This window comes from Lithobates pipiens, unplaced genomic scaffold (assembly GCF_037356315.1).
Source record: "Lithobates pipiens isolate NorthernLeopardFrog02 unplaced genomic scaffold, aLitPip1_a1.2 Scaffold_10, whole genome shotgun sequence".
Classification (NCBI taxonomy): Eukaryota; Metazoa; Chordata; class Amphibia; order Anura; family Ranidae; genus Lithobates; species Lithobates pipiens.
In genome coordinates this window covers 82,935,341-83,053,443 of record NW_027507686.1, presented here as the reverse complement: position 1 = coordinate 83,053,443, position 118,103 = coordinate 82,935,341, and the positions used below count along the sequence as shown (strand labels likewise).

General features: G+C 43.7%; 2 protein-coding genes across 3 annotated transcripts; one reads left to right on the top strand and one right to left on the bottom strand.

Moving 5' to 3' along the window:
• Positions 1-36,744: 36,744 nt before the first annotated feature.
• DRAP1 (DR1 associated protein 1) lies at positions 36,745-94,519 on the bottom strand. Its single transcript, XM_077456367.1, has 7 exons — positions 94,352-94,519; positions 61,424-61,496; positions 50,831-50,924; positions 44,466-44,585; positions 44,229-44,319; positions 44,048-44,136; positions 36,745-37,041 (listed from the first exon to the last, which is right to left on the bottom strand). Exons 1-7 carry the CDS (start codon positions 94,391-94,393, stop codon positions 36,906-36,908), a joined length of 645 nt encoding a protein of 214 aa, XP_077312493.1. The 5' UTR covers positions 94,394-94,519; the 3' UTR covers positions 36,745-36,905.
• Positions 94,520-94,739: 220 nt separating this feature from the next.
• CUNH11orf68 (chromosome unknown C11orf68 homolog) lies at positions 94,740-112,952 on the top strand. 2 transcript variants are annotated; one of them, XM_077456353.1, is made up of 2 exons: positions 94,740-94,898; positions 112,034-112,952. In XM_077456353.1, the coding sequence occupies exons 1-2, from the start codon at positions 94,876-94,878 to the stop codon at positions 112,767-112,769; spliced, it is 759 nt and encodes a 252-aa protein (XP_077312479.1). In that variant the 5' UTR covers positions 94,740-94,875; the 3' UTR covers positions 112,770-112,952. The 2 variants fall into 2 exon arrangements, with proteins under 2 accessions (XP_077312479.1, XP_077312483.1); XM_077456357.1 differs by having other exon boundaries at positions 94,808-94,939.
• Positions 112,953-118,103: the final 5,151 nt, after the last annotated feature.

Sequence of the window (118,103 nt, the reverse complement as noted above, 5' to 3'; positions counted from 1 at the left end):
AACTGAACATTTTGCCACTGCTCCAGCCTGCGCATTAATATTAATGTTTGACTGTCCCATGCTTTTCCTTTCAGACATTACTCCTTGCTGCCCCTTTGTCTGTCCTTTTTTAGGAGGGGTCTGAGATGACTGTACCGGGTTATGAGCAAATTGTTCTAATTTAGCTGCTGTGGCGGATTGTTGCAAACTTTTTTTCCCTCTTTCCTTTGCAGAACGCAGGTGCTGCATCTTACTTTCCTTTTCTCGCCCCTTTCTTCAGAACAGTCCTGGATATATCGTATTGTAATAGATTTTTAACTTTTTAACCCAGCCACCCAACACTCAGTTAATCGCTTAATGCAATATTAGCCGTATTCCAGTGTTCAGTTCAGGTATCACAAAAAAAAACTTCCTGTTTCTTGGCTTCACAGCACAACAGACATTTATTTGCACGCACTAGCTCAGGTACCGTTCAACCAGTTGATTTTAAGAACAGCCACCATCCCTCGATTGGTCAATTAATGCGATACTGAGCTAGTCTTATAGCTAGTCCACAAGCTCTCAGATTCAAATATTCCTGGTTCGCTGCTTACAAATGTTCATTTTTTTTACAACGGTTACTTCTTGCATATACTACCCAAGGTTATCAAACACTCGTCTTAGAGCACACAAACGAGGCAATGAGATCCAGAGAGAAAAAACAAGGAGATGTAAGTCCTTCTTACCCCGTCCAGCGCCCTCCTGATTACAAACTACCGATTCTCAGGCATCGCTGTGTCACAGCCTGCTCTGCCAGACCTCCATCTGCTATGCCCCTCACACCGCCAACTTCTTCCTCCCCGCAATCCTGCCGCTTACCTCGTTCCTCCTATAGCGGCTTACTGGAGAGCGGGAGAACCTTTGGTGTCCACTGTGTGTGGCGTCTCTCGGCAGGAGGGGTTCGGCGTTGGTCGGGGGTACTCGTGCTTCTTCGGCCGTGTTTGGTGGGGTTCGGAACCCGGAAGTCAACGGAAATCTCCGAAGGCTCGGCGCAATAGTACAGTGATACGCCGTCACTCCTCCTCCCGTCCAGCTACGATAATTAGCTCCAGCCCACCTCACGCTGCATCCGACCGTAGCACTACGCGCTCCACACTCTCACCATGGGGGACTGGGAGGGAGTCACACACGGCGTCTCACATCACTCGCTCACTCCACCTTGCACATCCGGTCACACCCCAAATCATCTAATTTTTACATTTGTATATACATGATTGAATAGCACGACCTTTATTATTTTATGTATTTGAATACTGTCAGGGTCGGTTGGCAACACAGTATGTGCCTTGCAAAGAGGACTGGTTACCACCTGCAGCAAAGAAGCCATCTGAAGGACTAAGGCCTGAATCTGAATGTGGGACCCCTTACGGCATACGGAAAGCCACCAACACATCCCAAGCGGAGAGCACAGAGAATCAACTTGATGCTCCAGACCAGGACAGAGTAGGTCACCACCAGAGATGAATGACTCCACACATAAGAGATCACCGGACCTAAGTCAGCAAGAAGAGGATCAACCAAAACCCACCTAAAATTGGTGTAACAACCACAAATTCCCAAACGGGTAAGAAAGAACCCACAAACTGATAGTCAACATAAAAAACACTGAGGACAACCCCAGAAGGAACAGGTCCCAAGAAGGAGCCTAGTATGAAAACCATACATTTCTACTTTATTGAAAAGCCTGAGGCCTTTTACCCCTAACCTTAGGATCAAGAAGATAGAAGCTCTGTGACAAAAGGGGCACATGCCAGAGAATTTACAGTATTAGTACAGTATGGAAGGACCGTGGTGTAGTCAGTAGCACTCTTGCCTAGCACTAAAAAGGGTCCTGGTTTGAATCTCAACCATGACACTACCTGCCTGGAGTTTGTATGTTCTCCCTGTGCCTGCTTGGGTTTCCTCTGGGTACTCCGGTTTCCTCCCACACTCCGAAGACATGCTGGTAGGTTAATTAGCTTCTGTCCAAAATTTGCCCTAGTATATGAGTGAGAGTTGGGGACCTTGGATTGTGGGATCCTTGAGAGTAAGGACCATAAGTGAGTGTGTGATGTATGTGTGGAGCTCTGTGTAAATTGACGGCGCTATATGGGTATCTTAAATAAATAATATAATAGATGAGAATCTTAATGTGACACAATGTACAGGGATATGGACAATTGTAGACACTCACTCAGGTTGAACTGGATGGACTGGTGTCTTTATTCAACCTTACTAAAGATGTAACTATATGTAACTATGTAGTACAACCCAAAAGCCCACAAGTGCATGAAGTGGACCCTGTGGCCATTAGAGAACTTAAGAGTCGATCCCACAAAATCAACATGCCAGAGGTGGGTGCATGGGAGACAACCCCATGGGGGTGGAAAGAAATTGAAGGTAGACCTCAGCCCCTGATTGGTGAGATAAAAACCAACAAAAGCACCCAAGATGAAAGTAAAACATCCTCTGTGGCATCCTAAGGTGATGCAGGGGCATGAAGAAGAATTCCAACCATAGCAATACGTTTAAGAAGCTTGTGATTCTCCATCCCATAGTTGCCAACATTTCCCAAAATCTTTAGGGACACTTTTTTTTTGCAGAAAGCTAGTGTAGGTGAAGTCTGTTAATGAGGGGCAGGGCCATTCATTTTGTGGCTGTGGCCGACATTTAAAAATAGATTGTGATGTGCAAAGAGGGCCACAACTAAAATGAGTTTATACTAAATATTGTGTATGGCTTTAAGGAGGTGTGGTTAGTCTGTTTACATCTGCCTGCCCATAGAGATGTATTAAACTTCCCATCAGGTCCGCCTGAAAAATTGACAGGCAGACCTGATCGGGCCCGCTGTCTGAAAGGGGCCTTAGTGATGGTGTCAGCAAGGGGTGACTGTAAGAAAATGGGTTTAAAATTGCACTGCCCAATTTCTCACAGGACCGTGCTACATGAGAAACGGAGACACCATCTTTGTCAGATAGCAGCCTTCTATCTAAAAGTCTAAAAGATAGAAGTAAAAGAGTGCTGTTGGCTGATATGTAGCACTGTCCTGACTGTGATAAATTGGCCAGTGCAGTTTTGAACCCAATTTCTCAGTCCAGTGACCGATGAATAAAAATGGAAAATTGTATACTCACCTTTCTGTAATTTTCCTTTCCTGACGCATTTTCAAGGCAGCACACACTGGGTTGTGACTCCGCCCCCACAACCTGACAGGATTGGATTAACTATAAATTTGAAGGGGAGACCCCTGCTGCATTCTCTGTAAATATCATCACAAAAGAAACAGGGAGGGCAACTGTGTGCTGCCATGAAGTTGCGTCAGGAAAGGAAAATTACCGAAAGGTGAGTATACAATTTTCTATTTTCCTGACGCCTTCATGGCAGCACACACTGGGAAATAACTCACCAGTCGGGTGGGTGCAAGTAAAATAATATTTATTCCTTATAATGCTGAAGAATTGGCTCTAATGACGGATCTGCCGAAGTCTTGCATGGATAAATGAGCGGAATCCACCTTGTAGTGGGAAATAAAGGTATTCTTGGAGGACCATGTTGCTGCCCTGCATATTGTCTCTGGTGAGACCCTGCAATACGCTGCCCAAGAGGTAGCCACTGCCCTAGTTGAATGAGCCCTGATGTCTTCAGGAATCGCCATATTCTGGGTGGAGTAAGCTTTTTTAATGATGTAACTAATGTGATTGATCTAAAAAAGAATCAAGCATTAACAGCGCTTTACTGCATATTCAAATTAATACTAATTATCTATAAAAAAATGCAGTCCACATATGTTTGCACCGTTAGTCTTAGTGACTAGTGACAATCAATATCCAGGAGAAGTTTTAAAAGGAAAATAAATCAATACAGTTTCCCTTTCATCCTGGAAGCAAGCACATCGGCTGCTAAGTTCTACGCTAGACATCCGGATCCATCTTCGGACACCAGAATATAGCGGAGGGAGCAGGAGGAAACAAGAGGTGCCTACCTAACGTGATTAAAACAGACAGGCTTCTAAGTTACAAGCTTCTGGTAAGCGGCCATTTAAGGGGATCCACACAACGGTGCAAATGGTGAAGGTGTAGGACTCTGATTATTGCCAGCTGTACGGGAGGACTTCTTCACTATTGCCCTGCATGTCCCTCAAAAATAGACTATTGGAAATATTCTGATGCATCCTATGTTGGACTGTTTTATATATATTGATTTATTTTCCTTTTAAAACTTCTCCTGGATATTGATTGGTGCTAGTCACTAAGACTAACGGTGGTACACCAAACATATGTGGACTGCATTTTTTATAGATAATTAGTATTAATTTGAATATGCAGTAAAGCGCTGTTAGTGCTTGATTTTTTTTTAGATCAATCACATTAGTTACATTGTTATTTTAATATATAATAGCTGCTAAATGATAAAAAGAGAGAGATTTGCATTCTAGCAATAGAATTTTATTTTACTGTTTTACTTGAGCGCTGAGGTCAGATATATGTGCATGTAGTATTTTCTGGTTTGTTGTGAAAGCTTTTTTAATGGTTCTGACTAACCAGGATGCAATAGTGCGTGAGGAGGCGGCTTGCCCGCGCCTGGTTCCATGGGGAATGATCAAAAGCGAGTCTGTTTTCCTAAAAGAGGTGGTAGCAGTTAAGTAGTTCAAGATGGTTGTTTTGACATCTAGTGGATGAGGATTACCCTGATCGTCCGTGAAGGATGGAAGGATGATGTCTTGGTTGTAATGGAAGGAAGTTGCCACTTTGGGTATGAAGTGTTCGGAAGGTCTTAGGACTACTTTGTCGGGAAAGAGAACTAAGTGAGGCTCCGAAACCATTAATGCTTGAATCTCCGACACTCTTCCTGCTGATGTAATCACAATGAGAAAAGACAGTTTTAAAGTCAAGTCCCATTAAGAGATAGTTTCAAATGGAACAAACGGAGGAGAAGAGAGAGCATGGAGAACTATTGAAAGATCCCATGATGGAAAGACTGGCCTCCTGGAGGGTTTAATCTTTAGATAGGCTCTCAAAAATTGGATTACCAATGGGTGGAATGCTCACTTAGTATCTGTTTTAGCTGACAGAGCTGATACCTGAACCTTTAGGGTACTTAAGCTTAGACCTTTGTTGACCCCCGACTGGAGGAATTCCAGGACTTGAGAGGGTTCTGGAGAAAGGGAATTCCATCCTTTCCGTTGTGCCATGAAGCAGAATCTTCCCCAAACCTTTGAATAGATGGTATTGGTAGTGGCTTTCTTGGCTTGCATCAGGGTTGATATGACTTCATGAGAACAGCCTTGCGCTCTTAGTCTAGCCCTCTCAATCTCCAGGCCATCAGGTGCAATTTCTCTGGTGCAGGATGTAAAAATTGACCTTGAGACAGAAGATCTGGAGTTATTGGGAGAGGAACTGGAGGTTGAAGGCTGAGCTGTAAGAGTGTCATGAATCACAGCCTCCTCGGCCACAGTGGAATAATCTTAATCACCGTCACCGATGATCTCCGAAGCTTGGATAGGAACCTCGCAATTAACGAGTTGGAGGGAATATATACCCCAACTTGAAGTTCCATGGGTGAACTAGACAGTCCACTCCCTCCGTCGATGGGAATGAACCTCTTGACAGGAATCTGTGGCACTTGGTATTCGTCGGAGTGGCTGCTAAATCTACTTCCGGCGTTCCCCAGATTTCCGTAAGGAGGGAGAAAGTCCGAGGATTCAACGACCACTCGTTGTTGGATAGCGTTTCTCGACTCAGGCAGTCGGCTAATATGTTCTGTGCCGCTGGGACATACACTGCTTTTAAACTTGTTAGATGTATCTGAGCCCATTCCAAGATGGGCCGAACTTCTTCCATCAAGGTGGCACTCCTGATACCCCCTTGCTTCCGAACATAAGATACTGCTACTTGGTTGTCCATTCGAATGAGCACATTCTTGTCTGTCAGAAATGGTGCGAATGTCCTTAAGGCATAAAAGGCTTCCCTGAGCTCTAAAATGTTCGAGACCAAACCTTGAGCCTGAAAATGCCACTGGCCCTGGGCTGCCTGGTCTTGATAGTGGGCCCCCCAACCGCTCTTGCAGGCATCCGAAGTGACTACTTCCTGGTCTGGAGGGACTATCGGTTTGTATTTGGGCGGGTCCACCACCATATCGCTTGCCTCACTGATCTGGAGATGAAGATGGTCTGACGCATTGAGACTCCATCCCACTGCCTGAGGAATGAGTTCTGTAAGGTTTTCATGTGCCACTGTGCCCATCGCACCATGGGTATGGTTGCGGACATGGACCCTAGTACACTCAGACAGGCTCTGGCTGGTAAGTGATTCGTTGATAGCAGCTTCTGCATTTTCTGTATCAGAGGCTGGATCTTCTCTTGTGGGAGCTGTATCTTGTTTGTTTTGGTGTTCAGATCTGCCCCTAAAAATATCATATTTTGTGTGGGTCGCAGACAGCTCTTTTCCCAATTGATTATCCACCCAAACTTCTGGAGGGTTGTAAGGAGGATCTCCCGGTGATGAATCAACGTCTCTTGAGCCTTTGCTAAAAGTAGGATGTCGTCCAGATAATGGTGGACGCGTAATCCCTTTTGTCTGAGGAAAGCCACCAACGGTAACAATACTATCGTAAACGTCCTGGGTGCCGAAGAGATGCCGAACGGGAGGCACTGGAATTGGAAATGATGTTGGTTTATGGCGAACCGGAGAAACTTTTGAAAGGCCAGATGAATTGGTATATGTAGATAAGCATCCAATAAATCTGTTGAAAGCATCCAATCGCCCAGATTTATTGCTAGAAGTATGGATTGAAGGTTTTCCATTTTGAAAGCCTCCACTTTGATATCCTTGTTGAGCATCTTGAGGTCTAATACAGGACGCAAATCCCCTGTCTTTTCTACCAGAAACAAGGGAGAGTAGAACCTTCTTCCCTTTTGGCATGATGGGACCCCCAGGATCTCTCCCTTTTGTTTCAATTCTGCTACGTACTTTACTAGCAGAATCCTTTGGGGTACTGAGGATGGTACTCTGGTTGTCTGGAAATGATTTGGTGGGAGTCTGTTTTTGAATTCCCACCTGTGCCTGAATCGGATTGTGGACAATGTCCATAAATCCTTTATATGGTCTGACCAGATCTTGGTGAAGTTCCTTCTGTTTCCCTGCCGGGGTGGCCTTAGATTTCTGTATCCTTAGAAAAGAAGGTTTTGTATTTTTCCAGTCCCTTCTAAATTCCCTACCAGGACAGTAGGACCTGGACTCTCTCTATTTGTCCAGAAGATTAAGTCTGTAAACCGGTCCCTTCTGCGTCTTGGGTCTCCTATCGGAGGGGATCAGGCCTGACTTCCCTCCTGTTGCCTTGGATATAGCAGAGTCTAACTTGGCAAGGAACAGATTTGCGCCATCATATGGAATTCTGCATCAATTTATTTTGGATGCTGTATCGGCCATCCACGGTTTGAGCCATAGCGCTCTTCTCGCTGTTACGGAGGCCAGCATAGCCTTGGCTGAAGATCTTATAATATCTACTGATGCCTCTGCTACAAAGTAAATGTAATGTGTACATATATATATATATATATATATATATATATTTATATATTATTTATTTATTATTTATTAATTATTTAATTTTTTATTATTCATAACAAAGTTTATCTGCAAGAAACAATATAATAATAATAATAATATAGGAGTCCCACAGGGACTTACCTTGAGACTGCAGAGGGATCTACATGCAGAGGCAGCAACCTTCCTTAAGTCTTGCAGAGTGCACAGCAGAATCACAGAGAAATACAGCTCTGTATTTGAAAATAGCGCCATTGCGGCGGCTAATTGACGCTCCGCGCATGCGCAGAAGCGTCCTGAGTGTTCCGGCGCCATTTTGGATAAGGGAACACACATTAAAAAACATAGAGGAAAGAAACTGGCACTGCACGTGCTCAGAGCGGCCGAACGGCGCCATCTAGGCTGGAATTACAGCACAGAGAATACACCACTGAAGGAGAAACAAACAGCAGCCATGACAGGGGCCTACAAGACACAGCAATCCTAAAGGTAGAGAAAAAAAAGGGAATATAAACCACCACTTACTATAGAAATAAAAGATGGATATTAATATTTAAATAAGAGGAATTAATAGGCAAAAGAAGAAGGGGAGTCCACTGCAAAGGTAAAAAAGCTTCTTTAAAGCTTTGGTAATGCCAGAAATCCAGTAGCCCCCTGAGACCACCAGAATGGGGGTTCCCTCCATAGAAGCTCCTTTAGAGACTGTACAGGAGGGACTTCCAAACAGGAGAGGCTTGAACCTGCTGGGGCGAATGCGGTAGAGGCTTATTCATCTGTAACAGGAAAACTCCGTCCGTCCAACCTGTCAGGTGAGGATAAAAAAGAGAATGCACCAGGGGGTCTCCCCTTCAAATTTATAGTTAATCCAATCCTGTCAGGTTGTGGGGGCGGAGTCACAACCCAGTGTGTGCTGCCATGAAGGCGTCAGGAAAAAAACTTTACCTTTTAAAGTCCCTCTGTAACATTAGAACCCTCCTTTACCATCATTGCAGTTTCATTAGAGCAATCTCATCAGTGCAGGCCTATCCGAGCAGTCTCATCAGAGCAGCCTTATCTGAGAAGCCTCATCAGTGCAGCCTCATCACAGCAGTCTTATCTGAACAGTCTCAGAAGGACCTACCTGGTCCTGGCCACACCAGCCGAGCTCCGCTCACCATCTGTAGGTTCATCAGTGCTGTTGGCTCTTACTCGACTTTGACTGCCTCTCTGCCACACCCTCACTCCTTAGTATTTACCAATCAGAGAAGGTAAGGGGGAGGATTATCTGGTGTCCAATTGTCCCGATGTCCATGCCAGAGGCAGATTTTTACTAGAAAATTGCTTTGAACTCCAAACACACATATATATATATATATATATATATATATATATATATATATATATATATATATATATATATATAAAAAATTTTTAAGCCTAGAGTATAAAATGGTGGGTGTTTTTTTTTTTATGTCACACGGCATTTGCGCAGCGGTTTTTCAATTACAACATTTTGGGAAATATTTTTTGGGAATTTTAATGCACAAAAACACAATATATTGCATAATTGTTTGGTAGAATAAAAAAGATGATGTTATGCTGAGTAAACAGATACCAAACGTGATATGCTTTAAAATTGCACGCGACAAATTCCACGCGACAATCTACATACATTTTTTAATATCCATAGGTGACGCTTTAAAAGCCTTTACAGGTTACCACTTTAGATTGCCACAGGAGGTCTAGTGCTAGAATTACTCTCCTCAATCTGGTGTGATACCTCACATGCATGGTGCAATCACTGGGAGAGATTTACTAAAGCTGGTACACTCAGAATCTGGTGCATCTTCACACAGAAATTAGCTTCTAACTTCAGCTTGTTCAATTAAGCTTTGACAATAAAATTTGGAAGCTGATTGGTTTCTATGCAAAGCTGCACCAGATTTTTCACCCTGTAGATTTAGTAAAAAACCCCCACAGTTTACATACCTACACGGGAATGATGCTTGCATTTGCCTTTGTGCGCAGGGACGGGAGTGTTTTCATTGTTATCACAGGGATTGTCAATATCCTCTGTTGTAGCAATCAGGCCCGTCGCCACAGGACAGGCAAAACAAGCAATTGCTTGGGGCCCCAGCCACGCCGCCGCTTCCTATAAGCTGCAGCCTGTAGCGTGGCCGAGCTCCTCTTCCTCCCTCCTGCAGTCCGCAAGGTACAGAAGATTCAGTTTCCTGTTCCCGGCCGGTCTGACAGGAAGTGCACACACTGAGTGCTCACTTCCTTTCAATCTGGCTGGCTGGGAACAGAAAACTGAAACTCCTTCCACGCTGTACGCGGTAGGGAGGGGATTTAAAAAGAACACAGGGCAGGGGGAGTAGTAAGGGGGGGAGGCAGTCATCAAGACCCATTTAGTAATAAAAATATGGTAGCTTGCTGACCATAATAAAAACAATTACCATAGCTTTCTTTCCATTTTCTTTTTTTACCATCCCATTTCAATCTTATTGCTTCTTTTTTGAATTGGGTAATATTTATTAAAGCTTTTTGCAAAAATTTACAAAGCAGAGAAAAGACTCTACAGTGCACTCTACTGTAGAGTCTTTTCTCTGCTTTGTAAATTTTTGCAAAAAGCTTTAATACATATTACCTGATTCAAAAAAGAAGCAATAAGATGGAAATTGGATGGTAAAGAAAGAAAATGGAAAGAAAGCTATGGTAATTGTTTCTATGGTAAAGCTATGGTAAATCTTTATTTTTTGCTCTCCTCATTAGATATCGTTAGATATACTGTGTCCACTGTACAAGATGTTATCCCTTATCCATAATTTATATGCCCAGCCATATGGGTACTTTAAGACCTCATTGCTTTCTGCCACAATGTTTCCATGTTGGTGTGTACGTAAGACCCCTTTCACACTGGAGCATATTGCAGGCGCTATAGCGCAATCCGCCCTTAAAGTGCTTTCACATTCACTCTACTTCACTATGCTGTGATTCCTGTAGGCTTTGCATGCGGGGGGGGGCCTCCATGTCCATTTTGCTTGGGGCCCCCAAATTCCTTCAAAAGGCCCTGGTAGCAATAGACAGTGACAGGCACTCTTTTCTGAGAAATCTGGGATCTATCCCCTCTAGATCTCTCCTTTGCCCTTAAAGCATCTGATCACACCAATATCAGTGTGATCAGATTATTTCCCAATTTAAAAATGATGCTGTTTATATCTGGCAAAACCCAAGTGATGAAATGCTCATAGATTAGACCATAGCGATAATTGTAACTATTCTGGTCTCTGATCAGCTCTGTGGTTCTGCTGGCTGCATTCTTGAGTTCCCCAGGAAGCTGTAGGAGGAGGCAGGAGGTGGGGGGCAGATGTCCCATCCTGCTTGTAAAGGAAATCCAGCAGCTACTTAGCCACTAGGATTGCTTTCACAAGAAAGCTGCTGAAAAAAACAATACCGGGATAATGCCTGCAGCATCATCCCGGTATAACCACTCAAAGTCCAGTGATGTACCGGTACATCGCTGGTCCTTGTTGGGTGTGTATATTATGCTTTTTTTTTTTTTTCCATGCAGCCTGTGGGCTAAATTAAAAAAAGCGAACCAAACGGATTCCTCCATTACACGGATCAATGTGAATAAAGAAATCTCTGCCAAAAAAAAGCAAAAAACAAATATATGCCCCAGTACAGGAGTAATCCACCCATTGGCCACCCCAGACCCCTCATGCTTGGGCATATACATTCTTTTTTAACTGCGGATGAGAACTCTTGCGGATGTACTGTATTCTGAAGGCACAGGTACTTGCTGCTGTCAGAAAAAACAGATCGGTGCTGCAGCTGAATGGTGTTCCTGCAAAGCAAATAACAATGCTTAAAAATAAAACACAGCAACAACAAAACATTAACTCAATAAAATTAAAACAATTTTGGGACTTTTTTTTTTTTAAATCCTTTTTTTATTTTATATACTTTGTAATTTATAAAAATTGTAACTGTAAACCTTTCAGGCTGTGATTTTAGGGTCTCTCGAAAATGCAATAGCCAGTTTCCTGACTAACATCTTTTGAGACCCTTGTGTATGAATTGTCTGCCCTAAACTGGGCCGTGTTATACCCTATACTAATACTCCACTATGGTAGTGACAGAAAGTCCTTGATGAAGAGACTAGGTTGGACAGGACAGGAGGGACAGAAAAAAACAGGTGTCTCGTCTTATTCCGTGTCTGCTTTAGTGGAGGGGCTAAATGCAAGTGGTGGCAGCGAACGTGGCTGATCCTGCTAACACTGCATTTTTGGGGACACTATACTAAAGAGGAACTAGTATAGTTCTCTTTGTGACCAATATATTGATCAGTACAAACGCTATACTAGTAATTGCGTGATCAGTGAGCTATGGCGCAAGTGCATTGCGGGCAATCTAACGGTAGCTGACCCTGACATCTCATGTTGCAAGTGACGAGTAATCAAAAGGTTCATGAGGGCAATCAAAGAGTTAAATGTGCCTATCTAAGTTTTTTGTGTGTAAAATGTGCTGCTTTTACACGCTACGTCTCTATGTTCTTTTCCTGCTTCTCCATTGGGTGCAGAAGATCAGCAGGGTCCCCATAAAAAAAATTTGGGCTGGGGCCCGCTGACAAATTGCCCCTACAACGAACGGTAGCGGGACTAGCAAAGTGCCAATGCATGCTCCGAACGCATATGTATCAAGCAATGTAAGGTAGTTACCTAGTTAGTAAGGTTGAATAAAGACACCAGTCCATCCAGTTCAACCTGAGTGAGCGTGCATGTCTATAATTATCCCTATACATTGCATCTCATTAAGATGCTCATCTATTATACTATTAGTTTTATTTAAGGTACCCATATAGCGCCATCAATTTACAAATACATTGCACACTCACATCAGTCCCTACCCTCATGGAACCCATAATCGAAGGTCCCCAACCCACATTCATACACTAGGGCCAATTTTGGACAGAAGCCAATTAACCTACCAGCATGTTTTTGGAGTGTGGGAGGAAACCGGAGTACCCGGAGGAAACCCACACAGGCACAAGGAGAATATTCAAACTCCAGGCAGGTAGTGTCATGGTTGGGATTCAAACCAGCGACCCTTTTTTACTGCTAGGTGAGAGTGCTAACCTCTACATCACTGTGCCGCCAGTTGTGTTGCTTTGCCTGGAGCGGCCACTCATCCACAGTACATTACGTGTGGGCTATGTGCAAGTGGTTAATAAAATACATTGGAACATTTATTGGAAAACAAATATCCAAAGTTGCATTCAAGTACGAAAGTTGCTGCTTGATTGTGGAGGGAAGAAAATGTATGTGTAGATGGAATACTGAGTTTGCTGAACCGCAGCAGATGTCAGACACTTGGAGCTGGAACCGCTATGAAGATGGAACAGTGACGGCATCTAATGGTCATCCTCAACAAACTGGGCAGTGAGAGGAGGCGTATACAATGTGTTTCAGAGGTCCTGCCTCCTTTGTCAAGTAACCCAAAGGCACATTTTGTCTTAGTACCTAAAGGTCGTGGTAGGTTTAAAGTTGATTTGGGAGTTTATTACCAAGAGAAAGTCTTTTTAGCAATATGAGCGGATGACTGTACCAGACTGTTTTTCTTGTTTGCACACTGTGTTGTCACAACTTTTTACGTCTTTGATTTGAGTAATAGACATATTTTCTTTTCTTACATCAGGGGACACAGGGTCATACTACTTACTATGTGGGTTATAGGGCCACTGATAGGTGATGGACACTGGCACACCCTAAGGCAAAAAGTGTACTACCTATATAACCCCTCCCACTACTGGTCCTCAGTTTTTTTGCCAGTGTCTAAGGTGTTGGTCACAAGTAAAGATGTGCTGTGCTGAGCTCCACTGGAAGCTTCCCTGCTAGGGCTAGCCATGCTGACCGGATCCGTTCTGATGTCCTTTTCATGGGCTAAATGAATGGTACCCGGGCCCCTTGTCTGAAGAAACAAGGTTTTTCTTGCAAACGCTTCTCTTTTAGAGAGCTGAACCCTGGGATACAGTACTTTTTGGTAGTAAGGCCATCATGTTTTTTACTGGCAGGGTGCTGTCGCAGGTCCAGGATTGTGGGTAACCTGAGGTTCCCCTGTTCCTGAAGGTTTCGGAGCCCACCGTGAAGGATGAAGATTGGGTTCTATTTCAGATAACCCTGCTGCGAGGAAAGGTAAGGGAGATTTTCTCAGGAATTTCTCCTTCTATGTATAATGCTGTCATGCCTATGTGTGACCACTGGGGGCTGTATTGAGCACTCACCGACCTGATTCTGGAAACAGCACAGTAGTCTTAATTTCTCCTCTCTTCCAGCCACAAGCAGATCCTCCGGTAGTAAGGCCATAATGTTTTTTACTGGCAGGGTGCTGTCGCAGGTCCAGGATTGTGGGTAACCTGAGGTTCCCCTGTTCCTGAAGGTTTCGGAGCCCACCGTGAAGGGTGAAGATTGGGTTCTATCTCAGATAACCCTGCTGCGAGGAAAGGTAAGGGAGATTTTCTCAGGAATTTCTCCTTCTATGTATAATGCTGTCATGCCTATGTGTGACCACTGGGCGGCTGTATTGAGCACTCACCGACCTGATTCTGGAAACAGCGCAGAAGTCTTAATTTCCTGTCGCCTCATGGCAGCATACACTCTGGGTTGTGACTCCGCCCCCACAACCTGATAGGACCACATAGCTATAAGATGAAGATATGCCCCCTGCCCCGGTATTCTCTTATTTTTCATCACCTGTTGGGACCGCACGGATCATCACCCCCCTCTTACCGCTTCGCCCCAGCCAGGTTCTAGCCTCTCCTGGGTGGAAGTCCTTACCGGTAAAGCTTCTAAAGGAAGCTAAATGGAAGGAACCCCACTCTGGTGATCTCAGGGGTATGAATACTTTTTCTCTGCAAACAGAGCATTGCCTCTATAGCCGTTGAAAGTAAGCCTTAAACAGGCTGAAGGCATATAATAAAAAGATTGGTCTTTAAGCCTTAAACAGGCTTAGAACCTGCGGTGGTCTCCGGTTTCCTCTTCCTCCCTGGTGTCACTCTGTCTGCAACCTGACAGCAGACTCTCTGCCTTCAGTATCTCTTGTCACCTTAGGTTGTCTGGTGCCTTTACCCCAGTGTTGCCTTTCTGCCATATTTTACTTCCTTTTCCTTAGCTCTGTAGTCCCACAGCAACATCACCACTCTTCCTGGTCACTCTGCCGCTTTGAACATGCTCACTGTGCACTTTGGGCAGCCTGTGTATGTCTATCTATGTCTTTTCCCTTTTCCAAGATGGCGCCGGTGGACACATGGCACTACTGAGCATGTGCAGGCGGGACATGACCCCGGCTCCAATTTTAAAAGGGGAAGATGCCTTTTTTAATACAGATGCCTTTTTTTGCCTGTTTTTTGTGCTCAGCTGAATTTCATGACTGCTGCATTTCTGTTTTTTTCTACCCCAGTGTTGCCTCTCTGTTTGGTAAGTATCTTCCCTGTATTTTTCTTCTCTCTATTCCCCTCTTGTTTCTGTTATGGCTTTATCTTCCTTACCCTTTTTGTGTTACCTGTGTCTTCAGGCTTCCTCTGTTTCCCTATCCATGGAGACCACTGCTCCAGCAGATCACCACCAGCATAATAGGTAAGAGGGGAGGAGTTTGGTAAGTAGAGAAGATCGAAAAAGAGAGCAGGATGCACTAGCGCTACCTAAATGGTTAGCCCCATCAGGTCCACAAGATCATCTCGCAGAGATTCCTCGCATAGAAGAAGCCGCTCTGGCCATAGGATGAGCCATTCGGGTGGAGGAAGTCGCTCAGGGAAAGGGAGTCGCAGAAGGAGTCGCTCCAGGTCTTGTTCAAGGCACAGCCATTCCCGCCGAAGAAGATCCCCTGACCGGAGGCGCCATTCACCAGTACGTCACTCCCATCCTTATGAAAATACCTGCTGGGTATGCGGGGCCATACCCCTTCCAGATATGTTGGCATGCCGCCAGTGCTTTGAAGAAGCCACCAGAGAGAAAGGGCAAGAACACAGAGAGCTCACACAGTCTTCTGCCCCACGTGTCGCTCCCGACACGGAGTTATTTCCACGGGGTGCTTCGCTGGCTCCCCCAAGTACTTCCAGAGAGCATGATTCTCCTTCAGAACTAGAGGCTTCAGCGGGCTTTGACTTCTCCCTAATAGAGCCTTTTGTGAGGTCAGTGAAGGGGGCCATTAGCTGGGAGGAACCCCAGGAGGCCCAACCCAAAAGGAGAAAATATTTCCCGAACCTGATGAGAGAACCCGAAGCCTTCCCCTTCATTGATGAGTTGGAGGAACTTATCAGAGACGAGTGGCAGAGACCCGAGAAGAAAGCAAGTCTTAACAATCGGCTTGCCAAACTATATCCTCTAAAGGAGGCTAAAATGAAATCTCTTGTGTCCCCGCCAATGGTGGATGCATCCCTCGTGCGCGTGGCCAGACACGTTACGCTCCCTATCGAGGACGCTGTGTCATTCAAGGGTGTCCTGGATAGGAAGATCGATACTGATCTCAAAAGAGCTTACTTAGCAGCAGGAGGCGTATGCAGGCCAGCAGTGGTTCTTGCAGCTGAGGGTAAGGCTATTGCCAGTTGGTCAGCAAGCACAGAAAAGCTTGTATCCAAGGCGCTGATCAGGACCAGATAGTTAGGGCCCTGCAAGAACTAAGCCTTGCAGGGGATTTTTGTGGCAGAGGCATCTGTGGATGCTATTAAGTCTGCATCCAGGGCTATATTGTCTTCGGTAATGGCCAGACGGGCTCTCTGGCTCAAACCCTGGGCGGCAGATCCTGCTTCCAAGTCCAATTGGTGCCGCATCCCGTATGATGGTGAGAACCTTTTCGGCGCAAAATTGGACTCTGCTATTTCTAAGGTCACTGGTGGAAAATCAGGGCTTATCCCCTCGGATAGAAAACCAAAGCTTCAGAGGCCTCCTCCCTTTAAGCGTACCCTCCCGGACAGGTACAGGGATGCCAAGTCCTACAGGCCTGGTAAGGTGTACAGCAGGAACTGGAAGGCCCCTCAAACATCCTTCCTGACGTCCCAGAAGCCCAGGACCCCGGCATCTACTGACCAGAAGTCCTTTTGAAGGTGCGTCCGCCCAGCCAGCAGTGGTGGGGGCCAGACTCTCAAAGTTCACGCTGGTCTGAGGGGAAACAATAAGCGTTAACCACCGTTCGCGTCGGGCACAGATGGTCATTCAGGTGACTTCCCCCGGGGGACCATTTTTGCCCAACAAACCTCCCGTCATCCTGGCAAAAGAGGTTAGCCTTGACCCAATACGTTCAGGATCTGCCCCAAAAGGAAGCAATTACCGAGGTGCCCCTATCCCAAAGAGGTCGGGGGTTCTATTCCCCTCTATTTCTAGTAAAAAAGAAATCAGGGGACCTACGTCCGGTCCTGGATCTAAACGTAAACCGCTCTATCCAGGTAGAAGCATTCAAAATGGAGAGCCTACAGTCTATCCTCCAGGCCATAAATCTGGGGGACTGAATGCTCTCCATAGATCTACAGGGCGTCTACCTCCATATCCCTATCCATTCAGAACTCCAAAAGTTCCTCAGTTTTTTGCTAAACCACAGACACTTTCAGTTCTTAAGTATTCCGTTTGGAATTTCTGCGGCTCCCAGGACCTTTACAAAGGTCCTTCTTCCCGTTATCGCGCATCTGAGGGAGAGGGGGCTGCGAGTCCACCATTATCTGGACGATATTCTCCTCCTCACAGACAGCCGGGAGTCGTTGTTACAGCATCGAAAGATCCTCGTCTCCACTCTGCAGAATCTGGGATGGCTCATAAACTGGGGGAAGAGCCAGACTCGGCCCACCCAGAGAATGATCTTCTTCGGAGCCCAGTTGAATACAGTGCAGCTGCCTCCGGAGAAGTCTTCCCTGTTGGTCCGGAAGGTGAAGAAGGCCATTCTAGCAAGATCCCTGTCGGCCAGAGTATGCCTCAGTCTTCTAGGCTCCCTATCAGCGACAATTCCTATGGTCCGTTGGGCTCAGTGGCACACCAGACCTCTGCAGAACTCCTTCCTACATCAGTGGGATGGTTCATCCATGACCCAGAAGATCCGGATCTCGGAGACAGTCAGGCGCTCATTGCATTGTGGTCCCCACAACTTAAACAATTGCAAACACATAGTCATCCCTCCTCAGGAGGTAGTGACCACGGACGCCAGTCTAGAAGGTTTGGGAGCCCACTACCAGTCCCATGCAGCGCAGGGCCGTTTGCCTTTCGAAGTACGGGACTCGGTATCAAACGTGCTGGAGATGAGAGTGGCCCTCCAGGCTCTCCTGGCCTTCAGCTCCCTTTTAAGGGGGAAGCAGGTCCTCTTAACGATGGACAACAAGGTTGCTGTCGCCTACATAAACAGACGGGGGGGACCAGGAGTCCCTCCATGATGCGGGAAGTTCTCCCTGTGATTGAATGGGCACAGTTGAACCTGTCAGACCTGAGGGCGACTTACATACAGGGGTTCGAGAACATCTTAGCCGACACGCTCAGCAGGGATTTCGCCTTCAACAACGAGTGGTCCCTGAGCCCTCAGGCCTTCTCCCTCATCTGCCAGACCTGGGGTCAACCAGACATAGACCTTGCTGCGACTCCGGCAAACTCCAAATGCCGAAGGTTCCTGTCGAGGTTTCCCTTTCACTTAGCGGAGAGGACAGATTGCCTCCAGCATCCCCGGAACTTCCATCTCGGGTATATCTTCCCTCTGACTCCCCTGATGCGAGATTTCTCTTAAGGCTCAAGAGATCAACGGCATTGGTGATAGCGGTGATTCCTTTTTGGCCCAGGAGGCCATGGTTCACCACCCTCCTACAACTGAGCACGGCAGACCCTCTTACTCTTCCCTGTCAGCCGACTTGCTCTCCCAGGGCCGGCTACTACATCCAGATTCGGGGAAGCTGCACTTGATGGCTTGGGGGCTGAGAGGGCTAGGTATCTATGTCAGGGCTGCTCCCAGAAGGTAGCTGATATCCTGCTCCAGGCCAGAAAACCTACCACCAACTGCACCTACCGCAGGGTCTAGGAGAAGTTTGTTGCCTTCTCTCAGGACCTTGGCCGGGATCTGTCCTCCCTTTCGGCTCCTCTGATCCTAGAGTTCCTGCAATCAGGCTTAGACAAAGGTCTTAGCTCTAGTACTCTGAAAGTTCAGGTGTCGGCTCTATCCGCCCTGACAGGGGTTAAATGGGCTCACGATCCCCTTGTTATGCAATTTCAGAAGGCCTATCTTAAACTAAGACCACCTAGGAAGCCTTCCTTTCCAACATGGGACCCATCAGTCATCTTAGAGGTACTATCCAAAGAACCGTTTTCCGCTGGAAAACATCTCCCTCTGGCACCTGACACTAAAAGTCACCTTTCCTGGTCGCAATCACATCAGCGAAGAGAGTTTCAAAAATGGAAGCATTACTGATTAAGGAGCCGTATCTGATCATTCATCCAGACAGGGTAGTTCTAAGACCCTTGGATCACTTTATCCCAAAGGAGGCATCCTCTTTTCACTTCAACCAGGAAATCAACTTGCCAGCTCTTAACACAGACCAGGGTGACCCTCATCCTCTGGATGTAAGGGGCAACATCATAAATTTCCCTGTACAAATCCTTTAAAAGATCGGAGAACCTCTTCATCATTCCCTATGGCCTTAGGGGAGGTCAAGCAGCGTCGGCCCGAACCATTGCCTCCTGGTTGGTGAAGGCCTACTTGCTGAGTGAGTCGCAAATTCCTGAAGACCTGAGGGCTCATTCCACCAGAGCAGTGGCCACCTCCTGGGCAGCGTATTGTAGGGTCTCAGCAGAAACCATCTGCAGAGCGGCCAATTGGTCCTCCAGGAACACCTTTATCTCTCTCTACAAGGTGGACTCAGCTCAGCTATCAACAGTAGAATTGGGAAAGTCCATTATTCAAGCCAACTCTTCTATTCCTTGCTAATAAACGTTTACCTTTGCATCTCCCACCCGGTCTGCGAGTTAATCCCCAGAGTGTATGCTGCCATGATGCGACAGGAAAATGGAAAATTGTATACTTACCTTTCCGTAATTTTCCTTTCCTGTCGCATCTTCATGGCAGCATACAATATCCCACCCACAAAGGTGATTCATATATACAGAGAGTACCGGGGCGGGGGGCGTATCTTCATCTTATAGCTATGTGGTCCTATCAGGTTGTGGGGGCGGAGTCACAACCCAGAGTGTATGCTGCCATGAAGATGCGACAGGAAAGGAAAATTACGGAAAGGTAAGTATACAATTTTCCATTTTCTCCTCTCCTCCAGCCACAAGCAGATCCTCCGGTAAGAAAGGGGGGGCGTCTGGTTCTCCTCCTGCACCCCCAATGTTTTTCTTCCCCTCCAGGGGATTGATATGCAAAGCAGTTTCCTTATTTAAAAAAAAAATAGATAAATGGAGACAGACCTCGCCGGCTGCTCAGTGGAGGATTTACCCCCTCCCCGCAATGTATTCTGTTTCACAGGATGCCGATTGCGCGGAAAACACTTTCCTTTGAAAGGAAAGGGGGGGCGTATTTCACGCGGGGGGCATGGCTAACGGCGTCAGACGCTGGCCACACGTGCGGGAAGTGTCTAAAGCACTGTATGTGTGTAGCTGCTGCTGGCTGTAAAGGGACAGAGCAGGAGGATGGCTTGTTTCAGGTTGGTGACACAGGTATTTCCCTTTGACACATTGTACTTTACCAGGCTAGGATTAATAGCAGATATTAGCGCTGGACTATAACCTAGCAGTGTACATTCTTTTGCTGATAGTGCCTCTGCTTTATGCTTCAGGCTATGAGTGGTAATGGGACCAGGAGCTCCTCTAAGGGTTCTAAAATGGTCTATGGTTTCACAATAAACTAAATCCATTTCCAAAAAAATGTCATCCTCCTCTGAGAGGGATGCGGCTGGTCAGATTGAGCCATCAGGGGGAACTGTTGTTGCAGCTGCACTAGATATTTCAGTCCCTGTATATATCACACAAGAGGTTTTTTCTTCTACGATTTGTAATTTGGGAAGATTGATGCTATGATATCTCTCCACAGTGGGGCCAAACATAGCAGATTCCCATCTAGTGCTCAGGTAGATTTTCCAAGATTTGGAAGATACTTATTTATCCTCTTCAGAGGATCCTAATATAGAAGGAGTAACATTACAAGACAGGTTGCTTGTGCAATCCCTTACTAAATTGGTTCGTTCAACCTTTTTTTTTGCTGCCACATGTCCGGTGGATAATGCGCTGATGTTAAAAGATCCAACAGACACAAAGCTGGAACTTCTTTCTAAAAGCAATATGTCTTTAGCAAGTTCAGTAGCGCAGCCGGTTCTTGCTGCAATTGGTGTATCCTAGTCCATTAAAGTGGTGTTGCCACCAAAAAATAAAAAAGTGTTTAAAATTCTTAAAAAAAATAATTGGAAAAAAATTTTTTTTCACTCAACTCTAAATACCTGTTGCTTGGGGGTCCCTCGTAGTCTGCCTTCTTCCTTGCCCGGGCTGGTGACATCTCTTCCCCTCGCGCCGCACAGTCATCTGGGACCTGTCACGTGTCCCAGATGACTGTGCGGCGTATCACCGCGCCCTGCGCCACTCGCGCATGCGCAGTGGGTGCCCGGCTGTGAAGCCACAGCTGGGTGCCCACAGTACAAATGATGGCGCTGCGAGTGGAGCGGGAAACGAGGGGGGGCTTCGTTCCCCCGCATCGCTGGACCCTGGGACAGGTAAGTGTCCGATTATTAAAAGTCAGCAGCTGCAGTATTTGTAGCTGCTGACTTTCAATTTTTTTTTTAGGGGCCCCCCACTTTAAGGAACAGTTTGTGGAGATACTTAAAATTCTGCCTGATCAGCAGGCCCAACAATGAGCTGGTGTATCAGACGCACTATGTTTCACAGTAGATGCTATGAAAGATTCTATCATTTAAGCCTCATGGCTTATGCTTGGACTAGTGCATTCTCGCAGAGTTCTATGGCTGAAAAAATTGGTCAGCCGAAGCACCCTGTAAAAAGTTCCTAGCCAGTTTCCCCTTTTCATGGTGAACGGCTATTTGGAAACGATCTGGATAAAATACATCCAAAGGATCTCTAATGGGAAAAGCTCTCTCTTACCAGTAAAGAAGAAGTTCAAATATTTCTCCTTTAAGCGTGCTGCCTCTTCTGTGCCAGGGGCATTAGCCTCTAGGCAGTCTCGCTGGCCTCAACTGTCAGGTTCAAGGGGAAGACCCCAAGGGCAGAACCAGGGTCAGAAGAGATCTTGGGGCAGAAAGCCCACAAAGCAGGATGCTAAAGCTTCCTAATGAAGGGGCCCCCCAGCTCGCTCGAGTGGGGGGTAGGCTCCTGCAATTCTCAGAGGGTGGCTTCTGCAGTTTTCTCTAGGTTACAACTAGAGTTCAGAGAGTTTCCATCACCTCGTTTTTTCTTAGGTCAAATGTTCCCAAGGACCCAGAGGAAAAGAAGTCTCTCTTTCTGGCTCTGGATCATCTATTTCCCTTAGTGGAAAAGGGCACAGGTTTTGATTCAAACCTTTTCACGGTTCCGCAACCAAATGGGGAGGTAAGACCCATTCTAGATCTCAAAGGTCTGAATCGACACTTATACATCCGATCCTTTCTCATGGAGTCAATCAGATCGGTTGTGTCCATCCTGCAAGGAGGGGAGTTTTTAGCTTCAGTCGATATCAAAGATGCATATCTCCACGTGTCAATATTTCCCGCTCACCAGAAATTTCTGCGCTTTGAAATAGAAAATCATAATTTACAGTTGTAGCCCTGCCATTCGGTCTAGCCACAGCACCACAGGTGTTCTCAAAGATTCTGACACCTCCTTTAGCCAGATTAAGGGCTCAAGGCATAACAGTCCCAGCCTATTTAGACAATCTACTTTTAATAGATCATTCAGTCTCAGGTCTAAACCAGAGTCTGATCACAGCTGTAAACTACCTGGAATCTCTGGGTTGGATACTCAACCTAGAAAAATCCTCCTTAAAACCAACAAGGACATTACAGTACTTGGGGCTGGTTATAGATACCATGCAGAAGAAGGTATTCTTACCCCAGACAAGAATCAGTTCCATTGTAGGACTAATTCAACTTATCAAAACAAAGAAAAATCCTTCCATTCGGCTGTGCGTGAGATCGTTAGGGGAAATGGTGGCCTCCTTCAAGGCCGTCCCTTACGTGCAGTTTTCACTCAAGACTGCTTCAAAACACCATCCTGTCGGTCTGGAATAAAAAGATGCAGGCCTTGGTTTTTTTCCAAATACGATTGGCTCCCGACGTAAGTCAGAGCCTAAATTGGTGGTTATTATCCAGCAAAAGGGAAAATATTTTCTACCTATATCCTGGAAAGTGTTAGCAACAGATGCCAGGCTTCTAGGCTGGGGAGCAGCTCTGGAAGAAGATTCTGTCCAGGGGAGATGGTCCAGGTTAGAGGACCTTGCCTATCAGCATCTTGGAAGATTCGGTCAGTACGTCTGGCCCTAGAATCTTGGACGGTCAGACTACGGGACTGTCCTGTCAGGATTGAATCTGACAAGGCCACGGCTGTGGCTTACATCAATCACCAGGGGAGCACGAGAAGTCGTGCAGCCCAAAAAGAGGTGAATAATGTTCTAGCTTGGGCAGAACACAACATTCCTTGCCTATCGGCAATTTTCATTCCTGGAATAGAGGATTGGCAAGCGGACTACTTGAGTCGCCAACAATTATTTTTTGGAGAATGGTCTCTTCACCCCGACATCTTCCTAGCGATATGTCGGAGATGGGGTATTCCGGACATGGACCTATTTGAGTCTAGCTACAAGAACAAAGTCGACAACTTTGTGTAGAGAACAAGGGATCCGTTAGCAGGTGGAACAGACGCATTCGTCTTCCCATGGGATCAGTTACTTCCGCTCCTTCTCCGCAGTATCAAGCAGGAACGAAAGGAGGTGATTCTGGCGGCCCCAGCAGGTCCCAAAACATCTTGATTTACCGAGATTATAAAGATAACAGTAGGAGTACTTCGGACTCTGCCATTATAGCCAGACCTTCTTGCACAAGGTCCAGTATTCCATCCTACCTTACGGACTAAAAATTTAACAGGTTTGACTGTTGAAACCCACTTTATAAAGGATCGTGGGTGTTCTCCTTTGGTAGTGTCTACTTTGGATAATGCCAGGAAGCCAGCTTCCAGAATCATTTACTATAGAGTCTGGAAGGCATATGTTTCTTGGTGTGGATCCAGGGGTTGGCACCCCAGGAAGTATGTCATAGGCAGGATCCCTGATTTCCTGCAAATGGAACCTGAAATTAAGCTGGCCTTGACTTCTATCAAGGGCCAGATCCCGGCCTTGTCAGTGTTTTTTTTTCAATGGCCTCTTGCTTCCCAATCTTGGTGGATAGCTTATTCAGGGGGTAACACGGATAATCCCCCTATCAAGGCACCTCTAAATCCTTGGATTTAAATTTCGTTTTATCGGCTTTGCTGAATCAGCCGTTTGAGCCTTTACGAGAAATTACCTTTGGTTCTTTTGACAAGAAAGATAATATTTCTGATTGCCATTTCTTCTGCTAAAAAAGTATCGGAACTAGCGGCTTTGTCTTGTAAAGAGCCATATTTGATCATGCATAAGGATGAGGTGGTTTTATGTCCTCATTCTGAATTCCTACCAAAAGTGGTAACAGGTTTTCATTTAAACCAAGATAATATTCTTCCTTCTTTCTCCCCAGAGCCTTAATCTAGGGAAGAGAAGGCACTACATTCCCTTGATGTAAGAGCGATCAGAGGCGACCGCTCATGTTCACAAAATAAATGTTTTGTTTGTATTGCCAGAGGGTCCAAAATGTGGACAGGCAGCATCAAAATCCACTATTTTCCAAATGGATTCGTCAAGTGATTGTTCAAGCTTTAGCATAAAGAAAAAAATTCTTCCTTCTCATGTTAGAGCACACTCATCCAGGGTGATTAGTGCCTCTTGGGTGGTGCATCATCAGGTCTCTATGGCTCAGATCTGTAAGGCCGTGACTTGGTCTTCGGTTCATACGTTCTTACAGATTTTATCAAATCGATATTAAAGGTCATAAGGATATTGCCTTTGGGTGCAGCATACTGCAGGCTGCGGTATGAGTTCTCTGCCTCCCTTTTGCCCTACTTTTTTGTTGTGTCTCCCTTCCTTCAGTTGCCATTGCTATGGAACATCCCACATAGTAAGTACTATGGCTCTGTGCCCCCTGATGTAAGAAAAGAAAACAGGATTTTTATAACAGCTTACCTGTAAAATCCCTTTCCTTGAAAAAATCCTTGATGTACATCAGGAGACACAAAGGTCCCTCCCTTCTTGGTATACACTTGTATTGCTTGGCTACAAAACCGAGGACTCCCAGTAGTGGGAGGGGTTATATAGGGAGTACACTTCTTGCCTTAGGGCGTGCCAGTGTTCATCACCTATCAGTGGCCTTATAACCCACATAGTAAATACTATGGCCCTGTGTCCCCTGATGTTTTTCTGATACTTTTTGGCCAATGGAGTACCCTCCTAGCTAAGGGAAGTCAATACAGGCTATTTGGATGTAATATCATTTTTGTGATATTTATTTGGGTTAATAACAGTATCTGGAGGACCTTCCTCAATAGATTGCTGGCCAGCCAAAGGATGGGGACCAATTGTCAAGTGAAGAGGTTAAAAGGTTAAAGTCAAGGTTAAACCAAAAACGTAAATGTCTTTTCATTGGATTTTATGTGATAAATCAACACAAAGTGGCACATAAGTGTCAAGAAAATGATAAATGATTTTCAATTTTTTTTTATACAATTATTTGAAAAGTGTGGCATGCATTTGCATTCAGCCCCCTTTACTCTGATACCCTAACTAAAATCTATTGGAATCAATTGCCTTCAGAAGTCACCTAATTAGTAAATAGAGTCCACCTGTGTGTAATTTAATCTCAGTGTAAATACAGTTTTTCTGTGAAGCCCTCAGAGGTTTGTTAGAGAATCTTAGTGAACAAACAGCATCATGAGGCGAAGGAACACACCCAACAGGGATAAACTTGTGGAGAAGTTTAAAGCAGGGTTAGGTTATAAAAAAAATATCCCAAGCTTTGAACATCTCACAGAGGACTGTTTAATCCATCATCCGAAAATAGGAGTATGGTGCAACTGCAAACCTACCAAGACATAGCCATCTACCTAAACTGACAGGCCAGACAAGGACAGCATTAATCAGAGAAGCAGCCAAGAGGCCCATGGTAACTATGGAGGAGCTGCAGAGATGCACAGCTTAGATGGGAGAATCTGTCCACAGGACAAGTATTAGTTGTGCACTCCACAAATCTGGCCTTTATGGAAGAGTGGCAAGAAGAAAGCCATAGTTTAAAGAAAGCCATAAGAATTCCTGTTTGCAGTTTGCAAGAAGCCATGTGGGGAACACAGCAAACATATGGGAGGTGAGGCAGAGGAAAGAAGAGTGGTGGCACATCCAGCATAAAAATGTCATACTTTAAATCCATAAAAATCAGGGACATGACATGTATTTACAGCTCAAGATAAGTTTGAGCAAACACATTTCACACAGCTGTGCTTAGTCATTGCTCAGATGAGACCAACATTTTACTTTTTGTCCTAAAAGCAAAAAGCTATGTGTGGCAGAAAACTTATGCCCCGTACACACAATTGGATTTTCCAACAACAAATGTTGGATGTGAGCTAGTTGGTGGAAAGTCTGACTGTGTGTATGCTCCATCAAATTTGTTGTCGAACTTTCCACCAACAAATGTTGGCTAGCAGGTTCTCAAATTTTCCCCCAACAAATGTTTGTTGTCTGTCTTTTCAATTGCGTGTACACAAGTCCCTTGGACAAAAGTCCACACATGCTCAGAATCAAGTATGTGCCAGAGATATAACTAGTGTTCGTAATGGAGATATCACGTACATCTTGTACATCACTACATTCGTAATTGTTGGCCAACATTTGTGAATTCAAATGCATGCCACACTTTTCAGAAATTCTGAAAATTTTAAACCATTTATCATTTTCCTTCCACTTCACAATTGTGTGCCACTTTGTGTTGGTCTATCACATAAAATCCCAATAAAATACATTTGTATTTTAGATGTAACATGACAAAATGAGGAACATTTTCAAGGGGAGTGAATATTTTTTAAGGCACTGTAGGGTGTTCTGCTTGCTGACAATCCAGAGAGGCACAGGGCCTGCCAGCAATGATCTTTGCCTGTTGCATAGGATTTGAGGTGCACCCAGCAGTGCAAACCTCTTGGCTTGGTGCTAAAGTTGCTTGTTGATAAGAGCTAGTTTCCAAGGGATCATCTTCAGGAAGGTCAGTGCAAGCAAATCTAATAGTCTCAGCATCTTCCAGCCTAGGGGCCAGGAAAATGTTCCTGTTGCAGGGGAGACTCCCACTCCTTTCCAAAGGCAAGGCACTGCAACATCTAAATGGTGTCCAAGTCTGATCACTAGAGGGCAGACAAGATGGTCTCCCAGCACAGCCAGAAAACAAACCACACTGAGATGGATCTGCTCTCATGCCTAACATGCTCAGTTTGAAATAGGAAAGCAGAGGCACCAGATATTTCACACAAAGGAGGCAATACAAAGAACAGGATTCTGGTACAACAGACACATATCAGGTGGAGTAACATATTCTTCAAGCTGAACCACCTTGCCCACTGGTGACAAGCAGCTGCCAATGCTGAGACACGGCAAAGCAAGATTTAGGCGATTCAGGAAGTTGCCGATTACAAGTATTCATAAGGCTAACTCTCTCCACAAGAAGTTGCCTGACCATCCTATAGTGGAGATGCCAGGAGAGGACTCTGATGTCAGGGCTGATGCTCTGAGAAGTAGCAGGTGTGTCCTTGACACATTAAGGATACAAGTGCTTACCCAAGTAAGGGACAGTCAGAGCTGGCCCCTGTTGACAGGAGACAGTGAAAGGTACCATGTACCACAAGGGACATTTCATGTCCTTAGAACAGGGAATCTTCAATGGGAGGGGAGTAAAGGCTCTGATGGGACACAGCTTCAGAACACGAGTTAACATATCGACTAGAGCAAGGGGTCCAAGGTTAAGAGGAGCTCTGGGAGACTGCAGTAGCAGTAGGGAGATAATAAGAAGAAACTAAAGGGGGCACCAGAGGTAAGTGATTAGCCTGTGAGCTTAATGGAGAATTCTCTGCCCCTGAATGCCACAGGGGAAAACTACTGGATGACCCGCCAGGATATACAATAAGCCCCTTGTTTGTAGAAGTAGTGGTGCATTTTCCTTCAGTAGGCTGTTTAGAGGGCTTAGCTGACCTGTGTTCTCCACTCCTCTCCTGCGGTGAGAGGAGCGGAGAACACAGTCATCAAGTGACACGTCGTTTGGAGGCCTGCTGAGAGTATCTGAGCGGATTTGAAGATCACGTGACATCCGAACGATTGGGACGTTCTCCGGCATCCTGTATCGAGACGTCTATGTGGTTCATGATCGAATCTGCGCAGTTTGACCTCCCCTAACAGGGGGTCACTGAGGATCTGGTAAGCCTCCATCTATTAGTGGTGTATAAAGGTGAAGGGTCCACGTGGTCAAGTATTTTTGAACAAACAAGATTAACTACTTCTGCTTTATATTCATATGGGACATTATTTGCATTATTTTGCTGCATTAATTTATTTATGGTTATTTGGATTCACAGTCTGTTTTTGATTCTATTGGACACTTGAGTTTCAGAAGCATCTTATAACAAGGTTTTTTCACAATATTTGTGTATTTGATTTCACAGTTTTTTTTGTTTTACATTTATATTTATTAGGCCATATTCACATTTATTGGCCAAGCGCTGCACTTTATTTCTTTTGTTTTCTCTGTGCCCAGTATCCTGGTTATGGTGTTCAGCTGCTGATTTATTTGTTTTTACTAAGCGCAGATTTTTTTATTTTTCCTATTCCTAAGAATTACAGGACTACAAAATAAAACGCCAAATTCCCATGCAAAATAATTGTACCGCTTTCAGCACCTAAAACCGGACTGAATCATACCGCCAGGAAGGTTAAAACAGAAAGCGATCAGAAATTTCTGGCAGGATCAGCAGGTATTTTTGCACTTATCAAACAGATGTACACTACATTGTTATTAATTGGTTAGGGTTTACATACACGTAAGGCTTCTGAAAAGAAGTGTTTTATTTTGGTGCTTACCCAAGGATGCCGGTCTAAGTGATACCAAAACCATGTAGTGCAAGGGCCTGCCCGCTTGCATACAAATTGAAACTCCTAAGGATTGACCTCATATTATATGGTTTTGGTAAATCTGAAGACAAAAATCAGCAGAAAATCTGATAGTGCGTATGGGTCTTGACTCTCATCACACGCTGGTATAAATTTGTGAACACTGCTGCCCGTAGTTCACAAAAATCTAATTTTCTTCCAGACTCTGGGTTATTTTGTATTTTTTGGGGCTCCATAAATTTAGAAAAACAAAATGTCAAAGTTGCTTAACTGAAATGTTAAATTATTAATTTAATAGTTAATTGGTAATAATTTGTTTCCAGTTTTTATACTAAGAAAGAGCATGTGGCTCAAGTCTTAAGCAAGGCTCTTCTCTCCAAGGATAACAAAGGTGACTTTTTTTTTCCAGAGAAGGACTTCAAACACAGAATGTTGGATCACTCTGCCTAAAGTACTGAGACTGGAAATTCTCAGGCTGCATCATGCCTTAATCCATCACTGCAAAAGTAGTCCTACAGAATAAATATGAGACAGCAGAAATGTCATCTTATCAGCAATAATGCAGTATCCAATGTAAAGTCAAAATTCTGTGCCAAACCATGGCTACATCACTAGTATTACCCTGCAAGAGAGACTCTTGACTTTTTTTTTTTTTTTTTTTTTGAAGTGCCTGAATTGATTTCTGTAGGTGAAAAGCAACTAGCATTGAGATCATCATCACGGTAGTGAATAGGGGGAACTTGCTCCTCCCAAATGACCTCCTCAACAGATATTTTAAAAGGTTATTGATGTTCGGTCTCGATTTTGATTATCAACCCTATCCAGTACATTCTTAAATGTGCTGCTTTATCCAAGAACTGATTACAAGGTATCAGGCTTCATCATTTTTTTTTTTTGGTAATCACTTCAAGGCCTTTGAATGTCATATTTGGCCACACAGCCAGGAAAATCTGAACAGACTTTGGAAGTTTGATTGGTTAGTGAAACTTAAGAAAAACCATGTTATCCCTTGATAGTAAGCAGTGGGATCAAGGGTTCTTTCTAAAACAGTCCAGGACTGGCTACACTAACCAGACCACAATATGGTTTAGATGACCAAGGCAGTCCAAGGCTCTTGACATCTACTGAATAACAAACACATGAAATAGCTAAAGAATGTGTTTTCAGCTATTAGTTCTAGCTGCCATTACATTGTGTTGGCATCATCAAAGAACTGTTTCGGTGGGGGGTAAAAGTGCGCCGCAAATCCGGCGGTAAAACGCTGCAAAAATAGCGGCGTTTTACCACCAACGCTATGGGCGGTGTGGTGTGAAAGGGGTCTAAGGTAAGAATCTTTCTTTTGGCTTATAATGTAGGTGTATGTATGTTGTGGTCCTTGTATTGTGGTTATTTTTTCCTATGTATGATAGTGATAGTATTAGTCAAGTTGTTTTTCTTTGTACTCTTTTTTTGGTTTCAGTACATTAAAGCGGGAGTCCACCGGGACTCCGCGTTTTTTTTTTTTAAAAGCCAGCAGCTACAAATACTGCAGCTGCTGACTTTTAAATAGTGACACTTACCTGTCCAGCGCGCCCGCGATGTCGGCACCCGAAGCCGATTGCTCGCTCGTCTATCGGGTCCTGCCGCCGCCATCTTGGGTATGGGAATCAGGAAATGGAGCCTTTCGGCTTCATTTCCCGGTTCCCTACTGCGCATGTGCGAGCCACGCGGCGCAATCCGGACGGTCCCCGCTGCCTCTGGGAGCTGTGTGTTTCCCAGCAGGCAGCGGGGCACTTGCTGAAGGGGGCGGGCGCTTGCGGAAAGGGGCGTAACGTACGCCCCTTTCCGCAGAGAGCTAGCCCGGAAGTGGGTGCAGTTACCTGGATTATCCAGGTAACTGCACCCCCCTCCCCCCTGAAAGGTGCCGATTGTGGCGCCGGAGGGGGGGGGGGATTCCGATGAGCGGAGGTCCATTTTAGGGTGGACCTCCGCTTTAAGAGATAATAAGAGTATCGGTAACCCCAGTAGGATTCTGTAGAGGGAACCTCTGGGGTGCTGAAGACAGGGTCATCTGGACAGGGGCCAAGGTAACTAGAACCTAATTAGGAAAAGGAAAAAAAAAAAAAAAAAGACAGTTTTGTAACAATACAAGAGATATTGTGAGTCAGGCTGGGTTCACACTGCTGCGATGCGGGAACGCTGCAAATCTACTGCGGGTTCCCGCATCGCATGCCTCCCGGCGGCAGTTCACACTGCCCTATGTGAACTGCTGGGAGTGTCAGTGAAAAGTTAATGACACCCCCAGATCAGTTCGCATATAGCAGTGCGAGCTGCAAACTCAGACAGGAATCGGATCGCATGGTGTGAACACCCATGCGATCCGATTCTGCTGCGGACCAAAAAAAAAAGGGTCCTGTGCGAGTTTGGGCCGGATGCGATGCGAATTCAGCCATACTATCTGTATGGCTGAAATCGCATCGCACAGAGATCACATGTGATTTGCAGTGCGGTGCAAATCACATCCGATCTCATACACCATAGCAGTGTGAACCCAGCCTCAGCACTGTATTGTTAGAATTGTCTGTACATCTAAGTGCGCTTCCTCTTTTTTATGTGAATGTGCGCGCAATGTGTGTATGTGAGTGATTTCTGATCAGATGACTCATTTTACTGTTTCTGCTTTAACCAACTGTACTTTGTGGTGAAAAAGGTGAAGGTATAAATAATTATTTTATATTTCCTGTTTGGGAAGTTTAGTCTTTCGGTTTGTTGTTATATAGAATTTTGGCAGGGTTTGAGAGTAGAATTGCCAGTCTTGTATTCTAAACTCAAAACTGAAGCAAAAGAAACAGACATGTGGAACATCATCTGTAAAGGGGGATGTGCCTGTCTCTGCTGCGTCCCCGCAACTCCCTTAGAGGGAGACAAAAAGCTTATGCATAAAAAGGACCCAGCAACTATTAAATACTATACTTAGTGGAAAAAAGTTTGAGTTTAATAACAAGCTTAATGTTAAAGGGTGTGAGGAACTAGTTGGGGGAGAAAAAAAAAAGGAGCAAGTTGGGACCTAAAGGAAAAAAAAAAAAAAAAAAAAAAAAAAAGGGGGGTATGGTTTGGGTGCGGCTCAGAACTGGTTAGAACAGGCTAGAATTCATGCTTCGGGAGTGTCTAAGAGGAAGTTGCAAAAGTGCCTCCCCCTCTTAGACAAGGGAGATGAGAACACCATATTTCTCCAAAAGCCCCCCTCAAGTCCCTCTGCAGCCACCCCCATATGTAGCCCTAGAAGTGGTCCCTCCTACTCAAAATACATCCACCCCCCTTAGATGGGACAACCCCCCTGAACAAAACAGAGCTCCCCTTCCACCCATCTCACCAGTCCAAATCCCAAAGGAGAGAGGGATCTCTCACTGACCCGTCGGTCCAAAGTCCAGAGCCAAGTGCTCATGGTCTTACTAGGAGCCCATCCTTACAGCTGACTAAGATGAGTAGATCCTTACAGGATACCCTAGCTGAAGGACTCAAAATGCTAGGGGAAAGATTTTGGGACCGAGAAGATAGAGATGGACATCCACCCTGCATGGCCTGGGTCCCCAACTATTCCATACTGACAGTACCTTTGGTAGAGTTGATCCATGAAACCCCTTTGGCACCTCAGGACAACATAACATGGACTGATCAGACTGTAGACATGTTCTCAGAGTTAAAAAGGGTTCTTGCTGGATCCTTAGTACTAGGCCTACCCAACTATGACAAACCATTTGTACAGACAGTAGACTCCAGTGAAGGACACATGACTTCAGTCCTGACCCAAGAACGTGGTTTGCAACAGAGACCAATAGGCTACTATTCTAATAAATTAGACAGTGATGCCTGCGCATTGCCACCTTGTGTACAAGCTATGGTTGCAGCAGCAGAGGCAATAAAGGCCTCTGCTTCTATTGTGTTATATCACCCTTTGACTCTCAAAGTACCTCATGCAGTGTCTGTAATTCTATTACAGCAAAAGATCTCCCACCTTAGTCCAGCTAGACATTTATCTTGCATGACTGTACTTGACAGAGCCACATTTAACAATTGAAAGGTGCACTGTTCTTAACCCCTCCACATTCCTACCAATACCAACTGATGGTGAACCACATAATTGCATTGCAGCAATAGCAGTACCAGTGCTACCTAGGAAGGATCTGAGTGACACACCATTAGCCAACCCTAATATGGTACTGTATATAGATGGTTCTAGCAAAAATAATCCTGACGGCACATGTGCGACTGGATAAGATGTAGTTTCAGACTCAACCATACTTGAGGCCAAATCCTTACCAAAACACTATTCAGCACAAGCGGCAGAACTTGTTTCTCTGACAAGAGCATGCCTTCTTTCCAAAGCTAAGGCAGTAACCATCTATACAGACATCCAGTATGCCTTTTCCACAGTACATGTATTTGCACAACAATGGAAAAACAGGGGAATGATAACTTCTAGTGGAAAGCCCATCACACATAGGAACTTCATTCTCCAAACTAATAGAATCAATTCCATGACCAAAACAGCTAGCCATATGTAAAATGCAAAGCACATACAAATAAAACAGACAGTCTCAAAAGGGAATAGGAGAGCAGCCAAACAAGCAGCCATCACACAACTTACAATGATAGAGTATAGAACCTAATCAAGTTATACTAGATTACACTGTACTGAAGTAAATGCAACAAGTTGCACCACTAACAGAAATCACAATGTGAAAAAACAAACATTGTACACTCATTAATGGAATTTAAATGTCACCCGACAATAAACCAGTGCTACCCAAGTCACTATACATTTTAGGAAAAAAAAACAAACAAGCATACTTCTCTTTTAACCACCTCAATACAGTGCAGTTACACCCACTTCCTGACCAGACCAATTTTCAGCTTTCAGCGCTCTCACAGTTTGAATGACAATTACTCAGTCATGCAACACTGTACCCATATGAAACTTGCGTCCTTTTTTCCACACAAATAGAGATTTCTTTTAGTGGTATTTAATCACTTGTGAGTTTATTTTTTGTGCTATAAATAAAATAAAACGTAAATTTTGTGAAAAAAATGTTCTTTGTTTTTGTCATAAATTTTTGCTAATTAGTAATTTTTCTTCATACATTTTGGCCAAAATTTATACTGCTACATATCTTTGGTAAAAATTACCCACATTAGTATTATTTGGTTTTTGTGAAAGTTAGAGTCTACAAACTATGGTGCCAATCGCTGAAAATTGATCACATCTGATCAGGCCTTCAGTACATCAGGTGTATCTCATTTCTTGAGACACTAACAAGTCAGGAAAGTACAAATACCCCCCAAATGACCCCTTTTACAAAGTAGACATTCCAATGTATTAAGTAAGTAGCATGGTGAGTTTTTTTAAGTTGTCACTTTTTCCCACAATTCTTTGCAAAATGAAGATTTTTTTTTATTATTATTTTTTTTTACAAAATTGTCATATTATCCGGTTATTTCTCACACACACACAACATATGCATACAACAAATTACACCCCAAAATACATTCTGCTACTCTTCCCGAGTATGGCGATACTACATGTGTGAGACTTTTACACAGCCTGGCCACATACAGTGTACCAACATTGATGTAGTACCTTCAGACGTTTCTCATCCACCTATTACACTTTTGAAGGCCCTGGAGTACCAGGACAATGGAATTTCCCATAAAATGACCCCATTTTGGAAAGCAAACACCCCAACGTATAATCTGTGAGGCATAATGAGTCTTTTGAATGGTTAATTTTTTTCCAGAAGTTTTTGGAATATGTGGAAAAAAATTAAAACGCATTTTTTTTTTTACACACAAAATTGTCAATTTATGAGATATTTCTAACACATAGCATGTATATAGCAAAAATGACACCCCAAAACACATTCTGCTACTCCTCCCGAGTATGGCGATACCACATGTAGGACTTTTACATAGCCTGGCCACATAGAGAGGCCGAACATTGAAGTAGTACGTTCAGGCGTTCTAGGAGCATAAATGACACACCTCATTTCATTCCTACCTATCACACTTTTGAAGGTCCTGGACCACCAAGACAGTGAAATTACCCACAAAATGACCCCATTTTGGAAAGCAAACATCCCAACGTATATTCTATGAGACATGGGCTGCAAATAGGTACTCGGGTACTCTGATGGCCTGGTGACTGGTATTTGGGTACTCTGAAGGGAAGTGACAGGTACTCATATGGTACTCTGGTACTCAGATGGACTGGGACAGGTACTCGGGTACACTGTTAAACCGGGACAGGTACTCGGGTACCCTGATGGGCCGGGACAGGTACTCGGGTACCCTGATGGGCCGGGACAGGTACTCTGATGGTCTGTGATTGACAGGTACTATGAGGGGTGGTGACAGGTCCTCTTTATTGGGGGGGGGGGGGCGCAATCAGTGTGATTGGTGTACACTAGGCGGTAACGAGATGTTACCGCAATCTCCTCCTCACACACGATCGGTGTGTGAGGAGGAGAACAACCCGGTAACATCTCGTTACTGCGGTTTGTTTACATTTTAGTGATCGGCTGTGATCCTTTCATAGCCGATCACGTGGGTAAACAGCCGGCCAATGGCTGTTTACCAACGTCGGTGACGAGCAGTGTTCCCAGGGAACACGCGGCCACCGACGTGCTCGCGCGCATGCGCCGTGCACAGCCGGGGTGTGACCATCTGATCGGCCGTGACTTCATCACAGCCGATCACGTGGTAAACAGCCATAACCAATGGCTGCTCACCCCCTTCGGTGGCGAGCGGTGTCTCCGTGACACGCCGCCACCGAAGAAACAGGGATGCGCGCGCACGATCGCGTGCATTCCCTGTTTAAACGGGAGGCCATCATATGACGGCCTCTCGCTACAATAGGAGCGCCGCCTGGCCGTCAGCATCTAGTTAAATAATCGAAATACATTTTGGCTACAAAATTTTACCTACTTCAATACAGGCCACTTTTACCCCCTTACTACCCAAGCTGTCGCACTTTGAATGACAACTGTGCACTCATGCAACAATGTACCCAAGCTAAAGTTTTATAATTTTGTTCACACAACCAGAGCTTTCTTTTGGTGGAATTTTATCACCACTGGGTTTTTTATTTTTTGATAAACAAAAAAAATAAAATAAAAAAAATAAAAAGACTGGAAATTTTGGAAAAGTGCTTTTCTTAATTTGTTTTAAAATTTTGCAAACAAATAATTGTTCTTCATAACTTTAGGCCAAAATATATTCAACCACATTTCTTTGGTGAAAAACCCAAATCAGTGTATATTAATTTAGTCTGAATGAAAGAGAGTCCACAAACTATGGTATATATCAGAAAATGTATCAATCCTGATGTACTGAAGGCTGATCTCATTTCTTGAGGCCCAAAAATGCCAGGACAGTACAAATACCTCCCAAATTATCCCTTTTTGGGAAGTAGAAAAAGTAGACAGTCCAGGGTATTTATTAGAGGCATGGCAGGTTTTTTTAAAGTTGTAATTTGGGGGGGGGGGGGGGGGGGAAGTATTTCCTGATTGAATACAGGGCTCCTCTTGATTGGCTGAGGTGGAGGGGTGGGCGGATGATGTCATGCTCTCTACCTCAGCTAATCAGAGGAAGCCCTATATTCACTGAGAAAATACAAAGCTTTCTGTAAATGGCTGTCAAAGCGCTTATCCAGACTCGATTTTGTTCTGGGAATGGGACAGGAAGTCTTTGTCCCATTGTCAGAACACAGCGCTGTATACTGTATATAGCTGATTCTACAGTTTTTACAGCGCCAACAGCAATGTAATAAAAAGTGAGTAGGGTAGTTAAAAGAAATGCAAATAATGAGATGATCCAGAATTAGTTCTAAGGGGCATTTCTAATATGTCAATCATTGTACTAAAACAGCAAGGGTAAACAGTAAAACCCAACACTAAAATGCATTGTTGATTCTCACATAAGGGAAGCAGAAAAAAAAATCATTTACTGCTGGATTTGAGGTCTGGCATAAATAATACAACATACATTTTCCTCCACATCCTTTTTTAATAAATTTAAGAACACATTTTTCATTATCACCCCCTCCCCCCAAACCCCAAGGCCCTTGGGCCTAGTTTAAAAACCAAAATAAAACAAAACCAAAGAAGCAAATAAATGAAAACGGAATTAAATGGATCTGTCCAGAGGCTACGAGTCATAATCTTCCTCCTCCTCCTCACAAGCAGTGGACAGCAACGGAGCTGGCATAGCGGGCAAAGCAGAAGCTGCTGGGGGCATTACTGGAACAGAATGAAACTGTAGGAACGATGGAGCCGGAGGGGGACTAAAAGAGAAAATAATATGCGGTGGTGAATTGAACAACTTTGTGTTAAAACTTACCAAACTGTACATAAATAGAATGATGGAGACAAAAAAAAATAAAAAAAACAACAAAACATTTTTATCAAAGTTAATAAACATAAAAAAAAAAAAAAAAAAAAGTTTAAGAACCCTAATCTTTATATGCTACACATAAATTTGCTTTTATAAAACTGCCCATCTGCAAATGCTGAAGGCAGCAGGACAATGGTAGCACACAACATATTTATAGTTGCTTCCTTGTCTAAATTCCCTTGGAAACTTCTAAAGTAAAAGAGCCATTCTGAGTGCTTAACTACCTGAGTAGCAGCCTGTCACACCCCTTCATTACCAGACCATTTATCAGTTTTCAGTGCTGGGATACTTAATTTTTTTATTTTTTTTGACAATTACTCCACCATGCAACACTGTACCCAAATTATTTTATATTGTTTTTGTGACAAAGCTTTCTTTTTGTGGAATTTATTAACTGCTTTTTGTTTTACTAACTATACAAAAAAAAAAAAAAAAGACATTTTGAAAAAAGGTTTCCCCTGAATTCTGTAAAAATAAAAATGGCAGGACAGTATGATCACCCCCAAAATTGCCTTTTTTTTATTTATTTTTAGACAGTAAGCACCCCACTTTTTGGAAAAGAAGAAACATGGGAAAGGAGTTTAACCACTTCCCAACCAATTCTATAGGCAAAAGACGGCTACAGCGTGGTCGTCCAGTTCTGGGAGGGCATCCACAGACATCCTCCCAGAACACTGCGGCGTGCAACGAACATGCTCTGTGACTGCTGTTTCCTTCGGCACAGCTGATCACAGATCGTGGGAAAAGGGCCAATCACAGTGGCCCTTTACCATGTGATCAGTTGTGTCCAATCACAGTTAATCACATGTAAACAGACTGTTTGTCTGTGGGAGGATAGGAGAGCCATTAACCAGCAAGCTTTTCAGCACATAGTTTACACTGATAATCAGTGCAGAAGTAAAATGACCCATTTGCAAAATTTTAGCACTGAAAGCTGAAAATTGCCCTGGGCAGGAAAGGAGTGAAAGTGCCCAGTATTGAACTGGTTAAAACCTGGAGCTTGGTAAAGGAGCACCAAATCTAAAAGATACAGATCATAAGCAGGAAGGAGGAGAAAATTAATGGGTTGATGTACAGGTCACATACAGTGGAAAAATGGAGATGTGCATAAAGGGAGGTGAAGGGTTATATAGGCTATACAGGTCACAGAGAGCCAAGCTGCAGAGTAGCTCAGATCCGCTCTGCACACTGTGCCTGTGAACCTGTGTTTGTTTTTTTTGTTTTAAACCAGGCCTATTCTGACACTTCTCTCCTACATGTAAAAATTGGCATTTTATTTCTAGAAAATTACATAGAACCCCAAAACAATGTTTTTTTTTTTTAAAGCAAAGGCCCTAGAGAATAAAATGACGGTGTTGCATTTGTTTATGTCACTCAGTATTTGTGCAACGGTTTTTAAAAACACATTTGTGGAAAAAGTAAAGGCCTTTTGGTAAGATAAGATTAGAAAGCGTTAATGCATTTAACACCATAGGACGGGAGGAATAACGACAGATCTTCAAGCTTCCACGATGATAGAGGCTGAAATGCACAAACAAAATTAGGGGCCCTGTCACTCAAAGAGAGACACGGTTAAGAGGTAGCACCCCCAAAGGTTATACCAAAAGAGGACCTTAGGGGACGATCACACTGACAGTTCTGTAATAGTTTCCTCTTGCTCCAACCACAGGTTTTTGTCACATTTAGTTGGACAACCTCTACTGCTGTAGGAAGCCTTGTACAGGGAAAGCAATGCAGTAACCAGAGATTTCCACTGCTGCAGGGAAGGGGGATTTGACGATTTCCAGTGCAAAACTATAATTTAGTTAGCATATTATAAACACACTCAAAAGCACTTTTGAGACCTTGCGGGGGGCCAAGGGCTCCAACAAACCCGGCAAGCAGACTCAACTCGTGGGGCACGCTATGGGACAGCTCAAAAGATGTGAATAAAGTTTGCATGTGGCCTAGAACAGCGCCAGCAACCCGAGGAACCAGTAACCCCAAATTTCCTCACCATATCCGGCATCAAATAAATGCAGTGAACAATTTTCAATTGAATCAGTTTACCTCTCACGGAGATAAGGTACTGAAAGAGAATTCCGGACATCGTCCCAATCATCACTGTCCAGGTCAGGAACATCGATCATCCATCGTTCCCTGCACTTAGGCTTGCAGGAAGAGGTGGATGTACAGCCTGGTAAAATACAGAATGGGTCTTAGGAATAGAATCAGTGCAGAGAAGTCACTTCAGATCCATTTCCCAAAGGGTAATGACTGTCAAACCTAACTCAGAAGTGTAGGCATGATGTAATTGTAATGAAAATACCAGTTGGGTAAGGAGTATTTAGCCTGTAAGACTGAGAATGGGGAAAGAAAGTCCTTAGCGACCATATCCCCCTAGCTTCTTTATGCCTTTTGACGCCCATATGACTTGCTCATGAACCTTGAATAGTTGGGGAAGAGTCCAATTATTCCACAGCGGGCAATGTGAAGACCAACATGGGATGTTGTAGGATGCAAGACTCCCGTTCGATGCCATGCCCGAATCGTAGCGCTCAAGGTTCGAGTGAGAATAAGGAGCTCTTGAATCTCTGTAAAGAAGGGATTACAAAGTCTCACAGGGACAGTCGTACTAGGAAAGCTACTTGCAAACAGGTTCACAAGCAACTTCCCGTTTTTTTGTCCAGTGCCAAGGCCTGTTCCGCTTTTCTCAAAGAGCCTTCAAGGTCCCAAAGAACAGTATTGGAGGTTCTCCTATGGTGCTTAATCAAGGAAATCTATTGACCTCTCAAGGAGGCTTTAAAAAAGGCATCCCATTTGATTTGAGGGCCCACAGTATCCCTATTGAGGTCCCAATAGAGCGTGATATTATCTTTAATCTGAGCTCAAATATCAGGGTCCCTGAGTCAATTGGATTGAAGATGCCATGGGGGTCTAGCACAGCGGTAGATGGAAAATGTAAGTTGCTATGGGCAATGAACTAAAATCCCACTAGGAAGATGAGTGGCTGCGGCAAGTTTAGTCATCATGGGACAACCCAGGGCTAGGCCAATACAAACCACAAAGCCACGAGGGGAAGAGTAGTGGAATGAGATCTTGTCCACCCCCACAATTCAGTAAAATCAAAAGGCCTCCAGCCAAGCTCAGAGTTCAGGGCTGGACTGTCGATTAGGATTAGTAGCATCCAGCAGAGGTTCTAACACTGAGTTAAGGTCACCACAGATGATTGTTCGATGGGGATGTAAAACCAACACCTTGTCAACTATATCTATAGATAGATAGATAGATAGATAGATAGAGAAAGAGAAACAGGTAAGTGACTTTCCTAATAAGTAATACCACAGCCGCATATCTGGGTCTGTAACCATCGACTGACTGCAAAAGAACAATTTGCTGACCAAAATAGCGACACCTCTCGTATATACCGAGTAGGAGGCATAAATAACTTTCTGGATCCATGGCTTGTGTAATGGATGGCCTTTGCTGCCAGTGAGAGGAGTTCCCTGTAAGAAAACGAGGTGTGGTTTGTAACGTTTCAAATATTGAAAAACCAGGGCTCTCAATTTTAGAATTCAGACCCCTGACATTCCAGGAGATGAGATTAATAGAATCCATCAACTATATTTGGTATGGAAAATGAGATGCAATCTCAAGGGAAGAAAAATGGAGAAAGCCAACTAACACCTCCCCGGCAGCCAAGTACCAAGCATCCACTGCAAATAACAGTAGACGGTATAGACAGAAGATTAAAATAAATAAACAATATCTGAGCTATCATCAAAAAAAAAAAAAAGGTTGGGGCCCCAAGGATCCCTAAATTATGGTTAAAAGAAAAATGTAGCAGTCTCTGCAAATACCCTTGCTACCAGCCGCCGAACATGCACTATTCCCAAAACCAGAACAAGAATACAAAAACAGCACCCCATGAGTCCACAGTAGGTGGCCCGTATATCACATTTTCTGAAGTGGAGAAAAAAAAAAAAGGGGGGATGCAACCAAGGCACACGCATGCTCATTAAGGGTGGTTGAGCTTCTTCAGGGAGAGGTAGTGTGTGTCTGCATCCGGGGCGGTGCCAACAAGCATCCAGGAATACTGCAATGACACATAGTAAAACCAGGGGTGGTGAGGTCCAGCGGGGGAAAGTCAATGTGGGTGCCAGAGAGCTACACTGCCCAGGGTAATGACCATCATGTGAGGCAGGATGAGCAAGCCCCAGGCAAAAAAAAAAAAAAAACAACAGGAAGGAAAGCCACAAAGGGATCAACAAGACAGCAGAGTGATTCAGATGGTTTCCAACCAGACAGTCGTCTGGGGTTACGAAGAATTTCATAGATACTTCATAGACTACTTGGAGATACCTGGGATAAAGCATGTTGTAGGTGTAACGTTTCACTCAAAGACATCTGCGAACACCTTGGAAGATTTTCCGAAGGCGCTGGATCTCAGCGTAGTAGTCTGGAAGAAGCATAACCCTGGCGTTCTCAAAATGGAGTTGCGGCTTGTTCAGAGTTGTTGTCAAGATGCAATCTTGATAGATCAAGAACCTTACCAAAAACAGCCTAGGATTGGTGCCAAGGCAACTGAGGCCCATAGGAACTTGATGCACATGTTCGACTACATAGGCTGAAGAAACTAATGTCAAATTCAGGAGGTCTCTTAAAAAACGATTCACTATCCTCACATCTCTGCAAGCAGTTCTCCACGTCTTCCGCCCCATCTGAAAGCCACTAAACCTGGTCCTGTAATTCCTCTATAGTGATCACATGGGCATGTGTGGTAACTTCAACTGCCAAAACCTGCCCCTCAGCTTTAGTTAGGTTGGTACAAAATTTGTCGAGATTATGGCGGATTAAGTTGTACTCTGTGGCCAAATAATTTATGCTCTCCATGAGAAAAGTTTCACAGGAGGCTATGGCTTGCAGGATCACTGTTGGTGGAGTCAGAGGATAAAGCTGCAGGCAGAGGTAGAGAGCTGCTAGGGAGACAGTCATGTCCGGGCTACTATGGGATACATACTGTGTTGCAGTGCTTATGGAGTATGAGGGGGAAGAAGGCAAGATGGCAAATCCACGAGGTTGAGAGGACACAGGGCTCTTCTTCACTGACCTTGGGACGCAAGAGCGATACTTGGCTGGCATCAGTGTGAATCAGAAAGGCGGGCAAGTGTTCGGATACAGGCAGTAAGTGTTAACAGCTGCCCCAGCTGCTCAGACACTGCAGGATAGAGACAGGATGATCTGAGCCTTCCTGAGATGCAGCCGCTCCATTTCACATACTGGCCAGGCCCCCTTGTCATTGTCACTTCCGGTTTCTTACTGATACGTTGCCTGGCGTTAAGTGGTTAAAGCACAAGTTCACCTTTGTTTAACATGTGACACCCATATTCAGGGTGTCACATGTTACAAATGCACTGACCCTAGATCTTCCCCACTGGCTGTCACAAACTATAAAAAAGCAGTGTTCTGTGAATAGTAAAACTACAAGTCCTGACAGTCTTTGCAGAAGTTCAGCACTTACATGTCAGGGGGCATGTAAACCTAACAGTATTCAGGAAGGAAGCAATAGCCACAAGTGGAACACGCATCATTAGAGGTACTTTACTGATACCCAAACTAAAGCCCCAATATTGTTTTTACCTGGAGTTCAGCTTTAATGGGCAGGGAAACAGGAACCAAGCTAGTTGTATAGGGCCAGGGAATAAAAAACAAAAAAAACAAACAAACATAGTACTAGTGGATAAAAATGAACAGGGAGAATAAAGCGGGTACAATATACAAGTGATGCAGATAAAAGTTTGTAAAAAAAAAAAAAAAAAAAAAAAAAAGAAGAAGGAGGAGGATAGAGCTGTGAAAAGAATGGATATGCTTTATATGAATGGTGGTGAAAGTAAAGATGTGCAGGTCTAAGAAGTAGAGAATATATAATTTTCTATGACCAATCACAGTAATCGGATTATATATAGTCACTTAGAACAGTGCCTTTAACTCATTTGTTTGCATACGGTGCCTATCATCATGCATGCACCATTTTTTGGCAGTGCAGCGTACTGAAAGAAAGGTTTTTATCATGAGCATTACACTTAAAAGCAGCTTTGTTGGAGTGCCTTCCCACAGCTTATCTGTCTGCACAGGCTTTGTACAGTGCAGCCATGATGTCACTGCTATTTCTACAAGGTAATATCTGAACTGTCAAAAGGTGTTTGATGCATACAAAATGTATTTTTATCCTTTGTGGTTATTGTGGAATATATTTAAGAGAATTTGTTTGTGCCCAGAATTCAGCTCTAAACATAAAAGATCTCAACAGCAAACAGGGTGTGCTTTCCAAAAACGTTGAGAGTCAGAAAGCCCTCCTATATGTATGCTTCCTTCTGAAAACAGTTGAACTGTGATACTCTCATGCCTAAGCTAAAAGTTGAAAAAAAATAAATAAATTGGTGTTCACTTTTGTCTACAGTGACAAGAGAATTTGATGGAGCCAGATGGAATGGTCTTCTTAACCACATTTCTAGCAGTGCATGTAATTTTAGTTTGGGGAAAGTCCATTTACTGTGTTAAATGTTAAAACGCAAACATTTTTTGAAGTATTTTTGAAAGAGATTCAAATGTATGGAGAAGTTACTTACAAATGTTTGAACAAACATTAATTTAAAAATCTACTAGCGTATGGGCAGCTTTAGCCATACAGTCAGACCTTTGTAAATGGAGAAAAAAACCTGCTACAAGCAGAGAAAGAAGATGACTGCTCTTCTTTTGTCAGAGACAATATACACAAAATGATATGCTCTAAATAGAATAATGGATTCTACCTAGTACAGAACCAAAAAAGCACTGCACACTTGATTTGAACTTCATGGTTCCCACACGGAAGCTATATTGTCTAATTAGGTCAAATCTAAGACACAGGAATTTACCTTTGAAATGTTGCATGTGATTGCATATTTGCAGTTGGAGTCATACACATGTCTTCTTCACCTTCTGTATCTGTGCCTTCAGAATCATCCTGTTAACATACAGTATTACATAATATTGAAAATTAATCAGGTTACAAAAATAAGAGGCCACTAGCATATTCTACTAAAAATAAAGCCCTACCTCTTGCTCTGAATCTGTTTCCGATTGTTTTTTGTCTTTTCCCTTCATAGTTGTACCACCATTCTTTCGGCTGCTTCCAGGTTTTCGGCCCCTTTGGGAACATAAATTAAAATATGTTTTTGTGATGCTCAAAGTATGCTCATGAATCAGAGGGTAGACTCAAAAAACAATGCCCAATTACCACTGGCCATACAAAAATGTTAGCAATTTTCACAGTAAAAGGTGTAAACATCCTACCTCCGTGATACTCTCTCCCCTTCTGTGTGATTGTCTTCTGTCTCGCCCTGCATATCTGGGACTGTAGCAACAAGATCCTTTAAGAAATCAAACTGCTGTTCAAGTTCTATACACTGTTTCCTGTGAAAGGCAGAACAAAGTAGAATGATATAGGTTAGTGGTAGCCAAGCTGTTTACTCTAGGGGGCCCGCATATGCCTCAACTTTTGGCAAGCATTGCTGCATAATGTCCAATTATTCCAAGAAGAAAAAAATAATGAATCGCACTGATAAGTATAGTAGCCATGATTACCAGCCTTGAACACCTGAAGGAAGAGTGTGTGTTGTAAGCACAATGGATAAGGAGTTACACATACCAATCCCAACTAATACACTTCTTGCAGTAATTAGGGATGCACTTGGGTTTACACCATATACCTCTGTATGTCTGTGTTAAGACTAGGTTCACATATAGGTGTGTAAATTTCAAACATTCGCACACCCCCAGCCAAAACACGTTGCTTTTTAGCAGACGCACAGAGGTGCCATTCATTCTTAATGGGACACCCCCCATGCATCTGAAAATGCAGTGCGTTTGAGTGTGGGAAATCACTTGGTGCAGAAGCACCATGCAATTTCCATGCAGCTGTGATTATAAATAGCTGCAGGGACCTTTTTACTGCAGGTACATCAGCCCATTCAAAAGGAATAGCTTGTTGAACCCACCGCATATGTGTGAACCTAGCCAGGGCCAATTCAAGATCTGCTGCTTATCTCCAAGTCTCTAATGAGTTCTGTATAAAATAGGAAATTTGTATATAAAAATCAGTGACAGATCATGTCAATCTAAAAGTTACATTGACAATCTTATTTGAAAGGAAGAAAAATCTGAATCTGAAGTAAAGAAAATCCCAAATTTTGGAAGAAGAGTAATAGAGGGGAAATCATTAGTTCTGGTGACCTGGGGGCCCCAAGGGATTCCCATCATTTGTAGGGATATCCTCTCACTTCCTGTATGGCTATAGGACAATAAGTGAAGAGTGCTCTCTAAAATGGGACATAAAAAAAGTGAAAAAAAAAAATAAAATAAACAAACACCTGACCCAGGTTATAACCCTCCCTTGCTCTATACAGAATAAAAAAAAAAAAAAAAAAAAAAAAAAAAAAAGGGCGATGAGAGGGTGTTATGAATTCCTAATGGCACCTCAAGCATCTAGCAAACGCAGCTGTATGTGCAGCCACCAAAAAGCAAAGCATGTCAATACTGTGGGGTCTGGTGTGCTGCAACTTTACTATTTGTGCCTGCTGTACTCTTTTTGTGTTCGGCAGCCAATTGAAATTAATGGGCTGCCAAAAATGCACAAAAACTGTGTGCACTTGGATACGCCTATATGGTTTGAATGACCTCTAAAATTAAACATATTATGTACAAAGTTTGCTAAATATAGTAAGGAAGGATTGCATTAAATATTAGATGGTAGGTAGATGTTAGTCATGAATTGTTTATCATGTCCTTTACAATGGTGCTCACCAATTCTGGCTGCCCACACCTTTTCAGCTATCAGCTATCTGCAGTAAACCCTGATAGGAGATCTAAACCTTCCCCACTCTACCCCAAACTAAAATAAAAAGTTTGGCAATAGACAGACTTTCATATCCTAGATTTGGAAACCCCTCACACATGTTAATTATAGGCAAATGAAATCTAAAGTAACATTTTGTTTTTTCTTTATTATTTAACATTACCATGCAGTGATTTATCTCCTCTCCACATTCTAAACAGACCATTTATATGTCGGTTTGAAAAACAAGCAGAATCATTACAGCATAATTGAAAGGTCGATTTAGCTGCTAAAATATTTTATAGTACATAGACTAGCCAAACAGATGTCACAGGCAAAATACATCTGCTGCTCATCTCCAAGTCTCTTATTAGTCCCGTATAAAATAGGAAATTTGTATATAAAAAGATCAGTGAGAGATCTTGTCAATCTAAAATTTGAAAGGCAGATAAATCTGAAATTTGGCAGGAGCTGTATATGTATTTTGCCAAGGCAGCATATGATTTCTTTACGTGTTATACTTTAGGAGAAAATTAACATGTTTCTGTGTTTTCATTTTAACATCTGAATGAATACATATTTAACAAAGCATTCAGCATTATTTGGACAGCCGATTGTCAAATAGAGGATGTTAAGAGTAAACCTGCAATACAGCAAATGCAGAGACTGCAACCACTGACCTCCTTCTGATACCTGGCATGCTGACCTACTGGCTTTGGACTTTCGGAACCACTAACCCACAACAAGCAAACAAGATAAATGGAGAAAAGTCAGAAATTCCTATCCGCATACATGATGCAGGTCGAATGTATTGAAGTAAGAGTCAGCATGACATCCAGTAGATTCAGAAAGTTCAGCAATGGCTGTCTCCATGTCCCCCTCATAACAGGTTTACCTAAAAAATATGGGAGGACAGTGACCTGGAATGTACAGAATCTACACAGCCTACCCAAAAAGTCAAATATATGACCACACGCACACACATTAAACATTCACAGTGCTGGAGGAAAAAGTAAGAAAGTAAATGGAACTTAAGTCAGAAAATTAAGCTCACTTCCGACTGGCCCATTTTGCAGGTAAAGCTATGGAAAACATAAAAAGTGCGGTTTAAAATCCAGTTATACACCGTCTCATCCTGCTCTGCACACGTTCAGTTGCTCTCTAAAATTAGAGCCACTAGAAGCCGATCTGCTGACAGCCTAAAATTTTACAGCTGCTCAGGGGCTCCGAGTTTCAGTAAAATGGTAGCCTCCAGCAGGAAAAAACAGGAGCAATGCTGGAGGCAGTTTACAGCACACACTAATTTTGGTAGCATAATTAATAATGTGGAATGTATGTTCCATGCTAAAAAAAACATTTTTTTGTCAAGTTGTTTGGGGTAAAGTTGTGCTAATAGCTGGTTGAACCTCCTTTGGCAGCAATGACTTCAAGCATGCACTTTCAGTAGCTCTGGATCAAACATGCACAACGTTCAGGAGGAATTTTTGACCATTCCGCTTTACAGAACTGCTCCACCTCATGTTTGTAGGATGTTTGTTGTGAAAGACTCTTGAAGTCATTCGACAGCATCTCTAGTGTGTTAAAGTCTGGGCCACTCCAAATGGCATATTTTCATTTTCTGCCTGTGGTGGATTTACTTCAATGCTTAGGGTCATTATCCTGCTACATCATCCAACTTCTACTAAGCTTCGCCACACTGACATTATCCTGTAGGATATTTTGGTAAATTTGGGAATTCCTTTTTTCCCCTCGATGATGTTAAGTGGTCTAGGCCCTGAAGCAGAGAAACAAGGCCAAATCATGATGTTTTTTTCTCCACCATACTTCACCGTTGGGATGATGCATGGATGTTGGCAAGTTGTGCCCTTTCTGCGCCATACATTTCTCAGTAGCGTTGTTGTTTGCAATGGTGCTCTTTGGCAAACTTCAGCGAGCAGCAATGTTTTCTTTTGGTGAGCAGTGGCTTCCTCTGTGGTGTTCCTGCCATGGATATCCTACCTCTGTCCAAAGACTTACATATGGTAAACTCATGAACAGGGGTATTAGCCAGTTTCAATGAGGTCTTCATGTCATAGTTACATAGTTAGTAAGGTTGAATAAAGACATCCAGTTCAACCTGAGTGAGTGTCTGCAATTGTCCCCATCCCTGTACATTGTGCGCTCACATCGGCCAATTTTGGACAGAAGCCAATTAACATACCTGCATGTCTTTGGAGTGTGGGAGGAAACCCACGCAGGCACAGGGAGAACATGCAAACTCCAGGCAGGTAGTGTAGTGGTTGGGATTTGAACCAGCGACCCTTCTTACTGCTAGGTGAGAGTGCTAACCACTAGACCACTGTGCTGCCCTTTAGCTGTTATTCATGGGTTTTTCTTTACCTCATGGATGACCCTGCGTTGTGTCTTGGGCATCATCTATGCTTGGCGCCCACTTCTAGGAAGAGTAGCCCCAGTACTAAACTGTCTCCATTTATAGACAATTTGTCTAACTGTCCGCTGATGGATGCCTAAGCCTTGAGTTGCTTTGTATCACTTTCCAGCACTATGTAGAACAATTGCTCTTGATCATATGTCTTCAGAGAGCTCCTTTTTGCAAGGCATGGTTCAGATCAGCTGATGCATCCTATGAACAGCAATCTTAAAATGTTTCAATATCTTTCATCAAAGTAGCTGTAAACCTCGCATCCAAATTTCATTAGCTGGACTCCAGGTGAGCAAATGACTGCCTCCAATTAGCCTTTGTTGAAGTAAATATAGTCTATCGAGTCACTTACCTTTTCCTTCCAGCACGGCAGTGAATGTTTAATGGGTATGTTCAATAAAGACAAGAAACTGGAATTGTTTGTGTGTTATCAGCATAAGCACTGTGGGGTTGATGTACTAAAACTGGAGAGTACAAAATCTGGTGCAGCTGTGCACGTCAGCTTCCAACTCCAGCTTGTTCTATTAGGTTTTGACCAAAAAAAAAAAAAAAAAAAAAAAAAAAAAAAAAACTGGAAGCAGTTTCTATGCAGAGCTGCACCAGATTTTGCACTCTCCAGTTTTAGTAAATTAACCCCATTGCGTTTGTCTATTCAAGGGGTTCCCATACTTTTTCTTGCATTATATATACAGTGCCTTGCAAAAGTATTCGGCCCCCTTGAACTTTTCAACCTTTTGCCACATTTCAGGCTTCAAACATAAAGATATAAATTTTTTATTTTTTGTGAAGAATCACCAACAAGTGGGACACAATTGGGAAGTGGAACGAAATCTATTGGATAATTTAAACTTTTTTAGCAAATAAAAAACTGAAAAGTGGTGCGTGCAAAATTATTCGGCCCCTTTACTCTCAGTGCAGCAAACTCACTCCAGAAGTTCAGCGAGGATCTCTGAATGATCCAATGTTGTCCTAAATGACTGATGGTGATAAATAGAATCCACCTGTGTGTAATCAAGTCTCTGTATAAATGCACCTGCTCTGTGATAGTCTCAGGGTTCTGTTGAAAGCGCAGAGAGCATCATGAAGACCAAGGAACACACCAGGCAGGTCCGTAATACTGTTGTGGAGAAGTTTAAAGCCGTATTTGGATACAAAAAGATTTCCCAAGCTTCAAACACCCCAAGGAGCACTGTGCAAGCGATCATTTTGAAATGGAAGGAGTATCAGACCACTGCAAATCTACCAAGACCTGGCCGTCCCTCTAAACTTTCAGCTCAGACAATGAGAAGACTGATCAGAGATGCAGCCAAGAGGCCCATGATCACTCTGGATGAACTGCAGAGAACTATAGCTGAGGTGGGAGAGTCTGTCCATAGGACAACAATCAGTCGTACACTGCACAAATCTGGCCTTTATGGAAGAGTGGCAAGAAGAAAGCCATTTCTCAAAGATATCCATAAAAAGTCTCGTCTAAAGTTTGCCACAAGCCACCTGGGAGACACACCAAACATGTGGAAGGAGCTCTGGTCAGATGAAACCAAAATCGAACTTTTTGCCCACAATGCAAAACGATATGTTTAGCGTAAAAGCAACACAGCTCATCACCCTCAACACACCATCCCCACTGTCAAACATGGTGGTGGCAGCATCATGGTTTGGGCCTGCTTTTCTTCAGCAGGGACAGGGAAGATGGTTAAAATTGAGGGGAAGATGGATGCAGCCAAATACAGGACCATTCTGGATGAAAACCTGTTGGAGTCTGCAAAAGACCTGAAACTGGGACAGAGATTTATCTTCCAACAAGACAATGATCCCAAACATACAGCAAAATCTACAAAGGAATGGTTCACAAATAAACGTATCCAGGTGTTAGAATGGCCAAGTCAAACTCCAGACCTGAATCCAATCGAGAATCAGTGGAAAGAGCTGAAAACTGCTGTTCACAAACACTCTCCATCCAACCTCACTGAGCTCGAGCTGTTTTGCAAGGAAGAATGGGCAAGAATTTCAGTCTCTCGATGTGAAAAACTGATAGAGACATACCCCAAGCGACTTGCAGCTGTAATCGCAGCAAAAGGTGGCTCTACAAAGTATTAACGCTAGGGGGCCGAATAATTTTGCACGCCCCACTTTTCATTTTTTTATTAGTTAAAAAAGTTTAAAAAATCCAATAGATTTCGTTCCACTTCACAATTGTGTCCCACTTGTTGGCGATTCTTCACAAAAAATAAAAATGTTATATCTTTACGTTTGAAGCCTGAAATGTGGCAAGAGGTTGAAAAGGTCAAGGGGGCCGAATACTTTCGCAAGGCAATATTAATTATATATATATATATATATATATATATATATAACTGCACACATTCATATACACGCAAACACACACACACACACACAACTTACAGGTGTGATGTAGTCATGGTCTTGGCACTTCGAGACTGTGTAACCTGACAGGCCTTCTTTAAGAGTGATTCCAGGAACAACTCTAGTGCACGAGCTAGGACTGTGTCAAGGAGTACAATTATTTAAAAATACCATTTAAAGTGTGAACCTTCTTCCAAGATACAAATAACTTGCAAGGGCAAGTTTGCTGAATCCACATGAAAAAGGTCTGCTTTAACCAGCTCCTCTCTAGATCTTTTTGTTTTGTACACATTAAAATCTGCAATATGCCTATAAATTTGCTTAAAGTGGAACTACAGTGCATCTAAGCGCTACAAACAAAACAAAAAAAAATATGCCATTTAAATTAATTTTTAACATTCAAAGCAAACTCATACCCATCCAAGTCTCCATTCTTTATTTTGCCAAAAAATGACTTACAAACCACCCCTCTAGCATTTTGAGTAAGGGCAGAGGATTCATGTAGCATTTACTTCCTGGAATCTATCTGCCCTTAGCTCAGACATGCAGGCAGGGGGGTGTGCTTATCTGAGAAAATCCATGCTTTCCTCCTGAAAAAAAATACACAAGCTATACAATGTAAGTAGTTAAAGCCCAATTAAAGCCTTAGTTTTTTTGTTTTTTTTTAAACTTATTATGTAGCTAGGCTACATAACAAATAAAAGGATATGGTATTTTTAAAATTATTTTTACCAGGTGTATGCATTTTTGATTTGTAAAAGCTACTTGCCAGCAGCATACTGGAGAGCTGGACTGCTGCTCTCACACAGGGGGTCTCCAGCGGTCCAACATTTCCTGAGATGTGGTTGTTGATTGGAGCACTGGGCAGTAAAACACAAAAAACAAAAACAAAACTGAGGCTTCAAATGGGATTTAAGATACAAAATACTTAGAAAAGAAATTGTCATCACTAAATTGCAGTGCCAAACCCACTTCTAGCCATCACAAGCAACATTTAAAGACAATGATGACAGATCCCATCTATACTGCAACCCACTTGTATAGCAATGGAAGACAATAGAACAGCTGCGTGAAAGTAATTGAATAAATTACAGCATTTTACATTTTCATTCTGCTTCTATAGGCCTCATGTGTGACAGCAACATCTCAAGAATGTACTATTTTGCAAGGAGTGGGCGGAAAAAGGCATACCTAAGATTCAGATAGTTTGATTCAGGCTTTTGTTCCCTTTTACAACAAAAAGTTGGTGGAACCTTCGTTCTGTTTCATTGCTCCCAGCTTGTGCCTCAAATAAAAGGTCTTTGCTGTCTGCTAGCCAGAAGGAAGGTATAATTTTATATATATATATATATATATATATATATATATATATATATATATATATATATATATATATATATATATATATATATATATATATATATATATATCCTGATTACATTCCCCCCACTCCTCCTTTACCAACTGGACAACAGAGAGACAAATGTTAATAAAACCTTCATTAAAAAAAAAACCATCATAATACTTACAACACTTTCAGGGCGTGCATGAATCAAACATTTTTCAGGACTGAAGCAACAACCACAAAGAGTGAGACGCACATCATTAGAGGTACATTATTGGTACCAAGCTAATAGTCCAATATGGACAAATAGTGACAGTGAAAATAAAGTAAAGTAAATACAAAGTAAAATACAGTCAAGGCCAAAAATATTGTCAACCCTGCATTTCTGTCAGATAATGCACCACTGCCCCCAGAAAATTGTTGCAATTACAAATGTTTAGGAATTTTCATGTTTATTCCTTTTGTTTGTATTGGTATGACAAAAAAGTGGAAAAACAAAAATGCAAAACTTAAAAAAATGGAATTGACAAAATTATAGGCACCTTCTAAAAACATTAAGAAATAATTGCATTCCAAGTTTGTGATGCACCTTTTATTTTTTAATAAACTCACCTGTATCAATTAACAGGTGCTGAAAATATACTGTAGTTATCACACCAGCAAATAATTTAAATGGTGAAAAATTTACTCAACCTTTCAGTGTGTCTCGGTTTTCCATGTGGACCATGGAGAAGAGAAAATGCAGCAAAGAATTGTCTGAGGATTTTAGAACAATAATTTTTCAAAAGCATGGACAACCTCAAAGTTGCAAGTCCATCTTCAGAGATCTTAATGTTCCTGTGTCCCCTGTGCGCAACAATATCAAGGAATGAACAGCCCATGGCACTGTAACTAATCTCCCAGGACGTGGACAAAAATTGACAGTTACTTACCGATAATTGTTTTTCTGGGATATCTTCCAGGAAGGCATAACCAGAGAGATGACTGATCCACCTGACAGGAAACACAATCAACATAAGAGGTTAAAAGGCCCCTCCCTTCCCCCTGCACCTCAGTTCTCCCAAAGTAATAGGTTATCCAGGTAACAGAGAGAAACTCTTCCCATAGTACTTATATTAAAACATGGGTGGGAAGTAGGCCTGCCGCCCTGGAAGATATCCCAGAAAAACAGTTATCGGTAAGTAACTGTCAATTTTCTCTAGTCATCTTCCAGGACGGCATAACCCGAGAGGATGGACAAGCAGTTTCACTCTATAATGCTTCAGAAAGGTATCCTGCTTCGCCCAAGTGGCTGTGTGACAGATCTGTTCTATTGAGGCCCCCGCTCTCTCTGCCCAAGAAGGCGCCAAGGATCTCAGTGAATGGGCCTTAAGGTTAATTGATGGGCCTTAAGGTTAACTGGTACTGGGGAACCTGCTTGTTCATAGGCCAATCTTACTGTCTGTCTAATCCACCGAGCCACAATAGATCTAGATGCCTGCCCTCCCTTTCTAGGGCCACTAAATAAAATTAAAATGTGATTCGACTTTCTGTAGTCCTTCATGCCAAGTATGTCAACAGACATTTTACGGACATCTAATACATTTCTTCTCACTTTTTGGATTATCACAGAAGAAGGGCAAAATGATCTCCGAGATCTATTAAACTTAGATGCGACCTTGGGAAGATATAATGGGTCTTGCCTGAGAAACACTCTATCCTCTAGTATCAACAGAAAAGGTTCCTTAATGGACAGGGCCTGTTGGTCGCTAACCCTTCTGGCTGTGGTGATGGCCAGTAAAAAAAAGCTAACTTAAGTGTCAAAAACTTAACTGAAATCTCCTGAGCTGGTTCAAAAGGTGCTTTCGTCAGCGCCTCCAAAACCAGTGTTAGATTCCATGGAGGGAATATATTAGTCCTGACAGAAGTTAACCTCTCCATTGCCAGTAGAAATCTCTTAATTGGGGGCTTAAGTGTGAGCCTCTGGTTCAAAAATACAGATAAGGCTGCCATCTGTACCCTCAGGGTGTTAAGGGCAATCCCCTGATCCACCCCGATTGCAAAAAATCCAGCACCACTGGTACCGAAGGATAAGACACTTCTCTATCCCGGCACCAATGTGAAAAGCGAGTAGATCCTCCTGGTGACAAGCTTCCTGCTGCCCAAGAGGGTCTCTACCCTCTCTTTTGAGAAGGACCTCCTTCTCAAAGGCCATGCAGTCAGACTGAAGAACCCCGCATCGGGGGGACTGGCTGGAAGACAGAACGGAGGGGAAACCAACCAACCATTTTTTGAGAGTAGCAAACCATGTCCTCTTTGGCCACCACGGGGCTATCAGGATCAGTTTGCATTCTGAGCAGGCCAACTTTTGTAGGAAAAAAAACTTCTTGCCCCTCTCTCTTTTGGCTTTTACCGGGAACTTTTTTCCTTTTTCTGCTGACCGTGACAGAACCCGATTCAGGCCAGGTCCAAAAAGCTGGGAACCCTCACATGGCAACCTGCAGAGCCGTGATCTGGACATATGGTCCCCTTCCCACAACTTGACCCAGACGGCCCTTTTTGCGGAGTTAAGGAGGGCGGCAGATTTAGCCGTGCTTCTGACAGTTTTCACTGCCGCATCTGCAAAATATGCCACAGCCTTAACTATTATTTCTAGAGAATCTGTGACTTCATTAGACTCACTCCCTCTAGAGACATGGTCAGAGAGCCTGCTTAACCATGCATCCACATTTATTGCCACGCATGCTGACGCCAAGGCAAGAGCCATGGCTCCTGCATTGGCATCCCACGCTCTTCTCAAAAGCGTCTCAGCCCATCTGTCCATTTGGTCCTTTAACCTTCCTAACGGTAATCCCGAGCTAGACTCGGGATCCTACCGCTGGATGCAGGGAGGACACAGGGGGGGGGGGAGTTACTTACCTTGTCCCCTGGATCCAGCGATGTCCTCCGCTCTGTGTGATCGAGCTGTCCTCCGCTCGATTCACACAGTGCCGAATGCCGCCGAGCTCCGTTCCCTGCGACATTACGGCGCACGGGAGCGGAGATCGGTGCCAAATTCAAAAAAGTAAAAAAGACACAAAACACACACAGTACTGTAATCTTACAGATTACAGTACTGTATTAAAAAAATACACACCCCCTTTGTCCCTAGTGGTCTGTGCAGTGCCCTGTATGCACTTTTATATTATAAATACTGTTTTTTCTGCCTGAAATTTGGAGATTGTCCATAGCAACCAAAAAGTGTCCCTTTTCAGTGTTTTAGGATTTGATTATATTATTGAATAATTTTTATTATTCTTTATTATATTATAAACTTTATCATACCCGGGATGTCTGCTAGACTCTGGTTTGAATAGATTTAAGAGAGATATTCCTAAGAATTACAGGACTACAAATATAAAAACGCCAAATTTCCATGCAAAATAATTGTACCGCTTTCAGCACCTAAAACCAGAATGAAACATACCGCCAGGGAGGTTAAGTTATCTGGGTCCTCAAAGGACAAGTCAGATTTCTTAGAGACCTGTAACAGGGCTGCGTCTAACTTGGGGGTTTTGAAGAATTTCTGCTCTTCTTCCTCCCCAAAGGGAAACCTTCTCTTCCAAGTTTTGAGTTTAAGAACCTTTCATTCAACTCCCTCAAAATCACTTCCTTTAGAGCCTGATGTACTGGGAATACCCTGGACTGAGGTTTACCCAATCGCATGTACATCCCATCCCGGGCTGTCACCTGAACCGGAGGTTCTGGGATATCCTCAGAAGCATAAATTGCTCGGAGTAACTGCCTTATGTCCTCCAAGGGAAATAGGTCACTACTAGCTCTAGGACTGTCACTATCCTGGCTCTCAGAATCTGAGTTTTCCCCCTCTAACAAATCTTCCTCTGACTCTTCTGGGTCCTTCAACTCTTCAACGCCCAAAGTGACAGAGGACGGAGGTCTCTGTAAGGGTTTCTGACCCCTGTCAGAGGTACCTTCCTGAGAAGAGCCTTCTCTAGAGGACGGGATCTCTCTGTCATTTGTCGTCGGCACTTCCCTAGGTGCTATAACTGTCCTGAGACACTGGAGGGTAGAAAACATCTGACTGTACCGCAAGGAAGTCCTTCATAACCTGTGAAGTTTCCTTACTCGACAGTTTATGTATGCACCTATAAAAAAAAAATTGTCTTGTGGGAGCTTTGTTACAATTCCCACACCTTTTTGTTCTGGAAGGAGGGGGGTTTTTACTCTTAGGCTTGTGAGCCCCTTCAGCAGAGCCGCTAGGTTCTAGGGAGACAAGACAGAATCCAAACTTAAATAGTCTTTAAGGCCTTCTCCTGTGCCCCCCCCTCCCCCATGGGGGGAGTAAGACTCCTCTTACTCCATCACCTTCCAAACGGAAGAGGACTCGTCACCTGTGGCCTCTTCCTGGACTAAGGGTACGACTGTGTCCTCCTCTCTTACCATATCTGCACCTGCTGGTTCCGTACCAGGGAGCGATCCAGAAGACAATAGAAGAAAAAAAAAAAAAAAACGAGGCCTCCGCCTGTCTCTCCGGAGTCTTGTGGTGTCTGCTCCTCCTCCGCGCCATTTTGTCAGGGAACCGCCATCGGAAGGAGGATTCGGCCTCTAGCATTTCCGGGTGTGCCATTTTGGCGTAGACCGGAAACCGGAAGCGACAGCGCCCGGAAACGGAAATGGCTCCATCTTACTCCACCCAGCCGGAACGCTTACTCCTGACACAGGAGTCTTACAGCATTCATTATGGTATGGAAATTTCAACTCCCAAGTGTCCCTGCCCAGCACCACCGGTACCGAGCTGTACCGATGTCCTCTACCCCTTCAGCGGCCTAGACTCCAGCACGAGCTCTGGTTCCTTCAGAACCCCTGTGCCTGACTGGGTGGAATGTAAGGTATGAGGTATGTGCTCACAGGATTTCCGGGATACCCTTCTGTACCCATGGGGCCCCCCTGAGAGGGGACTGGGCCCTGGCTAGACCCGCAGCCCTCCCCGACTTTGGTGTCCAACCCCCGGGGGGGGGGCTAACCATCCGTTACCAGCTTTAGGTCTGTAAAAGACAAATAAAGTTTTGCTGCCGGGAAACACAATCAAGAACTGAGGTGCAGGGGGAAGGGAGGGGCCATTTAACTTCGTATGTTGATTGTGTTTCCTGTCAGGTGGACCAGTCATCTCTGAGGTTATGCCACCCTGGAAGAGGACTAGAGAAAGAGAAATATTGATCAAGATTGCAACAAAGGATTGTTCGATCAACTTCCAGACTAATTCAAGTTGGCCTTCAGGCACAGGGTACAACTGTGTCAGCTCACACTATAAGTCGCCATTTGAATGAAAAGGAATGCTATGGTAGGAGACCCAGGAGGACCTCACTGCTGACACGAACATAAAAAAACAGCCTGGTGCTTGATAAAAATCCTTTTGGAAGAATATGCTGTGGACAGACTAAACAAAATCACAGCTTTTTCAAGCCCATCATTCTATTGTTTTCAGAAAAAGAAATGAGGTCTTTAAAGAAAAGAATACAGTCCCTACAGGTCAAACATGGTGGAGGTTCACTGATGTTTGGGGTTACTTTTCTGCTTCAGGAACTGGATGTCTTGACCGTGTGCATGGCATTATAAAATTTGAAGACTACCAAAGAATTCTGGGGTGTAATGTAGGGCCCAGTGTTAGAAAGTTGGGTCTCCTTCAGAGGTCATGGGTCTTACAGCAGGACAACCTAAAGCACATGTCAAAAAGCACCAAAAAATGGTTCAAGACAAAAGCACCGGAGTACTGAACTTGACAGCAATGAGTCCATATCTAAATCCCGTAGAGCACTTGTGGAGAGATCTCAAAACAGCAGCTGGGAAAAGGAACCCTTCCAATCTGAGAGATCTGAAGCAGTTGGCCAAAGAAAAAAGTAGGCCAAAATTCCAGTAGAGATGTGCAAGAATTTCAATGATGGTTACAGGAAGCGATTGATTTCAGTTATTTTTTCCAAGGGGTGTGCTACCAAATATTAAAATTGAGGGTGACAATAATTTTGTTCAGTCCATTTTTGGAGATTTGCATGGAATGTGTCAGATTTGGCTTTTTGCTTCTCCACTTTTTTATGTCAAACAAACAAAAGAAATAAACATGAGAATGCCTAAACATTTGTAATTGCAACAATTTTTGGGGCGGAAGTGGTGCATTATCTGACAGAAATGCAGGGGTGCCAATATTTTTGGCTACGACTGCATGCAAGTTGAGGCATGTGAAAGGATGCAATGTTAGTAAATAGCATCAATGAGAGTAAAGTAGATGCATATGAAGTTGCAAATGCAGATGAAATGTAAGGTTAAGTAGTAGGGATAGAAGCCAAGAAGAAAACAGATACACTTTATACTGAGGATGGTGAAAGTAATCATATAAAAGAAAAATAGTAAAGAATGCAGAGGAAAATAAAAAAAGACAAGGCAAAAGAAAGATTGTAAAATAAAAGTTTGCTGGTTTGCCAGAGACTAGAGCAGGCTTTCCTATATACTCCTGTTACCCATTAATGTGGTTCTAAAGGCAGAACTTTTTTTTACCTTAAAAAGGATAAGTTGACCTTTACAGAAAAAAGAAGAAATGCACATTTTTTTTTGCAGGTAAAATAAAAAAAATTTGCATTTATTATTTTTTGTTGCAGGAGCCTGTAAAGCATTGCACCAGCGATCAGCAGATCACTGAAACCATGCATGTCTCTTGCAGACCCCTCAGTGTACCTGCTTCCTTATACGAGGAAGCCAATACACGCTGACAGGAAGAATGAATAAACTACCACAGCACCATGGTAGTTCATTGAAAATTTCAAGCCGACATCCACAAAGGCTGCCGGACCTTGCAGCTTTCCAGTTAGAGAGCGTTGTGAATGAGTGACGCGGCTGGTTGGGCGGAGACGACCCCCCCAGCCCGCACGGCCACGTTTTAAAAACATTTTTTTGACAGCTAGCAGGTGGAGCAGAACCCCCGCTAGCTGGCACAGAGGAGATTGGGGAGGTGCGGGGGTGGGTGCATTCATAACAGGTTACATCCCGAATATGGGTGTAACATGTTATAAAAGGTGAACTTATACTTTAATGCACCCTACAATAAGTTAAAAAATGTCCCGTTGGTTATAAATTCTCCTCTCCACCTGTTCTACTTATCTGAGTTGTATCTCGATTCAGGGCTATGCCCAAAGTGCAGCTGAGTCATACATCATCAAATTCTGTGATGAGGGAGCAGAGGAGGGGCTGACAAAAGGGTCCTGCATGACTTTGAAAGGTTGAACTCTCCTTGTGTTGTGATCATGCAATAAATTACCCGTTTGGACGCTTTTTATGTCATTCCATGGTGTGCTGGCAAATATCTTTACAGAGGAGCGGCTGAAACACACACAGCCCGGCTCGGGAGGGAGCCAACAGGTGCGCCCCATAGCAAGTAGCTTCGTATGGTAGTGTAATCAGGAGGTGGTGGTGGTGAGAAAGCCGGTGGGGGAACCCAGAAGAGAAGGTTCAAGGCCGCTCTGTGCAATACCAGAGCAGGAAAATAGAACATGTTTTTTATTCTTTTAATTTAAAAAAAAGATAGCGCTTTACAATCAATTTACATTGTGCTCAATGTCCTCTCCCTAACCATTGTTCTTTTAACATCTTTCATCTATCATGTCCACTTATATTACAGTGATTTTTACTTTCAGGCTTCATGCATACAGCTGTACAGCATGCAGAATCTGCGTATTCACTCTCCCAGTACTGGCAACTGATGCCTACAGCTGTCCATTGGGATTAATTAGAAAATGCAATTGTAAGCAGTAATGTGGCAGGGGTTCCGTAAAGCACAGAAACGTATGTTCCAAATAAACACTCTTTGCATTTGAAGCATATGTCTGAGCACGTGTGGGCGCTTTCCACAACCCCAGCTCATAACCGCATACAGTCACATTTTCTAAAGTCATCTCATTAGGCTGGGCTGTATGTGTTGCAGCTGTGGGTCCAAGGAGACCCATTACACAGGCTCTGCATATTACATGGCGCTTGTAATGCCATGTGTATGAAGCCTTAAAGTGTAGGTCCAAGAAATATCTCCTAAACCTACACGGTTTAGGAGATATTTACAAAAAGACAGGCACCACTGTCTATGGCGCATGCACCGTAGACAGTGGTGTGCAGGCACACTGGACATGCTGCTTCTAACGGTGATATGCCGTTAGTGGTGGCTCCTGTGCGCATGCACAGGAGTGATGTCATCGCTGCTCCGGCGCTGTGAGTGGCTGTAGCAGCGATACCCGGAAGAAGATGGACGCTCCGTGCTATAGGGGACAGCGGTGACATCGCTGGCTCCTGTGTCAGGTAAGTGACACATAATGGGCTACTATGCGATGCACAGTAGCCCATTATGCTTTACCTTTGCAGGGAGACAAAGAGGAAGTAACCCCATCAGGGTTTACTTCCTCTTTAAGCTGGCCATACACTATACAATTTTCTTGTTCAATTTCCTTTAGATTTACCTTCAACCACGTACGGTAGTGCTAGGGCCTACCGATTGCATACAAATTGAAAGTGCTTATTTTTGACCAATTTTATATGGTTTATCATTTTTTTTAAAGAAAAATTGTAGAAGAAAATTGTAGAATCTATGGTCAGCCTTATACCTGTATTATTCACTGTTATTCAAATAAAGTGTATCCATTACTGTGCTTTTTTGGCACAACTGCAAATTATACGGTTTTCATGAATTATTATTGTCTGAAGTTGATATTTTTGAAAATTAGAAATATATTTTAACCCAAAAGTAAACCATATCAGATATTTACTGCATGTTTTAGACCTGATAAAGGGGAACATTCAGAACCCCTGAAAATGTGTTGGGCTTTCTGCTGAACAAAAAATGTATAATGAAAAACCTCTAGAACCTATAAAACTGGATGGCACTTTCCCCCCTGCACATTAAACTGATCTGAGATATGAGTGTTGCCTAAAAGAAATTCCCCCACATCAGATACAACTACCTGGATTAAGGGCCGGTTCACACCAAAGAAACGCAGTCCGTATGCATTTCTGATGCGCTCCGGTGTGTTTTTCACCCCTTTTTATCTTCAACTTAAATAGGAACACGTGCATTCTTCTGTATTTTAGATGTGTTCTGACACATTCCAGTTCAGTGCAGAAAAAAAAAAAAAAAAAAAACTCAGCATGTTCTACTTTTTTTTCTCTGCACTGGAACTGACTGCACTGGTGTGAGCATTCTATGCATTCTTTAGTCCCCCTAAACCGCAAACCCTAAAACATATTGCTCATCAATACACGTCATGCATAAAGGATACAAATTATGACAGGAACAGCAGCAGCAACTTTGCCTATTTCTTCATCTGTTTGCATAATCTTCTTAATTCGTGCCTGCAAATCAAAAACAGTATATCAGAGTAATGGAAAAACTAACCAACCACCAGAAGTAAAAGGGGGGGGAAAAAATAGGATTTTTATACATACTGTAAAACTATTTTCTTAGATCCCAATGAGGGACACGGCTTTATTTATAATATATAAGCAAGGGTTATACACCAGGCTACAGGAGAAACCAACATGCAGGCCAGCCTCTTAGAAGCTATAACTCCTTCCAACACCTGCTCAGGATTAGCAAGGAGTCCAGAGGAGGAAAATATACAGAATATGAGAGGAGGAAGCTGTGCCAATCAATGGACTCCAATAAAAGGATTTTACATGGAGTTAAAAAAAAAAAAAAAATAAAAAAAAAAAAGTCTTATTTTCTCTATCGTCTATTGAAGGACACAGCTTTATTCATAATAACCAAAGAATGTCCAAAAGTAGCCCAAACGGAGGGGCAGGCACGCTAAAACCATACAAACAATCCAGCCCAAAAAGAAAAAAATAACCCAAACCAAAAGGGAATAAAGTAGCTACTTGCAAAAACTTTTCTTCTGAAGCTAGCATCGGACATCTGCTGAGAAAATCTGCCAGCCAGTTCTCCACTCCAGGGAAGTGAACTGTGGAGATTCCTCCAACTTACAAATCGATTTCAATGCAACTGCGCAGCTATGTTGCAAATGAGGTTTAACCCTTTCATGACTAAGCCTATTTTTGACATTTAGTGTTTACAAGCTAAAATCCATATTTTTTGCTAGAAAATTACTTGGAACCCCCAAACATTAAATATATTTTTTTAGCAGAGACTCTAGAGAATAAAACGGCAATTGTTGTAATATTTTATATGTCACGCGGTATTTGCGCAGCAGTGTTTTAAACGCAACTGAAAACGGAAAAGTGACACTTTCATGAATTTAAAAAAAACGAAACAATAAAATTAGCTAAATTTTTTTGCATAATGTGAAAGATAATGTTACGCCGAGTAAATAGATACCAAACATGGCACACTTTATAATTGCACGCACTCATGGAATGACGACCAACTACAGTACCTAAAAATCTCAAAAGGCGACGCTTTAAATTTTTTTTTCCGGTTACTAAGTTAGAGTTACAGAGGTAGTCTAGTGCCAGAATTATTGCTCTCGCTCCGACGATCGCGGCGATACCTCACATGTGTGATTTGAACACCGTTTACATATGCGGGCGCGACTTCCGCATGCGTTTTTCTTTGCTGCGCAAGCTAGCGGCAACGGGGGTGGGGGGGGGGCGCTTTAAAAAAAATATATATATTTTTAAATTAATAAAAATTGTTTTAAAAAAAAGAAAAAAAAATTGATAACTTTTATTGCTGTCACAAGGAATAATAGGTGGTGACAGGTACTCTTTATGGAGGGATCGGGGGTCTAAAAGACCTCCAAATCCCTCCTTTACACTTCAAAGTATTCAGATCGCCGAAAACGGCGATTCTGAATACTGTATATTTTTTTAAATCCGGCGCCATTGGCAGCCGAGTAAACGGGAAGTGACGTCATGACGTCGCTTCCAGCTTCATTCCAGTCCCTCCCTAGCCGCTGGAAGTGGCGGATGTGAGATCGGTGCTCCTGATTGGGAGCACCGGTAAGAGCGGCGGGAGGGGGGGGGGCGACATCTCCCGCTCCTCCGGCATAACAGCCGAGCGGCTTTTAGCCGCATTGGTTGTTATGGCTGGAAAGCCAATCGCCCGCTCAGAAAAAACGGTACTGGGATCATGCCTGCAGGTGCGGGCATCATCCCGGTATAACCCCCGGAAGCCGAGTACGCACATCTGCGTACGCTCGGCGGCAAGGGGTTAATGTCCATAAATGTAGAGTTTTGCAATTAGAAAAAACACATGCATGCATCATACACTATGTGTACAACAAAGGGAGTCAATGGTCAAGAATGATGTAGGTGGTTCTGGTAGATCAAAGATTTTGGCAGTGTGGGCAGGTGCCAAGTCCTGCTGGAAAATTAAATCAGCATCTCCATAATGCTGGTCAGCAGTGGGAAGCATGAAGGGCTCTAGAATTTCCTGGCAGAAGGCTGCGCTCACTTTGGACTTAAACACAGTGGAACGACACCAGCAGATGACATGACTCCCCAGATCGTCACTGACTGCGGAAACTTTGCACTGGACCTCATGCAACTTTGATTCTGTGCCTTTCCGCTCTTCCTTCAGACTCTGGGACCTTGATTAACAAATTAAATGCAAAATTTTCCTCAGTCCGTGATGATTTGGTGAGCCATATCATCTGCTGGTGTTGGTCAACTGTGTTTTATCCAAAGTCAGCGCAGCCCTCTACCAGGAAATTCTGGTGCACTTCATGCTTCCCTTTGCTGACCAGCTTTATGGAGATGCTGATTTCATTTTCCAACAGGACATGGCACCTGCCCACACTGCCAAAAGTGCCAATACCTGGTTTAATGAACATTGTATCACTGTGCTTGATTGGCCAGCAAACTCACCTGACCTGAACCCCTTAGAGAATCTGTGGAGTCTTGTCAAGAGGAAGATGAGAGACACCAGACTCAACAATGCAGACAAGATGAAGGCTGCTATCAAAGCAATCTGGGCGCTACCATAGCACCTCAGCAGTGTCGCAGGCTGATCAAATCCATGCTACGCCACATTGATGCAGTAATTAATGCAAAAGAAGCACCCACCATGTTTTGAGTGCATGCTATACTGTACATGGGCATACTTTTCAGTAAGCCAACATTTTAAAAAGTGGAGTTCCGCCAAAAAATGGAACTTACGCTTTAAGTGATAGGGACCCAGACATGCCACATTTTGACATGTCATTTATTGTTTTGGGGGGGGGGGGGGGGGGGTGTGTGGATACCCTCTTTTTAGAGGCATCCAGCTCCCACTTCCTCCTGGGGGTCTGCGGAGCCAGAAGGAAGTTCACTCGCCCCCCTCCCTGCAATCTTCTGGGACACGGCACCAGAAAGGAGCTGGTCTTCGGTCGCCCGCATTGCAGGACCGCAACAGAAAACAGTCCTTAACCACTTAAGGACCGCCGTATTGCCAATGTACGTCATTACAATGGCACAGGCAGGCACAAGCACGTACATGTACGTGCCTGCCTTCCAGCGGGTGGGGGGTCCGATCGGACCCCCTCCCGCTGGATACGGCGGTCCGTTTCCCTCCAGGAGCGATCCGTGATGAGGGGATGGCCGTTGGTTTCTGGCCACCCCCTCTCGATCGCTCCTGGCCAATGACGAACTTCCTCCCACTGTGTATTGTTTACACAGGAAGGAGGAAGTGATGTCATTCTCCTCGGGGCGGTCTTTTTGACCGGACTACGAGGAGAAGACTAAAAGTAAGTGCACCAAAACACTACACTGACACATAGGTACACAAACCCCCCCCCCCCAGTCACAGTGTCACTGATTGCATTGATCATTTCTTTACTGATCAATGCATTCAGTGTCAGTTGTAAAAGTAAAAACTGTCAGGGCAGTTAGTGTTAGGTCCAGGGTAGCCCCCTATCACCCCCCAATAAAGATTTAACCCCCTGATTGCCCCTAGAGTTAACCCTTTCACCCCCTTTTGCCAGTGTCACTAAGCGATAATTTTTCTGATCGCTGCATCAGTGTCGCTAGGTAGCTAGTTATTTTTTTAGGTTCACCGCCAGGTTTTTATATCGCTAGGTACCCCGATATACTACCCAATAATGGTTTTAACATCCTGATTGCCCCTAGTTAACCCTTTCACCCCCTTTTGCCAGTGTCACTAAGCGATCATTTTTCTGATCGCTGCATCAGTGTCGCTAGGTAGCTAGTTATTTTTTTAGGTTCACCGCCAGGTTTTTATAGCGCTAGGTACCCCGATATACTACCCAATAATGGTTTTAACATCCTGATTGCCCCTAGTTAACCCTTTCACCCCCCTTTTGCTAGTGTCACTAAGCGATCATTTTTCTGATCGCTGCATCAGTGTCGCTACTGTCGCTAGGTAGCTAGTTTTTTTTTAGGTTCACCGCCAGGTTTTTATAGCGCTAGGTACCCCGATATACTACCCAATAATGGTTTTAACATCCTGATTGCCCCTAGTTAACCCTTTCACCCCCTTTTGCCAGTGTCACTAAGCGATCATTTTTCTGATCGCTGCATCAGTGTCGCTACTGTCGCTAGGTAGCTAGTTATTTTTTTAGGTTCACCGCCAGGTTTTTATAGCGCTAGGTACCCCGATATACTACCCAATAATGGTTTTAACCCCCTGATTGCCCCTAGTTAACCCTTTCACCAGCTATCACAGTATAAGTGTCACTGGTGACGCTGGTTAGCCAGTTAGCTATTTAGGTTCCCCGTCAGGTTTTTATATAGCGCCAGGGACCCCCATATACTACCTAATAAAAATTTGAACCCCCCGATTGCCCCTAGTTAACCCTTTCACCACTGATCACCGTATAAGTGTTACGGGTGACTGGTTAGTTTGCTTTTTATAGCATCAGGGCACCCACCATTTATTACCCAATAAAGGTTTAACCCCCTGATCACCCGGCGGGTGATATCAATTAGGTTTTAGGGTCAGGGTCTGCGCCGCCCCAGGCAGCGCTAGGTTAGTGCCAGTACCGCTAACACCCACGCGCAAAGCATACACCTCCCGTAGTGGTATAGAATCTGAACAGATCAATATCTGATCTGATCAGATCTATACTAGCGTCCCCAGCAGTTCAGGGTTCCAAAAAAACGCATTGTTAGCGGGATCAGCCCAGATACCTGCTAGCACCTGCGTTTTGCCCCTCTGCCCAGCCCACCCAAGTGCAGTATCGATCGATCACTGTCACTTACAAAACACTAAACACATAACTGCAGCGATCGCAGAGTCAGGCCTGATCCCTGCGATCGCTAACAGTTTTTTTGGTAGCATTTTATATTTAAATCCGGAAGGCAGTGCTTGGTTTTCGGGGTCCCGTACGTGGCTAGGCTCCCAAAAAGTCCCCCACATGTGGTATCCCCGTACTCGGGAGAAGCAGCAGAATTTATTTTGGGGTGTAATTTGACTTCTGCCCATAGCATGTGTGAGCAATATATCATTTAGTGACAACTTTGTGCAAAAAAAAAAAAAAAGTTTGTAATATTCCCGCAACTTTTGGCAAAATATAAAATATTCCATGGACTCAACATGCCTCTCAGTAAATAGCTTGGGGTGTCTACTTTCCAAAATGGGGTCATTTTGGGGGGGTTTTGTGCTATTTTGGCATTTTATGGCCTTCGAAACTGTGATAGGTAGTGAGGAGTTAAATCAAAAATTTGCACCCTTAGAAATCCTGAAGGTGGTAATTGGTTTTCGGGGTGCCTGCGCGACTAGACTCCCAAAAAGTCCCACACATGTGGTATCCCCACACTCGGGAGAAGTAGCGGAATATATTTTGGGGTGCAATTCCACATATAACCATGGCATGTGTGAGCAATATATCATTTAGTGACAACTTTTTGTAAAAAAAAAAAAAAAAAAATTTATTTTTTGTCATTATTCAATCCCTTGGGACAAAAAAAAAAAAAAATATTCAATGGTCTCAACATGGCCCTCAGCAAATAGCTTGGGGTGTCTACTTTCCAAAATGGGGTCATTTGGGGGGGTTTTGTGCCATCTTGGCATTTTATGGCCTTCAAAACTGATAGGTAGTGATAGGTAGTGAGGAGTAAAATAAAAAATGTATGCCCTTAGAAATCCTGAAGGCGGTGCTTGGATTTCGGGGTCCCGTACGCGGCTAGGCTCCCAAAAAGTCCCACACATGTGGTATCCCCGTACTCAGGAGAAGCAGCAGAATGTATTTTGGGGTGTCATTTCACATATGCCCATAGCATGTGTAAGCAATATATCATTTAGTGACAACTTTGTGCAAAAAAAAAAAAAAAGTTTGTAATATTCCCGCAACTTGTGGCAAAATATAAAATATTCCATGGACTCAACATGCCTCTCAGTAAATAGCTTGGGGTGTCTACTTTCCAAAATGGGGTCATTTTGGGGGGTTTTGTGCTATTTTGGCATTTTATGGCCTTCGAAACTGTGATAGGTAGTGAGGAGTCAAATCAAAAATTTGCACCCTTAGAAATCCTGAAGGTGGTGATTGGTTTTCGGGGTGCCGTGCACGACTAGACTCCCAAAAAGTCCGACACATGTGGTATCCCCATACTCGGGAGAAGTAGCGGAATATATTTTGGGGTGCAATTCCACATATAACCATGGCATGTGTGAGCAATATATCATTTAGTGACAACTTTTTGTAAAATTTTTTTATTTTTTTTGGCATTAATCAATCCCTTAGGACAAAAAAAAATAAATATTCAATGGGCTCAACATACCCATCAGCAATTTCCTTGGGGTGTCTACTTTCCAAAATGGGGTCATTTGGGGGGGGGGGGGTTGTACTGCCCTGCCATTTTAGCACCTCAAGAAATGAGATAGGCAGTCATAAATTAAAAGCTGTGTAAATTCCAGAAAATGTACTCTAGTTTGTAGACGCTATAACTTTTGCGCAAACCAAAAAATATATGCTTATTGACATTTTTTTTACTAAAGACATGTGGCTGAATACATTTTGCCCTCAATGTATGACTAAAATTTAGTTTATTCGATTTTTCTTATAACAAAAAGAAGAAAATATCTTTTTTTTTTTCAAAATTTTCGCTCTTTTTCCATTTATATCGCAAAAAAAAAAAAAAAAAAAAAAAAAAAAAAAATCGCAGAGGCAATCAATCAAATACCATCAAAAGAAAGCTCTATTTGTGGGAAGAAAAGGATTCAAATTTCGTTTGGGTGCAATATTGCATGACCGCGCAATTACCAGTTAAAGCAGCGCAGTGCGAAATTGGAAAAAGACCTCTGGTCCTTAAGGTGTTTATTGGTCCGGGGCTGTAGTGGTTAAAGCAGCCTCTGCCTAGGTAAAAAAATATATAAATAAATGTAAAGTCATTAAGGGAAAAAGCCGTTCAACCTGCCTAGCCCTATGTCAGGGAGATGCAATTAGCGGACCTCCAGCTGTTGCAGAACTACAACTCTCATGAGGCATAGCAAGACTTTGACAGCCACAAGCATGACACCCAGAGGCATGATGGGACTTATAGCTTTGCAACAGCTGGAGGTCCGCTAATTGCATATCCCTGCCCTATGTGAAAAAGTAATTGCCCCTCCCATGCTGAATCATGAACCGTGATTAACCACAATTTTTTTTAGAAAGGCCGAGTTAAATTTCACTTGCCACACCCAGGCCTGATTACTGTCAGACCTATTTAATAAAAAAATAAAATCACTTAAAAGTGTAAAGAACATCACACCAACAGTCAGACATGGTGGTGGTAGCATGATGGTCTGGGGCCGCTTTGCAGCTTCAGGACCTGGATAACGTACTATAATTGATGGAACCATGAATTCTGAGCTCTACCAGAAAAGCCTAAAGGAAAAAGTTGGCCATGAGTTTGTTACCTCAAGCTCAAGTGCACTTGGGTTATGCAGCAGGACAATGATCCGAAATGCAACAGCAAGTCCACCTCCAAATGGTTCAAACAAAGCAAAATGTAGGTTTTGGAGTGGCCTAGTCAAAGCCTGGACTTAAATTGATTGTAAACCTGCGGCAAGTTGGCTCCCCTGCTTGAGCCGTCTTAGCTATACGTTGGCTCACGGGGGTCGGGATAGCAGGTGCCCGCTGCACATCGGGGGTGCCGATATTCATGGCCGACGGTCGCAATGGCCGCCGGCCACAAGCGATCATGAGCAGGAGACACAAAACAGGGACGAGTGTGTGTAAATACACACTTCCCTATCCTGACAGGAGTGACAGATTGTGTGTTCCTATTAGCTAGGAACCACAATCCGTCACTTCCTCTAGTCAGCCCCCTCAGTTAGAATCACCTCCCAGGGAACACAGTTAACCCCTAGAGCCCCCCTAGTGTTAACCCCTTCACTGCCAGTGACATTTATACAGTAATCAATGCCTTTTTATAGCATTGATTGCTGTATTAATGTCATTGGTCCAAAAAAAAAAAAAAGGGTGTAAAAATCCGATGTGTCCGCCATAATGTCGCAGTCACGATACAAAAACGCAGATCACCGCCATTACTAGTAAAAAATAATAATAATAATAATAATAATAATAATAATAAAAAGGCTATAAATCTATTCCCTATTTTTATCATCATTCATGGGGCCTTATCCATCCAACTTAATAATTATGGTACTGTAGGGATTGTTTAGAGTGTTCCCCTCTATGGCAGAAATGAGGCGTGCACACAAATGTATTTACTCTCCCCAGTACATTTGTGTGTTTTTTCTTTTGTAAAATTGTTTACTCTTTATAGATACTACTACATACAATCTCTCGGGAAATATACACTCCTGAAGAAGCGGTCACCCCACAAAACATGTCGAGTATGAATCAGCTTGATCGTCATTCTTTTTCCCTTATTGTGGAGGATTGAATGCACGTTTTTACTGTTCAGTTTCCATATAGAGATAGATGTATTATGTACATTTCCTTCCAAGGACTTTAAACAAAAATTGTGTTTGGTATAAAAAAAAAAAAAGTATAAATTTATTTAGAAAACATCAACAAAGTTTATGCGAGTCCTTACCGCACCATGAAAGTCCACAGTTGCCTTAGATTTTCTGCTAAATTGTTTTTGTAAATTTATAGGACGACGGTACTTCAATGATTTTTTCTAATATATAGCACTTAAGGCAGCACAGTGGTGTAGTAGTTAGCACTCTCGCCTAGCAGTAAGAAGGGTCGCTGGTTTGTATCCCAACCACGACACTACCTGCCTGGAGTTTGCATGTTCTCCCTGCGACTGCATGGGTTTCCTCTGGGTACTCTGGTTTCCTCCCACAATCCAAAGACATGCATCGTGAAATCCTTTTCTCTGAAGTTCATTGACGGACACAGCTCTTTTAATTCTTGACCTTAGGGTTATTCACGCCACCTTCAGGAGAGGACTAGGCAGAACATGTAAAAAACAGCAAGACTGCACAGCACCGCCCATGGGGTGGTCCTTCTGGCCATAACCCCTCACCCCGCTTCCTGCAGCTCAGTTCGTCAAAAAGCAGTACAAGCATAAATAGGAGGGGTGGGTGTTGTGTCCGTCAATGAACTTCAGAAAAAAAGGATTTTACGGCGAGTATAAAAAAAATAAATAAAAAATAAATAAATATATCGCATTTTCTCTTTCGTTCATTGACGGACACAGCTCCTTTAATTCTTGACCTTAGGGACGTCCCCAAGCAGTGTCAGAAAACGAGGGGTGGAAACAGCAAAACATAACTTCACCCACAACAAAAGGAAGACCTCAACAGAGGAGTTGCCATCTTAACCAGTTGCCGACCGCCGCACGCCGATGTACGTCGGTACAATGGCACGGGCAGGCATAAGGACATACATGTACGTCCCTTGCCTCCCGCGGGTCGGGGGCCCGATCGGGCCCCCGCCCGGTGCCTGCGGCGGTCGGTATTCGTACGGGAGCGATCCCGGACGAGGGGACGGCCATTCATTCATGGCCACCCCCTCGCGATCGCTCCCGACGAATAGAAATCCCCGGTGACATCACTTCCTCTCCTGTAATGTAAACACAGGAGAGGAAGTGATGTATTCTCTCCTCCGTGTCGGTATTTTTCGTTCCGACACGGAGGAGAGCGGATCAGTAAGTTGCACCAACACATCCCACACACAGTAGAACATGCCAGGCACACTCACACCCCCCCTTTACCCCCCGATCACCCCCCCAATTACCCCTGCCCCCCAGTCACAGTGACACCAATGTCATTTTTTTTTTTTTTTTTTTTTTTTTTTGCATTGGTGTCATTTGTGACTGTAATAACTGTTAGGGCAGTTAGAGTTAGCCCCCTTTAGTTCTAATGTACCCCCCTAACCCCCCCAATAAAGGTTTAACCCCGTGATCACCCCCCGTCGCCAGTGTCACTAAGGCTGGGTTCACATTGCAGCGGTTTATGAGAACGAATGTGATTCGCACCGCACTGCAGTGCAAATCACATCCGATCTCTGTGCGATTCGAGTTCAGCCATTCGCCGCACCCGCCACACCCGCCGCACCCGCCGCAAATTCGCACGGGACCCTTTTTTTGGCCCGCAGCAGAATCGGATCGCATGGGTGTTCACACCATGCGATCCGAGTTTGCAGATCGCACTGCGATATGCGAACTGATCTGGGGGTGTCAGTAACATTTCACTGACACTCCCAGCAGTTCGCATAGGGCAGTGTGAACTGCCGCCGGGAGGCATGCGATGCGGGAACCCGCCGCGGATTCGCGGCGTTTCCGCATCGCTCCAGTGTGAACCCAGCCTAATAAGCGATCATTTTTCTGATCGCCGTATTAGTGTCACAGGTGACGCTAGTTAGGCAGGTAGGTATTTAGGTTCGCCGCAGCTTTTTATAGCGCCAGGGACCCCCATATACTACCGCATAAAGCCCCCTGATTTCCCCCTAGTTAACCCTTTCACCAGTGATCACCATATAACTGTTACAGGTGACGCTGGTTGGTTAGTTATTTTTTTATAGTTTCAGGGCACCCGCCATTTATTACCTAATAAAGGTTTAACCCCCTGATCACCCGGCGGGTGTCATTTGTGACTAATAACTGTTAGGGCAGTTAGGGTTAGCCCCCTTTAGTTCTAAGGTACCCCCCTAACCCCCCCAATAAAGGTTTAACCCCGTGATCACCCCCCGTCGCCAGTGTCACTAAGGCTGGGTTCACATTGCAGCGGTTTATGAGAACGGATGCGATTCGCACCGCACTGCAGTGCAAATCACATCCGATCTCTGTGCGATTCGAGTTCAGCCATTCGCCGCACCCGCCGCAAATTCGCACGGGACCCTTTTTTTGGCCCGCAGCAGAATCGGATCGCATGGGTGTTCACACCATGCGATCCGAGTTTGCAGATCGCACTGCGATATGCGAACTGATCTGGGGGTGTCAGTAACATTTCACTGACACTCCCAGCAGTTCGCATAGGGCAGTGTGAACTGCCGCCGGGAGGCATGCGATGCGGGAACCCGCCGCGCATTCGTGGCGTTCCTGCATCGCTCCAGTGTGAACCCAGCCTAATAAGCGATCGTTTTTCTGATCGCTGTATTAGTGTCACAGGTGACGCTAGTTAGGCAGGTAGGTATTTAGGTTCGCTGCAGCTTTTTATAGCGCCAGGGACCCCCATATACTACCGCATAAAGCCCCCTAATTGCCCCCTAGTTAACCCTTTCACCAGTGATCACCATATAACTGTTACAGGTGACGCTGGTTGGTTATTTATTTTTTTATAGTTTCAGGGCACCCGCCATTTATTACCTAGTCTCACTAGTGTACCCCTAAATTTAGGGGTGTCTACTTTCCAAAATGGGGTCATTTGGGGGGGGTTTGTGCCATCTTGGCATTTTATGGCCTTCAAAACTGTAACGCCCTTAGAAAGCCTGAAGGCGGTGCTTGGTTTTCGGGGCCCCGTACGCGGCTAGGCTCCCAAAAAGTCCCACATATGTGGTATCCCCATACTCAGGAGAAGCAGCAGAATTTATTTTGGGGTGTCATTTCACATATGCCCATGGCATGCGTGAGCAATATATCATTTAGTGACAACTTTGTGAAAAAAAAAAAAAAAAAAAAAAGTTTGTAATTTTCCCGCAACTTGTGGCAAAATATAAAATATTCCATGGACTCAACATGCCTCTCAGCAAATAGCTTGGGGTGTCTACTTTCTAAAATGGGGTCATTTGTGGGGGTTTTGTGCCATCTTGGCATTTTATGGCCTTCAAAACTGTAATAGGTAGTGAGGAGTGAAATCAAAAAATTACGCCCTTAGAAAGCCTGAAGGCGGTGCTTGGTTTTCGGGGCCCCGTACGCGGCTAGGCTCCCAAAAAGTCCCACATATGTGGTATCCCCGTACTCAGGAGAAGCAGCAGAATTTATTTTGGGGTGTCATTTCACATATGCCCATGGCATGCATGAGCAATATATCATTTAGTGACAACTTTGTTAAAAAAAAAAAAAAAAAAAAAAAGTTTGTAATTTTCCCGCAACTTGTGGCAAAATATAAAATATTCCATGAACTCAACATGCCTCTCAGCAAATAGCTTGGGGTGTCTACTTTCTAAAATGGGGTCATTTGTGGGGGTTTTGTGCCATCTTGGCATTTTATGGCCTTCAAAACTGTAATAGGTAGTGAGAAGTGAACTCAAAAATTTACGCCCTTAGAAAGCCTGAAGGCGGTGCTTGGTTTTCGGGGCCCCGTACGCGGCTAGGCTCCCAAAAAGTCCCACATATGTGGTATCCCCATACTCAGGAGAAGCAGCAGAATTTATTTTGGGGTGTCATTTCACATACGCCCATAGCATGTGTGAGCAATATATCATTTAGTGACAACTTTGTGTAAAAAAAAAAAAAAATTTTTTTTTTGTCATTATTCAATCGCTTGAGGCAAAAAAATAAAATATTCAATGGGCTCAACATGCCTCTTATCAATTTCCTTAGGGGGTCTACTTTCCAAAATGGGGTCATTTGGGGGGGTTTTGTACTGCCCTGCCATTTTAGCACCTCAAGAAATGAGATAGGCAGTCGTAAACTAAAAGCTGCGTAAATTCCAGAAAACGTACCTTAGTTTGTAGATGTGACAACTTTTGCGCAAACCAATAAATATACAATTATTGACTTTTTTTTTTACCAAAGACATGTGGCTGAATACATTTTGGCCTAAATGTATGACTAAAATTGAGTTTATTGGATTTTTCTAATAACAAAAAGTAGAAAATATCATTTTTTTTCAAAATTTGCGGTCTTTTTACGTTTATATCGCAAAAAATAAAAATCGCAGAGGCAATCAAATACCATCAAAAGAAAGCTCTATTTGTGGGAAGAAAAGGACGCAAATTTTGTTTGGGTACAACATTGCATGACCGCGCAATTACCAGTTAAAGCAGCGCAGTGCCAAAGTGTAAAAAGACCTCTGGTCATTTACCAGCAAAATGGTCCGGTCTGAAAGTGGTTAAATGTTCACCATCAAAACCTGCGGCCAACTTATGTATCAAAAGATGCGTTCACAACAAACTTGCAACTGAAAAACAGAGTAAATTGCAACCTTACACAGCCGCCTATAAAACCTTGCGACCGAAGCAAGCATCCGAAGATGCGCTTACGTCAACTTTGTAGAATTTAGTGAAAGTGTGAACGGATGACCAAGCAGCGGCCTTACACACCTGGGAGACAGACGCTTGATGTCGGAAAGCCCAGGAGGTTCCAATTGCCCTGGTGGAATGAGCCGTAACAGGAAAAAGGGCACCTGCCCCTGTAAGGCATAGGCCTGGACCATGATCTGTCTGATCCACCTAGAAATGGTGGACGACGAGACCAGCCACCGAGACAAACAGAGTCTGACTTCCAGAAGGGAGCCGTAGCAGACAGATACATCCGTAGAGCCTGGACCACATCCAGAGAATGTAAGGCAACTTCTTTTGGGTGTGTCAGCTTAGGACATAGGGATGGTTACACAATGTCCTCATTTAGATGGAATGCCAAAGCAACTTTTGGAAGGAAAGAAGGTAGTACTGCCTTAGCCTTGTGGATGACCAGGTAGGGAGACTTGCATGACGAGGCCACCAACTCAGAAACCCTCCTGGCAGATGCAATAGCCACTAGAAAAAGACTACTTTCTGAGAGAGTTAACAAGGGAATCTCCCTAATATTTTCAGACTGCGGTTTTGGAGCACCGATAGCACCAGATTCAGATCCCACAGAGGTAGTGGTGGTGGAACCGGAGGGACTACGTGTCAAACCCCTTACACAAAAGTACCCACCAATCAGTGAGAAGCCAAGGGATGTGGAAGAAAAAAAAAAAAATAAAAAATAAAAAATAAAAAAGACAGCCAAGGCTGATATCTGCCCCTTGATGGTGCTTAAGGCAAGTTTCTGATCCACTACTCACTGCAAAAACAGCAGGATCCTGGAAACTGAATATGTGCGCGGATGTCACCCCATCTCCTCACACATGGAAATGTAAGCCTTCCATGTACGACGGTAAATCTTTCGAGAAAATGACTTCCGTGCCCTCAGCATAGTTGAAATTACAGAGTCTGACAGACCTTGGTCCCTTAGTACCCGTTTTTTCAACAGCCATGCCGTTAAAACCAGCGACGGTAAAGCAGGATGAAGCATCGGTCCCTGCGATAGAAGGTCCTCTCGCATTGGCAGCCACCAAGGAACATCCACCACCAGTCGTACTAGGTTGGCGTACCAAGGACATCGAGGCCAATCTGAGGCAATCAGAATCACTGGAATCTCCTCGGCCTCCACTCTGCACAGCAGACATGGTAGAAGTTTGAGGGGCGGGGGGAATTCATAAATCAGTCGATAATGCCCCCATGGAGCCACCAACATGTCTGACGCGTCCGCCCAGGGGTCTCTTGTCCTGGACACAAACCTCTGCACCTTCCGATTGAGCCAGGAGGTCACATGTGGTGTGCCCCTGCTTAGACAAAAGAGCCGGAATACATCCGGATGCAATGACCATTCCCCTGGGTCAAGCATCTGACGACTTAAGTAGTCCGCCTGACAGTTTTCTACGCCTGGAACCTATATGGCCGTCAGGGCCAGCACGCGATGCTCTGCCCACTGGAGGATGCGAGCGACCTCCTGTGCTGCGGCCGAGCTCCTTGTTCCTCCATGAAGGTTGACATATGCCACCGCATTGTCCAACTGGATCCTGACCAGATGCCCCTGTAGCCTCCTGGACAATGTGGAGAGGCACCGTCTGATCGCCCAAAGCTTGAGCACAATGATCGGCGGTTGGGATTCTTCCCATGACCAGAGGCCCTGGGCTGACTGTACGCTCAAAACTCCCCCCCCCAACCGATCAGGCTGGCGTCAGTTGTGATCACCGTCCAAATGGAGAGGAAGGAACGATCTCCCGGACTGAAGAGCCGGAGACCTCAGCCACCAGAGAAGGGAAACCCTGACTAACTGGCTCACCCAAAATTTGACAATTCAGGGATAATGGAGATTTGTTCCATTTTGACATAATCTCCTTTTGCAGGACTCAAGTGTGAAATTGAGCATACGGTACCACTTCAAAAGTGGCTACCATGAGGCCCAGAACTCGCATGCAGAAGCGCAGCGACGACCACCTGCGGTTCACCAACAACTTCACTGCAGCTTGAAGAGTCTGCAGTTGTCTGAAGGAAGAAAAACTCTCCCTTCTGAGGAGTTCAACAGTAAGCCCAAGTACTCCAGGCGTTGAGTCGGCACTAACACTGACTTCTTTAGGTTCAGCGCCCAACCAAACTCACAGAGAGTCTGCATGGTCATCGCTACATCCTCCCTTAATTCTGAGGTGGAAGCTGCTCTCAGAAGGAGGTCATCTAGGTAACCCACGATTGCGATCCCACGTTGCCTTAACAGCGCCAGAATTGGAGCTAACACTTTGGTAAAGTGTCGGGGTGCTGACGCCAGGCCAAAAGGGAGAGCCACAAACTAGTAGTGCTCTTCCCCGGCTGCAAATCGTAGAAACCTCTGACGCTTGAGGCATATGGGTACATGTAAGTACGCATCCTTGATATCCAAGGACGCCAGGAAGTCCCCAATAGAGTGCAGTGACAATGGAGCGAACGGATTCCATCCTGCACCTTTGCACTTTCACAAAGCTGTTGAGGGCCTTCAAGTCCAGGATTGGACATACCCTCTTCCTTTTTGGGGACTACAAACAGATTGGAGTAGATCCCTGAAACCTTTCCAGCGTTGGTACAGGTACTATCACCCGGCGCAGCAGCAGGTCCTGTACTGCCCCAAACAGGGCTTCCTGACGAGCTGGAAGTAGAGGTAGGTTGGAGGGAAAAAAAATCTGTTTGGTGGACAAGAAAGAAACTATCTTGTATGCCGATTAAACCAGTTCACAGACCCACTGGTCGGACAGTAGGGCGGTCCACCGAGCTACAAACTCACGAAGGCAACCCCCTACCCGAGAGTTGGGTGGGGGCAAACCTTCACGCGGTAACATTTTTTGCTCGCAGCACTGTTTGGCCTGCGAAACCAGGGACGCTTTTGTCCTTCAGCAGGCGCCTTGTCGGACTGGGTATGCTTACCTGCCGACTCAGGGCGGGCGAAAAAGCAGTTTCTGAGCAGAAAAAGAGGACCCTTGCCTACGGGGTGGCTCCTTACCCTTCCTGGACTGTGGGAGCAACGTGCTCTTCCCACCGGTAACATTTTTAATAATGTCATCCAGCAAAGCTTCAAATAGTCCCATCACCTTGAAAGGGCAAATCCGCCAGTGCTTTTTTAGATGCCTGGTCCGCAGACCAGCATTTCAGCCAAATCAGGCGCTGTAGCATCACTGCTGATACTAATGCTCTAGAGAGCGAGGGGACCGTATCAAGGGCCGCATCACAGACATACTTAAGGCCATGCACTAACTGATCTGCCAGTTCTACACAGACTGGGGGAAGACTGTTGCTTCTCAATGCACGGTGCAACAACTTTGCCCATTCAGTAAGCGTCCTGCTACACCAAGGCCATGGCCAGCACAGATCGTAACACCGACCCCACCACCGTAAACATGGACTGGGCCACTGCCTTGACCCTCCTGTCAGCAGGGTCCTTAAAGGCAGGAGTCCCTTCTACTGGAATCGTGGTTACTTTATTTAACCTGGATACTGGGAGGGGGTCAATGACCGGAGGAGACGCCCATTTTTTCAGGAGTCTCTCCTCAAAGGGGTAACGCACGCCATTCTTCTTGGGACTGAGAAGGCCAGTTGCAGGCTTCCCCATTCCTTGTAGGTGAAATTATCAAAATAAGTCAAATACAGAAACACCTTAGGCATGCGGGCTGGTTTGTGGACTCAAAAGGGACCGCCACCTCAGCAGAAGTTCCTGTCGCATCCTGTATCTTCAGGGTATCACGCACTGCAGTGCCAAGTGCTCCTACTAGCGCTTTTTCCTGCACTAACCCACCATTTTTTACCCCCTTGCGTCCACACGCCGCTTCCATCCTGGCAACAAAGGTCTCCAGGACTGCCAACAAAGCGTCCATAGGCACCGCATTTTTAGCAGGTGAGCCGGTGGCACTAGCAGGGATGTCTGGGGAAGAAGCGCCAGCTTCTGACGGCATGCTCACCCTCACTCGCCTGCCACAACTTAGGGACTTAAGGCAAGGTACACAAATCCCACCCTCCTAGCTGCTCGCAGACTGAGGCCCTCCCCCCCCCCCCCCCGCAGGACTCACCACCCTGACCGAGTGCTGGGCCGTGCTGTCGCTGACCGCTCTGCCCTGTGTCAGTCACAAAGTGCCCAGAGTAAAAACTGCGCTGTTCTGAGGTACACAGACACCAGCACTAGAGGTAAACTGCATTGAGGCTACAAGAAAATGGCTGCTGGCCGCCTTAGCAAAAAAAATCACCAAGAAATTGGCCGCCAAACTTTCTAGAAAATATCTGACAGCACATACACTGCATAAGACTACAGGAAAATGGCAAATAGCCCAAGCACCTCACAGTGAAGGAAAAAAGGGCAGAAAAAAAAAATAAATAAAAAAAAGGGACCCCCAACAGCCAGCGCAGCCCTCCACCCCGGTACATAAACTGCACGAGAGAGAGAGAGAGAGAGAGAGAGAGAGAGAGAGAGAGAGAGAGAGAGAGAGAGAGAGAGAGAGAGAGAGAGAGAGAGAGAGAGAGAGAGAGAGAGAGAGAGAGAGAGAGAGAGAGAGAGAGAGAGAGAGAGAGAGAGAGAGAGAGAGAGAGAGAGAGAAGATCCCCTAGTTGACCTCCCAGGGAATGCCCAGCTGCTCTATCCTGCCGAGGCAGGGAGAGTCGTACTTACCCCTCCTGTAGGGATTGCTGAACGCATTCCAACACAGACCCATCACCCGAGCAGTACGGGGTGGCTGTTGGCCACGGCACACTGACACAGACAGCAGTAGCCCGGTCATGTGTGTGCCCCGGAGCAAATAGGTCACCGGCCGCCCCTGGAGCAGAAGGGGAATGTTGTGGCTGACCCAGCGCGTAGCATGATGGCCAGGCTGGGGAGACTACAAGGATCTATATCATCCAGCCTGTCACCCAGCCCGGCTGTTGATTGTAGATCACAGGATCAAAATTGCAGAAAAAATTCCCAGGACCAATCCCCTCAGGGAGCCAGGTCCTTCTACACTAGGCAGAAAAAAAACTGAGCTGCAGGAAGCAGGATGAGGGGTTATAGCTAGAGGGACCTCCCCCTGGGCGATACTGTGCAGTCTTGCTGTTTTTACATGTTTTATATGTTCTGCCTAGTCCTCTCCTGAAGGTGATAACCTTAAGGTCAAGAATTAAAGGAGCTGTGTCCGTCAACGAACGAAAGAGACATTTTTTTATTTTATTTTTTAAAAAGTAAAAAAAAAAAAAAAATTTGGGATATTTATTATAGAAAAAAGTAAAAAAAAAGTGTTTTTTTCAAAATTGTCGCTTTTTTTTGTTTATAGCGCAAAAAATAAAAACCGAGGAGGCGATCAAATACCACTAAAAGAAAGCTCTATTTGTGGAAAAAAGGATGTCGATTTTGTTTCGGTACAGCATCACACGACTGTGCAATTATCAGTTAAAGCAACGCAGTGTCGAATCACAAAAAGTGCTCTGGTCAGGAAGGGGGTAAAATCTTCCAGGGCTGAAGTGGTTAAATAACAAACATGTTATACTTGCCTCCACTGTGCAGCTTGTTTTTGCAGAGTGGTCCCGATTATCCTTTTCTGCGGTCCCCCCCAAGGGGGTGGGGTGCTACCTTGCAGGCGCGCTCCCGAGTCCAGCAGGTGAAAAAAATCCAATTGAGATGCTGTATCATGACGTTACACAGGCCGTTGGTGCTTAATTCAGCCCTTAAATGTGGCTGAATTAAAACAATTCTGGAAAGAAGAGTGGGCCAAAAGTGCTCCACAGCAATGTGAAAGATTACTTTTTCAGATAAAGCCAGGCAGGTTTGGACAGCTTTTTTGCCTTAATAAATGAAACCACCATTTAAAAAAAAAGTGCATTTTGTATTTACTCGGGATAGCTTTGTGTAATAATAAAATTTGTTTGATGATCTGAGTCATTTAAGTGTGACAAATATGCAAAAAAATACAAAATCAGAAAGGGGAAAAATACTTTTTCACAGCACTGTGTATATTTTAGATTGTAATCTCTAACAAATAACAAATAGTTCTCTCCTGGGATAAGGTCAGGTGTGTTGGTATCCTAATATGAACCCTCCTCAGTTAACACTGTTTCACCAATCATAATCGACCAAGGCCTGCCTCGTGGCACACACACAAAAGCTGCGTTTATTTGTGCTTCGGATGCTTATGACTGAGGGGGTGCAGTGACAGCTCCTGATGGAATAGCTCAAGTGATTTCCAACTAGGACCCAAACACACTTAAACTCATCCCTGATCCTCATTATTCAGCTTTAATTAGACCCTGTTCACACCTGAGCGATTTTCAACTTGTAAAAGGCTTAGCTCTGAAGCTCCAAAAACGACCAACAATCAAAATTCCATCCATTTCAATGGTCCATTTTCATATCTGAGCATTCTGCCGCCTGAAGCAAAACTCCTGAAGCTCAAAAAAGAACATGAGGAAAGAGCGCATGCGCGGATGGCCTGAGCGGATGCATTCCTGAACTGCTCCGCACTCTCCCGGCAAATACAGCCAGAATTAGCAGCTACCCCACCTCACAAACATAACATAAATCACCCGATCCTCATGTGGTAAGGATCAGGAATCTGCTGGATGTCCCACCGGTTGTTTGGAAACCCCCCAAGGCGGCTCCCGCTACTCGTTTCGTGCAGTGGGCAGGGAAAGCAAGATAATGACCGGCTTCCACACACGCATGTCGCCGGCTACAAGGGAGGAGAAAACGCTTGCACAAAGGAACACTCGTAAGCCTCCTGGCTCTGGAAGTCACAAGACTGGCTCCTTCATAACCTCTCCAGCTAAAGGTGAGCCCATAAGCGCACACTGCTCACCATCCAGCCCTGAAAAGTCTCCCTCGCAAGTTACAGCTCTATCACCTGGCCAGGACTCGCATACCTCCTTAGTTTTAGATAGAGAGATGGCAGACATCCTATATAGCCAACCCAGCAGCCAAGTGCTTGGTCCTGACAGCCCTGCAGACCTTCCTGCCACCCCGTCAGCCCAACCACAATATTCTGGGGACCCAATACTTATGGCCTACTTTGCGGATTTGCTACAATGGGAGCTGGTGAAAGCTATTGACAAATTAGCCATGGACATAAAACAAGATTACCAGAAGTTGGGGAACCGACTAGAGAGCACTGAATCAAAAAGGTAGACGACACTGTTCCCAGAGTATCCTAAAACTCGACTATGATAACTGACCTGTAAGACCGTCTTGAGGAGGCCGATTAAAAAATGGAGGACCTCGAAAACCCTGCTAGGTGCTGTAACTTTCGTGTCAGAGGCTTTCTGGAAAATGTGAAAGATATCACTTCCATCACTTATTCACTAATGCAAGCTGCAGAACCTGACAAAATTCAAATGTGCAAACACATCTTCCAGGCCACCATGCAAACAAGGTGATCATTCAAGCCCTTGCTGTCACCGTTAATGCAACAAAATATTCACTATAGATGGAACTACTAGGGCTAGGGGAAAAAAAAAATTGATTTAAATCTTGAATCGATTTGAGGGGTCAAATCAATTCAAAATTTAAGCAAATCAATTATTTTTTTCACCAGGACATACACCGCGCCAGTCCTGAGGTGCTGCAAGCAGGAGTTTTTAGGAAAAGCCGTGGCTTTGGCCTAGTCCGCGAGGCCATACGCCGTGGACTAAGCCAAAGCCACGGCCTCACCTAAAAACTCCTGGACCGGACCGATATCCATAAAAAAAAAATAAAAAAAAAAATAGAACTTGATTTGAATCGTGAATAGTTTTTTTTTAATTGCCTAGCTCTAGGAACTAGCCCTTCATTTCGCCTTTAACAGCAAGTCTTACTCCTTTTCTACATTTGCTGAAGGTGAAACTATTTTACTGAAGTTGGGCTTTATCTCTCACAGTCCTTCTTTCCGGAATCGGCCCAGACCCAACGGTCCTCCTCCTCCGTTCACCTTTGCCAACAAAGAAATCAGCTTTATCCTATTGTACATCCTGAGAACTTGTTGCATAATACCAGATGATCCCTTTGTTAAGGGTGGCGGCTTCTCAGTGGTCCAGTTATAGGACATTAGCCGCTGCTCTTATCTTTTCTATGAAATTATACAACATATGACCAATGCCTAACAGTCCTAACCAAGTTGTGTGTTTTTTTTGTTTTGTCGATGTTAACATATCTTGTTCTTAGGTGGGACACTAACTAACTTGCATATCCCTTGCATATAAACCAGTTTTTGGTTATTTCACTATGTTGCTCTATAAGTTTTCCTGGATGGTGCATTTGGGCCTTAAAGCGTTGTTCCGCCCCAAAAAAAAATTTAAAGCCAGCAGCCACACATACTGCAGCTGTTGGCTTTTAACAATAGAACACTTACCTGTTCTGGAGTCCAGCAATGTCAGCACTGCAGCTGATGTTTACATAAGCCGTCGGGTGCTGCCGCCGCCATTGGGGCTAAGGATACCCGGCAGTGTAGCCTTACGGCTTCATGCTGGGAACCCTACTGGCCCAGAAACAGGGAGAGGAGGAGAGAGCCCTGCAGTGATATTAGGAGGCCGTGGCCTGGACTCCTGGAAGTGGGAGCAGAGTACCTGTCAAAGACAGGTATCCTCTCCCCCCCTTCCAAAGGTGCCAATTGTGGCACTAGAGGGGGAGGGGAGACAAATGAGTGGAAGTTCCACCTATGGGTGGAACTCCGCTTTAAGTCTTCTATATGTGACTCCACGGTCAGGAGGAGTCTATGCATCTTATTCTAAAGACTCTTCCCATGACCAGGTTTTGGTGAAGACTCCTCCGCACTCTGAGCTTTGGTTTTGAGACACTTAACTGTTTGTTGGTTCATGTGTATGATTTTCTGCATTTCTGTGCTACATCACACAGAGCTGGGGGTTTCCTGACTCGATCATCATCTTATTCTTCTTTTTCTTCTTTATCTCTGCTTTTACCTGCTTTATTGTTCCTTTCTGAGGGTCGCCCGGAGATTCCCTTGGTTCCTCTGGATTCGGAATTTCGTAGACTGGTGGGAGAGTTTATATACCAATAATTGTACTGACTGTTTATGCCTAGTGTAACAACTACTTCCCAAAACATTCAAGGTTTTCGGGTCACCTTCTAAACGGATTAAGGCCTTCACACATTATAGATCCTTAGGGGTGGACATTGTGGCTCTTCAGGAGATGCACTCTGCGCCCCTATTTACCCCTCGCTATCGCCATAAAGATTATTTTTGCTACTATGCAAATGCATCTGCTTCTCTAGACAGGTGTCATTTACTAAAACCTAAGTTCTCAGGGACAAAGAGGGACGTTCTCTTTTAGTTTAAGGTTACCTGGGGGAAACATTGATGACCTTCTTAATCTACTATGCTCCTAACACAAATCAAACCTCGTTCTTTCGCTCCCTCCCTACAATCCATGGCTCCTGAGTTTAAAGGAGAAGTAATTCTAGCAGGTGACTATCTAGCCTTAGACCTTATTAGGGACAAATCTCACACCATCGTGCTCCAATCCCCTCCTAAAGTCTCAAATTTGCACAGTTGCTTTATCATTATGATCTAGTAGATGCCTGGAGGGAAGCTAACCCCACTTCGAGATTATTCACATAATTCGAGAGCACATGGACACTACTCTTGTATAGACCACGTGTTGCTCCTCTTGGGACTATTGCCAAAATTTAATTCCACAAAAATACTATCTACTTCCTGGTCGGACCACGATCCGGTAATGATTCAGTTTTCATATCTGACCAACAGGATAGCAAAAAACACACTGGCGTCTAAATTAATCCCTCAGTGATAAATCTTACTGTCTTGAGATTTCTACTCATCTGAAGACCTACTTTGATATGTATAGGTGGACACCTCCTCTGCAATTAATTGGGCCGCACACAAGGCTTCTATCAGGGTTTTTTTTTTATTCAATTGTTCTCCAGACTCAAAAAGGCTTGCGGCGAGTTGATATCTGCCAAAACCAAAGAATACGAAGCTCTAGCTACACAACATAAACGCTTCCCGTCCCCTAATCTATTCAATAAACTAGAACAATCATGTTTAGAACTGAACATCTGTCTCACCATGAGGGACGAGAAACAATTACGTTGGATGAATCATAAGTTCTTTACCTGGCGCGATGGCCCAGTTTTCTTGCTAGCACATAAGCTTAGCCCTAGACACTTGCACTTGGCGCTCCCTAAAATTAGACTTTTGGGAGATCATCTCTCTCAAGACCCCCAAAAGATTCTTCAGGAGTGTCACACTTTTTATACTGAATTAAATGTGATGCTGTTCCTCCATCAGGGAATTTTGGGGAAGAGCTTATGGACCAGCCTTTACATGTGAGGAGATCACTTCATAAATCTCCTGGCCCTGATGGTCTTCCTAACTCTTACTACAAAACATTCTCTGAACAGCTGGCTCCATACATGGCTCTTTACTTCAATTCCCTACGGGGTGAAGGTGTGGTCCCTTTGGTTGAAAATAAGGCCTATATTAGTGTTATTCCTAAACCTAACCGAGGCCCCACTGAAATTCTTAATTACCTCCAAATTTTACTGATAAATTGCGATTTAACGATCCTTACAAAACTTTTAGCCTCTTGCCTTAATACCTTTTTAGCACAATATATCCATAAAGGATCAGTCAGGATTTATTGCAGGGCGCCAGACCCTAGATCTAATTCGTAGATCCATAACCCTGATCTCAGCTGTACTCTCCAATTGAGATGCTGCGCTCACCCGGGAACTTTTGCTCCTTTCATTAGACCTCAATAAGGATTTTGATAGTTTAAATTGGAATTACCCTTTTGTTACTCTAGAGACCCTAGGTTTCAGCTCTACATTCCTTTCCTTGCTGAAAACTTTATACAGCTCCCCAGCAGTCAAAAATCATCACGTTTCCTATTAAACGTGGTGCAAGACAGGGCTGTCCACTTTCCCCTTTGCATTGGCAATAGAAACCCTGGCTATGGCAATTCGTTCCCACCCTAACATTCAAGGTATTCATTATGGACAACAGGAACATAAATGTTCTTTATTTGCCGATGATGACCTTATGTATATCACTAACCCTCAAGTGACTCTACCTAATTTGCTATCTTTGGTAGACCATTTCTCACAACTCTCTGGCCTGGTCTAAGTTTTCAAAAAACAATGGCATTTAATGTTAAGCTATCCCCTGCTATAGTACAGACCCTTAGGAATACTTATAGTTTTAAGTGGACCCACCACTCCCTCCCATACTTAGGGGTTCAGTTGACTTCTTTTGAAAATATCTATAAAGGCAAAATTACCCTCCCCCCCATTATTTAAAAAAAAGGAGGACCTTCGTTGTTGGGCGGACTATTCCCTTTCAAGGTTTGGCAGAATCAACTCAATCAAAATGACGTTCTTACCCACACTCTACCGGTGGCAATCCTGAGGGGAGATTTACAACGTCTACAAGCTGAAGTCCTGCGTTTCGAGTGGGGTAACAAGAGGCCTCGGATGCAAAAACTAACGCTTTATACCCCAAAATCAGGGGGTGGGTTTGGTCTTCCTAATCTACAGGCATATTTACAAGCAGCCCAGATTGCCCAATCAGCCTACACTACTGCTAAAGGCTCACCCCCCCCCCCCTTTGAATCTCTATTGAGGCACTTTCTTGCCATCCATTTGCCATAGGATCATTAATGCGATTAGTGTGGCCGTTTACGCTGGCCTAAATTATGTCCCTCTATATTACAATCTTTAGCAGTTTGGGACAGAACACATCATCGCAGCTCTTTATCATCCCCACACACACCACTAGCTCTCATTTTTTGGAACCCAGAGTTTCCACCTGGCTTGGTACCAAGATTATTTCAATGGTGGCTTAATAAGGGGTTATTAAGAATTGGCGACTTTCTTAATGGAGATCAAATATACACTTGACATTTTAAAGATACGTTGCAAATGCCTCCTAGTGAAATATTCCGATACAATCAAATTGCATCCTTTGCCAGATTTAAAAATAACCTACTAGTGGGACCCCTTTCACTCACAACCTTTGAACTATCTTACCAAGCCAGGGGCTTCCAGAGGGGGCGTGTATCTGTGGTATTCGCCTCTCTCACTGAGCTGGACTCAAAACTTGCCTATATGAATCAATGGGAAAGGGACCTAAACCTTATCTTTGATCTGACCGAGTGGCAGGACATCGCTTATAATTTATCAAAAGTTTCCATCAATACAACTCTAATAGAGGCCGATTATAAAACAGTCCTGCATTGGTACCTGGTTCCGACTAGGGTAGCCAAAATGCATCCTTCCACTTCGCCAAATTGTTTCTGATGGTGCGGCCAGTTGGGGACGATGCACTATATTTGGTGGAAACGTCCCCTCGTGACTAGGTTCTGGATTAGAATAATTTAAACAAATAAATTCAGTGATGGGGGTGAACATTCGCAGATCTCCAGGAGCAGCTCTTTTTCACAAACTGCCTGATGAAGTGCCCAGAAAATCAGTGAAATTGATTACTTATATCAGGGCTCGACAAACCCCGGGTGCCAGGTTGCATTTGCGACTAGAATTCGCGTCCTGGCGCCTGGGGCAACACAGCTGGGGTATCCTGTCTCCGTGTGGACCCCGAACTCCGCCGTGCGATTGCATCGGGCCGCGGCGGCCAGTAATTGAGGCCGCGGCTTTGCGGCCTTCTAAAGTCTTTCCGTAGTCTGGCGCCATCTTGTGGTGGATGTTGAAATTACAACCCATCCAATAATGCTAATAATCCTAATGGAGCTTCAAAGCCCTGCCTGGCGCCTTTTGCCCAACGATGAGTGTGGTGGCTGGTAAATAGCATATATAATTTTTTTTTTTTTTTTTTTCATAATGGCTTTTATTTTTATTTATTTTTTGAAAGTAAAAAAAAAAAAAAAATTTTAATTAAGGAAAAATTATTATTTGTAATCTTACCTGTTTGGCCCCTTTCACAAGGGCTGTCTGATCAGGTTCACCTGTCAGTTTTTCAGGTGGACCTGATCGAACCCTTAGCAGGGATATGGCAGTAAATAAGCGGGAATATGGCGGAAATAAAAGAAGTCATATTCTTTTGTTAACCACTTCGTGCCCGCACTATAGACGAAAGATGTCTACAGCACGGACACCAATTGCCAGGGGGGCGCGTCCCTGGACATCCTCCTGTTTACCTCCCCTCTGCACGCCGCCATGGGCGTGCATCGGGGAAGTTCTGTGTTGGCCGTGTCCCTTGGATACAGCCAATCACAGATCATGCTAAATGGTCAATCACAGCGGCCATTTAGCACTCGAGCGGTGTGTCCAATGAGAGGTGATCTCATATGTGGGGGCTATCTTCCCCTCACTCGTCTCCATGTCAGGCCAGGGACAGGTCCAGATCGCCGTCACAGACCTGGCTCCAAGATTCCAAGCAAATTTGTCAACCCCTGACTTATATATTACTGGCAGGGAGAATTACAATTGCTAGGCATTGTAAGCAGACGATTAATCCTTTTGATTACGTTAGAAGTAAATTCAATTGGATCATGATTAATGATGAACTCCTATACTTTGTAATAATTCCAAAAAATTTGATAAGATATGGTGACCTGTGGATCAGTTATATCTTGACTCCCTAATGAACTCTGGGGATGAACCTCTCCTTTTCCTCATTTCCCTATACCATGCCCTTGTTCCTGCTCTCCATAATCCACAATACATAGTAATATTCCTGATTACCGATGAGAAGTAATCATTCGGTTCCATTACTACTCAGGTTTATGTTTCTTGCTCCCCCCCCCTTATTTTTTTTTGGACGATGATTCTTTTGTCTTGTTTATTGATGATGATGATAGATGGCACTTTCAACCATCGGAGGTTAACCTGTGATCATTTTCTTTTCTTTTTTGCTTAAAACATGCTTCCTTGATGTAATGTTGGATGACAGTTATCTTTTGTGGTCATACCTTTAATATCTCTGTATTACTATGTTGACAACCTTGGCTTTGTTCCAATAATAGGTCTGTTCCTACCAGACTTTGTTTATTTTCCAATAAAAATATTGAAATATAAAAAAAAAAAAAAAAAAAAAAAAAAAAAAAAAGTACATGAGCTTCTTTTTGGCAGATTACAATAATTTTTGTCCCAATAGACATTAAAGTGGATCTTCACACAAATTTTTAAACTTTAGCTCAGTAGTTTTTAAATAAATAGAGCATAGAGTGCTAAATGGACTTTTTTTTTGCTGTACCTGTATATATGTGGTCCGGTCTGTTTTTACTGCATAATGTCTCTGTGGCTGTGGGCGGGGATTTTGCGGGTATTATCGTCATTTCCTGTCCTCGCCACACTGTCTCCTGGGATCTCCCGTCATTGCTCCCAGGAGTCAGTGCGGAGGGCTGCCGCAAAATCTCGCAGGATTTTAACAGACGCCACCCGTTGTGATGGCAACCAAGATGTTTACGCCGCTCCATCCCGTTATGACTGAGCATGCGCGGGAACCAGCAAGGAATGCTGGTACATCTACAATCCTGGAACCAGGAAGTGATTGCTTGTGGCTTTCAAATGCCCACAAGCAAGATGAAAAACGGCAGTAAACATGTTATGATCTGAAAGAAAAACGGACATCTAGGGAGCAAAAGAATGCAAAAAGTGAGTGTGACATTTGAAAGATGGGAATTTGTGTAAAAAAAAAGTTTGCGAGTGCACATCTGCTTTAATAGAAATGCTTGACTGGAGCAGACAAACACTCCTAAAACAGCTCCCCACTCCTAATTTCTTCTCCCTCTCTTCCCCCTAGTGCTTTCGATTGGCTAAATAAAAACACCTGAAGCTGTAAAACACTTGTAATACACTTCTAAAACGCAAAAAAAAAAAAGCTTGCAAAAAGCTTTGAAAAACCAAGTGCACTTTTGTGCACTGCAGGAACACAACAAAATCATGCATCCTTTTCTTGCAGACATGCTGCAGTGCCATTAATTCTTAAAGTGAAAAGAAAATTTCCATCTTTTGCTTTTACCTATAGGTAAGTCTATAATAAGGCTTACTCATGGGTAGTGTAAATATCTCCTAAAAGTGCACCAATTAGGAGACATTTCGTTTATATGCAGCAAGTGACATCACTGGCACATGCGATCTGAAGGAACGGCTGCCCGTGCAGATTCTTCAAAGCCCCGTGCTGTGAATGGTGGCTTCCACGTGCATGGGAGTGACGTCATCCGGCTCTGACCAGTCACAGAGCCGGAGTCTGCAAACCCAGAAGCAAGATGGGTGAAGATGGGAGCCCCTGCAGCGCTGACTACTAGTTGCCGGAAGAGCCTCGTTTTCAGGGAAGTTTAATGTAAAGGCAAACTAGCATATTATGCCTTTACCTTGCAGGTCCAAAAAAAAAAAAAAAAAAAATGTCCTGCGGTTTACAACCGCTTTACTGCCACCCCAAAACAACTTGCTAAAGTTATGTGAACACGCATAAAAATCACGTGCTGCGATTTAATTTTTAAAAAGTGTTTACGCTTCTTTTGTGCAATTATTGTGTACAGAGCAGCCAATTAAAATTAACACAGGTGTGATCAGAGCATGTCAGGCGACCACAGTACATTTTAGTTCTGCAATCTTCCAACATTTATTGAACATTTATTGATTTATTCTATTGAATCAGAAGTCCATGCTGGACTACTGGGATTGGAAGTCTAAACAAGGAGTAGATGGCTATACTGAGTGCAAGCAGCAATGACGGAGCTCTGAATATCATCAATAAAAGCCAAAAAATAAATAAAAAATAAAACCCAAAACGTATACACCAATCAGCCACAACTTTATGACCACTGCCAGGTAAAGTGAATGGCATCTGAAGGTCGTGGGATATTTTGGGTAGCAAGCAGGGTGGATATAAATCAATGATTTTTTTTTTTTTTTTTTAAATAAAAAATAATTTGGATATTTAATAAATTTAGTATAGCATGAAATGGAGCTTAGTTATGCAATATGAGGCTGTATATTCTGCAATATTTACATTTTTGGTAAACTCATTCAATGAATCCAAGCTCTGCAAGCTGAGATAACATGCACTGCATTGATGCATTCACACAATTTCAAAGTAACCATGAGATAAAACAAAGTTCAGGAATATTCCTTTATCCCATTGTTTTGCAAATCTGTGTACACTACAAACTGTATAGGGATGATCTCAGGCGTGTTCGCATGGAACACGTGCAGAGCCCGCCAGGAAGTTGGCTCAGCGCTGCGCTAATCACAGGCAGTGAGACATTGCCCGATCTCTGCATGCGAACATGGGGGCAACGTCTCACTGCCTGTGATTAGCACTTCCTGGTGGGCTCTGCATGTGTTCCATGAGAACACGCCTGAGCTCATCCCTAAAACTGTATGATTGAAGAGGTTCTGATATCACTGCTTTACTAACCTGCTTATTATTCTAAATAGGAAACCTTGGATTTTGCTTGCAAATATTAAAGATTTGAATTAGCAGCAAGGATAAGTCCTTACAATTAGAGGTCGACCGATATGGGTTTTTCTCTGGCCGATGCCGATATTTAGAAATCATGGCGGCCGATGGCCGATATATGATGCCGATTTTTTTGGGCCGATATGTTAGGCCGATTTTTTTTTTTATTTGATTTTTTTATCCCCCTTCATCTCATAAAACCTAACAGACACCTTTCCCACTGGGGCGTTTTTTTAGGCGCTTTTGGGCTAAAAATAGCACCTGTAAAGTGCCTGCAAAACGGCTCCCCTGCAGTGTGTGAAAGACAGAGTGCTTTCACACTGAGGCGATGCAAGCAGCACATTTGGAGTGGTGTATACCGCTTCTCCACCACTCCTGCCCATTGATATTAATGGGCACCACTGCCCAAGCGCATGCAATGCGATTTGGCAGCGGTGCTTCACGGGCGCATTTAACCTCTTCTTCGTCCGCTAGCTAGGATTATATGCGCCCCACTAGCAGCCGAATAGCACCGCTAAAATGATGGTAAAGCACTGCTAAAACTAGAAACATTTTACCATCAACGTCTGCCCGCTCCAGTGTGCAAGCAGCCTATAAAATAAAAACAAGTACTCAAAACTTTTGGCCGAAAAAAAAAAAAATAAAAAAAAAAAAAAATGGACTAACTTTACTGTTTTAGTTTAGTTTTTATTTTTTTTTAAATCATTTAGTGTATTTTTTTTTTCCCCCCCAAAAAAATGCATTTGAAAGACCTCTGCGCAAATGCCATGTGACATAAAATGTTGCAACAACCGCTATTTTATTCCCTAGGATCTCTGCTAAAAAAATATATATACTTTTTGGGGGGTCTAAGTGATTTTCTGGCAGAAAATACAGGACTTTTACTTGTAAGCAACAAGTGTCAGAAAAGATTTAGTCTTTAAAGCGGGAGTCCGCGTTTTTTTTTTTTTTTTTTTAAAGCCAGCAGCTACAAATACTGCAGCTGCCGACTTTTAAAATAGTGACACTTACCTGTCCAGCACGCCCGCGATGTCGGCACCCGAAGCCGATCTCTCGATCGTCTCTCGGGTGCTGCCGCCGCCATCTTGGGTATGGGAATCAGGAAGTGGAGCCTTTGGGCTTCATTTCCCGGTTCCCTACTGCGCATGCGCAAGTCGCGCTGCGCAATGAGGATGGACCCGCTGCCTCTGGGATCTGTGTTTCCCAGCAGGCAGCGGGGGACTTTTGGAAAGGGGCGTAATCTATGCCCCTTTCCGCAGAGAGCCATCCAGGAAGTGGGTGCAGATACCTGTACCGGTACCTGCACCCCCCTCCCCCCTGAAAGGTGCCAATTGTGGCGCCGGAGGGGGGGGGGGGGATTCCAATGAGCGGAAGGTCCACTTTAGGGTGGACCTCCGCTTTAAATGGTTAAACTGAGAACTCTACACACTGAGATGATTTCATTCATTCAAGTGTAAACATTGTATCTTTCTGTTATTTTCTTGGCAGGCTGCCCAGAGCGGAGGAAAGACGTTTCTATGAAGACTCAGGCAACTTACACTGACTTCTATTACATTTCCAAGTCCCGCTGTTCTAAATCGGCCCTTTTAGCAGCTCAATCGGCCGATGCCGATTAATTAAAAAACGGCAAATATCGGCCGATATATCGGTCGACCTCTACTTACAATTAAAGGGCGCCTGTCATTTCATATCCATCATGGCAGCACAAGTTAGTGGGCATCCATTCACCTACTGCCGCCACATCCCTCACCTTGCTGTGTCACTGCCGCATCACCAGCCATCTCATTAAAGTGAATGGGACTGTTGGTGAGTCAACAGCGGGTCAGAGGAGGAGCCACTGTGGGTCAGAGATAAAACAGTTGCTTTTTAAAAATTATGATTTAAGGCAAGTTGATTTAAATCAAATCCACCCTAGCAGCAAGTAAACATGTTGCCCCTGACTTTTGCGTGTTGAAAGCAGAAAACAATGGGCATCCCAGTCTGTAGTGCATGGGCTGTGTAGCCACAGACTGGTCAGAGTGTTCATGTTGACATGTGTCCACATCCAAAAATGGCTAAAATGGGCACCCGAGTAACAGAATAGGACCACAGAGCAATGGGAGAAGGTGACCTGGTTTGATGAGTCATGTTCTCTTTTACGTCATGTAGGCAGCCGGACGTATGTGCATTGTTTACCTGAGGAAGAGATGGCACTAGACTGCAATATGGGAAGAAGGCAAGCCAGCAGAGGTTTGTGATGCGTTGGGCAATGTTCTGCTAAGAAATCTTGAGTCCTGCAATTCAAGCTGGTCACACTTTGACACGTACCACCTACCTAAACATTTCTGCTGAGCAAGTACACCACTTCATGGAAACTGTATTCCCAGATTGGGTGCCATCTTTCAGCAGGATAATGTGCCCTGTCACACTGCAAAATGGTTCAAGAATGGTTTGAGGAATACGAGTTTGAAGTGTTGACTTGGCCTTCAAATTCTCCAGATTGCAATGCATCAAGCATCTGTGGGATGTGCGGACAAAACAAGTCTGATCCATAGAGACCCCATCTTGCAACTTACTGGGATTAAAGCGGAACTAAAGCCTCCTATTTGTTTTTAGCCATGGAAGCCGCTATCCTTGCCTCTGTTTGATCTTCAACTGCCATGGTACTGTACATGTGATTATTTATGAATCCAGCCATCTGATGATTTGACAGTTCAGATGAGGGCACACACCCAATGCGACCGTTAGCGATCCCAGCATTCCGGGAATAGAACATTTTTATTTTTAAACTGTTAAATTGATGGGTTTAGTTCTGCATTAAATGATTGGCTAACAGCTTGGTGCCAAATACTACAGAATACCATCAGAGGTATAGTGGGGTCCATGCTTTGATGGGTCACCATAAGGGGGATCTACTCAATATTAGGTGGGTGGGTTATGGCCTGTGGGGGTTAAGATGCCCCCTCCAGTCCTACCCTGCATTACCCCTAGGTGTCCAGAGAGACAGGCTCATGTACAGCAGACAAGTCACTACAACAACACCGTGTCCCTGGACATATGTGCACAGCACTGGTAATGGAATGATAGCAGAGCACCAAGGCATGGGACCAGTGCAAAGCATAGGGGGGTCAGCTACAAGTCATGACCCAGTTAGAGGGGGGCAGGCTGAGAATTGGCCTCTACAATCCACAAAGGACTAACACTCGCCCTACAGACACACGAACCAGCCAAACAACACTGCACCGGGTACCCGAGCGCAGCATTTCCGGCATTGCGGGGCCCGAAAACCTGATGAAGGAAGGCCGGCCTCTAATCCCATCACAGGCCTCAAACCTACCGGCGGGAAACGCGCGTTGTACTTCTTCTTTTTGCTCGGCATCGTCCACCGATAGGAATCCCGAACACCGAGGAAAGCAAAGGCGAAGAACAATTCACTGACCACAACTGCCGGGAGGACTGTCAGGATTTGTCCGCAAAATGGTGTTTAATAAAGTTCATCCTGTTGTTAAAAAAAAAACACTTCCTAGTACATTGTAGCGTGGACAATAAAGTTAGACTGTGGAGGGCTTCCGGTTCTTTGAGGTGTGCTTCCGCTTTGACAAAAACGATAGAAAAGTATGATTTACAGGGAACAGAAGGTGTTTCCTGTAGAAGTGGGATGGTGCTATGTTAATGTGCATGCTTGCTTTGAAGCTGCATTCCGGGGAAATGCGAAGCTTGGTGTTAATGTACTGTGTTCTCTGCTCTTCTTAATAAAGTTTCTATTTACATAACCCCCTCCCTCCCTCCCTACAGTCGCTCGAATATGGCTGCTGTCGCCTAGGTAACGGGGCCTACTACTGGAAATTTGAGCTGGCAGACATGACAACGGAGCCTCTCCTCCAGTAAGCCGCCTGTGTAGCTGCGTTTGGGGTATATGCTCCGGGTAATGGACGATCTTTTGTTTCCTAGTAGCTTGTGCTGTGTCCAGAAATGTGCTCTCTTTACCCCACATAGCATTTCCCATGACTTATTTCCAGCACTTCTCTCCTGTGTTATTTGCATGCTTTTTGCTTTGTTGTCTCTCTGTGTTACTTGTGTCACCTGGCACAGTGCTGGGCACTCTACTGCACCACCATAGCTCCTATCTGGCCCTTATTTGGAGCCAAATCCACCTGTCTTTTCCTCTTCAGCTGTCCCTTTTTATTCTGGTCCATAGCTCCCAACTGTCCCTTATTTGGAACAGTGTCCCTCCTTCCTCCTCATTTTGGTCTGATCTATATAGTTGTATATACAATGCAGTACTTATCATTCAAAAAGTGTTTTCCAGGGCTAAACCTTTCATCCAAATTCTAGGCTGCTGCATTTGTAAATGGCAAAAGCCAACTTAAAGGTATAATATTGGTAAAAAAAAAAAAGCATTTGTGTATTTAACTAATTTCGTTTGTATAATTTTCCCTGAAGGGGGCGTGGCAAGTGGTGTGGCCTATGCCTACATACTTTTGCTAATCGGTGTCCCTCGTTCTCATCTCAAAACGTTGGGAGTAAGGATGAGCTCAGGCGTGTTCGCATACGCCACGTGCAGAGCCCGCCAGGAAGTCGGTGCTGCCCTAATCACAGGCAGTGAGACATTGCCCAATCTCTGCAGCCACGCATCGGAACAATGTCTCACTGCCTGCGATTAGCACAGCGCTGCGCCGACTTCCTGGCGGACTCGGCACGTGGCATATGCGAACACGCCTGAGGTCATCCTTAGTTGGGAGGTATGATGATCTAGTCCAGCCTTTCTCAACCTTTTCAACACAGAGGAACCCTTGAAATAGTTCTCCGGTCTCAGGGAACGCCTGCTAAAAATTAGAACTCTACAACTCATGATACATTAGTGTGATGGTCAGTAACAGGAATGGTCCTTACACTTGTGGTCATTGGGAAAATTACCTCCTTACAGATAGTTAAAAAGACCAATGGTGTCAGTGGGAACTTATCTGAGAGGCAGAAATTGCCCAATGCTGAAGGAACCCCTAGCAACCTTTGGGGGAACCCTGGTTGAGAATCAGTGATCTAGTCTGAAAGTTGCATAAAGTTTGCTGAAATCTCTAACCCCCCCCCCCCTTTTTTTTTTTCTTTTTAAATCAAGCTATCTATAGTTTTAAAAAAAAAAATCTGGCCTTATCACCGTCTGCCATTTTCTCCTAGACTAGAGGGCTCTTTTCTTCTCATCTTGCTGCTTTCTGGGATACTGACATTAGATATCCTGGAAGGCATTACTTTCCATTCATGTAAAGAGATCTCGCACTGCGTGCATCATTGGGGGACAGGCTGCAGGAACCAGAGCAAGACAACCAGATTGGGGGTGAGAGGACAGTACTGGATCTGTTGCTCTTGAAAAGCTGCTTTCACACTATTTTCCTGGGAAAAAAAATGCATATGTGTTTTTGCCGCATTTCTGGTGCTTTCCATTACTCAACTTTAATTAAGGCTGCATTCACACTTGTGCGATGCAGGAACACAACAATATCACACATCCTTTGACATACTGCAGTGCCAACTTGCTAAACTTAAGTGAAAATGCATGGTAACAAAGTGACGTGCTATTATGCGATTTAATTTTTAAAAAGTGCTCACGCTTCTCTTGTGCGATTATTATGTGTAGGGCGGCCCACTGAAATGACTACTGTACCAGCACAGGTGTGTTCAGATTATGATGGGACTAGGGATGAGCTCAGGCGTGTTCGCATGGAACACGTGCAGAGCCCACCAGGAAGTTGGCGCAGCGTTGCGCTAATCACAGGTAGTGAGACATTGCCCGATCTCTGCAGCCGCGCATCGGGACACGCCTGAGCTCATCCCTAGATGGGACCACAACACGTTTTTAGTTCTGCATTCTTCCAGCATTTCTATTAAATCAAAAGTCCACGCTGGAGTGCTGGGATTTTAAGTCTAAACAAGGAACAGATGGCTATACGAGAATTTTTTTTTTTTTTTTTATTACCCATTGCAACCAATTGGTTACCACCCGTTGTTTCTGCAAGACAGAATTGAAAATGAAATAATGATTCTAATTGGCTGTTATGGGTAACGCACAATTTTCTTGTTAGGACACTTTTTATAAATAGGTCTCACAGTGCAGTAAGTAGTTAATTAAATTTTTCAAGTCTCAGCCCTCATGTGGAAGGCCAGAATACACATGCATTTGAAATTTGTGTCTGACGGTTTGAGAATCACTTTGACAGAAGTGAAGTGCAATGTTTGAATTTTGGTTTGAAATGTGAAAAATGGCCACTAATTGAAGTTATACTTTGATTGCCTGTGTACACTAATCCTAAAAGTGACCACCCCCTCCTCCTCAAAAAACTCCACACCTTTGGTCTCCGTGACTGTACACTTCACTGGTTCTCTTCCTACTTATCCAAACGCACCTTTAGCGTTTCATACAACTCTACTTCCTCCTCTCCTCTTCCTTTCTCAGTTGGAGTCCCCTAAGGTTCTGTTCTTGGAGCTCTCCTATTTTCAATCTACAGCTCCTCCCTGGGTCAGCTGATAGCCTCCCATGGCTTCCAATACTACCTCTATGCTGACAACACCCAAATCTATTTCTGTACCCCTCAGCTCACTCCCTCTATCTCCTCACGTATCACTAATTTACTATCAGATATATCAGTCTGGATGTCACACCACTTCCTCAAACTCAATCTATCCAAAACCAAACTTATAATTTTTCCTCCGCCATATGCCCCTTCCCCTGATCTCTCTGTCAATATCGATGGTACAGCTGTAAGCCCATCCCCACATGCCAAGGTTCTAGGTGAAGTCCTGGACTCTGAACTCTCATTTAAGCACCACGTCCAATCACTGTCCAAATCCTGCCGCCTCAACCTCTGCAACATCTCCAAAATATGCCCCTTTCTAACCAACAACACAACAAAGCTCTTGATTCACTCGCTGGTCATCTCTCACCTTGACCACTGCAACTTCCTTCTCATTAGCTTACCTCTACATAGTCCATCACCTCTACAATCCATCATGAATGCTGCTGCCAGACTCATCCACCTTAACAATCGCTCTGTCTCTGCTACCCTCTCTGTCAATCCCTCCACTGGCTTCCGCTCAGCCAAAGAATTAAATTCAAAATACTAACAACTACATACAAAGCCATCCACAACTTATCCCCCAGCTACATCACTAGCCTAGTCTCTAAATGCCAACCTACTTGTTCTCTTTGTTCCTTTCAAGACCTCCTGCTCTCTATCTCCCTCATCACCTCCTCCCATGCTCGCCTCCAGGACTTTTCCAAAGCCTCTCCAATCCTATGGAATGCCCTACCCAAATTGTCTGCTTATCTCCTACTCTATTAGCTTTTAGACGATCCCTGAAAACCCTTCTCTTTAGAGAAGCCTATCCTACCCACACCTAACAACTATATTTTCATTTTCTCCATCAGCTCACCCCCACAGTTATTACCTTTTGTTGTCACTTGACTTCCCCTTTTAGATTGTAAGCTCTAACGAGCAGGGCCCTCTGATCCCTCCTGTATTGATTAGTATTTTAAGTGTACAGTCTGCCCTCATGTTGTAAAGTGCTGCTTAAACTGTTGGCGCTATATCAATTATGTATAATAATATACAGATAGCCAGCAGCTGTGACTGAGCCCTGAATGGGGGAGTAGCACCAATGAGAGCCATCAACGTAACGTACACCAATCGGGCATAACTTTATGATGACAGACAGGTAAAGGGAATAACATTGATTATCTTGTTACAATGGCATCTGAAGGTCAGTGGGGATATTTTAGACAAGTAAACTTGTTGTTCTTGAAGTTAACCTGTTGAAAGCAGAAAAAATTGGCATCCCAGTTTTTTGTGTATGGGGCTGTGTAGCCGCAGACTGGTCAGGGTGTTAATGCTGACAGCCAAAAGTGCCTACAATGGGCACATGAGCATCAGAATAGGACCACCGAGCAATGGAAGAAAGTCACTTGGTCCGATGAGTCATGTTCTCTTTTACTGCATGTGGATAGCCAGACATGTGTGCATCACTTACCTGGGGAAGAGACAGCCAGCTCCCTGTGACATAAACAATAAAGATGGGGGTGCAGGAGGAATGGTGTCTCAGATCCGCTATGTCCCTCGAGGAGACCAGGGGGGCTCTGAGGCTACTAGGCCTAAATATGCCATGGGAAATAATAATAATAGAAACAAAAATAAAAATAATGGTTACCAACATGCTACTGGTCCCCCACGATATAAATTGAATTTTAACCCCCCCAAGGGGCTTAGGACCCCAGACTCAGAGGCTACCCTTTGGAAATGAGTTTTCCGCACAAAGGACTCCCTATGAGGGACCATTTCAAAGGACACCCATAGGAATAATCTCTATGGCCCAAGGGAGTATAGGGAAGACCCCAGAGATCGGGTTAACCAACGTAGGAGTGACCCAGTGAGACAGATCCCCAGAAATCCTTGTATACCTCTTCAGAATAGATTTGCCCCTTTATCCCAATATCAAGACAGGATCTATGAGGCTGACCTTGCTATTATGCAACACCCTAATGCTGTGTCTCAGTTTAGAGATAACTATCAGGAATCCCCCTCTGAATTTGAAAGAACTGAACATTCTAGTTTTTTTCCCCCTGGGCAATACCAGGCCAAAAAGGGGTTACGAAGAAAGAGAGGCCTCAGAGGGGGGAGGAGGATACGGTCCAAAGAAAAGAACACAATAGATATTGGTGGTGTCTTTAACCTGAGTTCTGTCCAATTATCTGTGGGAGAACAGAAAGTTCTTGGTAATGGTCTCAAGTTCGCTCCCCCTCGTTCTCTCAATAAATTTGAAACTTTTATTGATGTTCATAAGTTCATTCGTAAAATGCACATCAAGAGACATTATCTCTTAAACCCAATTGGAAACCGTAGTCAGGTTTCCTCTACTAGTGTCTATCAGAACAATAATGTGGTATCTTCTAATACCTCTCAGACTACGGCTGTTGACATTCCTGTTTTGGGTCCTTCTGGAGATAATGCTATAGTTCAGATTAAACATACCAACTTGTCTAACGCATCACTCTTTAACCCCCCAGGCTTTGTAGCTCCATCTATCCAGGTCTTTAAGGAGATGGTTATTAAAGATTTGATTGCTCTTAAAAGCCCTAGACTTAGGAACAATCGTGATTTACAGCATAATCTGAAACAAATCTGTGCTCATAATGATATTGTTATACGACTGGTGGACAAGGGGGGTAGGGTGGTCATTCTAAATAAATCTGACTACCTTGATGAGATGAATAGGTTATTGTCGGATAGCGTGACATATACGAAATTGGGGTTTAACCCAACACTGAAATATAAAAAAGAGCTGTTATCTCTGATTGATAAGGGTTTTCAGCTGGGAGTTTTGAATAAAAAAGAAAAGGCTTATCTCGTTCCCTCTGCTCCGAGGGTGCCAGTGATTTACTATCTACCTAAAATCCATAAGCATCTATCCAAACCCCCAGGCCGGCCTATTATTAGTAGCATTGATTCTGTTACGGCCAGAATAAGCAGATACATTGATAACTTTTTACAACCCCTTGTGGTCAAAACCTCTGCATATTTGAGAGATACTACTCCGGTTGTTAACTTGCTGATGGATTGTGGTTTTAGAGAGGGTTACATCCTTGCCACTGCGGATGTGGCCTCTCTCTACACCATTATATCACATCAACATGGCTTTGAGGCTGTCAAATTCTATTTGGAGCAAGAAAATTCATTATTACCAGTACAGAGGGAATTCATTCTTAATCTCCTAACCTTTGCTACTAGTCACAATTATTTCTGGTTTGGGGGGAGTTACTTTTTACAATCCATCGGCATGGCTATGGGCGCTAAGTTCACCCTGAGTGTGGCAAACTTATTTGGGAGGGTGAGGTTATTTATACCAACCCTCCTAAAGAGCTGCGTTTATGGAAACACTATATAGATGACGTGCTTCTATAAGGCTGCTTTCACGCTGGGGCGGTATTCAGGCGTTACAGCGCTAAAAATAGCGCCTGTGTAACGCCTGAAAAAAACCGGCCCCTTTAACTCCGGTGTGAACGCCGGAGGGCTTTCACACTGGAGCGATGCGCTGGCAGGACGGTGAAAAAAGTCCTGCTAGCCGCATCTTTGCAGCGGTGAAGGAGCGGTGTATTCACCGCTCCTTTACCGCTCCTACCCATTGAAATCAATGGGACACCGCAGCAATACCGCCGGCAAAGCGCCGCTGCAGCGGCGCTTTGCGGGCGGGTTTAACCCCTTTTCGGCCGCTAGCGGGGGTTAAAACCACCCCGCTAGCGCCCGCACACCGCCGCTAAAACGACGGTAAAGCGCCGCTAAAAATAGCGGCGCTTTACCGCCGACGCTGCTCCCGCCCCAGTGTGAAAGCAGCCTTATGGAAAGGTGATTTACCCTCCCTGGAAGCTTTCTTTTTGAAGCTCAATTCGAACGATAGGGGCATTAATCTACAGTATGAAACCAGTCAGACGGAAATTAACTTTCTGGACTTGAATATATCGGTAGTAGATGGTAAATTAATAACCACTAGTTTTTTTTAAGGAGACAGATCGGAATGCTTATATACCGCATAGTAGTTGTCATCATGCTTCATGGCTAAAGGCTGAAGGATCAGGCAAAACTCTACTAACCTGATAGACTACCAACAGCAGGCGCAAGTCTTAAAAGCTAGATTTCTTGAGAAATGATATAGGGGGGATGATATCAAAGAGGTCATCGCCCAAGTTGCTAATATGGATAGGGATGTTATGCTTGATACCTCTAAAAGGGTCAGACAAGTTAATGAAGGATATGCATACTCCTTTGTGACAAGATACTCTAATCAGCATTTTTCTGTCAGAAAGATCTTTAATAAATATTGGAGTCTTTTGAAGAATGATCAAGTCCTTGGAACAGTGTTACCTGACCCTCCAATTGTTATCTATAAGTGGGCACCGTCTATACATCACATGATTGCTCCAAACGTTATTGACCCCCCAAGACTATCTCTTTCTTCCAGACTATGAACGGCTTCTATCCTTGCAGGAAGTGCGAGGTTTTTGGTATTAATTCATTTAGGGCGCGTAGATGTGAGAGTTTTCAGTCTACTCAGACTAATAAAACTTATAGGGTCCTTATTAACATGTATGTCCCAGTTTGTTGTCTATATGATACAGGGCCCTTGTTTAAAACAGTATATAGGCTGCACTAAAAGAGCTTTGCATGTGCGCCTTTCAGAGCATATAGGCAATATTATACGTGGATTTAGCAAGCACAATTTATCAAGGCACTATGCCAAGTATCATGACAAAAGATTGGAGGGGACTCTATTTATGGCCCTAGAAAAATTACAACCCCACTGGAGGAATACCATTAGGGTCACAGCTATCTCTAGACTTGAGACCAAATGGATATTTGAGATGCAATCTCATGTCCCCCATGGTCTCAATGCTGAATGGGATATTAACTATTTTATCAATAATTCTTAATAGGGAAGTTTTAAAAACATCATTTTTTTTAAAACAAAATACTTTTTTCTTTTTTTTTATTAAATCTTTTTGTTTTTAATTTTATATTTTTTGTTTATATACATATATTAAATTTATATATTTTTTTAATATACTTTTATTTTGTTAATATTTTTCGTTTTTGTAAACGGTGGGCCACTGTGTTCCCTTAGCTGTTTTTCCGTTTTCCACAATCTTTTTATTTCATATATTTTTTCTGGCTTTTGTCCAGTAAGGGGCGACATATTGGCTTGGTTAAGTAAGCCTTGTCGTGTCCCACTCTTTTCTCGATGCTTCCTGCGTTGCCCAACATTTATATTAACCACCACCTGTGTGTGCTAGATGCGTTCTAACGCCTAGGATAGCAGTGGTTATATGCATTCTCTTTTTTTATTTTTTTTATTTATGGGTTTCCAACATCCAAGATGGATGCACCTATCTTAGTGAGGCGTGCCAGTAGTCAAAATGGTGGTGCCTATCGAGCTATCCCAGGCGACCAGCTTTTAAGATAGCGCCGCTTGGGTATTTAAACGTCTAGCCCGCTGACGGCGTCACTTGGCCAATCCTCAGATGACGTCCCCTTGTGACAAAGTGCGTAGGGTGGGGCCAGTGACGCTGACGGCAGCACGCTATACCTGCGTTTGTTGGGCTACAGGAATACAGCGGGAGCACTGTAATGCTCATCCTTGATGTTACTTGCTAATGTGAAGTCCCTTTTTGTAAGTGTAACTTAATTATTTTTATTAAAACCATGAATGATTACACTATGGAGGCATCTTTTGCTTTTTCTCTATGAGCAGCACAGCTGTACTTTCTGTAATAAGCCTGTAAGCAGCCTAGAGGAACCATAAGGTTTTTGGGAACACCTGTGAAGTTTCCCTGTGCTTGGAGAGACCGTCTGTGGTCATATGGAGTCAGTAAAGGTACCCTAACTCTTTCTTCGGTGGATCACGATCTTTTTCCGGACTGAATCACTGGTTGGGATTAAGGAATATCTACCTCACATCTATTTCAGACTGGACTTTTTTCACACACTTGTTGCATGTATCACTACTATTGAGGATTGTTTTTTTACTGATTATTTGAATTAATGTGGTATTTTCATAGGAATAACAATTTTTTTCACAGCATCTTGGTGGTTGCTTGCCTTAGTTTCATTTAGTAAGGCTCTTCTCACTATCATTGGGAAATTGAATTAATTAATTTATTTTATATTGAGAAGTTGAATTTATTTACTTGTTTAACTTTAACCACTTCGCACCCGCGCTATAGCCAAAAGACATCTTTGGCGCGGACGCTAACTGCCGGGAGGCCCTGGACGTCCTCCCTTTAACTTCCCCTATGCGCGCCACCGCAGGCACGCATCGGGGAAGTTCTGTGCTGGCCGTGTCCCCCCGGACACAGCCAGTCACAGATCGCTGTAAACGGCCAATCACATCGGCCGTTTACAGCATGATCGGCATGCCAAATGAGAGATGATCTCATATGTAAACATATGAGATCATCTCTCATCGCCGGCTTTCCCTCCTCACACAGACAGCGTGTGAGGAGGGAGATATGAACCGCTGCAGAGAAGCAGCGGTCAGTGTAAAAAAATAAATAAAAATAAAATAAAAATACAGTGCCCATCTGTCCCCACTGCCAGCTGTCCCCACTGCCACCTGTCATCTGTCCCCAGTGCCATCTGTCATCAGTGCCACCTGTCCTCAGTGCCATCGGTCCCTAGTGCCACGTGTCAGTGGCATCTGTCATCAGTGCCATCTGTCATCAGTGCCACATAGTGCCATCTGTCATCAGTGCCATATCAGTGTCACGTGTCATCAGTGCCACATATTAGTGCCATCAGTCATCAGTGCCACCTGTCAGTGTCACGTGCCATCTGTTATCAGTGTCACGTGTCATCAATGCCAAGTATCAGTGCCACCTGTCATCAGTGTCACGTGCCATCTGTCATCAGTGCCACATATTAGTGCCATCTGTCAGTGTCACGTGTCATCAGTGCCACGTATTAGTGGCATCTGTCATCAGTGCCACGTATCAGTGCTACGCATCAGTGCCACGTCAGTGTCACATGTCACTGTCCTGGTGCTCCAGGGCCTTCAAAAGTATAATAGGTAGTCAACAAGTTAGATGTGTAATTTATGCTCCTAGAACACGTGATGGCGCTCCCTGCATGTTGGGCCTCTCTATGTGGCCATGCTGTGGAAAAGTCCCACACATGTGGTATCGTAATATTCAGGAGGAGTAGCAGAATTTATTTTGGGGCATTATTTGTGGTATACACATGCCACGTGAGAGAAGTAACCTATTACAATGACAATTTTGTGGAAAAAATTCAAATAAAATAAAAAATCTTAATTTTGCAAAGAATTGTGGGAAAAAATTACAACATCAAAAATCTCACCATGCCTCTTACTAAATACCTTGGAATGTCTACTTTCAAAAAAGGGGTCATTTGGGGGGTATTTGTACTTTCCTGACTTGTTCGGGTCGCAAGAAATGAGATAGGCCACCAGTACATCAGGTGTGATCAATTTTGTATGATTCGCACCACAGCTTGTAGACTCTCTAACTTTCACAAAGACCAAATAATATCCACTAATTTGGGTTATTTTTTACCAAATATATGTAGCAGTATAAATTGTGGCCAAAATTTATGAAGAAAAATTTATAATTTGCAAAATTTTATCACAGAAACAAAGAAAAATGCATTTTTTTTTCAAAATTTTCGTTATTTTTTCACTTATAGCGCAAAAAATAAAAACCCAGAGGTGATCAAATACCACCAAATGAAAGCTCTATTTGTGGGGAAAAAAGGACAAAAAATTAATTTGGGTACAGTGTTGCATGACTGAGTAATTGTCATTCAAAGTGTGAGAGCACTGAAAGCTGAAAGTTGGTCTGGGCAGGAGGGGTGTTTAAGTGCCCAGTGGTTAAACCTGGTGGGTGTCTGCTTTAGTTTTATTCACTAAGGTTTTTTTTCACCACTACAGGGAAGTCATATGAATTTTTTATTTATTTATTCATTTTCTATCACTATATAATATTTCAAAGTTATTTACAACACTTAATTATAACCCACTTAGATACAATGTAATTGCATTTAATTAAATAAAGCTATAGTTGATAGTGATTTCTACTTTTTTTTTGTGTGTGTTTTAAGTGAGCATAGACAAGAATAAGTATTACCTGTTCCAAAACAAACTAATCTTCCATGTGTTACCACCCACTGGTTATCTCCCCAAATAAAAAAAATAAAAAACGTAACTGGCTCAAACACACAGCGTGCTGCCCTGCTCTAACTACTATATCTGGTTATCTCCCCCTTCTTTCCAGGTAGGTACTACACTATATCTCACAACCATATGTTTTGCATATGCTTTGATCTCTGATTATATGAATATAAGGTCTGGTAGGGCTTATGTATGAGCAGATCTGTGTTCAGTTCCTGGCCAATGTATCATTTTGAATTGCTGTGACCTCTTGCCTCACTTAAAACAACTTTCATGACGCCAACATAGCAGCATACATATGATATAGCTTGGCCCCTATATCCACCCACAGGAAATCTACAAAAGTCTGACTAAGAGCAACCTGCCCAATTTTTAGATCTCTAAATTTGAGCGTTTGCCTATGAAGACAACTGCAAAGTAGCAGGCTGGTTGGCACAGTGCACCTGCCTCAGGCGCTACAGAGAAGATTTAAGGGCTTGTACATCGCTGGACATCAATGGAATCCTGGTCCAGGCTTCCATGTCCATTGTAATAAAAGCTTGATTATACATTTTAGCCCTCCCTGTTTAGCTCGCTATTTATCATATATATGCTGCCATATTGGCATCAAAATGGAAACTTGTATCAAATACTTACTGTAATTTTCCTTTCCTAATGCCAATCCATTGCAGCATATGAACCCTCCCTTTTTTGATCTTGATATTTGTATGGGGAATGGGGGAGGTTGCTCTGTCAGACTTTTAGATTTAGACAGGTCCTGTCGGTGGATATATCATGTATGCTGCCATGGATTGGCGTCAGTAAAGGAAAATTGCAGTAAGTATTTTATACAAACACATGTAGATTTTTGAAAGCTTTTGCTTAAGAATATATTTAAGAATAATAATGTCACCACTTATTCTATAACATTCGCAATGGTCCAATTCAATCTTGAAGAATATCAGTCTAATGCCCTGTACACACGGTCGGACTTTCCGATGGAAAATGTGTGATCGGGTCATGTTGTTGTAAAATCCGATCGTGTGTGGGCTCCATCGGACCTTTTCCATCGGAATTCCTGACACACAAGTTTGAGAGCTGGATTTAAAATTTCCCGACAACAAAATCCAATCGTTACAATTTTGATCATGTGTAGACAATTCCGACGGACAAAGTGCCATGCATGCTCATAATAAATTACGAGATGAAAGCCCGTTTATAGTCCCGTCCTACGTGTTCTACATCACCGCGTTCAACGATTGGATTTTCCGATGACCGTGTGTATGCTAGACAAATTTGGCCAAGTTTGTGCGACCGTGTGTATGCTAGACAAGTTTGGGCCAAAATCCGATGGATTTTGTCATCGGAAAGTCTGACCCTGTGTACAGGGCATAATACATTACTAAACTTTTTAATTAACTTTTGATTAACTTTTTAACCACTAGAGATCCGCACTATAGCCAAATGACGGCTACAGCGCGGACCTGCTTTGCCGGGACTATGTCTATTGTTGTCGTCCCTTGCACGAGCTGGCTGCACGCCCCCTGAGGGGCGCGCTCTGTGATCAGCTGGGGCCAGCTCATCAGTGCCCACCTGCCCCCTGCCAGTGCCACCTAAGTAGGGGAAAAAGTGATACCCATCAGTGCCACCCATCAGTGCCCACAATCTGCCTCAACAACAGTGCTGCACCTCAGTGCCACATATCCGTGCCCATCAGTGTCATCTACCAGTGCACATCAGTGACGCCCATCAGTCCCATCTAACAGTGGTACCTATCAGTGCCCATTAGTGCCACCCATCAGTGCCATATTATCTGTGCCCATCTTTGCCCATCAGTGCTGCCTTATCAGTGCCCATCAGTACTGCCTTATCGGTGCCACCTTATCTGTGCCTATTAGTGCCGCCTTAACTGTGCCTATCAGTGCCCACCAGTGCAGCCTATCAGTGTCCACCAGTGCAGCCTATCAGTGCCCACCAGTGCCGCCTCATCAGCGCATTTCAATGAAGGAGAAAAATTACCTGTTTGCAAAAATTTATAACAAACTATTAAACATGATTTTTTATTTTTTTTTATTTTGCATCTTTTTTTGTTTGTTTAGCAAAAAAATAAAACTCTCAGCTGTAATTAAATACATCCACCTAGCTGTACAAAGGGTCGCTGGTTCGAATCCCAACCATGACACTACCTGCTTGGAGTTTGCATGTTCTCCCTGTGCCTGCGTGGGTTTCCTCCGGGTACTCCGGTTTCTTCCGAAACTCCAAAGACATGCTGGTAGGTTAATTGGATCCTGTCTAAATTGTCCCTAATATGTGTATGTATGAATGTGAGTTAGAGACCTTCGATTGTAAGCTCCTTGAGGGTAGGGACTGATGTGAATGTACAATTTATATGTAAAGTGCTGCGTAAATTGACAGTGCTATATAAGTACCTGAAATAAATAAATTGTTAAGTATAGTATGAAGCCATCTCAAAATATCCCAATATTCTTAAGCCTGAGGACAAAGGTCTGGAGCCAATAATCACTGCAGAAGTATTGAATTTAAGGTACACAAGGGCGATTTTTAGTCATGTGGAGCTAAAAGCACAAGCGATCATTGGTTCCATTGAAACACATGACCGACATTGGAAGCGAGTTCTTGGGAGATTTTAGTCATGCAATCAGTCGAAGGACAATAGTACATGCTCCAAAATCAATTTTTGTTGCATACAACTGCCGCAATTATTTTTAGCTCTGTGAAACAGTTGTAGTATAATCCAATTTGTGTTTTTTGTTTTTTTCTACACAAGTATGGCCAATAGGAAAGTTAGCATTTTTTTTCCCTTTTTTTTTTATATTAAACTAAAACTAGAGACAAAACATTTTTAGATTTGGATCGAGTGGTAATGGGTTAAATCTATTGCTGTTTGTGTCCCAATTAGGGGGAGAATCACTCTCTCTAATCGCCAGTGTCACCAGAAACGTAAGTCATTTTTAGTTGCCCCCAGAACAGCAATAGAGGGAAAAGGTTTCAATGGGACACCATGACAATTGTGTAACAGGAAATTTCCCTCACATAGATATCCTCTCACTTTCTCTTGAGTCACAGGAAGTAAAGAGTTTTCTTTCTAATGAGATACAGATGACAAAAAAAATGTCAGTGGTTTTAATCCCCCTCCATTTAATCCAAAATGTAAAAAAAAAATTGTTAGCTTTAGATATTCTCATAAAGCTAGGGGTTGTGAGGCGTATTGTCCTTTTACAATAAATAAGAAACTAATGTTCAATTGCAATAAAACTTTTATCAAGATATGAAAACCATATATAACAGCAAAACAACAATAGAAGTGCAGCACAAGAACTGCACTGTATGTATTACAGCAAGGATGATGCTTGACCCTTTGGTATTGCAAATCTTATTTTTTTTTTTTAAACTGCTTTGTAAAAATCTATTTCGATCCCTTACCAATTGCATATAACCCAGCACACATGATATTGCAACTTTTTTATTTATGAAAACAGCAATCACCAATACGCACCCAGACTTAAACATACCCCAAGTCAACCAAATATCTTCCAGATATGCTTTGACTGTTTGAGCGGTCTCCATAAAGTAGCAGAAAAAAATGCACTGTCCTTTCCCACTGATTTAAATGTATCAGAAAGATCTCCCAGAATACTACAGTACTCACTTTACCTGGAAGCATATCCCCCATCTGGGTAATATCATTCAGCAAAGATATATTTATTTATGGAGAAGGTGGCACAGTGGCTTAGTGATGAACAATACTGTCACACAGTACCAGTTTGACTGTGGTCATGACTGTCTATCAAGCAGTAGGTCTATTTCTGTCTTTGGGCAGAGAGATGTTGGCGTAGTCGATGAAATTAAAATAAAAGGGAAACCAAAGTTCAAATAAGTTTATATCTGTGTGCTGCCGTTATTTATTCTACTATGGTGACAAGGGCAGAGTTTATCCTGTATGCCACAGGGTGTTATATACCTACTATCCATATTGAGAACAAAGGAGAACACCCAGAGCCTTGGACCTCTTTCTTACTGTTAAAGCTTCAGTCACCTGTAGCCATGGCTGACCCTTTTAGATGCATTTGGTGTCTTTGCTCTGGATATAGTCTGACAGTTAGACCCCTTTCACACTGGGGGTCGTTTTTAAGGCGATTTAGCGCTAAAAATAGTGCCTGTAAAGCGCCTGAAAAAAGCCTCAGCTGCAAACCCAGTGTGAAAGCCCAAGTGCTTTCACACAGGGGTGCTACACTGGCAGGGCATCACAAAAAGTCCTGCAAAAGTGCTAAAAATAGAGCCGCTTTACCACCAACGCCCGAGCGCTTTCAGTGTGAAAGGGCTCTAAGGGTAAATGGTCTTCCTTGGTTGGCTGGGTGACATTGCAGTTTCTTTTTATACACTATATTAAAGTAGAACTATGGCTTCCTATTAAAACAAAAAGAAATGTGCTGCAGCACTAGATTAACATGTATCTCGATTTACAGTTTTCTCTTAGTCCCCCTACAAAATCTCAAAAATACCTATTGAGCCTGCCATTGCCCACCTTATACAGCTTCCTGTGATGGTGTGACAATGATGCTGCACTGCTTCTGAATTCAGAGCAGGGTTGTCATTCTCCTATAGGCTGTAGCTTGTCAATCAGCACCTTGCCACAACTAGTTCTGCCCACTATTTTTTTGACTGGCAGCACTGCTGCTGTTGCTGAAACCCTCCCAATGTGAGCTCCAGTGTCTTTTATGATAAAAAAAAATGTATGCTTCCAGTTTAGCTCTTAATATTAAACATAGCTTTTTTTGTATTATTGTTTATGGTTACATTGTGTTCAATACACAATGGTCAGTAATTAACAATCTTGTCCACCACACATTTTATTTGATGTACTAATGTCTTACTTAGGCCCCTTTCACACATGCGGATGATATGTCCGTATTTCATCCATCCGTTTGCGGATGAAATACGGGCATACATTCATCCCTATGGGATAGCGGGTGTCTGCGGATGAACATCCGCAGACACCCGATTTCCTCCACCTCCGCAACAGTCCGATTCTGCAGACGGAGGAAAATCCTATTTTTCTATCCGTCTGCAGAGCGGATCGGATGAACACGGACACACGGTCCGTGCTCATCCGATCCCCATAGAGGAGAGCGGAGAGCTGACAGTAATGATCCGCCCCGTGATGATCCGCTCGCTCAGCGGGGATCGCTCCGTTGTCCCCGCTGAGCCGGCTGCAGACAGGGCGGTCTCCGCACACTGTGCGGGGACCGCCCTGTCAGCTCTCCGCTCTCCTCTATGGGGATCGGATGAGCACGGACCGTGTGTGAAAGAGGCCTTTAGTAGAAGTTTTGTACTTCAGTTGTGATAGCAGAATCTTAACCCTATCAAAACAGTCAGTGTTGATGGGGGAATCCCTCCCGTGGAACTATTGCTGGGAGAACACAGTGATTATTGCTGGTGGCTGTAGTTGCTAGCAATAATTGCATGAAAAATTCAACATGCTGGTTGTACCCAAGTTGATCAGCCCATACAAGGTTTGAATCTCGTCGGGTCCCTGCTGCCCCAGCTGAGATTTGAACCATCTGTGGCCAGCTTTACTGTTTGGGTAGTTTTGATGTCATATGGTTTGCAGAACATCTCACTATGTCTTTTTTTTTTTTTAACTTGTATTTTTGTCACATACTTTGGCATAATTCATATTGACATCATAAAACAGAGGTCTTCAAACTACGGCCCTCCAGTTGTTCAGGAACTACAATTCCCATCATGCCTAGTCATGTCATGTCAGAGCTTTACAATGCCTCATGGGATGTGTAGTTTTGCAACAGCTGGAGGGCCGTAGTTTGAGGATCCCTATTCATAAAAGATGCTTTGTGAATTGCTTTCCAATTTTATAAGAGAAACAAAAAATGTAATTTGCATAATAATATTGTAATGATTCTGGCAGAGGAGATTGCACAGTGCGCCTTTTCTGTGATTATACTACAACCTGTTATCACGTGCGCTTTTCAACTTCATTTAGATTTCCTTCTTTTTTTGGTGTATTCCTTTAATCATCAAGGTTGAAAAAAAAAGGCCCAAGTCTATTTTTATTCTAATTTATGGATATGTCAATCCAGTGAAGGCAAAGGTGCTTTTCATTTTTAAACCACCCAACAAAAACAATGTATGTCTTCCCAACTCCATAAATAGCAGCACGATAAAGATGCATTCCCCAGATCGATAACATACAGTATGTTTCCCAGTTCACTAAGCATGTTTATGAAATAAAGTTAAACATATAGTAAAAATAACAGTATTTCTGTTTTTGTCATGGTAGCTGTACAAAAATGGCAGATTGCGAGGAGGGAGAAAGGTGGTCAAAAGGATCAGAAGACCATGCTGCAGAAGCAATGGCTGCTGATATGGACCCCTGGATAATTTTTGATGCAAGAAAGACTCCACGTGCTGAGTTTGAAGAGTGGCTAGAAACGTATCGTCCTTCCAGGGTCCCTCGTTTTGGTAATCCTGAGGAAGGATCTGGACCAGTGGGTTGGTTGGCTGTGTATGGCCCTGGTTATTGTCCACAGATTGAAGGTGGAAAAGAACTTCAGGATGCCTGGGACAAGCTTCAGAGTACAGGACGCAAAATCAACTATGAACTTGTGCGAGAATTGGCGCTTAATTATGGTGTAATATCTGGAAAATGGCTGATGCATTTAGACACAGGCTTTAAAGTTGACCATGCATGGCGTGGAATAGCCACTGCAGTGATAGAAGGTCGCCTTAGTGTAGCAAAAGTAAGTCCTTATCAGCCAGAGAGTAAACATGTTATATGTGTGTATACATGTGACTTTACAGATGAGGAAAGCATCATGCAAACAGATGCTGTCATTCGCAGCTCAGGTGTGAAATGCCTACTAACTTACAAGCCAGATGTGTACACTTGCCTAGGCATTTATAGAAACAACCAGTGGCAAATATGTCCCACCATTTATGAAAGTCGATATGATCTGGAGTGCATTCCTCGGAGATCCAGAGTTACTAACAAAATAACGAACACAGAAGTGACATAGAGTCTTTGAGTGAAACTCTTGCTTATTTTACAATTAAAACGAGCATACAATCAATTTGTTCATAATTTGTGTGGATTGTTTGGTCATTATTGTGTTCTAAGGACCAAACTACGCTGAAATACCTGACTGTGTCATTTGCTTTACATGTATATGTGCTTACAATAAATAAATATGTGTACATCATTGAGCTCATTATATATAGGAATAGTTAAGCTGTTTATGTATTAAAAAGAAAAAAAAATCTCTTAAAAGGTCTCTAAACTCATCTACACCCCAATCACATAAAGGGTGGAAAGACTAACAAAAAAGTAATAAATCACCTAATTAGACTATTTCCTTGTCAAAAGATTATATTTAGTGCATCAAAATAGACAATACAGATAAGTTATGGAACATATGACTAGAGGTCGACCGATATGGGTTTTTCTCTGGCCGATGCCGATATTCAGAAATCGCGGCGGCTGATGGCCAATATATGATGCCGATTTTTTTAATTAATTTTTTTGGGCCAATATGTTAGGTCGATTTTTATTTATTTATTTATTTTTTATCCTCTTAATCTCATAAAATCTAAGAGTTAGACACCTTTCACACTGGGGCGTTTTTTGCTCCCCCGCAGTCTGTGTGAAAGCCCAAATGCTTTGACACTGAGGCAATGCGCTGGCAGGACGTTAAAAAAAAAAAAAAAAAGTACCACAAGCAGCATCTCTGGAGCGGTGTATACCACTCCTCCACCACTCCTGCCCATTGAAATGAACAGGCACCGCTGCCGAAGTGGCTGCAATGCGATTTGGCAGCAGCGCTTCATGGGCACATTTAACCCTTTCCTCGGCCGCTAGCTAGATTATAAGTGCCCCGCTAGCAGCCGAATAGCGCCGCTAAAATGACGGTTAATCGCTCCTAAAACTAGCAGCATTTTACCGTCAACGCCTGCCTGCTCCAGTGTGACAGCAGCCTTAAGTAATAAGTGATACAGAAAATTTCTTACACAATAAACATTTATTAAACAAAACAAACCTCCAATCAGTTCACTTGTATGTATAATTTTAGATAAAAAAAAACTATATATATTAAATACACAAAAACAGGTAATCAAAACTTTTGGATGAAAAAAATGGGCTAACTTTACTGTTTTAGTTGTTTTTTTTGTTTTTGTTTTTTAAATCATTAGTGTATTTTTTCCAATAAAATTGAGTTTGAAAGACCTCTGTGCAAATACCATGTGACATAAAATATTGAAACAACCACTTTTTTTTTCCCTAGGGTCTCTGCTGAAAAAACATATCAAATTTTTGGGGGTTCTAAGTGATTTTCTAGCAGAAAATACAGGATTTTTACTTGTAAGCATCAAGTGTCAGAAAAGATTTAGTCTTTAAATGGTTAAACTGAGAACTCTACACAGGGAGTTCAATTCATTGATAATTATAAACATTGTATCTCTTTGCTCTTTTCTTGGCAGATTGCCCATAGAGGAGCAAAGTCGTTCCATGGAAGTCTTCAGGCAACTTGCATTGACTATTACAGAGGTCATTTGCAAGTCGCGCTGAAGATATAATCGGCCGATTAACAGCACAATCGGCTCATGCCAATTAATTTAAAAACGCCAAATATCGGCTGATATATCGGTTGACTTCTACATATGACAAAGGCTATGGAGCTCATTGTTACACTAGTTGGTAAGAGTACAAAACATATGATAGATAATTATGTAAAATCTGATGTGTTGAAAGTAAATTGTAAGAAAGTACATCTGAATTGAGATATTTGTCTGGACTAAGAAGAGTTAATGAGGTAAATCTGAGGAAGAAGGCTATGTTCTGTAAAAATAAAGAGCTTCAAAATCAAAAATGAGACAAAAGGAAAAGATAAGAGAGAGAAAAGGTAAGTAAAGAGCAGAGGGCGTCCACAAGGTTGATCCAAGAGCCACTGCGAGGCATAGTATGATCCAAATGAAATCCGCTACAATGGCATTAGGACAGAATCATTAAAGGATGACAGTAAGTAATGTAAAATCCAAGGATGCCATATTTTATGGAATTTGGGAATTTGATTACGTTCAATAGCCACCATTTTAGCGTGAATCATGGTATTGTTCATTCTGTGTTTCGTCTCAGCTACTGCCAATAAAGGGGTCTTCCAAGCTTTTGCCAGTGTTTCTTTTGCTACTGTAAGGCGTTGGGGGTCTCAGTCTCAGCAGGGAGCATCAATCCTTTCAAGAAACTATTAGATAAGCACCTGAACGACTACAACATACAGGGATATACAAGGTAATACTGACATATAATCACACACAGGTTGGACTTGATGGACTTCAACCTTACCCATTATGTAACTATATGTCATGGAGGTACCACATTGGGTTGTGAGCTTTAGGAATAGTGGCAGTTATAGAGGTATATACTGCATCATGATCCGACCAAGGGAAGGGGATTATGCTTGATGTGAATAACTCAGGTATCATACCAGTATTTGGGAATAGGTGATTGATTCGGGTGGAGGTCTAATGTGGATGTGAGTAATAGGTGTAGCTTCTTTTAGTCGGGTTACATTGAGTCCAAGAATCTACTAGATTGTATCGGGAGAGGAGTTGAGAGAAGGATTGTTTATTTGAGCTTTGAGGAGGGTTGTAAGGTGATTTATCTAGAAATGGGAGGAGGACCTGATTTGAGTCTCCACACATGATAATTGTTCCCATCTTATGCGCGGATATTACCTGATTGTTCGGAGCATAATATGAGACATCGGTAACCGCTGTGTTCATGATGTGGCACGTGAGAATTAAATAACTCCCCTCAGGGTCTTTCATTTTGTATTGAAGGGTGAATGGGGTAGAGAAGCTATGAGGGTTCCTCGTTTGGTTGTAGTTGAGGCTGTAAAAATTTGTGGGTAAAAGGGGCTTATGTATTTAGGAGTGGAGCTCACTGTGAAATGAGTTTCTTGTAAGCATACTATGTGTGCTTTCTGAGCCTGAAAGGAACAAAACGCTTTAGTTCGTTTCTGCGGTACGTTAATTCCCTGAACATTCAGGGAAAGAATGTTTAAATGTGCCATGGTATTTAATTAGGAAGATAGTACTTACCATTACTACAATTGTTCTGGAAAGGACAGTGAGATGCGTTTTTTAGACTTTGGAAAAGAATGTCTGATATTATGACAAACCTATGTAATTAATTAGGGGTCTTAGGCTGCTCACAAAGGAATTGGGGGACAGAGCAAGAGCTTTGGATAAACTTTGTAGGAGTGAGTCGCAGAATATAAAGGTAATAATAAAAAAATGAAAGCAAAAGAAGAGAGGTGAAGTAGTACAATAATATACATAGTTTAACTAGATATAGGGCTTTTCATGTGAGTTCAGACTGAGTGTGGAGGAGAGTATAGATGAACTGTGCATTGTCAGTCCCTGGAATCCTCTTTATCTAGAGAGGGGAAGGCAAAGTGGCTTCTCTTATGAGAATTAAGATGATTTCCATTTTTCCCTGAGGATTTGGAAGGGTTGTGTGGAGAAGATGAGGCTGATCTTCTGTGTGAGGTATTGGTATTGGCCGTGGCTTCCACTAGATGTAGATCTTGCAGGGTTTGCTGTAATTCTTCTGATGACCTGCAGGTGTATTTGGAGCCCTGGTATGCAAAACTAATGGAGAATGGAAAACCCCATTGGTATATTGATGTGATGACTTTGCAGTGCTAAAAGCTGGGGTTTCATTGAACGTTGTTTTGGTTATCATTAGTTGGGAAAGATCAGCAAATAATTGGTATTTGTGTCCCTGAAAGGTTAAGTCATTTTTTTCCCAGGCTGCAGCCAGTAATTGTTACTTTGTACGATAGTAATTTAATTTTGCTATTATATTGCGTGGGGGGCCGTCTTCTTTTTTTTGGGTGTATGGGTTTGGTGAATTCTATCCATTTCCAAACGTTCTATTAGCAAAGCTGGTTGGAGTTCCTGGAATAAGGCTGTTATGGTAGACTGCAAATCAATTACTGTCTCTGGAATGCCCCTAATGCGAAGGTTGGAACGTCTGGCTCTGTTCTCATAATCTTCCAATCTAGATTGTAAAGTAAAATTTTCCTCTTTAAGGTTTTCCATTTCAGCCATGTAATCTTGTGCAGAGTTCTCAATCTCATCCACTCTAAGTTTTAATGCTTCTGTGCCGTTACCCAGCTCCCTTATTTCTTTTGTGAGGCTATTAGTTATATGTTCAGATGTTTGCCTCAGAGCTTTATGAAGCATACGTTAAAATATCTTTAGTAAAGCTGGGGGAGCAGGGGGGCATGTCCGGATGTAGCAGGAACAAGACGTGTTCCAGAGCAACCATCCTGCTATTTCCAGCACCTGGAGAGTCTCCAAACTCTCCCTACAAGGCAACGCACATCACCTGTACTGGCCCCGGCAGAAATTGTGAAGCTTGGCCGGCTGATTGAGGCTTTACAGGGCCGCGAGTGCCCGCGACCGGCTTCACACTTCGTGAACCCGCTGCCATCTTGAGGCCTACTTCGCCTCCGGCATCCTCGGGCTCGGGTGCCGCGACCTGCGGGAGGAGAGGCAGCACATCGCGGAGCATCTGCATTGGCTGTCCCTGGGAGGATTCAGGATGGTGATGGGGCCTGAGGGATTGCCAGAGAATTGCGGAGACTGCTCCCGGGAGCTCGCGGCCCGCTGCCATCTTGCGGCCTGACAATCCGGAGCCATTCTTCTTTTCTTTGAACCTGGGGGGACTCCGGATTCTCCCTAGAAGCTACTGGACATCAGCTGTACCCGCCCCAACCAAAATTGCGGAGCCCGGCCGGCCAATTGATCTCCACGGGGCCGTGGCCGGCTCCACCCTTCAGAGGCCTACCACCATCTTGAGGCCTACTTTGCCTCCATCATCCTTGGGCTCAGGTACCGCGATCTGCGGGCGGTGAGGCATCGAATCCCTGCACATCTGTCGGCGGTCCCTGAGAGAAGGTTAGTCTGTGACTGGGGAAATGCTGAGGGATCTATAGAGGCTGAATACAGTCGCCATCTTGCGGCCTACTCTCCCAGGCTCATCCTCCATCCTCAGGTACAGTGTTGTGGTACCATCCTCCCTGAGCCTCACTCTGTGCCCCAGAGACAACACATTCCCCTCCCTGTGTCACCATCCGTGCCCCAGACACGCTGCTTTGCCCTCCCTGTGTCTCCCCCCATAGAGGCTGTGCTCTGCTGGGGGCCCTGATCAAGTGCAGGAAGCTCATAACACTTCTACCTTCTATCCTGCGACCAGAACCCTATCACCTGACTGCTGCCCCCCAGCAAAGAGGCTTAGCCCCTGTCCCAGGTCACTACCACAAACACAGCTTTCACTCTGCTGCTGA

Coding starts and splice junctions, on each gene's coding strand:
- DRAP1 (XM_077456367.1), bottom strand. CDS start 94,393: ATGCCGAGCAAAAAGAAGAAGTACAACGCGCGTTTCCCGCCG. Junction 50,925..61,423: donor TGCTGTTCCTGTCATAATTT/GTATCCTTTATG, acceptor ACACAGTCCTAG/CTCGTGCACTAGAGTTGTTC. Junction 44,137..44,228: donor AAACAGATTCAGAGCAAGAG/GTAGGGCTTTAT, acceptor GTATGTTAACAG/GATGATTCTGAAGGCACAGA.
- CUNH11orf68 (XM_077456353.1), top strand. CDS start 94,876: ATGACAACGGAGCCTCTCCTCCA. Junction 94,899..112,033: donor ACAACGGAGCCTCTCCTCCA/GTAAGCCGCCTG, acceptor TTGTCATGGTAG/CTGTACAAAAATGGCAGATT.